The 144,179-nt window shown below is 37.0% G+C and overlaps 2 protein-coding genes and 1 long non-coding RNA gene across 8 annotated transcripts in view; all 3 read right to left on the reverse strand.

Moving 5' to 3' along the window:
• Positions 1 to 11,855: 11,855 nt before the first annotated feature.
• On the reverse strand, positions 11,856 to 14,891 carry LOC108507316. Its single transcript, XR_001878075.1, has 3 exons — positions 14,692 to 14,891; positions 13,653 to 13,767; positions 11,856 to 11,964 (listed from the first exon to the last, which is right to left on the reverse strand). It is a non-coding gene; the product is annotated as an uncharacterized LOC108507316 (long non-coding RNA).
• Positions 14,892 to 53,403: 38,512 nt separating this feature from the next.
• On the reverse strand, positions 53,404 to 114,693 carry GRB14 (growth factor receptor bound protein 14). Of its 3 annotated transcripts, XM_017835191.1 has the most exons (14): positions 114,563 to 114,693; positions 112,850 to 112,982; positions 79,021 to 79,177; positions 74,391 to 74,512; positions 72,155 to 72,229; positions 66,704 to 66,841; positions 65,537 to 65,647; positions 65,251 to 65,346; positions 64,600 to 64,680; positions 62,238 to 62,354; positions 62,082 to 62,139; positions 61,903 to 61,990; positions 58,261 to 58,354; positions 53,406 to 54,383 (listed from the first exon to the last, which is right to left on the reverse strand). In XM_017835191.1, exons 1-14 carry the CDS (start codon positions 114,691 to 114,693, stop codon positions 54,237 to 54,239), a joined length of 1,548 nt encoding a protein of 515 aa, XP_017690680.1. In that variant the 3' UTR covers positions 53,406 to 54,236. The 3 variants fall into 3 exon arrangements, with proteins under 3 accessions (XP_017690682.1, XP_017690680.1, XP_017690681.1); XM_017835192.1 differs by lacking the exons at positions 112,850 to 112,982; positions 114,563 to 114,693 and adding an exon at positions 97,524 to 97,724 and having other exon boundaries at positions 53,410 to 54,383; XM_017835193.1 differs by lacking the exons at positions 64,600 to 64,680; positions 112,850 to 112,982; positions 114,563 to 114,693 and adding an exon at positions 97,524 to 97,725 and having other exon boundaries at positions 53,404 to 54,383.
• Positions 114,694 to 134,638: 19,945 nt separating this feature from the next.
• Positions 134,639 to 144,179, reverse strand: part of COBLL1 (cordon-bleu WH2 repeat protein like 1) — a 99,843-nt gene continuing 90,302 nt past the window's right edge. For all 4 annotated transcript variants that reach the window (XM_017835189.1, XM_017835187.1, XM_017835188.1 and 1 more), the window contains 4 exons: positions 141,996 to 142,081; positions 138,993 to 140,620; positions 138,182 to 138,364; positions 134,639 to 135,233 (listed from right to left, as the gene is read on the reverse strand). In XM_017835189.1, coding sequence (XP_017690678.1) covers positions 135,147 to 135,233; positions 138,182 to 138,364; positions 138,993 to 140,620; positions 141,996 to 142,081 — 1,984 coding nt within the window. In that variant the 3' untranslated portion in view covers positions 134,639 to 135,146. The remainder of the gene's footprint in view (positions 135,234 to 138,181; positions 138,365 to 138,992; positions 140,621 to 141,995; positions 142,082 to 144,179) is intronic.

Genomic DNA, 144,179 nt, shown 5'->3' on the forward strand with positions numbered 1-144,179 from the left:
AAGTAGCAGGGCATAGAGCCAGATACCAAGCACTTGCTACCTCAGGGTAAGGGCTTAATTCTTCCTCAGCTCTGCCTTGTTGTTCCCATAGTAAATCTCCAGGGACAATGGATAGCAGAAGACTTACATTAGACTTACTCCAGTATAATGAGGAGCAGAACCTGACATCGAATTGTAGCAAATACATGCAGGTGAACTTACACATCTCCCTGCCAATGATGTTAGATCAGATTTTTGCAAGTTAAGAAAACAAAAGTTCACCCACTCTCTGCAATTAAAGTTATCAGCCATTTCTAAATCTACTAATTGGTATTTCTCTGGGAAAAAAAAAAAAGAGATACTGTATGAGACTTCTTTTTAAGAAAAGAAAAGAGAAAAATCATCACTGAAGGAAGTAGAATATACCTGTTAGTAAGAGCTACAATACAGAATTGGCCAGCCCATCTCCTTCTCCCAAAGAAGCAATTTACAACAGTGAGAGAACGTAAGTCAGGGGATCAAACACAAGAGAAGTTTAAAAGCAGTTTTTGGCTGCAGTACTGATGCAACCTAATGGGGGCAAGAACAACTTAATGCCACACAAATCCATTTTTCTGGTAGGGCCATAAGGCTTTGAGACAACCTGACAGCTGATTCCACCTCTCTGGGATGTCAGTAGGCACTGCTCTTTAGAAAAGCACAGCCTAGACTTAAGAAGCTTTACTCACTCTTACTTCCTTATGATGAATTACAGTATGTGCCACATCAAGAAGCAAAGACTTTCAGCATTGCCATGTCCAGTGCTCCTAGCATTAAGCTCTTAAAACAGACTGGAGTTTTTTTTAAAAATTGTGCTTCTAAACTCCATTTTTGCTTACCAAAAAAAAAAAAAAGTGTAATATAAGCTTAACAAATTAATTAAATTTAAATAAAAACACACTACCACAAAAGCCATGAGATTAGACAAGTTCATGATTTTGGAAATAGCTGATTTTTGACTGCTTTAGTCTGGTAATGACAACTATTTGAGAACCTATCATGAGGGAGATCATTTTCTATTCATATCCGTATGCCCCCTCATAATTAATGGGAAAAACAAATCAGGAAGAAGAGTGTATGAGTTTCAATTTTGCTTTGTTTTGCCAAAACAGGCATTGTCAAGCAGAAACTTGACCCTAACTTTTGTGGATTACTGATTTCAAAACACATTTGCTTATTCTGTTTTAACAACAGTCATTAGCTTCTTTCTCCATTACTATAGTATCGAGGTAAAATTTTAGTCTCAACCACTCCAGACATCTGCCTGTTTTAGCTCTTGACTGGAGTCTATTCTACCTATGAAGACATATCTATAACCTTTAGCATGTACTAAGATATTCTATACCCTGTTTTCTTAAAAAGGCATTTGGCCTCATATACTTTGTCTACAACAGCTGCAGGTCCTCTACAAAGTAATATCAAAATCCATATATCCAAATAAAAATAAAAAACCACAAAGGAGTTTACTAGCTTCTTCCTCTTGCTCTACCTTTGCTAGGAAAGAAAAAAAAATTCCTCTAAACCCTAACTATGAATTCTAAAAATATCTCTTCCTTACCATGTTTGTTCCAATAGATTGTTGTTCTCATTACTTCACTATTCTTCTCCAATACAGTTATTCTTTCAAGGGAGTAGTTGCTTTCCTCTCAGTTTTATACACGGTTTTAAACTTTTACTTATTGCAGTGCTCTATCCTTAATATAGTTGTAAAACATACCACATTTAGCACTATTTTCATTTTGCAGTTGCTCTTTTTTTCTGAAAAGTGTAATCCTTCATGGCAATTCTTTAAACAAATGCACAAAGTCTTAAAAAATTTTAATTCATTAAAAATGCAATTGTCAGATCTTATATACAAATATAAGACAACTGTCAATCTGGAAAAAAAAATTCCGTTCTTAATAATGAACCATTATTTAATGCTATTACATAGCTGAAAAATTCTAAACAAACATTTTATTTAACCATATTTAAGATCGGACCAGTTTTGCAAAACAGCTATCTGTCTTCCACTGCACTGTAGCTATGAAAAACAATTCTTCAGGACTTCAGTGGCCTTGCCTAGTGCACAAGTCAAGCTGATTTTTGCTGAATCAGGCACTTAGTTCTAAATTATACCAATTTTTCTTTTTGCACTTCAGATTTCCTCTTAAAAAAAAAAAAAGAAGAAGGAGGGGTGATAGTGGTGATAAGGCAGTTTGTTTATCTTTTCAGAAACACCAGAACAGTAGAACCTCTGTCATTTAATAAAAAATAAAAAAATTAAAAATAAATAAAAAAATATGAGATCTACTTTTATCAGAAATTTTCAATAGAGTTGTTCTGGTTAAGAGTCATTAGTCTTAAAAATAAAATGTAAACACATAATTTCCATGATGAAGAATAATAAGTCAAGTATTAGATTAACAGTATAGTTACTTCCAAATGCTAGAAAATATTTACAGCATCATCCTGTGCTGTTAGTTTTCACTGCTACGATAACAGAACATTATCTGCAAAGGGGCACACTACAAATCCATTCCTATTGCTTTTCACTTTAATCATGCCAGACAACTAGGAGTTTCTATAATGACAAACATAACTTCGAAATATTCTGGGCCAAAGGTGCCAAGAGATTATGACAATTTTGAATAGTCTATATTTTCTTACTAAAACTAAAGAACTGTTTGTGTTTCCCAGTTCCTATAAAATTTTATGAAAATTTTATTTTGAAAATTATTATGAAAAATTAATATTTTGCTAAAGGAAATACTTACAATAATTATGGTATTAGTCCATTTTAGAAGCTAAACTTTACCCAGTATATTCTATTAATAAAGGATTATATTGCCACTGAAGTAAAGTATTACTCTCTCAGTTCTTTTTAGTTGACATGACACTGTCATTAGCAGTGTAGCTTCCACATTAATGTATCACTAGAGATACAGGTATCTCTTAGTTTGTATGTACACATATATCCATACATTTCATTCAAACTACAATTAACCATCAATAGATCTGTATTCCTGCCTTTCATCCTTTTCTTCCTCATTTTCCTCGGTAGACCAAACAATCGAGAATTGCATATTTCATCTATTGCCAGTGCCTCAATAATTATGATGGAGCTATAAAGGAAATTATAAACGCTGCAGATGATTAAATCAGCCTAAACATTCTACTCTCATGATTCATTGTGGCATGAATGAAGAGACCATATTCTTAGCCTTATATCTGTCCTGCTAATTTTCCTTAGCTGCATTTTTTTTTTTTTGCCTGATACCTTTGATCCTTCTTTTTCTTCCCCCCCCCCACATCATCTGTCTCTCTCCTTTTTTCTTCTAATTAGGCCACTTCTCTCCATTTTTATTTTTTTTCTGTCCTTCTTGGCCCAGGTATACTTCTCTCCCTGCTCTCACCTCTTTTCCACATTATCTCTTTCTAAGTACAATACCAACGCCACATTTTTTTCCCTTTCTGATTTGTGAAACTCTTTCTTTCCTCTGTCCCTGCCCAGGCTTCCTACCCCCTGCCTATGCTTTTCCTTTCTCCTCTATTATGAGGTATGGTCTCTCTTGTATTTCTAGCTCTTAAGTTAACCGAGCTTTTGGGAAAAGAAAACTACAGCTGTGGTGAAACAACATGGGTTTGTCCAAAACTACTGCTGGCAATTTGATTCAGTTAGAAGCTTTGTTTGTTTTGAAGTAATAGTATAATTGCCCTAAATCCCGGGAAATTAAAAATAAAATAATAAAAAAAAAAAAACAAAAAAACTCTTTGAGAAATGCACTTAGAGAAATCCATTTGCCAGGAGTTTCATAGACTGCATATGCTATAGGTGGTTGCTTTTCAGAGGATTATAGCACCATACGGCTCAACAGAAATTGCTAGACTTAAGTGATATAGGCTGAAGTATCTCTACTAACAACAAAACTGCACTAACATAATTCAGGGGAAGAGCTAGTTCTTCAGGTATTTAGCTGTATGGTTATAACCCTCATACGTAACATCATACACCCTCTACATCTACTCAGTTCAGCTTTCTGACACCTAATGTTTCAAATCAAGGAGAATTTTATTATAATATTTGTTCATAGTACTACATAAAGGGCAGGAAGACTAAGGAAAGTGATGATCATTTGGTAGTCATTTGTCAAGACCTTAGATAAAAGTACACTGAGGAAGAAATGCCATAACTGTATATTGAGTTTCCTACTTGGTCTGTCTTAAAGTATGCTGCATCAAGGCTCTTGTAACATTATCAGTACTTGTATTCTTTTGTAAACCAAAATTACACACCTGCACAATGCACCTTACTAAATACCTTCTTTTTCAAGACAGCTCTTGAAACTAAATGTAGTCACTTCAATAAATCTTTCCTGATTTGGGTTGTACATTTTAATTTTCTTGTAGCCTTCTCATTTAATCTTTATAAAGACATTCCTATTTCTATTCCCATATTAAGCATATTATCTTCTCTCTATACATCTTTTCTGCAGAACACCCATTGTTACAAAACCCTCTACTGTTTTATATTTTGCTACAAAAGACAAAAAGAAAAAAAAAAGACAGGAAGATTTCTCTGGAAAATTAAGCAATCATAAATTATTATTAGATTAATGAATTCTTTCAAATGTTGCCTTTAGCTTTCTTTTTGTTTTGCCTAAGGGAAGAAGTCAAAAATAGGCCTTGGCAAAATAATCTGCAAAATCAGAGTTTTGTTGGATTAACAGCTTCACAATTTTCCTTCTTTTGATGATGAAAAATATACTAGTTAGCAATATTTCCAAAGTTAGGTATTCAAACATTCAAACAGAAGCATTGAGACCTCAGAACAGTTAAACACCTTAAAGAAATCATAACGATCACACTGAGTACATTGAAAAGAGGCTAGCAGTTCCTAAGGCATTTGGGAAAATGCCATTTGGCAAAAGGTTTATTTGGGCATCTAATTTTTTGGCACCCAGTATTAGGAGTTTTGAGGTGTAGAAATTATGGTAAACTTCACAGAGAAGATGTACTTGTGCAGCAGCATATTAATGACCTCACAGAAACCATTGCAGTCAATTGATGATTTGCCATATCTGATGGTTTGCCATCAGTAGAAATGTACCTGAAAGCAATTCAAAACTGCAAAACATGAGAAAGAATGAAGACTATTCTTTGCTAAAAAATAGCGTAAGTCAGCATTGCATGAATCAAGAAACAACATTGCACACACAAGTTCTAGAAGGGCTTTATTAAAGATCAAGAATCAAATACATAGAATGTTTGACTGCATCTGAATCCTATACAGTGGATGAAGTTTTACAGTTACCTGTAAATTAGAAGCAGAATTTGAAATCTTATATCACAGTAATCTACAGTCTTCTTTAGAAAAACTCTTTAGAAAGCACAAGCTCTACAATAAAATTATATTCCATTCACTGCCCCTATATATTTTAGCGTCACTTTAAGATAAATAGTGCTGTGATAAGAGGAAAAAAAAAACATTAACAGTAGCATTTCAGCAAAACTATTTTATTCTGAGAAGTTCTGCAGAAATTCCACTATGCCAGTTATATTTAATTGTAACATAAAAATTAAACACCATTTACTTGATGTAAAATTGAGATAGTATGTAAATTAAGTAAGTTTCAACTCACATCTGTTGGCAGTTTAAATAGTTTTAGTGTCATTAATTGTTATAAAAGTGCAAGATTTGCTGTATGCTTGCCACTTAGGACCAAAGGCACAAAAGTCTAATTGAACTAAGTAATTAGTAATTTGTCATTTCCTATTGTCAGCAATTACTTTCCATTAGAAATCCTCACTGAAAATTCTAATTTGAAGTGAGGTTTGCATTTTATTGCTGTCCATCCAAATTAGTTTAAAATTGACAGCTACATTTTCATTTAAAAAATTAAAGATATTAAATATGCTTGAAGACACCAAGGCATATTCTACCCCATGTGTAGTTGTGATAACATATCTGGACTCATAAGAAGGAGAAGGAAAATCCAAAATACTTCTTTCTTTTCTTCAGTTATGAACTATGTACCAGCACTACGTAGCAGGCCACATCAAACTCTTGCTCATGTGGATAGGGCCCTTAATTGGCAATTTAAATGGGTAACACAAACAGAGTATGACACACAAAATTCTATAAGGATTCACTGGATTTCTTACTCACTTTTACAAAAGGAACCAGAAACATGGATTGAAAATGCACATATAACAGGAATGGAACTGAGTATTTTCATGCTTTGTCCTAGGGGCTTTTCCTTGTCGTTTTACTGGAAAAGCAATTTTTCTTTTGCTATTTTTCAGACTTGTTAAAGCAATCAGCAGTGTTCAGTTGCAAATGCTTATTGTGCAGCATGAGGCAGGAGTGCTGCAGGTTCCTCAGAAATGCACAGGACTGATTAGCCATGAGAAGGTAGAGAGGTGTCAAATGGATATGTACCATCATTTCAGGGCTCATAACATGGAACTGCCAAGCAAGCAGCAACTTCATGCCTGGTGAAATGCTTCTGCTGCCCAATACAGCCAGTCCTGAAACTAGGGGACAACTAGATGTGCCAAGAGTCAAACTAGCTCAACTTTCTTGGCAGAAAGTCAAAAGTAATAATAGTATAAATTCATCACTGTCCTGGAGATCTTTTGTAAGCAAGTTACAGACCTGAACACAAGGAGCATGGGGGTTTATTTTTTTTAGCGTAAAAAATGTTCAAACCCTGAAATAAGATCATGCTTAGTTCCAGCTGACAAGCATTTCAACATAAAGCTAACAGTGTAGCAGAGGTTCATACTAAACATGATCAAAAGATACCAGCTGGATATCAGTTGCTATCCACTTGTAAGTAAGCCCCTCATAAAGTCACATACAGAACATAAAATTATATGATAATTTTTCACCATAAAATGGAGGCAGAAATTTGATGCTGAAGAAGCTGGCCAAGTGTGTAGTGATAGTTTAATGTATGAATTTATACATTTTGAAAACTATTAGGACCAGGGAACAACAGAATTGCACAATTGTGTGTCTAATAATGGAACAGTTATTAGAGGTAGTATCAAGCACATTTGCACTTCAAATGCAGTACTATGGTATATTGCCATCTTTCTTTTCTTAATTTATATGATACGATAATTAACCTTTAAATCTTGCAATGGTGATGAATTTCCCTTAAATATTTATTCTACATTCATATTTCCTGAAAGCACACATCTTTCACTGAAACTCTCTCTGATAACTAGTTAATACACATCACGGATAACTAGCAATCTAGATTAAGTGCACATTATTACTGTTAATTTGGAACATAATTCCCTATGAAGAAATATACCCACATGTTTACAAAAAGCTCATCACAATTAATGCTATGAGTGACAAAAGCGAATATTCTTAGTCATTCATCAGTAATAAATAACAGGCATTGTTCACAATACTTTCATAGCTGAAGTAGACTGTATCAGGGAACCTTTCAGACAGTATCATAGGCCTCTTTTCCTACACTGATTTAAGGATTCACTAGGAATAGATTTGTTATCTCTTCAGGGAAGAAAAATGAGAAAAAAAAACCCAAAAAAACCAAACCAAACCAACCACACAAAAAAAAAAACAACCAGGAGGTTACAAAAGAAAACAGAAGGGGAAAATGTCATCTGGACCCTCAACACAAGTCCACTGAACTGGCAGAAACCTTAGTCCAACCCCCCACCCACCTTTCACTGCAATCAGTTTTATTTCATACTGTATTAGCAGAAGCTGATTATAATTAGATATTTGATATGTATTAAAGAAAAAACTGATCTCCAAATCTGTTTCCTAATTATGTGATTCCTAATTCCATGGGATATTCAAAGCTAGGGTTTGGAGGTATTTTCAGAATAATAAAGATAGTGGTTATATCGCAAATCATTATTCTGCCTTTTCTACAGCTGTGTTTAATTGCCAATAAGGCACTGGACAAAACAGAGAATTAAATTAAAAGTTCAATAAACACTGATCAATATTCTTGTAAATACCAAGTCTATAAAATGATCTCTTTAAATGTAGTTATACTACAGGTACCATGTAGATAATCTGCATTTGAATTTTATGTGCTGCTTGAAAAATCTAGTTAAAGTTCTCCCCAGTAAAAACATTTTTAATCTAGCAATGCTGTTTAAAAAAAAAATAAATATATAAACCTGCCTCTATTCTTAAACTGTTGCTGTCTTCTGATTTCACATTAGCTCACAATCAGCTGAATAAAGAAGTCATCTTCTGTCTAACATGTAAATAAATCATCAGCTTCAGTTACTTTACCACTAGCTGTTTGTCATTCAGAAAAATAATGGTTAATCAATGACTAATCAATGAAGATGTGTAACGTATTAGTTTGCAGTCCTTCATCATCCTATTTTCCTCAATTGCCTGGGGGTTTGTGTTCAGTACTTACAGAATCGATTACAATTGTGAGTGATCATTCAGCTCATGTTGAGAGCTGTCAGCTGTGCTTTCTGCTAGGAGTTTTTACCATCCTGTTTAATACAAGATGCTAATATTTAGCTGCATCTGACAAGCCGGATACCGTAGCAGAAAATTTTATAAGAAGTGCTTAAGTAACTAATTGCAACACTACATGTCACTTGATGAAACTAAACTTTTCCTGACTTCACAATAATCATAAGCATTACTGACTTGCTGTGGAAAATTAAAGGAAAATAGCTGTCTGCTTGAGTCTGATCATGCCTGCAGGGAAGGCCTAAGAAAGGCAACTGACAATGATGCCTTTGTGCATAACTGCAGGGGGAAAACAGATAATTCTTCAATTTTCATATAAACTGACATTCTTCACCATATGACATTCATGTGTACACTCAATTTCCTACCAGAGACACTAGAAAAGTTGGACCCACAGACTTTTGATACATAACAACATAAATTAATAACAAAGGTTTCTATAACGAAAGTCATGTTTCACTGCTCGACAAGACTATTTGTTTTGAAGCAGATTTAAGCTTGTCACCAACATAAGGAGAAAAGATTGGCTGTTGTTCCCACACACACACCAAATATATTATTGCCAATGTATAGGTTTATTCACGTTAATTATTGTTTTCATACTTCTCTTAGAAAATGCATGTCAGTGGTAGTCATAGGGTGTGATGGTGGAAACTAATAATTGTTAATATATTTCATTAAATATTTAGAACTGAACAGTATCAATTAAAACGGCAATGCGTAAGTGAGCATTTCTAGTGGTTTTAGCTCCAACAGCTCCCTCTTGTGATTGAAATGTTAAAGCTCCCCTGCTAAAACTGCACAGCATTTGAGTGGCAGGCTAAGATTATCGGCACTCTTTCCAAAGACAATATTAAAAAAAGAAGAGAAAGAGAAGTTGCTTTAGCAGCAAGTCATGATAAGATATCTTTCTAACGTAACATATTGCAATGTAATTCAATAATCATGTTTATTATACGAATTTAATCTAGGAAAGTAAAGAGCAATTTCTCCATTAATTTAGGGAATATAACTCACCTAAGAATTCTTTTAATATTGTAGGATTTTCATCAGTTATCTTATTTTTAGCTAATTCAATAGGCAGGGAAGATAGCAATAGCTTTCAGGAAAGAAGCACTTTCCTACTACACAGACTAAAAGCTGCACTAATACCCATAGTACTGAAAATAATCGGTGTCTGATTTTAACATAGTGCATAGAAACAGTCCAAATACATCCTCTAATTCAAAACAGTCAGTGACCCATTAAAAATAGCTGCAAAGCAACATTATTACCTTGCTACAAAAAAGAACATTTGCAGTATTAAATGTTATTTTATTTCTGTGTTTTGGTCCCTCATCTGTACTGGAAATAAAATTACCTTTTGCAAAATAATACATATACCATAACTTTTTTTTGTTTATATACAGACAGATTGATATAAACCACCAATTTCTAGCATGATCAAAGATATCACTGGTGTATTGCTTATTACTGCATGCAGCAAAAATAAACTGAATTAGGTATTGATTACAAGATTAGTACTAAATGATTAAAAAAATATAAGGCCTACAAAGTATGTGAAACAACGATCTCCCTACAATTAACTAACAAGTAAATACTGTAAAGGACTAAATTAAGTAGTTGTAAAAACATGACAACAATCATTATACTTAGTTGACATTCAGAAGAAATTGTGTTTAATTTAAGATCACTTGGCTAAGCTGTCTCCCAAGGATCTGAATAAAATAAAATACTGGTAGCTTGGTTGTTTTCCCCCCTGAAGTTTCCTATAAGTATAAAGAAATATTTAGATATGGTCAATTCATCTTAGCAACATCTTTAACACCCACCCCAGCTCCCAGCCCTTCAGAATGACAACACAAATAATTGCTCTAAAACCAAAAAATAAAGGAAACAACACTTTAAACCATGGATAGCATTGTTAGTGCACATCCCTATTGTTTCACATTTCTGAAGTTCCTGCCAAAGACTTAGCAAATAGGCAAAAGAGAACCATTTTCTCTTAGCTGTTTGTTGTCTACAGAATTGCCACATTTGGTTCAACCATTCAAGATAAGAACAAAAATACTCATCTGCTTATATCAACTTCATACTCTGAATTACCTTGCTTTGTGAGCTGACACTTTTTCCTTTGGTCTGGAAGCCCCCAGCTTATGCCAATACTATTGTCAATAACAGCCAGCGTATAGTGGCTATGTGGGAATATGTTCTCATTTATGACTTTGCAAGCCAAACTGTGTTCTGATATTTCATTAAAATGCATTTCTAACAAACTTTTCTTAAGTGACATTGCTAATCTTTGTATTTAAAATGAAACCTTTACACCAAAACGTCTAAGCAATCATATTACATAAGAGGAAAAACACTAATTTTATCCAAAAAATTGATAAGCCTTATGAACTATGATATGATTCCTGATGCACAGAACATTTTTCTTTTTTTTTTCTTAAGATATAATCATCAAAACAATGACAAATGAAAGACTCAGAAAAGGTTATGACTTGACAAAGTAACATTTTTAAAACTTGGACACCAATCAAATTGATACAAGCATCAGTGATGCAACACTTTCTGACACTAAAGTCTTTACCACTGTCTAAAATATATAGAATAGCCTATTGTGATTGCTTAATGTCAACTTTTGTTCATAAACTCTTTCATAAAAGTGAAACAGGGAAAAATGATTTAAAGCAGTTCAATTTGTCTATTTACCTTAATCTTTAACTATTCCCATATGTCTTAGATACATGATGTATGACTCGCCATAAACCAATTTTTCAAAGATATACAAGATAGAAAAAAGTCAGGCTTCTAACATTTTATGCACTGAACTTTCAAAGACAGCTGGCAAAACAAAACACTTTTAGGCTTCAGAAAAAGCTTCAGAAAGGTTTTATGAAACATTTGCAACTCTTAAATAAGATACAGCTAAATATTTCTCCAAACAAACAACCTCAAGGGACGAAGGTCTTCTTAAAAACTTGAATTAAACCATAAACTTGAGGACTGATATTTTAATAGAACAATTAGACTTCCATTTGGAAAGTGAGTGCTTGAGCTGTGCATTCAATTCTGAAAGCCAGCCTGTGACACTGTACATTACAAATCACAAGTGGTGTAATCTCACTTTTATGGTCATATGCATAACTCAAGGTACTAAGTGCAATGACTTTTTCTGAGTATTTAGTAGCAATTCTCACTTTAATATGCATCAGTCTGAAGCACGGGATAAGGCAACACACGTTTGCTTTAGTTTAGCAAGACTTTCACTGGCAATTCAGAAAACAAGAAACACACTGCACAACAAAAGTGTCTGACTTACCTCGAATGGTCAGTAGACTGGAGCAAGGTGATGTGTCAATTAGCAGGAAGTTTTTGTTCCATCCAAGAAGTTGCAGCATAGGATCCATTTGGGCATAGGGTCCCAGGTCCATGCAGGGTCCCAGGTAGGATTACTAAGAAAATTATTACTCTCACTTGAAAAAAAAAAAATTAAAAACAAAAGTATAGAATAAAAATTTGTATAGGTGGGAAAAAGTTTAGCTTTCTTTTATACAATAAAAATGATTTATAATCTTCCATTTATATTTTTAAAATTTCATTCACATTTTTTGTTTCAATTTGAAATATTTAAATAAACTTCTACATTAAAAGACAGAATTGTGATTTTGATTACCGAAAACAGTTTATCATCAGGAGCTAATGCTTTTCAGTTAGTCTAGCAACCTACATTTTTCTGTAATTTGGTATCATTATGCATTTTGAAAACATTTGGTATCAGTTAGAGATATCTGAAAATGGAGAGGGGGGAGCGTGCATAATTTTTCCAAGACTCCAATTTCAGAAACTTCACTGTAATAAAATGTGTTTGTGCTGAAACAAAACAAGGTCATATATGGGGGAGAGGGGGGGGAACAAACACAAACACCTGAAACTTACAGCTTCAGAGAAAGAAAAATAGTTTTAATCCAGTATATATATTTATACATACATTTTGAATCCTAGAATTAAAATGGTTGTTTTTTAGACTTCAAGTAAGATTGAGAAACTGACTGCAGATCATGTATACAATGTAGGGTCAATGCTGTATTGAATTTCTAGACCATTTTCAGACTACCTTCTGGCAATGGAAGCATTTTGACCACTGACACTCCCTATGGGTATATCTGACTATCCTGGTACAATGCACCATTCCCCATTATTGAATCTACAACAAACTGCTGTAGGTTATTCATTGATTGAGTGTTTAAGTGTATTCTTTGGGAGCAAATGGAGAATGAAATCTGTAAACAATCACACACACAAAATCAGCAGAATTCTTCACTTGGACGTGGTTTTCAGTTTCAGCACTTAATTATCTGTACTATTTGATAAAAACTCTGTCACTTTAAATAAAGATGCACGGGAATTTCGCATTTAAAAGTTATACCAAGTTACAAAGTGGAGCTGCACATTTTATCTCAAAGAAAAATTAAGCCATCATTGGCCAATGATGACTACATAGGGACATAAGGTTTAAGCACATCTGCCATACTTTATGCTAACATCTTTATCCAGATCAATTACAATATGCACTATCACTGTTAAATAACCAATATAGATGCAGACCACAGCTCTATAATATTCCTAATGGAGGTTAGAACAGATATTAAGAGCTACATTTTCATAAGCTCAAGCAATAATTGTGTGTGCTTGTACGCCTGTGCATATCTTCAATCAAGCTGTATTTTGATATCACAGGAAAATGTTCCTTTTTCTATTTTAACCTGTGCAAAACACTCTTTTTCTCATATATATATAGCTCTGAGTTCATTTGTACAGTTTGTCTGCCACTATGTATTTATAGCTATTGCCCAAATGAGCTGTTCATACAGTACTACAGAGCTAAAAACACGAGAAAGACATTTGAAGCTTACTTCATCACAATGTCCACCTTTGATTTAACAAAAAAAAATATAAGAAAAGCAGTCATCTTGAGAATGAAATCATATGTCATATGATTTCAGCTTGAGAAACATTTGTATACGTCACTGTGGTACAAAAGCATAATAGAAAATTTACATTTCTTACCATTAAATCTTTAAGATTAATTTTACCGTAAATCTACAAAGAAGCCTTATTACTCCCTCCCATTCTCACTGAAAAACTGCAACTACAATAATACCTTTTATTTCAAAATGACACCCAAACACCAGGAACACAGGAGTCTTTCTCACGTAAGGTCCTTTCCATAAGCATAGCAAAGATTTGACTGTCCAAAGAGTGCAGAGCTGAGTAGTCTGGAGGAAAACACACAGCATGTTGAAAATAACTTTTTTTGTTCTATGAACAGAACTTCAAACTACACTATTATTCTGTTACACTGAAGTATTGAAGAAGGATGAGAACCTGCACCTCCATGCACAAAGATATTGTAATGTAAGTTGAGCATAACCATGTTTAAAAAAAAGTCTGATCTGTCTATAAATCACCTAGGTATGCATATTCATAGACAAGAATATGTTTGAGTTAAGCACAGCAGGACTGCACAGGTATCATAATTCAAGTGTTTTAACTGCTCACCTACTGCGAGTCATAGAATCACAGGATATTCTGAGATGGAAGGGATCCACAAGGATCATTGAGTCCAACTCTTAAGTGAATGGCCCATATAGGGATCAAACCTGTGACCTTGGTGTTACTGGCACCATGGTGTAACCAACTGAGCTCATCTCAGTCCATCCATGCTCTCCTTTTCCTACTGAAACCCAGATGCACGTGTGTCTGTATTCAGATTGCAGGTTGGAACAAGGTCTTCAGCAGAGTTCCATTGGAGAGAACCCTAAGTTCACTGTAAATCCAGAAGGATTCCATTTAGGTAATCAGGGAGTAAAACCACAAGTTGTACCATGGAGAGCATCTGCTCTGAAACTCAGAGACTCCCAACAGGAGCTTTTGAGTGGACATTCAAGTGTGTTATTAAATTGTGGCAAGGTATCAATTTCCTCTGCTGTCTGACAAGGTTCAAATTCATACCTCCTACCTCCCCAGGGGACAGCTCAACCATCTGCCAGTAATTCCAGCCTATCCTTTCCCTTCCATTTCATTGGAATCGTGTGCACATACTTGATGGGTTGGTGTGGGACAGGACAGATTCATTTTTGGAAATCCAACAGTACCAGCCTTTAGATGCTTCCTTAATTCCATAGATGTCCAAAGCTCACCCAGGAATGGGATTCTGTTGCAACCCATTACACGTATTTCTGTAGGAATCCGAGAATATTGTATCTGATCTCCAGCTGCCACTTCAGAAACATGCAGATTTCCCATAGCACATCTTTTGGCCAAATGCAGGTATGTTGAATGCTCCAAGACTCTCTGAAACAGCACAAAGTATCCACACTTTGACACAGTCTACACTTAAGCCGGCAATAGCCCATAAGGTTCCCAGGGCATCTCAGACACTAGAAGCAATCTAACCACATTAGCTTTCTTGAGATGAGATGATTAGTACAGCCAGAGTAGCCACAGCTATTGTGGTTTCATTTTTTTAGCCTGCAGTTCAGGTATCTCTTCACAACACTCATTGGACTACGGAGACTTACACACTTGTTCTGCTTCTAAATATGCCCAGAAGCATCTAATTACTCAGCACTGGACAACCACGGATTCATACAGCCCACTGGAAAGCTGCTGTTATGAATGAGATTTCATGTACTCTGTATGAAGCAGTTAATGGGTAAAACAAGGAGTCCTTGGAACAAGAAGCAGAGCACAGATTCCCCATTCCTAGCAGAATGCCCCAGTCAGGAGTCCTGCTTTTTCCCTTCAGACTAACACTTTTTTTTTTCTGCAAAGAAGGGGAGGAACAACCTAGATCTAGTATGACAGTGAGGCCTCTCACTAAACAAAAAAAAGGAGACATGGGTTTGAATCTGATATAGGTTCAAGTGTCTGCCAGTCAGACTTATGCTCCTTCTGCTGAACACCTCAAACCAGTGGACAGAAATTCCTTTCAAAGGAATACTATGTTTTGCTTTTTTTGTAAAGAAACAGCTCCCAGTATCAAACATTCAAGAGAAAATTAAGGTTATAAATATCACACAGAGGTATATGTTCAAGGTCTGAAAAATTAATGCAGTGCTTCAATACTGCTTGTAATCATGATTTCTTATTGACTCATTTATATAGTCCCCTTATAGGTGTCTTTGCATAAAAGAAATCAGTAAATATTATGGTTTATGCTATCAGTAAATATCAGCCAGGTATGACAAAGTAGAGGTTTCATGCCACAAATGAGACACCTAAATATCAGGTATTTCTATATCCAACATCAGAACAGCTGTAGTGTGCCCTTTAAGGGCATGTATTCCTTCAGGTCCAAACACACAGTTGTGTGGGCTATATAGAGGATTTGGAAGCACTTTAAACCTCAGCTTGAATCTGTTGTGGCTGACTAACTTGATATTAATTCTGTTATGTTACAGGGCTTCCTTTGGAAGCCTTTGGAAATGAGAGCTCATGTCATCATGCAAATTTTAATAATATTTCAAAGTAAGGCAATCACAAAAACAGTTATAACAATAAGAAAAGTAAAAGTTGTTGGGCTTCTTTGTTCTTTTTTTTTATGTATATGTAATCAATAAAGTTCTATAGCACTGGTAACTATGATTTCTTTGTAAGCTCATCTGGTAACCTAATAACAGAAGTATATTTTAAAAAATATCACTCTAGAGCTTTGTATTCTTGTATTTTAGCTGGTAGGTGAACAAAATTAATTTCTTCCTTTGCATACTAAACACATACAACAAAGCAAACAATATTCATAAAGAATTTTTCCTTTGGGACAGTTGTCTGCACATCCTTATCTTCCCAATTATATTAACATGACAACCCAGGGTATTCAGCACCTTTCTTCACAGAAATCTGTTATGTTCTATTTCCCATCCTGAGGAAGACATCAAGACAGCATTTAATCACCTCGTCACTGTTCCAGTTTAAGTGTGGTCAAAACTTGTGCTGTAAACTTTCAGAATGGGGCTTAGTCATTTAACATTTCATTCCCCAAGTCAAGTTTGTTGATTTCCTTAATGAAATTGGCTCTGCTGCAACATTAATTTCAGAGTTGCTTTGTTTTAAAAGTAGGGATTGCCTTATATGAGATAACATCAAAAGAGCCATAGGAAAGATGTCTGAGCCTATTTGGATAAGTTGGAAACTGGCAGGGATGAGGCACTTGCCATTATGACTGTGCTGGAAAGAGTTCACAATCAGGAAGCAGAAAGGTTTGAGACTGCACACACTGCATTAGCTCTGCTCCCTGGTGCATATGTATTACAACACAGCTTTGAAATATGGTCACTTCCTTTCCCAGTCATAATACGTACTTTCTATAGGCAAACACACGTAGCATCCTATGTTACATATTTCAGCAGAGAAAGTCTTCTAGAATGTCCATTATCTACAATAAGAAATGTCATTTTAGAAAACTGATAACCAAGTGCGAACAACTGTTTTATGCTTTCATTCTACCAAATGCCTCGCTACCTGCTCTCACCTCTTTTGTTGTGCCTAGGGGAGCCCTCACTGACAGCTGAAAAGAAGTTCGTAGCATAGTTGCTACTTACGTCCATAAGCTGGCCGTGGCAGAGAAAGACTTACATCTTCAGGGAATACCACTGCCGAAAATATGTTACTAGGATCATCCCAGGCTTTATCAAGTATGTGTTAGTAGGCACTGTGTTAGGAACTATGGGGTAAAGTTTAATTTTCAGAAATAGTCATAGTCAAGAAAAAGACCAGTTATTTCACTTCCTTTTTTTGGGCTGAGAAGAATGCATGAAACACAAGAAACTCTTCAAAGACTATTTTGGTTCAGTGTAACTCCATAGCACCTGGAAGTTATTAACCACAACTTTCTTAGCAAGGAAAGCTTCTTCAGTTCCAATTATCATGGCTAGGAATTTTGTCCATCCAGTAAAATTCTGTAGTAAGGAAGACTGAAGGAACAAATTTTTTTATTAACACTCTGCTACTGCTTCTACTGAGCAATTGAAGGGAGAATGGCAGAAGCTGGCAGGACTTGCTGGAATCCTGGTGAATTACAGACTCATTCAGGTGGCTAAAGATCTAGATGATTTTTAGGGTCTCTTCCAAACCAAGTCATTCTATAATTTAGGTTGGAAAAATTCCCAAAGACCATAGAGTTCAACTGTTAACCTAGCACTGTCAAGTCCACCACTAAAAATGATTATATATATATATAGTCTAGTTCTCTCTGAACAACTGCTAAAATCTTGTATGTGTGAGACAAGACCTGAGAATTAAGTAAAAATAAGAATAACCTTAGAGTCCTATACCAGGAAAACTAAAGAGAAAAACCCCTCAGAAACAGCCTTTTGAAAGGACTGAGCTCTGATTCACCCTAAGTTCAATCAGAACAATTTCCTCATCCGGAAACTATCTGAAGAGAAAAACTGACAGTTAAAAGGAAAGATTTCTATATTTTTGAAACTTTATTACTTGCAATTACTAGATTGTTCTGGGTACAAGACAGTCCCTCATTAATTTAAGAATCTTTTCCATGTTAAAGGTTTGTTGATCTTGCACCGTGACAGATTCAAAAGGCCCAAAACAGAATAAATGTAAGCATATACCTCTAAGTGGCACTAATGGAGAAAAGTAATTTTAGAAGCTAGACTATGACACCTGAATGCAATTAAGTGACTTCCAAAGATGCTACGTTTCTTTTGTATATAGTATAAATGAGGTGAGTGCATTTTTTTTTTTACATCACAGCTCAGAAAATAACTGTTGATCTAGAACAGCTGGAAAAAACTAGTTATTGACACATCAGTTTAGAAAAGCCTTAATGCAGAAGGACAAGGAAAGGGTTGCATGTTTAACATTAGCATAACAGAGTGACACTTATTGCAAACTTAATTACCTAATATGCATATTTCAAAGTTGTCTGAAAATTATCAGTGATGACTTATGGTAGTTACTGAAAAATTAACAGCTCCAACTACTAAGGATGCCAGCGGCTGGCAGAGACAGTGCTTCCTGCTATCAGAACGAAGAAAGAAGTTGGTAGGAACATGGGCATATTTTGGCAAACTAAGGCAGTATTTTTGTTAGGGTACCTGGGGCAAATGGTGGGTAAATAGTTCTTATGGCGGATAACAGCTAAAAATAGTAGCTGGTAGACCCTGAAGAACTTTCTCTTCCTTTTTGTAATAATTCTGTAACTCCCAAGTTAGAAAGAAAAAGCCAAGTATGTTAATGTGGTGGGCAATTCAGGAAATAAATACAAAAACACCTATTTGCTGCTCACAAAACTGATCCTTAACCAACCTATGAGAAACTAGTAAAAATAAATAGACTTTGCCTGTAGCCAGCTAAATGCATGAGGTGAGCAGGGATGCCTGTGATTGATAAAAGATACAACACTTGGAAGCCTTGGAGCAAAGAGACTAATCCATGAAATACAAACCAGAAGAAGAAAAAAAGGCCTCCCAGACCAGACTGCAAGCTCCTCCCAAGGATAGGAACTGTATAAATTTTATCCCATGCTTTTTTATAAGAAACAGCTCTGATCATGGTATATCTATATTATTGTCACAGAGGGACCTGCCACCTAAGCACCATCAGCTGGCAAATTAGCTTAGTCAAGACTAAAAGGCAACGTAAGACTCGGCAAGAGCTATTTTATTCTCCCCCAAAAAATACTCAACTGCTTCTGCACTGATGTCAGCTAAAAATTACTGAAAATTAAACATAAACATAAAATTATATACATGCTACTAAGCAACAGAAGTCAAACTTAATTATGCTTGGCTTCTTGGTTCAAATATTGCTTCCAGACATCAGATAAAACAATTCAGATATTAGGAAGTTCAGACTGAATAGTTGCAAATATTTCACTAGAACTATTTACATGGAAATGTAACTGTGGTCCCAATAATCCATTCTTACCTATTGATTTCATTACCTAGATAAACTCCAAATACCAAGGCATGACACCCAGAGTCATACAATAGAGCTGTCTTGCCCTCCAATCCATTGTCTAGGATATGAAATTATCCAAATTAGGACTACAGAAATAAATGAGGGTTCTATGACACAATCTTTCCTTGCCTTATTTATTTTCAACTGTAGCATTAATGAGGTCATCTTCTCTGTAACACAGAGACTGGACATGGAGAAGAGCCCATTTCAGAGTCTTCCCTTAATTCAGGAAATTAAATTAGGGCCCTTTCTATTCCACCACTCTCCAGCAAAAGGGAGCCCCTAAGGCATAAATGATGAATTTGCAAATCAGAATAAAATAGTGTTTGATTTCTTTGGGATCTCAGCTAGCCACTGTCACTTAGAAGAAAAGAAAATTTCTTTTCAGTGATCTACTGCACAGCAGGACTTTGGTTGTGGTTACTTGCAACCTGCTCCCTGACAGCTAGTCATCCGTTCTGTGCTTAGTGAGTCTCAAAGCAGAAGGAAACAGTGTCCTGAGTACTTGCTGTTAAAATTAAACTGTTCTTTAACAAAATGAGGGGACATCAAGCATCCAGCCCAATTAAAACATGCAGGAGAGTCACTTTAAATGCTGTTTAAAGTACACTGAATTTCTGATCAACAGAAGATCGTTTTCCTTCACACAGGAGCAACTGCAAAGGGAGCATTTGTTTGAAATTGATCCCCCCCAGTGCAAGTCTTAATGTGTTGTTAAACTTGGCCATTTAAACCAGAACCAGTGAAATAAAACTCTGATGACTCCTAAAGATTTTAAGATTAATGCAGGAGGAAATTACCTTGCCTAGTCATGCCTACTTTTATTAGTACCCTGCAGTTGTGTTTCATTTTGGATTTGGCAAAAGTATGATTTGAAAGTCAAGAAGGCAACTCCTTGTGTTTTGTATTTAATTATTGAAACATAGAACAATGCTAAAGCTGCATTTCCAAAGTTTGTGGTATTGTGATTTGCAAGTTTTCCTTAACAAAACTGCAATCTGGCATTATGTTTTATCATGATGATACTGAAAAATTACTCGTGTATTTTTTATTGCATATGTCCAGTAATCACTATATCAGCGTTGTAGAATTTGACAATTTATTTCTATTATTTTTTAAATTGCATTTATTTTTAATACAGTCAAACAGATGCAGTGTTCAAACACTTCAGTAGGCTCCACTGATTACACACATGGGGTAAAAACTTTGGCATTATTCCTGGTGTAATACATTCAATTTTTATTGTAGTATGTAGTTTTAAAGAGAGAGCTACTTCCAGCTTATAGTGAAGTTGGTTTTATTTATAAAGCTACAGTGTACAGGGAATTCATTAGCAAAAGGCAAAACAAACTAGACCAACTGGGTTAGAGAAATTCTAAAACATTTATCAGGTTCTTCAGATGAACTGTACACCCCTTGGCACATCCCAGCACACCATGCAGACTTCTTCCCCACTCTCTGCTCACGAGTGCTACACAGCTACACTCTTGCACAAACGTCCCAGTTCCCTATCATTAGCTACATAACTCAAAAGATATTCAGCATACAAATTTAATTTTAAATTAAATATAATCTGCTGTTTGCATAGGCCTGCCTTTAAAAGCAAAGCTATACTGAAGAAATTTTATCACCTCCCTTATACTTTTATCCTTTTCCTACCCACAAAAGTAAGCCTCTAGAAAGTGTCTTATCAAAATACAGGTATACTAAATAGCAACAGGCTGGTGGAAGGCAGTACACTGGTGAGAAACACTGAGCAACAATTTTTGTTTTAGCATTAGTGAATAGAAGGATCATACAAGAATGGCATTTGGTGCTCCATGATTACATTTAAATGGTTGTTCACATGAACAAGAATTGGAGAAAACAGACAAAGAAGCAGTAGAAAATACCTAAATATTTCCTGAACACTTTTTTCTTCCTTTTCTGGTTACAAAGAAAAAAAACTACAGAGAAGATAGTGAACATTTTTTTAAAAGTACTTTGAACTCTTCATAAAGAAACACAAGACAATTAGCAAAAATCCTCCAAGGTATGAAATGCTTTCATCATGAAAGAAGTTAATACATACTGAGAATCAAACTTCAACTATGAATTATGGATAACTCCTTTTAGTTATTTGTGTGTGTGCACGCATTCAGCACAAGGTGGGCAGCTCTAGAGAGAGGTAAGTAAATAGTGACTGCCTGAGTCTGTGCTTAAACCTCTCCAGTCCATGCTGAAAGTTTTAGTAGTCACCAAGCTGTAATTTTGGAAAGAATATAACGCATAGATTTTCCATTTGTAAACAGCAAAGATATTTTTGGGAAGAGAGAATATAATTACTGAAGCTGGAATTTGCCCAGGGCATTGGCCTTAACTTTCTTCCTCTTGCAAAGAGTGTGTTATGCAAGTATGCATGAAAAAAGAAAGTCTTGAGCTGTCAAAGGGGTAATTCTTCTAGTTAAATTTAAATGTCAAGACAGACTTACAAAAAAATTTAACACAATCTAATCCCTGGACTCAAACTCAGTGAGCACTTTTCATTAAGTCACTAAAAAAAATAAACAAAAACCATTTCAGATGTTTTAATTTTATGTTACAAGAATTTTACACACCTTCACTACAGATTATACCTTCATCTGAATAAAGGAAGCAAGAATACCAGCAATGTATTAAATCCAGAATTTTGGGGTGGGGGAAGAAACACATGGAACTAGAGAGAGATACAGAACATGCTGCAACACTTGAGCATATACTAGGAGGGCCAGAGAAGAAGGCAGTTGATCATAATGATAAAAATTTATTTTTATATTCAGAGCCCTTCACTTGGAGACAGGGGAGAGAAAAGCTGTGGGATTTTTCAGTTGCTTTATTCAATAAATCATGTTCATTGAGCACAACACACCAGCGCAATGCCCAGTCAAGCTCTAAATGATAAACTAATTCAGCCTGCTGACCAATGGACACTTGCTCCGGGGTAAGGAAAGGGGACTCTTGTTCTAACCAAGGAAGAGGACTGAATATACACTGGAGTCTTCACTTCAAGAAGCAGCTGTCAAGCAATTCCTGACCCCAAGCTCTAGCAGTGGCAGGGACAAGAGAGTTTTCTACTCGCCAGTTCCCTTTGGGATCAACCCTTCCTCTCCCTGTAATAAGAAACAACACTGTGCATCTTCTAAGCAGCACAGAAAGGTGCCAGAGCTCATGCTTACGAAGATAATGTAGGAGTGGAGGTAAGCAGGTGCCTGATGCAAAATTAATACACACTCTGAGAAAATGGTGAGGGATAGATACATTTGGATATCCTGGGAAGACGTTGTTGCTGTTCCCACAACAAACAGCATCCATCTCAGAATGTCTAAATCAGCCCTTCCCCACTCTCCTATTCCTCAAATCCTGTCCCTACGATCACTAAAATTATTTGAATCCTGCTTAAACCACTAAGAAGTCTTCTGTCAGCTGAACATCATCTAGTAGCATCAGTCTTAAAAACTGTGTATAAATATTCATGCAACTTCACTTATTGTGGAATGCTTTCATGAACACTTGCTGCAATTCTCCAATTTCATAATTTCAACCTTTTGCTAATATTGAAGACTCCACTTTCCTCTTGCTTTTATTCCCTTGCCGTGTCTAAAATTTCATTGTGTGTGACTACAGTATGATTGTGACTACAATACAGATTATTTTTTTAATTCGTCTTCATAAGTCAGTTCCTCCCACAAATATAGTCCCAATGAGATTTCTTTCTTCAGATAAAGTCCTCTCTGTTACTGTAACTAACTAGGACTGGATGACAAGAATGGCTAGGCTTCAGCAATGCTTTGGTCTGAGTTATTAGGTTCTTGAAGACAAATTCTTTACTTCTCTTTCTAAGGGCTTTTGGTCATATGAAGCCATCAAGCTTATTACACAAAACATAATCCCATCTCTTTGACCAAAATAGAAGGAAATCGGGAAAAGAAAGTTTATATCTTCATAGTGGAAGACTTCCTAGTCACACCTAAACAAATAAACCTAAAAAAAATTGTCCCTATTTAGCTGATAGAAACAGGCTATGTTGTTGGATCTGCAGGTTTGGAGTTTTTACACTACTGAATATAGCTGCAACTAAACGGAGTTTGCACTGCTTACCTATGGCATGAGAAAACCTCTTACACCACAGTTCATGTGCAGTCTTGGACAGCAACTGATTTACTTGGCCAACAGTTACATTTCCATTCACACATCATTAAACAAGTATTTAATCACTCTCTCCTGCAGCCTGGCACAAGGCATCTTGTACAACCAACAGCTCAGGGGAGATGTTGTGTTTGCACTGCCAATGGTTGGGCAACACTTATTGATGTAAAACTGTGATAAACTATTTCCAGGGTTCCTGACATTGCAACATGCAAGCCTACACTTCAAAGTTTCTCTCTGTACTCCAAAAATTGTGTTCACTCTACAACAAGAAGGAAACAGACAAAAGCACTGAGAGCACAGTACAACAGGGTTGGGGTCATCAAAAGAAGAAGCAGTTGTACCACCAGCCAGGTTAGCAGAGCCAAGAGGGAAGCTGTATAGAAGATGGAGGACATTAGATGTAATGAATTTCAGATTTTGAAAAGTGCAGACAGAAAAAGGACAGATGGAGCAAAAACTAAAAAAAAACAAAAGAAAAGAAAAAAAAATGAAAACCACTCCCAAATATGCCAGAGAGGCAAGACAAGTATTTCAGAAGGAGAAAAGAAGAATTAAACAGTGAGGCAGTGAGGGTTGGAGGGGCAGAGGGGAGGTGGAACAAAAAAAAAAAACAAACCCAAAAACAAACAAACAAACAAAAAAAACTAACTAAAAAAAAAAAAAAAAAAAAAAAAAAAAAACCAACCCAAACAAATAACAAAACCAGCACCCAGCAATTCTTCAGGCACACTAACAGTATGACAGTTAAAGTCAGGATGTCCAGAAGCAAAATTTCCCTGAACTTATGCACAAGACCAAACACTCAGAAAATCTATGTCCAAATACATTTGTACAACTCTGCTCACTAACAGTGATGCTTCTGTACTCACGACGTTCTACAACTGTAAGTAGAAGAGATGACCCTTCTCCTTGAAAACTTAACTTTAATCAAACTACATGGAACTAGATTTTTAACAAAGGTTAGAAGATAGAAGTTTCCAAGCACAAAGTCCTTCTTCAGATGTTTTACTTGTTTCTAAGTTGAGAGCTATCACTAAATTTCATTTGATTAATTGGGAAGAGATGATCTGATCCCTCTAACAGCTTCTGAAACAATAGCATCAAAAGGTCAGTCTACCCAAGCTGCAAAAAAACACTAAAAGAAACCCTGCAGACCTACTCCACAAAAGCCCCAGGCCTTCAAACACAACAGAAATTGCCTGAGTACAAAGAGGCTCTCACACACTGCCTCACTTACTCTCAGAACACCTTGTTGGACCCAAGGACATGTTACAGATACTCTTTTCTCACAGACTCCTGGGACTTTCTTAACTCTTCTAGGAGATATGTGACTTCTTTAAAAACATGCGAAGCACATACTCAAGACTGAATTGTCATCTACTAGCTTTTCTGAAACCTCATTAAGATATTCAGAAGTGCACTCACAGTGGAAGATCCTGCTTTTAAAGCAAAACACACATCACTGGAACCAAGTATCCCACAAGCCATCTTTTACCTAATGGAAGCAGGCAATCCCCAAGCAGTCAAGACAAAAGACGGCCATTAATTGCCATAACTACACCATGCTAAAATTATTTATGCCTCTAACAAAGCTATCTAACTCTTTCCTAACAACCACTGTGAACAGAGAATTCACAAAAGGGACAGAAACACTACTAATTACTGCAGAATATTTTTTCACAAAAGAACCATGCGATATGTAACTTCTAAGACATCAATTTAGAAAGAGCTGAAGAAAGAAGTAAGAGAGAAGATCAGAACTAACATTCATAGCTCTACAGTGACAACTGTAGTGACAAAAAAAAGTAATAATGTGTTTTGGGAATATTAGTTTATTCACTAACAGTATACCCCTAAATATTGCCTTAATGTTCCAAAACTGATAATTATCTGTCTCTTCCTCTGTGTCATGAAGGTTAGTGACCTTGTCACTCCTCTCCTTGTTAATACTTCCCCTTTGCTCCACAGGTCCAATCACCTTTTCTTTCAAATTGCCTAGTTGATGAACATAATAAAGTTAAGCTCAGAGCAATTGTTCTCCACATATATTTAATTTTGAAGGCTTTTTGCTTCTATTTCAGACACTAAGAATGGCTTTGTCTTCAAAACCTTGTTTGTGCCTCCCCTCCAAGCCTGCCTCTGTATCAGTTGTTTTATTATCAGCCTTATCAAAGAGAATAAAATTTGTTCAAACTAACTAAAAAGCTGAACATCATGCCATTATTACATTACTTCAGCCTTCAAGTATGTGGAAACTTTAAGTAAAGAGCCAATTTATATCTGTAACCTGAAGTGCTGGAAGAAGAAATAGGAGAGCCCCACATGCTTTTCTGTAGGTAGATCAATAAAAACACAAGCTAAAAATAATGCAATGATAACAGCCCTTAGTCTGATGCAGAGTTCTACATTAAGAAAGTTCCCTCCTCCTCAGTCCTTAAACCAAATTTACTGTGGCTGCAGCAGCAGGCTTTATGACAAGCAAAACAAAGTTTTTCAAGTGTTGATGGTACACAGCTGTGGGTTAAAAAAAAAAAATCCAAAACAAAACAAAACCAAAACCAACCAAACAAAAAAAACCCTTAAACCTTCTTCCACCTTATTTCCAAGAAAACTTGGGCTCCTAAGGTATCGTAGATCCTTTGAAAAGATTGATAAAGTTTCTGCTGATATTATCAGATTCTGATTTAAGCCAAGCCATCAGAGATTCAGACCTTGCCTTCCAAGTACAGGGTACTGACTTCAGCTAACATTAAGAGTCTCTCAAATGCATACTGCTCCTGTGTTGGGCCATCAGGCACATTGAGGCAGGATAATTCAGTGGTGGGGTTCAAGCATTCAGGCTGAATCTTTTAAGTCCTAATACATGCTAGTGTCTTCTGGAAAGACGTGTGTACTCTGTAATATCAGTGTCTGACTGAGTAGCTGGAGACTAAGTATAATTTTGAAGTTAATCATTGTATCAGCTTTTCATTTCATAGCTTTATTTTTCCTTCAAACTGGTACAGATGTTTCAGGTCCTTTCCCCATACAAATTAACTCAAGTTCTACATTAATCATGCTTTACTATTATATACTAAATCACAGTATGTTTTAAAATCTAGTCCAATATTATCAATAAACCACTCCAAATGACTTCTGCAGGTTTCAATTTTAAATACTTTGAAAAGAAAAATAGCTATTTTTCAGATAAGGCAAGACTAACCTATTGCTTTCCTCCCCCCTCAATACTTAGGGCTTTTTTTATTTCTGCTGGAAGCAACTATTGATTTGTGTTTGCCAACTTGCTTGTCACTGGATAGGCATCCTCACAGAAGCACGCCAAGCTGTCTGAGAGCTGTAGTATCCCTCCTTTCCAAGTCTCAACATGCTTATAATTGAAGCTGCCAATAGGACCGAATATTATGATTTTAGACAGCAGCTTTACCAGCAGCAAAAGAGAAATCACCAAACTGTGTTCAACACCTGCAATACCAATAAGATCTGAACTCAGGTCTCTTGAGGTGAAAGAAGAGTGTACCAAGCCCACCGTGCCACCCAGCCCTCAGTGTACTAAGATATTAATTAGTCACTTTACTTATTAGTCAGTCAAAATATGCTGGATTGAAACAAATTAGATTTTTAGCACATATTTCATACATTGGCTCAAGTCTTGCAAGGATTTTCTTTCATTATTTATAAGATCATGTGCTGTCTTCCTGCTGAAAATGAGATGGTCTGCATGAGGAAAAAGGTAAAAGAAAAGCAGAGAAATGAAAATCAGATATTCCCTAATGATATTTAAAAATAGAAATTTTGCTACTGTTACATACAGCATGTTCCATCTTTTGAGATTTAATGGCTCTCTTGTGGTTTAATGGAGAATTACTTTCAGTAATTGATTATTAAAATTTAAAATTGCTAACCATCTTCATTATTAGATGAGCGAACATGTTATCCTTGTAATTAAAAAAGGTTGAGATTCACTTTCATCCTGTTGACAGAATGGGCAGATAGGCTCAGCACTCCAGTGCAACAGTTTCAGGGTTCTTGTTTGACAAAAATAGCCAGCAAGCTATTTGATGATGAAAATACAGAACATCCACAAAGACTGAGCAAAATAAAAGGAACAGAGATAAAATAACAAAAAGCCCTACAAACTAAAGTTTTCAGTCCGAACTATCACAGGCAGAATGCAAAGAGTATTTTCCAAAGAATTTCAGTGGAGTTTAGGAAAAAAATGTGTATATTGTTTGTCCTACAAATAGATATGATACATTTGAATTTTTTTTCCTAGGGCTATTTTCACATTTTAGAATTCAATGTTGGACTTGCTACCTGCAGTAATACAGAAACATGTCTGGAGTGAGTGTGAAGACTACCATCTTCCTCCTTAAGAAAGCCTTACTGCTGAATGAAGGAAAGTAGATGGATCTGGTACCTTCAGTCTTCCCAGACTGCAAGGAAGGAGAACCAATTTTAAAATAAACTCTTAAGTACAACCCAAAGGGCTGAGAGTTTGCACAAGAAAAGTAATTCTTTGGCCCTTCTGTTGAGACTAATAACATTTTAGGTCATAATTTTAATGCCATAGACAGCTAACTTTAATACCATAGGCAAAACACAAGAAAAAATAATTATATTTATTACCAAGTTTTAAAGTTAATAAGGATATTACCTTTCTGGGAGCATTTGCATATGCTGTCAGTTCCCACATTTCGCAAAATGATACAAGACCACCTGAAGCTCAAGACTGTTGCACAGTAGCAGAACTTTAAACAACTGAAATTAATCATTTCATCCTGTCTGTTTAATAGTAGTCTCTTTGCCAGAGATGTCACTTGCATGAATCTATTGCTGTATTTTTCTAGTTTCTCCAGCAAGAGAAATTTACTGCCTACATTACTTTTCCTAAAAAGCACAAAGACATTTCCAAAATATATTGTAAAGATGTTGTCCTGTTGTAATTAGGGTAGATCTTTTTATGAGCATATTCCACAAGCCAAATAATATTTACAAAAACATTCTCCTGGATATTCCAGCTTCCATTTTCTTCCATTCAGTTCTTCCTCAAGACTGTTCCTTTCAAATCAACGTGCAGGAATGCTACTCACTGTATGCATATGTCAGCATAGGCTGCACCATCTCAGCACAAGGCAAGGGCAGATTCAGAATGATTAACAGGAGGCATTAACACATCTCCAGTAACACCTCAGGTCACAACATCAACAATACTTTCAAAATATGCCATAGAGAGAAATCCCATATCCTTAGCAGGGTATGCTCCAGTACATGATGGATAAAGTAATAGCAGTTTTCCTCCATATAGTTACCAGCAAATGAAGAACAGCAAGTATATTAACTGTGAAATATTAACTGAAAAATATGTACTTTATTTTCACTGTTAAAAGTAAGTGCATTTCTGTATCCTGAGCAGTTCGCACAGAAGCGCTATTGCTGCCTTTTCATTAGTGCTTGAAGGTGTATTGTACCACATCCCTCATCTAATGCTATAAGAATTATGCATGAGGGGCATTGAACCATAGTTTGAATCACAGAGTAGAACCAAATAAACTCAACTTTCTAGCTTCAGTGCATCCACAACACTCTACTAGCTAAAGTTTATTACTAAAATACAAAATGCAGAACTGTCTTCATCGGGTACCAGAGAGCTCCTTTCTGATACCATATCCATGGCAGATAACAAAATTCCAAAGTTAAATTATTTCTGAGTGAGTAATGTCAGATTAGGACCAGGGAATTATAAATTGAAATGTCAATAGGATTATTTACAGGGGTAGAACCAGAAGAACTGTGTCTTTAATTATAAAAATCAAGTTCTCCCTGTGATTTCAAAAAACGTGTAAGTTCTTTGCCTATGATATTTCACAGCATCAACAACCCTGTTCTGCATTTTACTTCATTGTGCCTGCACTTCATCCCAACTATTTAATACCTTAGCAGTGCAAAGATGAGGACCGGCTTTCACTCCCTTTGGTCACAGGCAAATTCATGTCAGAGAGGTATTCTAATGATAAGGACACGAATGGGGCTGGGAACATTAAACAAAAAATCCTGAATAGCTCAGTTTTCGGCTTCATCCTATGACTCATTGAACACACAGGATACTGCCAGATATCTGCAACGTCTTTAGTGCACTCAAAACATCAGTAGATTACCTGTTAGGCTCTGATTTCAGATGAGATTGAAGTTTAAACAGAAGGATGTGAAAAATTAGAAGTATTTTGTAGCTGTCCAATGGATTATGCTTCCTTTTAGTCTTGTACTCTTCAGTTATGTAGGCTGGGAGAGATGGTATTGAAGGGAGTGCATTTGGTAATCTCCAAATAGTCCCACAACAAGTACTTCAGGGGGTAGGGTTGAAGGGAAGCAGGAAAGGGCCAGGTGGACATAAGCCTCAGAAGCTTTATATAAATAGTGATCCCAGTGTGGTTCATAGAGCCTAAAAGCTGAGTCACAGAAGACTGGGGGAAGGGGGAAAGGCAATTTACATTGGCCATAATCTGCCTTTTCCTTTAAGGACATGGATTCCTGGTTAGCAAGCTCTACCACAAGCAGTGCCAGCATGAAGTATCTCCTCAGATGTACAGATGTAAATATAACTCTCAGGTTTGCTTGTGAGATGGGGGAGGGGGAGGAAATAAGGTAGTGCGTGAACACTCCAGAAGGGAACAGATACATTCTTGACCAAAGAACCTCAAAACCAAACAAACTATCCATGATTCGCATTCACACAAAGCTAGTGCAAATACCAATACAATCACATGACTTTGTAAAGCACATGTGAAAATCGAAACCTTGTGCATGGTTGTGCTTTTTTTTTTTCTTATGTAACTCATCACATTCTCCTGTTTGAAAATACTAACTCCCTTGAACTTCACCAAAGGATCTATTTCCATAAAACACTTATTAAAATTACAGACTGTTCTAATGCAGTATGTCATTAACTAATGTTGTTGTGGCTGGATTACAAACCCATTGTCACCTCTACATGTGATACACTGGGTATCAGTTGGATGTTTGGCTCTGTGCCTGGCTACAGCATGGGAGACCCAAACCTTCAAAGCTGGCCTTGTGTCCTTCTTCCCTCCTTAGAGGGTTTCTCCTTGTCCTTACATGTCTCTGCTGTGCTCTTATTATAGGAACAGAATACCTAAAACCTTGTGCAAAGACAAATAAATCTACCAGCAGAGACAGAGTAGAAAGGAACTAAGTAGACAACATATTTTTTCCAGAAATCCATTAAACTCACATTTTCCTTCACTTCAATTTTGTAATGTACATTCTTTGCTTATGCATGCAGGAAATCCTTTTTGCTCTCCTTGTTTTGCTAACTGCATGCTTAGTTTTGATTTCAACACACATCACCCTGCCCAAGCTGATTTCCATTCCACTAATATTCTAAATGACTAGCTTATAGCAAGCAACTTCTTGGATTTTATAGTTTTACATATAATGAAGCAAAGAAAACTAATTGTTTTCCTTTTCAACTGAATCAGCTGAAATTACGTGTAATTGAACATGGATGTTTCTTTAATCAAGATGCAGAGAAAAAAATTGGTTCTTAAACTTTCTCAGAAGCAGTATCACCAGTCTGCTACTACTTATCATGAAAAGCTGGGTTTATATTTAAAGAAACATGTTCAAAAATACAGAAGCATTTACAATACAAAATTCTACATTAAGTTTCCCAGAAAAAAAATAAATATGAAAGCAGGGAAATTACTTTCAGCCGCAATTACAATCTCAAAGATGAGAGAGAATACCCAAGAAAACTCCACTACTCCTAAAACTCCATTCATCCTCTTTTTTTACTTCTGAATGGGGATGAAATCTTACCCTAGTGACACTTGCACTATTATTATATATTGTTAATCATCATAATTCTTCATTCATGTCTACATTAATTCAGGCAATGAAAGAATCCAACACATGGCAATTAATGCTTCATTTACAAAAGGATGCATAAGTGCTTTGGTAATGCATCTGGAAGGGGTGATTTAAGACATTGGTATGTTTTTTTAATAGCTGACTACCAAGATGTACCAAATTCACACATTACAGACAAAATTCCAGCCTGAATATTGTCCCAAAATGATAAAGGGGAATGGTGGAGTACCTTGAAGACTTTTTTCCAGATAGTGCCAGTGACAGAGACAGATACAATACAACCTTATCCTACTGACACCATTCAAATAAGCCTGAAAAATAGTACTCCACTTAAATTCGGTTTCCTTAAAAAATAACATCATCTGATAGTTATAATAGGCCACAAGAGAACATTTTTCTCCCTATCATGCTGTAGTCTGTATGTGCTCTAGATTTAGAGATCTATGCCACAACTTGCGCAAATACAGTAAAGCAGAGCATCACCAACTGAAAATAAGATTTCATCAAGAGAGACTTGGTTTATTTTTATAATAAACTATTAAGTGATTGAAATTTTACAGTTATCTTTATGCAGGAGGTTTCTGATAAGCTTTTCCTTTCTGTTGTTGTAACTACGACAATTCATAGCTATAATATAGCTACCCATTTAAAAATATCTTCATTAATATAAACAGTGTCAACTTCAGTCAGTTTTGATCTTCCTGCAGGAAGTACAACCTTCAAAAGATAGATAACTCTGTCAGCTAACTATATTTTCATACCATAGTAAACCAAACAATTGGTTTACTGGTGCATTCAGCAAACACGATTTATGAAATTCTCCCAGCCAAGTTTTTCCATTGCTTTAAATCTATATCTCCTCAACCTGCAGGATCTGCTTTAGCTTGCTAAAGTCCTGCAAATCCAGTTCTATTACAGTGCCAGAAGGATTTATATGTAGTTTTACTTTCATAAACCACAGACTGAAGACAAGCAATATTTGACACCTCTGAGAAAGAGGCCCAATCTGGCACATCAGTGACCATGAATCAGGACTGGGTAGGTTTACTGACAGACATGAAGAGCCTTCTCAGGGTACACGATGCTCAAGTCAGTCACCTGTCCCACCAACTCCAGGGAACTCAAAGCTCCACACATTCATATGCCTTAGGACAGCGGACAAAGACAAAAAGCAGCTCTGGAAGGTCCTGACTTCCATCAGTTCTCCAGCTTCCCACTGTCACTGCACAAAGAGCTCGACTCAACCCCACCAAGGACAACTATCAGGATATCAGGTGCCTCTCCAAATCTTTACTAAACTGTAAAAAGGAGTCTCTTGGGTCTTAGATTAAAATGCCATGAAAATCCTCTATTGTTGTTTTCTCCACTTTAATTCAGGGGAGATTCACACAGACAGGCATGTACAGCCCTAGTCACTACCTTGGGAGCTACACACCCTTCATTATAAAATAATCTTGTACCAACAGGAGAACTGCATGGTTGCCCTCATGTAGAGCTAGAGGAAAGAGTAGTTAAACTGCAGTTAACTAACAGTTAACTACGGTTAACTGTTAATTAACAACACTTAATTAACAACACAATGCCTTGAAAATTACTCATTTTCCATTGTTCATACCTTTTTCCATTCCATACATCTTTGCAGTACTGTGACTGCAACACTGTACAATTTTGACCATTTACCACAAATATCCACTGTTACATACTGTTTAGCACTCAAAGCTTATAATTTAAGGAGCATGACCATTCCTAAATATACACAGAATACTGAGAATATCAACTATCACTACAAAAATCAGTGCAATTATTATAAAAGTATTCTGACCTCTGAACTTGTGGTTAATGCTTAGTCTACAAGCATTTTGTTGTAGCTTTATAATATACCAAATACTTTAGATTACAGATGTTTGGTTCCTCAGTCCTGCCCTGCAAGAGTCCTGAAAGCCTGTATCCAGTCTCAGACTGCAGCAGAGTATGTTACAGTTCCCTGCTGTGCTCAACACACTGACATGAGAAGTGCAAGAGAACAAGGACAAAGCTTTGCGTCTCCAGCTCCAACAGTGCTGGAGCGCCCCATACAACAGCCAAGACATCAAGGCTTTTATTTAGCTAGACCAACCTAGAACCTAGAGTACCAACTGTCCAAGACAAGGACAGAGTCTCACCTTAATTAAGAAAATTGAACTACCATGTTTAATCCAGAGCCAAATCAGTGTAGAAAAGCATTTCTTCCTGGCAGCCACTGAACTAAGTAGTGCTTCCAAAATTGATTAAGTGCAGAATTGCAATTTAACAGTTGTCTTGGCTTTCGGAGAGGGTTGGAGGAACAACAGACTGAAAGACAATTTAGCACTGTAAATATGTGCCTTTTTGCACACACACTAAAAGCTGCCAGCTCAAATGAGGTGTTTTCCCATTTTTGAAGAATTTTAAAGGAGACACCATTTTGATTAAAACCCAGGGGAAACCAGAAGTCATAAGAGCAGAGAGAACAGCTCCTACTCAGAACAGTGAAAAACAAAGATCCTGTTGTTCATAACTGCTCTGATCCCAGGTCATGTTAGCTTTTTGTGGCATTAAGCAACAGCTGTTTAAGAACTGTCTTTCTGCAGCCCAGGGGGACAAAAAACACAGCAGTGTAGATCATTACTTTTCTGATAACACTAAAAAACCTAGGGTACAGTTGAGCTGCTAATAAAGCCTGCAAAAGCCATTCTCTAACACCCCACATACTCTTCTGGTGTGTCTTCAAGGCACAGTTACTCCTTTTTAATCATATATTACCTGTTAGCAGCTCCTAGTCAAAAGATTCCCAGTCTCTCTTCCTTTGCTATATAGGAGGTAGCTAAAAGACTGGATGATAGCTTTCTCCCTCAATTTCTGCAGAAAAATCTCAGCCTCCAATCCCCAAGTCACAAGTGTTCCTCTCTGCTCAGGGACCATCACCACCTATCTTCTCTTGTCTGGTTGCCCAGCATATTTGATTCTTTCTCTCCTGAGCTAGAGCTGAATGCAGTCTTTCACACCTGCCTCCTTGGGACTTGCAGATGCACTACTCAGCCAACCAGAAAGGTTCCCAGGCTCCTCTTCTACTTGGTGGAAAGAAAGGTGTTCCATAACACCTGCTTAAGTAAGTATTACTAAAGCTCATGATTTTTTTGGATCTGCACACCACTTTTACAGATTTTCATCAGTAAACCAAGTACAGATTCATGACCTCCTTCCAGTCTCTCCTGCACTGGAATTTCAAGTGCAATAATTGCCACATTTTGTTTCAATAGGATTTTTACTGCTATTAAATTTAAACTAAGTATGAGCTGCAAATTGTTTCTAGCCTAGGGCAGACACATCTTACTCCAGGGCTTAATACTTTATTTGACCCTAGTTTGACTTCATATCAGGATCTACAAGACTAATCAGACAGGTAGCTTCAAAGAAGCATCAGGCATTAGCTTTTTAGGCCTTTTTCTTAGAAATTTTTTTCTAAGAACAAGCACAACCTGAACAGTAGTCAGTTTAAGAACAATAAAGACTGCTTCCACAAGCTTTTCCCTTTCTTCCAAATAGGAATTTGATTCGAGAACCTGCAAGCCCTCTGTATACAGCAGTGACCTTATCTAAGAAATGTTACACATAAGGCAGTAACACAGGTACTACGAGGTAGAATACCAATGTGCACGAGGAGCTTCATATGTGCAATAGTCTATTTATCCTCTTCAGGAATTCTAACCTCCAACAAGCAAAGTCAAGAACAAACAGGAACTGCACCTATAATAAATATGCCTATAAGCACCAATAGTCATATTTTGCATTTACAGTAAACTCACTAATGGATGTGGATGCACAGCCCTTAAAAGATCTGAAAGCTTGGGATCTTCTCATTCAGTTCACTGCTTAGCATCTGGAAGGGCTATAGGAAATCTTTCCCCTACACATTTTTGACCTTTTTTCCAAAATTCATACACTTAGTATCTTATATACTGTGATAGATGAAGCTCTTTTTCACCTCTGTTTGCCTGCCATCCCTAAAACTCATGACATTATTAACCTCTGTTTTTCAGCATCTAATAGATGTCACTAGAAAAACAGTTTTAATAAATGCATCCTGGAACATTCAGTTTGGATTTAAGGTACCATATGTGAAAAGGAAAAATAATGATAAGTGATAAATGGCATAAAGATTTTAGGGAAATTTTATTGTATTTAATTAATCTACCATTTTTACTAAGTTGCTTTCAAGTGAAATGGCTTTTTACCAACTCCGTTTGAAAAGGTTAGAAGGGTATTCCCTGAGCTACAATCATTAGCATATAGATGTCTCTAAGTGTTAATTTCTGTTTTCACTGAATGAATGTAATTTAAAATGAGGCCCTTTCAAATCAGTTAACTTTGGCCATTTGAGAAAGATAAGAAAAACGGACTCAAGCATGAACCCCAGCAAAACCTGCTTCTTAAGGATAAATATATGTGACTGTTTAAGGGTCTCCATTGCCACATGCTGCAAATGATAGATTTCAGGAAAATTACGAGAAAGGGTGGGGGATGGGATTAAAGTCCTACCACTAGGTGATAGAATCCATTAATAGGGATAACAAAAAAGAAGGATTATTTTTATAGTTCACTTTTTAAAAGAGTTGAAAAACCAGCCTAGGAATTAGAGTGGTGGCAATTAGTTTTATACCTACAGCAAAACTCATTGAATTTCTTCTCTTTCAGTTTTATGCAACAAAGGGGGAATAATTTAGGAGCTGATCCATCTTCTAAATTAATGAATCATATACCAACTGTCATCTTCAGCTGGATCAAGCTCAGGAGTGTTTTGAAGTTTTCATTTTAAAATAACCCAATACATGTTCAGTATGATGTACCACGAACCCCTGACACAGCTGTTCAGCCAGGCATACCACCTGTCCTAAGAAAAGAGGGTTTCTCTTCAGCAGGTTTCTGGCATATACACACCATATCATATATTTAAAAAAGGACACAGAATATTTGTAGTTAAACATCTCGTTCTCCACCACAAAATCATCGTCACCAGAACGCAACTTTCCTGAGATTAGATTTTTCTCCAGAGTGATCCTTTCTTGCTTCAATGTTTTTAATTCATGGGAGAAAAATAAAGAAACAACCAACCAACTTCACTGTTGGAGAACATGTTTTCTTACAATAAACGTGAAATTTGGGAAAGTGAGTTGTCCTTCCTACACAGAAATTCCACCTGTTCTGGTAAAGCTACAGGGCTTTTGATTATATTTAATTTGCACATACTGAAATTATCTTTGCCATATTTTGGCAAAGCCCTCAGAAAACATGTTTGCTCTGAACATACCAGGATCTGGAAAAGTCAAACCCAAGCCATACCATTTCCTTGGCAGCAGGAAATCCCTCAGGTGTGGCACGTACTACAAAGGAAACCAGAAAGACCATTCTTTATTTTTACCCATATAAGGTGTCATTATATTAGGGAAGGAAACAGTGCAATGATCAGAAAGTAAAAAACAGGATTCAGTAAGAGGAGAATAGTGCCTTGTAAGCCCTCTTTTTAGAAAGAGTGAGCAGCAGCAGCCAGAAGACTGAGTCTGACAGATAAAATTGAAAGTCAGACCATGCATATATCAAAAATACAATTCAAAAAAATCCCCCAAACTCTCATTGTACATTCTTGCTCATCAACAGATATTAATGGTAACGTCCTTCTAAGTTATTTCTTTTTGCCCCTGCTACAAGTTGCTCCATTAAGTCAACCGAAGACTTGTATTGTAGGCTATACCTGATGGATTAGCCAAGAGAGAAGTCAATATTTTTCCTTACATACAATTTTTATCTTGTTCCCTACTTTATAATCAAACCCAACTAATTATATTAAAATAGAATTTAGGTTGCAAAGCCACAGAATATCCTGAGTTGGAAGGGACTCACAAGGATCATCAAGCCTAGCTTCCAGTTTCTGCACAGGACATTGCCAAGAATCACACCATGCACCCAAGAGCACTGTCCAAACACTTGAATTCTGTCAGGCTTGATGCCATGACCGCTTCCCCAAGGGAGCCTGTTGCAGTGCCTAATCACCCTCTGGGTAAAGAACCTCTTTCTAATATCTAACCTAAACCTTCCTTGACACAACTTCAGGACATTCCCTTGGGTCCTGTCTCTGGTCACCAGGGAAAGATCACTCCCTGCACTTACCCTCCTGAAGAAGCTGTAGACTGCAACCAAGTCTCCCATGCCCAGGCTGAACAGACCAAGTGACCTCAGCTGCTCCTCACATGGCTTCTCCTACAGATCCTTCACCATCCTCATAGCCCTCCTTTGGACATTCTAATAGATTGATATCTTTTGTATATTATGGCACCCAAAACTGCACACAGGACTTGAGGTGAGGCCACACTACCACAGAGTCACTTCCCTTGACCAGCTGCCAACACTGTGCTTGATGCACCCCAGGACATGGTTGGCCCTTTGCTGACTCATATTCCAATTGCTGTTGACCAGGACCCCCAGACCACATTTCATGGGGCTGCTCTCCAGCCTCTCATTCCCCAGTCTGTAATGTACATCCAGGGCTGCCCCATCCCAGGTGCAGAATCCAGCACTTGCCCTTGTTAAACTTCATACAGCTGGTGATTACCCAGCCCTCTCATTTGTCAAGATCTCTCTGCCTTCAAGGGAATCAACAGTTCCTCCCAATTTAGTGTCATCACCAAATTTAGTGTACCTTTGAGTCATGCACCAAAGTCAACATTAAGCAGGGGAGGAAATACTGCATCAAACAAGCACTGATAATTACACATGGGTGCAAAGTACTGTTTTGAGTTCAAATGAGGTTTTCTTCCTAAGAAAGGTAATGTCAGCGCACACTTTCCCCTCTAAATATTCTAGACAATGTGTTGAGATCAGTCCTCTTGCCTCAGCCTTCCCTCTCCTCTACCAACAGCCAAAAGACAGGCCAGATGATGTCAGCTGTAGTATGGATACAAGACTATTTGGACTTGGATTAAGACCAGCAACATGGTATAGGAAATAAACTGAACAGATGGTAAGAACATTCAGCTTTGATATTCTTTTTTACCCCAGTCACTCTTCTGCATCAGATTTGCTTGAGATATGCTGATTATGCAAACTCTGAAAATGAGCTTTATCCTCTTCAGACAAATATACATACATTATGCAATCCAATACTGCAACAGCAAATATATAAGCAGGCCAACCCCCAGCTGGTATTACTATGAATTGTTGCTAATAAATCCAGCTTGTTTGAATAAGTCATGTAGTGGCACTGCAGGTACTCCAGTCTCTGGTGTTGGATATGAATTGGCCACAGAGGAAGGGATTTCCCACCCACAGAATTCTTCATAAGATTTCCCAAATTTACACTATGCATGAACACTATCTACACTGCTTACTGGCTTCAACAGCCCTGCTCTACAAATAAGAAGCATTTACATGTAAAAGGCCGAGTGGAAGTTATGAAAGCACCTTCCACAGTCACAATCCTATCTATGCCATCCATTGTCCAGTGGCTTGAGTGAACTCTAAATTAAGGCTTCTATTTTTGTTTCTAATCTGAAAGATATTCAGGAAAAGCATGGTATACTTTTTACTCTCATTTACATCCCTGAAATTCTATTTTGCTTCATAAGCTTTCCTACATATAGTTTCCCATATAGTTTCAAAAAGTTCAATACTTAAGTTTCTTCACATCATCTCTTCCACAGCAAAAAATGTAACTGTGTTTTTAGCAGAGCTGTAAATAAAAAAATGCCATTGTATTCTGTATTTTTTGCAAGGCTCTTCATGTTAGTAGAATCCTTGTGCTCTGTTCTTACTGTGTACAAAATGTGCACAGTCTTTAGAAATGCAGATAATCAAAAAAAGAGCCACTAGGGAAACAAAGTAATAACATTAGCTAATACCACACAGTAATGTTTATTTAACAAATCTGTGTTGCATGCCTGACATTTCCCCTGGCATCAATTTATTTTGTTTTGCTTTTCTCTGATAGCAGCACAAACGCATTTAAAATGTAAACTTATTTTACACCTACCAAAGTGTATACACAATATAATAAAAACATATACATCTTTTTTAATATCTTATGGGAATACATACTGGAGATGTGCAGAAAGCCCAGCCGCCCAAGTAAACTATCTAGATTATGGAAAATGTTCATTTTTAGCTTTTCCAATAGCTACTAAAACTGCAATTGTCAGTGCACTGTACATCACTGCATTATGTTATTTATAAAGTGCCACAATGTGACAAAATGATGCTATCCATCAGGATCCAATCTTAACTGAAAGTGGCAGGGGAAGTGGAGTGGATGGGAAGATATCTTCACAGACCATTCAAACTGGCAGTTTGGTATAGTTACAAATGGCAATTTTCAGAAGTTTAATTTACTGGTCATTTGTAAAAGTGTACACAAATGATTCTATGAACCAAATTAGAAACAAAAAAAGTTTCTACTTTCAAACTTCTCTGTAATCAAGCTATCTCTTGCTCCACTTTCCTTCTAGCCGAAGTTCATACTGTTTCATTCATGCCACTCCTGCTTTCTTCATTAGAGTCCTAGATTTATCAGCCCTTCTTTTCAGGATCGGTACCTTTCTTGACTTAGAAAGCCAGACCAGCTAGTTGTCTCCAATAAATCCTCTTTAATTTCCCTTTTCCTTGTTGTGCAACAGTGTCTTTTCTTTGCTCTCTTGCTGGACTTCTTCAGAACACTGAAATCCCCAATTCTATGTCTTCTAAAATATTCAAGACAACACCAAGGATAACACTGGACAACACACCAAGCAGGATGACATCATCTCTCTTGTGTATACCAACGTGCTACTTCTGCAGTAATTAATTTTTTTTTTTAAATAGAGAAAATAAGAAGTGTCATTAAATTCAAAGTAATGGGAAAGAATAACCCTGAGGCATGCATATTCAGTGATTGGTCAGAATGTAGATACTACCACTATGAAAACATCAGTTCAATGCTCAGAGGGCAGAAAAAAATTAGCAAAGTATTAAAAACTGAAGAAGAAAAAAAAGGGAAAAAAATCCACCAAAAAAAAAATCAAAACATTATGCAGCTTTGTAAATCAAAATACACACAGACATTTCACTTGAAATGCAGCTCTGATAACCTCATTAAAGAGCCAAGAGGAATATAGAAAACATTTAAAAGGGAGACAGTTCAACTCTTCAACTAGTCTCTTTCCCAGCAAAGGAGAGTTTCACCCATGTTTATAAAGTAACAATTGCTGAGGTAAAGGTGATGATGCATCACCTGCTGACTACTTGTTGCCTATAAACAACTGGCAAACATATCAAGCAGCGTGTTTAAAAAGCCACAAAGAACTTCATCCGCTCAATGAGAAGTGCTACTCTTTGCCTGAGACAAGGTGGATGTCAAGAGTATAAATGGAACCAAACAGCTACCGATAGTTCACGGTCCAGTAGTAACTAATTAAGGACAAGATGCAGCCCACTGTAAGAAGGTCTCTACTGAGAGGCTGGTTGCAAAAGGAGGCACAAAAAGGAAGGTTCTTCCTTACAGTTCTTATATCCTATTCCTGCTAACAGCATTTAAAATTGACCACTAGTAGGAAGAGAACAGTGAGTCCATTTGACTTAAGTTAATTTGGAGACATTACCAAAAATCACAATGAGCATTTCTCTATCCTATCCAGACTTTTGGGATGAGGGGAAGAGAAATCCTTACTCTCAAAGTAGATGTTCGTAGAGGCAAAGGGTACTTCTCTTTTCAAATAGTTTAATCTCATTTCTTCAGTGTTCCATTGTCTTTTCTCCATCTCTCACACTGAACCAATCAGCTTCCATTTCCACCTCTGACAATCATTAGCAGTTTTCCAGGTGCAGAAGCTTGGGGCAGAAGGTTTCACAGGAGAGGGGATACATCAAAATTATTCCTTGATCCAAAAGAAATAATAGCCTTCAACTGATTTGCATGGGCCCCTACGTCTAGTTATAAGAAAGTATTGAGGAACTGAAAAATGAAAGTAAGCTGTCTGGAAAAGGAGTTTTAACAAGGAACTGTACACATCTAGGTAGTTTTGACTAGACTATGAAATTAATACTACAAGGTTTATGTTTTGTTAAACTATCCTTACGAAAATAGGCCTAGATATAGAAGTTATTTTATAACATAGAAGTCTTACTGCTATTATTGCCTCAGCAGAATCTGGAAGGATATGCTAAGATATGCTGCCATATGATCATATTTGCTCAGTTGCCCAGCTCCATCTACTTTTTTCTCCAATACAAGAGTAGCTTGTTTTGCACAAAAAAACTCCCAAAATCTCCAAACCACTAAGTGAAAAGGTATTAGTCTAGGCATCACTTAAAAATCTGTTAGCCCATATAAAAATATCACTGTTCACTTAATTGACTGATAACTCCTGCACCTGGCACAAAAGAAGAATGTGAACTCTTACTCAAAGACATAACATGTTTTGCATTACAAAAAAAAAGGTCTGTACACAATAATAGTCACATCTGGATGCCATTAAATGTACTAATATTTCATCAATATATTTGGTACACTGCTATGCTGTTAATATGTACACAGTGCATAGGTTACACATCAGAATACTTCCTGCTAGGTACCAGTAGTCTAATTCTTGAACAAGTTCATGGAATTATTTTTGAGTCCACCATCTTAAAAACAGTTTAATGCTAATGTTTGGTAAAAAGCAAATAACTGAAAGCACACTTTCTTCTCTGACCTCAGAGTACCACACCAGCATGACTCTTTCCCACCTGTCACCAGAATCAACAGTGAGTGAATTGGCAGATATCTCAATTTTGAAATGGAAGATACCTGCACTATCAGGCACCTTTTCCACTGTTTCACATACTCTTGCTCTCTATTACCTCTGCAGAAAACTAATCTTGCTCAGTCAACAGAGGAAAACTGAAAATCTCACAGAAGTAAAAAATTTTAGTCACTATATTTAGTCCACATTCATCAGCATGACACAATGAGCCTTTATTCTTCTTCTTTCTAAAGATGTTTTTTCCAGCACAAACACCAGACAATGCAGAGGTGTTTATGTCAGACTAATGTGTTACTGGCTGTAGGCTACATTGCTTTATTTCTCATCTTCAGTGACAGTGCTGTTTTTGGAAGCCCATGGTGTAGTCATTCTATGATTTTTGAAGTGCTAGCTGTAGACAATGTGCAAAAGTCAAATGAGCTTTTTGAAGCCTCACTTTTGCTTGGGTTTCTACTACACAGAACATCTCCTATGCATAAAATCATAGAACATGCTGAATTGGAAGGGCCCATCAAGATCATTGAGTCTAACTCCTGACCCTGCACAGGAGATCCCAAGAATCACACCATGCACCTGAGAGCATTGTCCTAATGCTTCTTGAACTCTGTCAGGCTTCGTGCTGTGACCACTTTCCTGGGGAGCCTGTTCCAGTGTTCAACCACCCTCCATGAGAAAACCTTGTTCCTGATATCCAACCTAAACCTTCCCGCAGCTCAGCTTCAGGCCATTTCCTGGAGTCCTATTACTGGTCACTGGAGTGAAGAGCTCAGTTCCTGCCCCTCCTCTTCCCCTCATGTGGAAGCTGAAGACCACTCAGTCTCTTATTCTCCAGGCTGAACAAACCAAGTGTCCTCAGCCACTCCTCATACAGCTTCCCCTCCAGACCCTTCACCATCCTTGTGGCCCTCCTTTGGATACATCAAGGTTTGGGTTTGTTTTTTTTATTACTGAACACCTTAAAAAAATAATTCTTTATGTACACTAATACTGGGGGTTGTTTCCGTGCCCTGTTTATATCAAAGATACCAGAATGTGTTACAAATCATAAAATCGAGGTAGAAGTCTAATTCAATACACAGGAAAGCAGTAATACCCAGAGACTGACTGAGAATTGCTGACACACTTGATTTAGATAATCAATTTACTCTTATTTCTCTTCCCACTACCCACAAATAACATATAGTATAATGAGAGATGAAAATCTGTTAGAGACTAATCAGAGAGAAAGAAGTACTTTGCACAAACAGAGTCTCCTTTACCAGATGGTTTCCACTAAAATTCACTAATAAAAAGCCTCTTTGAGGAAACTTACATTTACTTAGACTGGAAGAGGCAAGAAACAGCACTATGTCAGCAATTAATTTCATTGGAAAGATTCTGTGTCAGTACTGTCCAGGAACTCTGTAGCTTTTATAACTATCTTTACTCTGTGCAGATTTATTTTCTGCAGCGCAAGACACCTGCCAACCTTTCTGTAGCAAAATTGTACTTTTTAGCTGTTCAAAGTCTTAAGTGGAGTCCTACCAACATATGAACATGCATGTATTCATGTGAATCCTTGAGGATTCAAGTCATGGTTCTACCTCAGTCTTTCATTTATCATCAAAGTAAACATACTATGTACCTATCAAAAGTTTCAAACCACTGTACTGACAGAGATCAGTCAACATATCAAAATCTCTCATAAATACTATTTATATGGGCAAGGTACTGATTTATCTCAAGTGTCATCAAATTATTTTTCACATCAGTTCTTTGTCTTTCCTGTTCCTTCTTACATCACTACCCCAGCAAAGTCAGAGGAATATATTTTCTATGAAAAGTATTTTAACTTGAGCAGTAGAGAAAACAACAAAGTGCAGGCCATTTGTCAGATCTAAGGTAACATACATTTAAGCATGAACTGCACTCCCTTCCCAAGTAAACAAATTATCGTCATGTAAAACCTGGAAGCCATTTGCTAAATACAAGTAATTAGATTGCACACACACATTTTGGATACAGACAGTAACCATAAAAATACCTACCTACTCAAAAAAAACCAAAAAAAACCAAACCAAACAAAAAAGGACCATCCCCCTTCAAAAAAAATAAAAAATAATGGCACTCTATGTTTCTTAATGTCCAAGATCCATTTCAACCCACAGTTTTATCCCAAATACCATTTTGGCTCCACCCATGCAGAACAACCAAGTGAATCCTTCTTCCTCCTTTCCAGTGAGAAAACAAACCTGAGGTCAGGACTGATTATTTCTTTTGCCTCAGAGTCTGCATCCACAGGCAGAATACTCAAGTCTCTCTCCATACCAATTACACTTATCCAAGCTTCATTAATATGAACTCTGTACTTCACTGAAACCAACTTAAATATGTGTGTACCTTGAATGTTCTCTGACAGAAGGGTACTGAAAGAAGAGCCTGTCTGACGTAATCTTGTGCTGTCTGTGAAGACTTTGTTATGTCTAGGAAGAGTACAAATAGAACAAGAAAACCACTTCACCAAATCTAGTGGTAGAGCCAAGAGACTGAAACTTGCATCATGACTCTCGGGAACTCCCGAAGTTCCTTGCAAGGATAATGTACAGAGGTGCAATTTATGGACAGGTGACTTTGTTTAAAATGAAAAAGAACGGAATTATTGATCTTATTTGAAACTTTGAGCCTTTATGTGTGCATTTTTAAAAATAATCATTGTCATTATGAAGTTTGTGACATCATGAAAGACTCTATACAGTACTTTTTAAACTGTCCCAGTTATATATGAAAAGAAACTATAAAAATCAGAATGAATGAACAATTCTTAAATTAGTACAAGGGCAGAGTAACAGCTTTTTTCAAAAATGGCTTTTATGCTGAACATGTTTGCAGTTTTCAAATTTATGGGTGTAGCTGTCAACATGTATATTCACTTTTAGAATATTGTCCTGGCTTAATGAGGACTCCTGGAATGATTTCCTTTAATAAAAAGTTAACATGCTTACATATGTGGTTTCCACCTTTCTGCCTTTTTTTTGTAAATATCTACACTGCTTTTCAGTAGAGATATCACAGCAAAGTTTACTTTTAAACTTCACAACACATTCAACTACTTCAACACTTCAAAGTCAGCTTCCAATGAAACTTTCAAGTAACAAGTAACAATTGCCAAAGCTAAGTCTTAAAGTGTAGATTCATATCTTCAGCATAAGAAACCTAAATCAGAAAAGAGTCACAAGACACTACATTTGAATTACAACTACGTGCCATCAGCAAATGATGCCATATTACTAAATAGAAATAAGACTTCTAACCAGTCTCTCCACCATTGCTCAAGCCTCATAATTGCAGCCCATACAATGTGTGTATCTCATTTCTTTGTCTTACCATCTTTCCACCTGCCTCCAGTTTATGCTGTTTCTGTTTATGTTGTTTCTGTTAGGCAGAGCGTAAGAAGTTTAGATTCAGGTAACAAACACACCTCCTTCGGAAAAAAACCTCCCCTACAACATTAGGCTGCTGAGTGTTATCCAGTAAAAACACCAGTAATTCACTAGCTCAGAATTGCTCCATGACACTCCAAAGGTGATTAACAGAGTTGATGAGAATTTTCTAATTCGTGCACATCACTGCAAAAATGCCTCACAATTATGGGTCAGACAGACTCCTCCCCTGCCCCAAGCAGCTGAAGTGGCTGTTTTTTTCTAATGCATTCTGTTTCATCTTGTCATTTACTTTTCCACTTTTTAGGGCTTTTCAGGGTTCAAACTGCCACAGATCACTTGGCTAAACTGCCATAGTTCTCCAGCTTTTACTTGGAGCTCGTTTCCTCCAGATTCTTCATCATCACTGTTCTCTTCTTCAGGAGATCTATTTTTTTTTCTTCTCTCGAGCTGCCCACAATCAGTCTCATATACTATAAAGGCAAACCACTACAAAGATGGTCAGTTACCTTAAACTTGACTTTTTTGGTCTACATAATCTAATACAGCAGAATTCCTCCAACACCACATTTATTTGTGATAAGCCTGTATAACATCAAATACATCTTTCTCCTACTGTTACAACTTTGAAAGCATCCTGAACAATACATGTGCATGAATCCAATAAGTATCATGCTTTCAGCACCAGATTCAGCAACTGTAGTTACAGAACCAATGTTGCTTCTAGATTACATTAAAAACTTGTTCAAAGAACTACTAACCTCTGTTCTATACAATAATTTCTAGTAAAATAAATAACTGACAAAAATACTTGAGATTAATTTCTGCAAGTAATAAAGATATAATCCAGAAAGAATTATATACAGAGGGAAACAAAAGTTGAAAGCCTAGAACAATATCAATAGTTAACAGTCTTGCAACTCCTTGGATAAACAAGATGGTAAAAGCATATTCATTCTTCCCTGTGTTTCTAAATCCATGCTGAGTTATATGGCCTTATTTCAAGTCAAAGTAGGAGCAGAAGTGGAACACACATTCCTGCGGACAAATAAGCATTTCACTTCATTACAGAACAACCTAGAATTCATTTGCTGCAAACTTCCATTATCTTGAGCAAAGGGGTAATACAATTCAGCTGTACTTTGCCATGGGGAGGCCCTTATGAGCACCACCTGTACCGCTGGTACTCTGAATTAGCATGTCAGCTTTACTGCTAGCAAAGAAACAAAAACAGATCATTCCCTAATCTACAGTGGTGAGGAATAAGGAAACTTTTCTTCAAAAGTATCATACATCTTACACTTTCACAAGGCCAAGGCCACTTCAAATATAGATTCCTACTGCAAACCTTTCTTTAAGGAAGGCTTGGTGCTGGCGCAGGAGAGGTTTGGTTGGCATTTTTGTGTGGTTTTTTTGTTATACACACAATACAGGATAGTAAGTATAAATAGCAGTATCAATGTACAAGAGAAAAACATTCTTAATTCTTAGTTCAACTTCATATACTGCTCTTCATTTACCTCAAAAATAGAGATGGATATTGTTCAGTCAGAGTGAACCCAGTGACCACAGTCCATCATTAAATATAATATCAGCTACAATTTCCACTTCAGCACCAATTGAAGTATCACCTTATTACACTTTGTGAATTTCCACAAGCCCTCCAAGTTATTTTTGACATCTTTGACTCTGATCCTGCCAACACTTACACACATTATCTTAAGCATACTGAAATCCATACCATTATGTACAGCACACAAAAAAGTACATGCATAATTTCAGAAATGAGGACTTGATTAATTGTTCAGTACAGAAGCAAACCCCTTCAGACGTGATGTGTACAGGTTGGGGGGGGGATCACTCCAACACCATAAGTATTGTTGTTCCAAGTGTTAGCATCTTTTAAAATTTTCTCCATACCCTTCCACCCTCCTACACATATCACCTCCTTTACATTCTCCTTAAATGCCTAAAAATAACTAGCTATGCATATGGTCTGAGCACCACAGCCCTATACCATGTAACTGGGGAGAAAGTATTTTAGTTTGCATAGTTGACCTCACATCCATCATCAGAAGATATTTTTCCATGAGTTATTTTCCAGAACTTAAACATTTAGCATAGGCTGTAGATTTGGCAATTGCAGAGTTCTGCACAATTCAGAAAAAAAGGAAAGCTTTTTGTTTGTTAAAAACCCCACAAACTACAAATAAACAAAACAAACAATCCAACTTGTGAAAGCTTCATGTGTTTTTTCTCCCTCCTGCACAGTAAAGACATTTGAAATTATATATTTCAATTTCCCTCACTTGAAGGATTTTTCTTCATTTTAGAAAGTTTTCACTGACATTAAAAACCAGTCTAAACTTATGATCCCATTTAGCAGCATGTCATACTACACCATATTCAGGAATGCAAGACTAAGGACTTCTTTGTTCAGCTTCAGTCACAATGAGAAAAGCAGCAAACACCTCAGTCAATGTGCTCTCAGTTTTTTCCTACCAACAATCTGACCCTAGAGTTAATGCTCTTTCCTCTGCTCCTTCCCTTTCCCTGGCATTGTAGAAGGGGAAGCTGAAGTATCTTTATAAAAAGTGGTGTTTTGACTTAGAGCAAGAAAAAAAAGCAAGGAAAGTTGTACATCTCAGTCAACATATGTCCAAGAGTACTAGAGAAATACTTCCAGAGACTCTTCTTTCTGCTAAGGAAGTTCCTAGGTCACAGTCTCAATTTCTCACCATCAAAGAGGCACACCTTCTATTTTACCTAAAGAACAACCATTTTTATTTAGATTTACCCTCCACATGACCTCCTAGCCACATAAGATCAGTGGTGATTGCAATACAAACACCATGGTTGGGTCTCACTCTTGTAAGAGCTGTGCTGTAGTTCTGTTGCCAACTACAGCCAAGGCTAGAAACACATACTGCACTTCATGGAACTGAAGCCTAAATACTGCTACTATAGAGCTTAGCGCTTTATTAAAAATAAACACACTCTAATTTATAGAAAGAAGAGTTTTAAAAAAGGGCAACACAATATGTGCATGACAACCTCCACTCATTGTTTCCCTCTTCCCACCTCAAAGCCCCAGTCCCAAAAAAAATAAATTTTACTCACTATTCATGCCAAGGCACAGTACACTGGTCCAAGTCAAACAGAAACCACCCTCATTTATTAAGTGAAACTCATTAACTCTGGCAGTTTCCAGCTGGTGGGGCTCATCAGCCTCACCTGAGGGGCAACTCCTTCCTTTCCAGGAGGCAAAGGGCACCACAGCATCTACTGGGCTGCTGATGTCCCTCTTGTCCAGGGCCCCCAGGAGAAGCTGGGCTAAGTCCTCACCTTTCTTCCAGCCTCATCCACAGCAACCCACTCCCATGGGGTGCCTGGGGCCACCGGCCATGGTCTTTGGTTGCACTGCACCAAAAAAAGTGTGGGGGACAACCCCTCTTTCAGAAACTTCACCTGGAACTGGCCACACTGCCCCACAGTTCCATGTGGCATTAATGCACCTGTACCTTCCTTGCCATGGAAGCCCTGGGGCTCCTCACATGCCTAACATCCATCATGAGCTCAAATGTTGTATAGACTGCATCTTGATATGGTTTTAACTGTAAAGTTTAGAGGAACCATCTGTATTATCAGCGTTAATCACATCAAGTTCTATTTTGAAAATACAACTCACTAGTTGATAAGAGTTTTCCCAAATTGCTTAGAAGATTAATAAAATAATCAACTTAGCAGAGGGGAAGAAAAACCACAAACTATTCCTGTAAGGAAATCACTTTATTGCCTATACATGTGAATGAGCTGTTTTAATGCTCAGGTTCACTGCCTCTTCTGCATTTAATCTCTTCCCTTTTATGTCCTACTCTGATTTTTTTTAAAAGACTTTCAGGCTTTTATAAAATTAATTATACAAATCATTAGTATTAAAAAGGTAATATAATGGTTTCAAGAACAAGCTTCACAGACTATCTGCATATTTAATCAACTCTGCTAATAAATTTTTAATCACTCATTGAGTTCAGGTTCTTGTCTTGAAGCTTAACTTGATAACAAACCTAGCAACTAGTAGAACTAATTGGTACAGAGTAAGTGAATAATTTATAAGAGGAAAAAGCACTGGGTGTTCTGGAGGTGTGCAGAGACCACAAGTCACAGATATTTCTGGGAGGAAGCATGAAAACAGCAGCTGATTACAGGAATTTCGTGATACACTGCTGACATCCAGAGGCCAACAGTCAATACTGTTCACATATGTGAGCCAGGCTGTAAAGCCAGATTCATTAAGTTTTAAATATTCATGCATTTCATTAAAGTTAACATTAATTGCACTACCATACACATTGATTATGCATAGACCATAAGTGTTTAACCTCTGAAAGCTTACAAGCATATTCAAGTAATGGGGTATGTCCCATCTTCGATGATTTCAGGGAAAGCTGAAATTAGAAATGGAATGCATTACAGTGTGAGTATTAGAATAGTAGCTTGAAATATCAGGACAATAATAAAAATAATTATTTTTCTAACTAAACAGAAATGCTGTAAATTGCTTTATATTTTTCTAAACTAAATTAATAAAGGTAACAAAAGGTACATATCAGATTTCTTAGAGACAAGTGCTAGACTGATTTGCAAGTTACATCTAATAAACAGGTTAAAACAGTTAAAACTAATTGGTGACTGTGTGGATTCTGTTTAGATTAAGATGAGTAGCTTTTACCAATGTAACAACAAAAAAAGACCATTTTCTTGAAATAAGCGGATTCTAACTTAAAATGAGACACCTCAAGACTACTGACACTACATACTCATTCTACCCCCAAGGGAAGCACAACACGCTATAATTCTTAAACCAGGATGTAACAGACATTTGACACAAATTCAATTATCTTTGAAAGATACCACTTGTAGTTAGTTACATACATAATCCTCTTTTATTTAATGGGTTAAAGCTCTCTTTCAAAACATTTGGTTGGATGACTTGAAGACTTACTACATTTCAAAAAATTCATTAAATGACTTAATAAGATTGTTAAGTAAAAACACTCAGAAGTTTAAAAACGTCATTTAATGCTGTCCGTGTAACCTTAATTCCGGCCATGTATGTATATGCGTTATGAAAGCAGTGAATTAACTTTTAATCTCCTTTGAGCCAAGAAGATTTTAAGATTTGAAACCAAGGCACAAAGGCCATGCCAACAAATACAATGCTGAGCTTTAGCACAGTCTCTGAACTAGCTCACATCTCGCAGCGCATACCCCTGCAGGGCTAATTACCCCAGATAGCAAGCTGGACTCCAGCAGTTATGCTGCTTCTAGTACCTCTGCATGGCAAGCTCAGTTCTCTCTTCCTGGCAGTGCACTACACAGACACACTCCCAGAACGTAAAATTTGAATTCTGAAGAAGGCATGAAAAGTTTTTCAAATACCGTGCTTCAAACTAGGTGTTCTGGCACTGATTTTCCATCAAGTAAAGGTAAAAACATATCACTTCTGAAAGGATTAAAAAAAAAAACCTTCTGCACATAATACCAGTTTCTACGGTCTTTTTTGAAAAAATAAAATCTGTCCTTAACACTCTATGAGATAGATATAACATTGTCCATATTTTGTAGAGGAGCAGATGTTGGGAGACAGATAGACTGGCTTGCCCAAAATAGTACTGATTACTCCCTGAGCTGTTAGCCAATTTTCTTTGTGAAGGTGAGCACCAAAGTGTAGTATTCCTAATTAGAAGTGCCAGTTAACACACTGAAATTCTCTTTAAACAGCATTGCCTACACCCTGAAAGAACTTTGTGGTCAGACATATTCTGGGCGATCTCACAAAAATTCCTTGCTGTTTTTCCTGACAAGAAAATATTCTTTGCTAGCAAGTATCTTTCAAGTCACATATCAACCACTTGTACCATTTAAGACATTTGGAAGTAGTCTGGGATATCACAATATTGGGGCTTTTGAGGGGTGGTATTTGGGGTTTTTTTTTACACATTAAGACTACCTCCTTCGTGCTTCTTTCTTCAGTAACATTTAAACAAGGAGGTAGCCTAGATTTTATTAGTTTTACTTGTTTGTTTTTTTCTGGCATAGTCACAAATAATCACAGAGTTCAGGAAAGGTATGCACATTCATATAAAAGAGATAATGTATTCTCAGCAACATTTCTGTTTAGATTTTAATTAAGAGAACTGTCAAAATGCAGGAAGAAACGCTTTGCAGTGTAAGAAATTTCGACAGTTAAAAACTTTCAAATGTCCATATCCGACACTCATTAAGCAATTACTTGGGTTTGGGGGTTTTTATTTATTTAAGTTTACTTTTGATGGTTTTTTTTTTTCAATTTCACTTGTGAAACAAAAACTGAAAAAGCAGGCAAAGCTTCAATGGTTGATGTCTCTCCACCGTGTGACAAATGTGACATAATACTTAAACTCCCTTTTCTTTTCTGATAGGTCCAAAAGTGACAGGTACTCACTCACTGAGCAGTTAGATTCTCTACCAAGCATGCATACTTAAATACAAATACAAAGCTTTCACACGTCCAAGGAGAAATGGATTACAGTAGACAATTCATTTGGCCATGATGATAAAAAAAACCCAGGGATGCAGAGAAAGTTTCTCCTTATTCTACATCAATACCCAAAGTAACACTACCTGATAAGTAATCCCATTATTGAAGTGAATCTGAAGAGGCTTTAATTAAAATGGTATTTTTCTGTTAAGTACAATTTGAAATTTTGTTTGAGGTTTAAGAGTTAAATTTATTAGACTGCAAAGAGTTTTACAAGGCATTCCTAATGTAATGAGCTTAGGCACCACATATGTTGCATCTTTGGTACACATTAGGAAAAGCAGCCTTTTTAATGAGCTTTAAAGACTGCATATGCATACAAGAGGAAAAGGTCAGTGATGTGTGGATCAAGTCAGTAAATTAAGTATCACAGTATTATGTTATTATGCCTGCCTTCCACAGACACACAATAACAAAACCATAGGCTATAGTTACCATACTATTCTAATGCTTCCATCTACATGGCCTTGACAGCTTACACACACTGGCACTGCTGTGCCTCGGGTCCAACTCACTCCATCCCTTGCCCAGGCCTCCTTTACCTTCTCTGCCCAGAAACTCCTGCAGCAGCACAGATGGTACGCCTGACAGTCAGAGAACCCAAGCAAGCACACGAAGGGGGGCTGGATTCGGTGTGATGGCCCATCTTCAAATACCACCTTTTACCATACAGAGATATCCAGGACAATGTCCTGAACCCTCATAACAAGATCAAATCTCTTGGACAGCAAAGCATCAGGACATCCGGAGATGCCTCATTCATTTCAGGCCCCATTGCACTCGAGTTTTTGTTCAAGGATGCAGCAATACCATCTCTCTTTCTTAACACAGATATTAAAAGTATTTCTAATGCTATGGTCCCAAATTTGACTTGGTCTACCATCTCAGTTCCTTTTAGTTGGATTGTTAGATACTTGGTAATCTGCAAAGACTAGTTGACCAATAGCTGTATTGACATTTTTATTTTGTGATAAATAATAAAATAAGCTAGGAACTGACTGCACATACACTTTCACAAGGTTTTCAGCAGAGTCAAGCCCAGTGAATTTATTTTTATTTGCAAGTATTGTAAATATTGTTAATTTGCAAATATTAAGACATTACCTTTATTTTTAAAGAGTAACTGAAGTTGATTCCCTTCTTAACTGTGCAATAATCCACAAAATTTAAGAGGTCTCTCTCTCCCTCTCTCTGTGTCGGAGACTATAGGTATGCACTAAACCATATTATCACTACATAATAACTTATGCATGTTTATACGTTCCACAGCCAAGAAAGTGACACTCCTGCTCTGTACAAAGATATAGATTTAGCCATTAGAGAAAAAAAAAATCCTTTAAAATATTACAACAATAATAGCACAACTCAATACAACTGAGCAGTTATAAGTGGTTTTAATGATTTTTTCACTTTTTGGATATGATAATCCTCAAAGTAGCATTCAAAAATATAGTGCAAAATATTTATTCATTTTATTTACAAATAAAATGTGCAGTTCAGCTTCTTAACCTCACCACAGTAAATGTTATTCTTTTATGTGATGAACAGAAATTATGAGAAACATTTATAGAGACAAAAAGTTAATTTTAAACCTAAGAACAAAGATCTTCCTTCAGTTATATTTTTGTAGGAGATAGACAATATTTTTCAAAACTGTTTTCAGTTGAAAAAAACCCAAAGTACAAGACAGCACTAAAGAATTACATAGGAAAGAACGGTTTTTTAAAACCATAAAGTTAATTTTGCTGTGACAATCACAAAGCAAAGTTCTTATCTATATAGAATATAAATTTTTTTGCAGCTTAAACATAGAATCTTTACAATGTAATGCTTTTTGCCCCCTTTTTGCTATACAAATTGCCTCTAGGGGAAAAGTATTCTAGTATCTTCCTTTCCCTCTGATGAAACAACAGATGCTTTGGTTAAAGAGCAATTCGTGCGCAATAGTGTTTTAACTTGCAAGGCAGAACTCCTTTATTAAGTTGGTAGAATTCCACTAGCTGGATGAGATCAGTAAATCTGGTATGACCATCATCAAGGGTATAGAATAGCTTCCCATCATCTTCCAACTGTAAAAATGGAAAAACAAGATTCAATAAAATCCTCTTTTGCTGTGGTATTTCTTCCTGATTGGAATACTTGTTTGAGAAGTGTTCTTAGAGACCAATATATTCACAATATTACGGCTACTGAAAGAAGGAAAAATACAGTGATCATTCACACCAACATCAAAAATAAACGACAGAAAAGTAATGCATTTTTTAACACACCTAAAAGGAAAGAACAGTTAAATAAATATAGGAATATTCTTTCTGCTACTTTATGCTTTGGAATGATAGCTGGAGTTAATATGAACTCTGAGTTTTTACACAGTGACACAAAACAACCAAGTTTCAAGTTACTCACAGATTCTAACATTTGCTCCATTCATATTCCATGATTTTCTATCACTTAATTCATAAGGTGTGATGAGGCTACACACTAGTGCACTGGGGTGTGCTGGATGGTATCAGCTGCACAAGACCCTGCCCATCACAAAAGTAACATGCTTGATTTAGTAGGATGTTTTTTGTTGTAGGAGAAAAAATTGCTGCAGTTCCAAATGCATGTATTAGCACAGATACAAGAGAGAAAGAAGAAACTGCAAAAGATTCCTTTTGACTTGTAGATGCTTAAAAATTTACAATCAGTATTTCCCTATTCTAAGTTACTGAATGTTAGCTCTTGCACAATTAGGACTGTGCTACTGACTATATAATTTCTTGATTTATTTCCTCTACTACTAATATGTCTAATATCAAGAAGTTTAGTGGAAAAGCGACTAATTAATATTCTTGTAAATAGAGGGTAAAAAACTTCTTAAACTATTTTTAAAAAGAAAAGGGAAAAAAGATACAAGATTGACAGAGTAGTGAACAGAAGATGTTGAAGTAGGGCTAGCATAGAGTAGCAGATGGTGTGCTAGGGAAAGATGCAACTACCCTACTTGAGTACAGGGGAAGGGAGAAGATATAATTAGCTCTGCTACCTGTAGCTATGATTTCTTATCTGCAAGCAGCTGTTGAACTGCTTATGATGCCTGGTTATTCTACTCCTTTCTACCATGTCTGGAAGTAGTTTGTAATTTCTTTATTCTCAGACTTTGGTCAGACCAGGTCAACACTGCTAGTTAAGGAATTACCAATGTGTGTATGTGTAAATTCCTGTGCTCCAGCCAAGAACCTGAAAATGGATTATCATTCATTGGACTTTCCCTATGCATGCAATTTTCCTGCCAACTGACAGCAGACAAGGAAGAGTTAACAATTCAAATGTCTAGTTTCCTCCTCCACGTTAGTTCCAAACCTTGAAATGAATACCAGACAGATTGCTAATTCTAAAGCTATCAATATTTTGCAAAGTAAAAAGTCGTATCAAAGTTATGCTGTCCAGGAACCTAACACCTTCTGCAAGCTAAGAAGGCTCTTATGAGAGAACATTTATTGGAAAAAGACGGTCCCAGAACTGTGTATCACTTCTCCTTTTTTCATATGTACTACAGAAGAGCTAATTTAGGGATAGACTACACTGAAGTTAACTTGTATAAGCTCAGAGTATAAAGGCTGAAAAACACAGTAAAGGATCCTGAATGTATCCCAAAGGTTTTCTTTTGAACTTTTTACAATCAATTCACTACCACCCACCTGCAACACCTCTTGCACAGGTTACCAGTGTTAACATAAGGTACCTGTTAACATGGGTGAAGCTTGAACTAGGTAAGCTGCGTGCCCTACCTAAAAGGAGACATTTTTTAAATGCAGTATAATCTGAAGCAACCTAAAATACAAGAGAAAAATAATGCCATTTGTTTATTTACATTTAGTAGGAAAGTCTGTCTTCTCAATGACTGGAAACAGGCAAGAGTTTAGAAGAACAGTGGAATTTGAAATTCAAAGAGGTAACCCTGATCTCCAGCTAATAAGCTATGAATTTATTGCAGTAATACAAAATGCCTTGTTTCTTAGAAAATAATCATTTCATTTAGATTAGCAGCAACTGGAACCAAAACCTTCTCCTCCTCAAGGAATAATTTTCTGAACTCCTTAAAGAGCACTGTTCTAGCAAAAATAGAGCATGTGTAAGTCAGGCTATGGAGAATGGCATGAGGGTACTGAATGCAACTGGAAATTAAGTGACAGAAAGGAACTGGAACATGCCTATGTTTGGGGGACAAACAGCTTCCATACCCACATACTCTCCCTAGACTAAGCTGTTCTCACTACAGATTTTTTTTTTTCTGGTTACTAGCATAGGAGAAATTGCTTTACTTAAAAACCAATTAAAAAAAATTTCCATCAAGTAGGACAGGTTCTGCAATGAAGTGGTATAGGTCTTCTCAACCAACAGTATGGTGAAATGTAACCTAAGTGTATAGACAAAGAATATATCAAAACAAAGAATTCCTGGTTCCTCCAAAGATCCCACAACACGAGAGCGAGGTTTTAGCATAATTTTTTGAAGGGAAAAAGAGACTCATCTATTTCAGAGAAAATTGAAGGTAACTGCAGCATCCTGCTACATCTGCTCCTAGAAAAGAGAGGGTCTGTTTCCTGATAGGGAAAGAAAAAGTGGTCTCAAATTTGAGAGTTAAATGACATCGTAACAAAGCAGAATCATACACTATTTCTATGGAGTTCAGGACGTTTTCTAAATCTAACAACAGTTATCCCAAAGTAAATACTAGAAGTTACTGCAGTCAATAGAATCATAGAGATCTTACACCTGGGATTCTTATCACAGACCATATATTGATGCTTACATGGGATCCAAGGCATAGTCATCACTTTTGGATTAAGGACTTCTCCATTGTCTTTATCTAAACATAACAAAATCCTGGACAGCTCTTTTAACTAAACTGATTTGCTTTTTGCTTCCAAATAATGCTTCAGTTTTTTATTCTACAGGAACTTTTTTTAAGGGAGGATATCAGCTACAAGCCCTAGGTAAGGCATACAGAAATGTGGTGAATGATCATAGGGGATCAACAGACCAGAAACAAAAAAAATGTGCCACTACACAAATTTCTACTGAGAAACAGCAGAATCTCATAGAAACTTCAGCAGGAAGAAACACGGACGCTAGAGTATTAAGTGGTCTGGAAGAAAGGTTCTCGTGAAGAGAGATGAAAAAGCTATGGGTCTGCTCAGTTATGTCAAGCATCTGTGGCCAAAACACATAATGCTTAAGTGCTTCTCATCTCAACAGAAGCAGCATGTAAAGAAACCTGCACAAACCACCTCGTGAGAGAGTGGAAGCAATGGAGAAGGCTGGCTATTCTGGTAGAACTGGACAGTATGTTCGATGAAAACTGATAAAAATATGATTCCAGTTTAGGAAATTTCAGCTTACCTACAAAGTAGATGGATTAAATAAGGATATCAGTTTTTTGTGTTTTTTTTTACAAAACTGTCCCGCTGAAGAAGACCTGGACATGAATATATCATAATAACATGAATCAAGAACAGAGGTCAACAAAATATGTTTGACTACAAATATTGAAACTATCCTGAACAGATGACTCAGTGAGATATAGACACACATCGTAGACAGTCCAAAACAGATGACTAAGAAATTGTGCACATACTGAAAAATGAAAAGGCAACATGACCTCTATTAATACATGATTTTCATGACATCAGGGTTGCTTCTATTCCTGTTGAAATAGATTTGTCTGTTTTTTCAAGAAACCTTTTTGGATTTCATACTACTAGTCAAGCTTTAGAACAAATCAAAAGCAAAGCTCAAAAATGTTCAAGTCTACTAGAGAATACTAATTATATTTAGTGATACAGGTTTACATCTTCCATAGAACAGTAAAAGAAAAAAAAAAATCCATCGATACTCTATCACAGTTATTCAATTGTTTGATTTTACAACTGCACACATAAACTGAAAAAATTTACTTACTGGTACAATTTGAAAATGTTTTATTTTTAATCCATGACTCAATGACAATACAAATGTTTTGGGGTTACTTTGGCTATCACGTACCAGGAATACCCTAAAAGAGATTGAAAATTTTCACAGTAAGATCACTTGAAATCCTTTTGTAAATAGCCAGTTAAAACTGTTTGAAATTCATTACAGTAAGTATTAGTGAAAAGCAAAAATAATATCAATTACGCAAGTTAGGCTTTTAATCAGTATTTCTTTGCAAATGTGTCACTGGGAATACTTTCTCTTAAATTCTTCACCTTGTCTATTATGTGAAAAACATGCATTCTCAGAATAAATGACACTGTAGGCGTTAGTTTTTACACTGCATAGAATTACAATGCATCTCTTCAGACAGAAAAGCACCCTCAAAGTTTGTGCTTTGAACAAAAATTTTTTTTGGACTCTGACAGTTATCGAAATTGCAAGCATTATAGGGAAAATTCAAAGGTCGTTAAACAGGAATTTTACAGAAAAGGTACTGAGAGACATACCAGAATGTTTTCCACATCTGGCCAATACTCATAAACGCACATTCACTTCTGCACAGCACCAAAATTCCCACCAAGACATAGTTACATCCTGCTTGCTTTATGGAATCATTACTCAAATCACAACACTCTCAGTGGCCAACAGTGCCACCGCAGCTAGTTCACTGATAACTTATTCCAACCAGGACATCGACAAAAACACAATTTTGCTGTAATTGTGATAGAATAATCTGGTACAGGAAAGGATGATTATCAGTATGAGACAGTTTTCATCAAATCCCATGGTTTGGAATATCAGCAGAGAACAGTTTGGTGGACAGAGGGAAGTACCTGATAGATAGCTTTGTAGTGGAGAGAGTATGAACTGCTTGCACTGTGCAGGTCTGGAACTGTTGTAGCTAACCAATGCATCAAAGAAGGGAAATAGAGAGGCAGCCCTGGCAAGCATGCTCCTCTTTCAGGACACAAAAGAAATGGGCAAGATGGACTTGCAGGTATCAATCAAGTGAGCATTAGTGAACACCTACTTTTACCCCACCACACACCAGAAATGAGAGCCCAGCTACTATATATGAAAATAAAGAATTTCAGGCAAAGAAATCCGCCAAAGGTTCACAGTGGATTTGCACTGACTATTGGCATGGTTCCAAAGTACCAATTTCATTCTCAAAGTTTGTTAAGAGTCCTACTTTTCCAAAGTAAGAAAATAGTTGGAATTAAGAAATTTGGAGTCCATAATCATTACCATTTCTATCAAAATCCTTATCCAGACTAATTTGGAGCTCTGATAGTAATTCAGTTATTACAGAGGGATAACTGCAAACTCAGCATACGGCAGTACAAGTACAAGCCAGACGTCTCCACAGCCGCGGGCTCCGCGAGCTGGCTCGCTCTCACCACCTAGTGGCCTCTCAGCCTCTCCGGGACATGAAGGAAATTGTTCAGAACACAGTTACGACAGATTCTTTGCATTAAATGACACACAAAATAAACACACTGATTAGGATTTATGTTCCCCCTCATCAGTTCTTTTAAAGTATATTTTCTTACTTTTTTCCTTAATAGCAAAGATAAGCAACATTTCTTCTCCTTCAGATAAAAAAATCTTTACTCTTTTCTAACCTTATCACAATAGACCTACTTTAGTTGTCAAAGAACCTTTAAAAACTTTATTATGAAGAAAGGGTTGTAGTTCACAGAATCTTAGAAATGTTGGCTGGCAGGAGGTTTTTAGACATGCTGGATGACTCCAGTCAGCTGCTCCCCAATAAAGTTCTCTGAACGACCAGTTGCATTTTCTCATGGGCCTTTTGGTAATTCTGTTATCCCATTCATCAACCTGATGCTGATCAGTTCACAATCCTGTTAACCATTTATCACTGAAAAGTCTTCAAACATCCTTTAGAGGGTAAAGTACAAAATCTACAATATTTCTATGTAAGCTTCTTTAAGAAAGTTGTTTTTACACCAGAACAGAACTTTATTCCTTCATAGGGTGCCTTAAGATGGTTGCTGTCCTTAATTCTGTTGTTGATTTATCCAAATACTGAGACTACTGTAGATCCTTTATATAATAGTCCCCTTATCTTCTATAAACTATCACGAACAACGTATTTGTTGGTACATACCGTATTACATAAGGCCCTACTACCTCTGTCATATATGCACATGAACTCCTTGCTTGTGATCACCTTAAAAGGCTCAAGAGGCATTATTCTCCCTGCCTCCCTTCCCAGAACAGTGTCTTATTATTCCCATCAGAAATGGCTGTATTTCTGGTTATAATTCATTCTTTCAGCCCATCAAAAAGCACAGCATTAGTCACATGATATCATGTAGTCATTACCTCATTGTAACTCCTGAATATGTATCTGACAGCATATGAGAGCTCATACTACCAATGTTCTAATCAATTCTAGACAGTCCTCACAAGAGTATCATCCCTCCCAAGAAGCACAGTGCATAACTATGAATAAAGCCAAGAATATCATGTAAACAACACTGTACTAAACTAATGCTAACAAGGTATTCACTTGCTCATTTCAAACACCATTGCTCTTTACTCGCCAAATCTCCTGGGTTTCATCTACTGTGTAAGAAATACACTGGAAGATTAGCAGGCCTGGAATGATATCCTGCTGAGAAATACATGGGGGATGCAACCCCATGTCCTGTCCCTCCCATGTAAAAAATGCAAAAATAAATGCAGAGTACAGAATCGGTTTCAGGATGATTAGCCAGGTCTAAAAACAGGACCCTTGAAATTAAATAATAAATAAAAATACAAAAGCAGAAGACCAATTAACAATCCTTGCACTGAGTATGACTGGGTTTTTTCCCCCTTTCCTTCCCTTCATATTTTTCTTCCCTGGAGCCAGCCCTTTCTGTAGATGTAGAAAATAGTATTACAACATACTTAATCAAAAACTGAAGGAATTTAACAAGCAATCTGATGTTCCAGGTACTTAACTGGAAACAGACTCAAAGAAACAGAGTTTTACGGAATTACTCACTGAATGAAGGAGGTCCAAGTTTACTTTTAATACAGGAGTAAGGACAAAAATACAGGAATGAAAACCAGGAGGATTTGAACATAGAATACCTGCTTACTTTGTAATTTTTTTTAAATTAATACTTAAATGAGAGAAAAATAAAAGCCTTTATCCTATTGTTTATTGTTTACTATTAAAGGAGGATACAATTTTTAGTCAATTCATGAGAAAAAGCATACTTTTTTTTCAACGTCTGTCCCAGCACAGTTCATCTCAGAATAAATCTTTTCAGGCTTGCTTTCATTCTTTCATCACTAAGAGATACAAAAGACACTAGTGCCAAAGTTGACAGTTCCCAGAGAATATTGTGCAAATACAGAGCTCAAGTGCTTGGCTCTGAGCGGACATAAGTAATCGGTCAGTGACAGAATCGAAGTCTTAGATCACCACTTTATTGCTTCCAAATGATATAAAATAGAAAGCAACAGATCCCCAGACAGCCCTATATAAAAGAATTTTTATTCCTACTAGGTTAGTGCAAACTTTTCCTTCTTCCAGCTCCTCTCCAATAAAAAGAAGGAATTGTTCACTAGGAACATGTCTCAAAAAAGCCATGTAAAGAATTAACTTACCCATCTACAAGTCCATGCTGCAAAATAAGTCTCTGAGCCTCTTCTCTAGAGATTTTATGATGAAACCACGACTGAGATCTGTGTATAGCTATAGAAATAAAGATCTGTGAAAAACATTCTCCTTTTACTGAAAGAATCAGTTATTGCATTTCTCTAGCAATAAATTAACTCACACATACCCATGTTAGACATGGCAATAGGACTACCATGTGAGTTGAGTCGGAGACACCCTCTCCTCTGTATAAGAGAGAAGTAAAAACATGATTTCAAAGCTTTTCTGTTAAAAAAAAAGCAAATCAGAAAATACTATTCTGATAAAGCAAAGGTGTTTATACCCGCCATGCTAATCCTTCTTCAACTGCAACTGAAAGGGCTTCCGTTGGATTTTCTATAATTCTGCTTCTGTGTCCTGAGAAATCCATTGCTACTAAAGAATTTTCTGAAATGCTTCTCTGCAACAAAGAAAAATAAATTTAGTTTGCTCATTTTTTACAAGATCTATCATTAAAAGCGAGCTTCTGAGAAAACACTATGTTTTGTAAGTGATGTTTCAAGTATCAGCAGTGTTTCCCATCAGAGCCAAACTCATTTTACCCCAGGGAGCATTTGTGATTCCAGTATGCTGCTGCAAAGCTCAATTTTACAATGTGGCAGGACAGACCATCTTTTTGCATTACTGCAATGGATGATAAATACATCACTTTACCATAAACTCTATTTATATTTTTAACTGTAACTAGCCCTTTGCATATCAAAGCAAGTCAGGAAACTGTAATTCAGATGTCCAAGTAACAGAAAAAGAAGAAAAAATATAACATTCTTATACATAATGATCAAATTTAAAAATATTTAAAATATTTCATTATAAATGTCATAAATTTATATATTTGATATATAAACTTCCACTCAGATTTTACCAGATTTAAGCATTGAAACCAGCAATTTCTATTGAGTATAACTTCTATTTTAATACATCCCTTCTAACTCCTATACATCCCTTCTAACTCCTATCACAGACTCAATAACTGCAGCATCAGTTATGAAAAAAAACTTGTGTTTTTTTCTCTCAGTGATAACAGAATAAAAACACTGAAGTTTTACAAAACAATCCTAAAAATCACCAAAATGTTTCTCAGAAACCAAAGTTTACAAAATCAAGTTTCGTATGGATTGTAACAGCTCAAATGTTGGCAGGCATTGGAATATCTAATAGCTAAAAGAACATTCTAGCACTCTACAAGTTAAAGTAACATCTGTACACAAGAGGCCCAGATTTCTGTAGGGTTAGCAAAACTTCCCAGTCCCAAACCAAAACAGCTCTGTTTTGTTCTTGCTTGGTTACAAGCATGAATACAACTAGAAATGGAAGAGCAATTCTGTAGCTCAGGGTAATTCCTGATACTCTAACTAAGGTCTGTAATTCCTGATACTCTAACTAAGGTCTCTCTGAGTAACTGTAACCTGTAAAGAACTTTGCAAAAGTAAAAAAAACAAGGATAAAATATGAGAAAATGTTTGCCTCCAGCAAAGTGGAGGGAACTCTTCGTAGCTGACGTGGTTGAGAGTTATTGAGGAATGCGAAACATGGAAGTGGCTCCCTTCTGAAGTATGTTCATTAGCGTGTGCACTTAATCCCCAAGTTTATTCAACATGCTGTTTAATTTGTGAATTATACACAAGTAGAAAAGCAGTGCCATTGTTAACAGTGCTTACATTCTGCCTGTGTTAGAAGCTATGGGAGCTAAATGCACACAACAGTGTAAGAGGAGAGAATCAGTAATGGCTCCCAGATCCACTGTAAGAGCACAGCTGCCAACTGCAACAGCTTCACAGAACAGAAAGTAAAGACACAGTCAGCATATTAAGCACAATTCTGAAGCCATGCTTATTAGCAATACTACTGAAAACTATTTTTGTGAATGTCTGTAATAGCAAATGAGGGTTTTATGCATTTTACCAGCAAGAACTATAATAAAAACTAAAAAAAAAAAAATCCGCCATAAAATATTTGTCACAGGTCCCTGCAACAAGCAATTTTTATCCAATTTAGCCAAAAAAAAGAACCAAAAGGGATATAAATCATCCATGAAAAAGTCTGAAATCAAATGACTTCTAAAGAACTGGGATAATATAAGATATTAAAGAAAAGGACAGTTCCAACTATCTGACTGAGGAGATGGACACACAGGCTGTTTTTTCTCTATAACCCAGTCCTACCAAATTATGATCTTACTCTGAAGTCCAATCAGTATTACACCACCTGAAATTCGTCTCAAGTACTTAATATTTTATATTTAAAAAAAAAAAATTAAATACATAGTATGCTGAAGAGAATTTTTTACAAGTTGTTTATTCATCATTTACAGCATGTGTAACCTTAAACACTTTGCTTCTCTTTTAATGCATTTATAGTCCTGCTGCTTTTTTTTCAAAATCCTCTTTCCATTCTTTTTGACAGCAGGAGATTTGACAAAAGGGAAAAGCCTTTTAATTGCTCTAAACTACCCAATTTCTATTAAGTAAGTAAATTAACTAATTAGCTCTCTAGTCAACCCTGACAGCCCTAAAGATTTCAGCAAGCATTCGCACATGCAAGACTTTGAAGGACCAGGTCAGTAGTATAACTGACACAAGTTACTTAAAAACAGCATGACTGCAGAAACATGTATTCATTCATGGAGCTACTGTGGGACATACCATAGGTGTTAAATTCAAAGGGCTGCAGCCACTTCTACCTTGATATGGTTGCATGTAATTCTGATACAGCTGCATCCCATACTAAAACCAGAAAATAACATGGTTAGCATTTTAAATTATAAACTTAAGCCAATTAAGCTTTTTTTTCAGATGTAAAAGATAACACATTTTTTTCTTCACTGTTAGAAACCAGGGACAAACGCTGCTAGGATAAGGAAGTGTACATCCTCATTGTTGCTCCTGCCTTTATAAATGTACATTCTGCATTAAATACTACCCATTTAACATGCCAACTTACCTATTCCTATTTTGTCACAAACACAGACACATTTTTAAAACACTAAAGTTCCCTTCTTCTGTATTTTTGTCCCTTTGTTCAATATTACTCAACAATCTCACTGAATCCAACATAGTTACACAGAAGCATACGCTTAATGTTAAATATTTCCAGGACTGAGGCATCATTTCATCCCCTACAATCCCCCCAGCAATTTGGTCTCTCTGTTCCTTGGGATAAATAAAAATAAGCTTTCAGAGTACAAAACTTATATTGTTATTGCATGGAAACCTAAAATTATATTACTTCTCTACTGCACAGCATCAAAATATCACACACTAAACTTCAGCAAGTTAACTCAGAAGAAAAATTACCTTAAGCAACCTAATTGCTGTCATCCAGCAGGTCCTACTTTGTTCATCATCTGCACAGAGCTGTTTCAGGTCTCTGGTTCCTCCTGATTTGTTAGGCTAGAAGGCCACAGCACATTTTTTTAGCATTAATGCATATCTTGAAGATAATACCTGTTGAAATAAAAGCCACTAATTCTCCTATTTTATAAAAGACAGCTGAATATTGTTTTCAAAAACCTTAAAGAAATTTAAGCTTACCTAAAAACTGTGGCTTGCTTTAATATGTATCAGAATAATAAGTTTGTACCTTAAAGCAGAATCCATAGTTTGTTGGTGCTCCAGAAATCTTTTTGCCTGTTAAAGACATGTACATATCACTATTGCTGAATTCACAGAAAAACTGCAGATGCCTTGGCTCCTGAAAAGCAATGTAATACAGTTAGACTACTTTCAGCCAGTCTCTCTAGACAAGAAACTCAGAAAAGTAAGTAGTTATTCTGTTCCAAAATACAGTCTTACACACTGCAGTTTTAACTGTGACATCATGAAATCTAGAAAGAGGCAACTCAATATTAATTTTATCATGCAGAGAAAAAAAAAAAGAAAAAAACTACTTAAAGAGTTTATTCTTCTAGAGAGGGAAAAAAACCAAACTACAAATTATATAATTTTGGGGAAAACTTCCACTAAATTCAAGGCATAATAATATTAGATTAGGAGTCAAATCTTGAGAGCAATATGCATTTCAAAAATCAAAATAAAATATACTTTTATGATCTGAAAAACAACATACTGTAATAACTATTGCCCAGTACTATTCCTAAACATTATCTCCACCAGCTAAGGCTAATTATCTTAAGGAAGCAAACAAAAGACATTTGCTGAAGGATACAAAAACAGCTCAATGAATACTCTGGCAGTTAATTACAGCAAATTCAGAACAAGAAAAAACATTGTTTTAAGTAGTTCAGCTACTTAAAAAAGGTGTCTCGACTCCAGTGTTTAATATGATAAGGTTTAAAGTACCACCATCAAAAATTTGAACTAGCAGAATGAAAAACTGTCCAGTGACAAATTCTTAGCAATCCCAAAGTCATCCTATAAAATTTCTAAATTTAGATAATGAAGTACTATATCTACTTTTCAGAGCATCTACTTGTACTTCAGAATTTTAACTGGTATTTGAAAATTCATTTTAAAAGGGTACTCAACTGATTGGAAAAATATTAACCAGAATGAAGCAAACTTGTCAGGCAAAAAGAAAGTACAGTTTCTAAGACAACACTTTCCCAATTTTATATCTCAATATCTCTCTAGATTTTATCCATAGTAAACAGATTTACTTTTTCTCTTTTTTTAATTACTGTAAGTTATTTGGTTATAAATATTTTTTCTTCTTACAAAAAATGATAAATACATATATCTTTGCTCTGACCTCATAGTTCTCACTCTCTCTTTTTTCTTCCTCCCTTACCTTAGAAGTACCTTTAGTGGAGAAATAAAGGCCAGATCTTCTTAAAAGAAAATACATTTTTTTCCATGATTTTTTCCCCTGCTCCTTTGCATGCAAATAACCATGAATCTCAGGATATGTGCTGGAGCTTAGGAACATCTGAAAGAAAATGTAAGACATCCATTTTTCTTTTCATCTGAAACCAGCTTTCTGTTTCATTAACATACACAGGACTAAGGGGAATAAACCCCTAAATCCACTATCACACCACAGTAATTCAGTTATGATTGCATCTAATCCCATTAGCAGTACCTCTGATTTAAAGCATGTAGAATGTTACACAACTCCAAGGTATGCTAAGTAAGTTACATATTTATATGGAACATATGGTTTGAAATGAGAGCATTACTTCTGCAATATGTTAACTTCAGCAACCAAACCAGTGTAAGAAGTACTGATCCCATGCCTCAGACCCTATTTATATAAAACTGCTAATCAATGCTACCAACAGAAGAAAAAAAAAATACATCCCTCCCCCAGCCCCATGTTACAAATCAGAGAACTTATCTTGAGTTAAAATTATTCAACAAGCAAACCACAAACTCTGAATCACAAATCCATGCAGGTCAGGCAGATATTAGCATTTTCCAAAGGAGAGAGTAAAGGGCTCAACACCTGAAGTGGTACTTAAGTTAGTGCTGTAGCTGAACCAAAACCAGAGAGACTGGGCCAGTTCCCAAGACAGGTCCTGCCTCTACTCAAGATACTCAGTGGCTTCTCTTCAGCCATTTCAACCAGAGTGCAACACAGCTGTTATCTTGCTGAGGCTTAGAATAGTTCTACTCAGTCTGCAAAAGTACCCACTAAAAGCTAGCAACCAAGCTAGTTAACTTTATTCTAATTCCTTATAATACATTCATTTTTATAACTCTTCTTCCAATAAAACTATTCAGAAATATGATTCTAAACATATCAACCCAGAATTCTTCAATTTCCATAAATATGCAAAGCAATCTGTGTTACTACCAAGGTCTTCAAAGAACCTTGCCCCAAGCTGGCCTGTGGTATCACAAATACTATCTAGGCTTACATAGAGGTAGGGATCAAAGGGTTTTCTGTTTGATATCAGCAGCTTTCAGGGCTGAATTTTCTTCCTATCCACTGCCATTTCCAGAAAATCTGATCTGAGGAATGAAGCAACAGATTACAAGGCAAGAGACAGACTGGCCAGTACCGGACTGCAGCAGAATGAAAAAGTGAACATGATTTTGGAAGTACACCAAGTTCTCTGGCCACTAAATAATGCACTCCAACCAAGCTACATAAGGTTTCTTTGACGTTTATTGTTTTCCTACCTTGCAGTGAAATGCATGACTGTACCACCTGCAGACCAACCTGAGCTGGTGTCAACGCAGTACCACGGGCAGGCTCCACTGGCCAGGGGAGTGCCCTAGCCCACAACCAGGAATGTGCTATGAGCAGCTCCACTGCTATTCACCCAAATAGTTAAATTACAGCAAAAATAGGTACATCTATCTACATGTGCTGCTGGCACACAGCTGTCTGCAAATGTAGTTTAAGCTATTTTAGCCATATTGAAGCAGACGGGTAGGTCTTGGTAGGCGTTCCAGCCTGTTAATCTTCCCATTTGCCACATATTAACAGGTTCACTGGTGGGGAATATAAAGGTTGAATCGAAAAAGTATAAAATCCACAAACAAAGTCAAATGGAAGCTTTAGGATAATCTGAACGAGTCAATGTATGCAAAAAACAAAAGAGCATCTTTTTAGGCTTTAATATCTCTGCGGAAGCTGAAAGGAGTGGTTGGCTTCCTGCCTGCACAAGTGTCTTCCCCAGGATTCCTGCCATAAGAGCTTCAAATCAGAAATTCTGTCATCAAAAACACTTTTCTTACTCAGCAGACCAAAGTCGAGGAGCAATACAATGCTAAGCTTCAACAGTCACTGTTGTACCCAAGCTATCAATTAAAATAAAGTAGCAATAATGCAAGGAAAAAGGCAATCCTAAATCCATCTTTTCCTTTCCAAGACATCTGAGGACTGTGTGAGAAAATAGAACATGAACAAGATGTAGTCAAAACCATTAACTGTCAGAAAGATGAGCAGTAAAAATATTTCAGAGTGAGAACTGAATGTCTGTAATAAATGCCAAAAATGAACGATAGTAGAAAAGATACCTTCCTTGAGGTTCTTTTGTTGCAGGTTGGTTTTGGTCAGGTTTTTTGTGGCTGTTTTGGTTTGTTGTTTTGGGTTTTTAGTGAAGGTACATGCAAGTTTACAACAGAAGGGAACGGATCCCTGTTTATGCAGATAAGAGGTAATCGGAATAGGACAAAAACAAGAAAAGTCGCCAATACTTGAAGAAAAGGGGAGAGTTAAATGATGGTATACTGCAGACAGGGATTAGTGGTCACACAACATGCAAAAATAAACTTGCACTCCTTGTACTCTCTTCTTCACACACTGAAATATATAACATGATATGTAGAGTGGTGTCAAATGCCACCATATCTTTCAGATACTAATATATGACAGCACCAAGGACTTGATTACCGTTTGATTAGCTGTAAAATCAACTAATTTAAAACCAATCTGAACACAAAACAAAGTAAATGTCTTTTTTTTTGCAAAAAAAACCCCTAAACAAATAAAGTACGAAATCAATCAGAAAGTGAAAAAACAACAGAACAGATAAAACATTGCAGTGTGTCAGATGAATATAATAATATAAACTGCAGAAATCACACGTCACCGAATGCAATAAAGATTGAGAGCTGCACTTCTAACTACACAACTTATTTGTCTGCATTTTCAATGTTTTCAAGGAGAGAATGGTTGCGGCAACAGAAACAGGAACATTTGCTAAGGTGGATGCTTCTTGAGCATTTACAAAGTATTTTAAAGAGTTAAAGAAGCCATCATTATCCTAAGACTTTGTGACTCAAGTTGAATTTGATGACTGATTTCTTCACAGATGTGAGACAGCTGGCCACAATCCAGACCAATGCTATTGGGAACGAGCAGGATTTTCCCCTGAACCTGCTGAGAAATTTTGGGAGCACCAAGTAATTCTAGTGAAGAACTGATTCTGATTCTCAGTATTGTCTCCTAGAGACCTCAGTCAACCTGAGGAGTTTAAACCAGGAGAAAGGCCAACAAAACCTACAGTGGAAGATGGAGAAAGGCAACAGGCAGATTAAAACAACATCCAGGAGATTGATAAGGGACTGAAATTCAGAGCACGGCTATTTCAGCCTGAAGACTGGAATGGTGGAGTCAGGTGAGAAACTAGCCAGGGAAAGAGAGACTTTATATGGCAGAGCGATTAAAGACATTAAAGCTTGGCTCTTAATAATAATCTTAAAATCTTCATACTATATTCATTTTTTGACATATTTTAAAGCATCCAATTTGCAAAAATAATCTGAAACAAGTTCCAAATGATCCATATTGCCTAGCACTAGACATGTGCAGAGTGTTGTGTCTCAGAGCAGCTATACTGTAACCAATACAGCGACACACTTCTTTCTTAGGCTAAAGATCTTCACAGCAGCGATTAAACCTCTCTCTTTGGGATACACAGACATTCACTATATCCCAGACCTAGTATTTTTACTTAGCACATGCTAAATGGATAAGAGACAGGTGAATTTCTTTTTGGTTTTGTGACTCTGTTCTACAAAGATGCCCTGATTTAAAGTCATCAGCCAAAATACTCACTCGTTCACTTTCAGTGAAAGTCAAGAAAAACATACCGAAAAAACATTTTACTTGCTTACAGCTCAATCCACAAAAAGCTGTAATAGTATCAGAAGTGATTTTTTTAATCACTTGTAAGCATTGAGTTGTTAAAACTAATGTCTCTCTTGATACTTGACTAAGCACATCACAAATAATAATGCAAGCCCATTAACTTGTCTTAATGAGAGTTTCCAAGGAAATAGTGACTCACTGTAAACAATTTACCCAACAGCTTCTGCTGAAACGTGCACAAAAGCTGCACAATTCACCGAGGTATTCTCTACTTTGTGCCTACTAAGTTTTATTTGATGAAATACAATTAAACATACAATACAACATCAAAGAGCAACAGAGGAGAGTTTGCAACATATTTTTCAAGCTATCAAAATGGCAAGTAACTAGATATATTTAGAATGATTCTTAATCTTACCCACAAGCTCTGCACATGTTCTGTGCAAGAGTATATGGCAAACAGTTCCCTTACAAAAGTCTTTATTATTTTTTTTCAAACTACCAAATTATATTTGAGAGCAAAAAATATAAAGTTCTATTAATACAGGGGACAGGATTTTCTAAATGAAATGTTTCTGGCAGACTGCAAAATCTATTTTGTTGTTTAGGTAGCAAAAGTGGACCAATTTTCAGTAGATATGCAGCACTTTTGAAATTACAAAGATTTTACGTAGGTTTGTAAAAATGACTTTCAGATTCTAGTGTGTGTCAAATTTAATTTGCAACATTTTTTACTACATTTGGGATAATCTTAACCTCTTGATTAACATTCACTTTTATATGGATACAACTATTTAATACAGAGAAATCCTTTGAGAATTAGTTCTCTAAAACATTTTTCATTTACTGGTGGATGCTAAGGTAGACTTTACTATATTGATTTTTAAAAAAATGTAATTTCTGTTTCTTTTACTTCTACCTTAAATATCCTGTGTTACTATGTTGCCTTTCCAGTTATTCTTGATCAGCAAAACTTATACATAGTGCTGTTGTCTTAAGATCAGTGGAAGTTCTTTTCCTATTACTTAATTTTTCTAGTGACAAGCAAACAAGAGTGATGTGTATGTTTCCACCTTTATTACTCATTTTCCCCCTTTGAAAGTAAAACGATGATCCCTGATATGGTCATTCTGTATTATCATTTCATTATTCTCACTGTAAATTAGAATCTTGTGTCTGCTTAAAAGATGACTAACACTGAGTGACCTACCATAATTTCTTTTGAAGGCTACAGTAGCCTTCAAGCTAACAAATCATACTAGTCAGTCTAAATTTTCTACTCATTAGGTTTAACCATTTAGCTCTTTTTTATATCCATTGGTATCACATTACCAGTTCTTCAGTATTCTACCATAGCCTTCTGCTAAGTATGTGCTGAGTACTGCAATACTTTTTAAGGAAAAAGGGTCTTTCACCTAAAATACCCAATAAAGGTATTTAATGTTTTCACTGCATTTTGTCTGTTTTGGTGCTTTTTGCTTCTGAAAGAATGTGAAAGTTTGCAAGTGTGGACACATAATAACTGCCTGGAAGGGACACAGCATTTCATATCTCGTAAGGCAAAAAGTTCTTAACCATGTTTTGAGTTATTCAAAACACAGCAACAGATCCAACAGCAATAAAGAACTATGCTCACACAACACAAACAATGGGAAATTCTGAGCTATGCTGGCTCATCTTCATTGAAGGGTTACATACCTGTAATATCCCAGAGTGGCTTAGAGCAGCATTTGTCTCACTTGGAAAAGATATCATATGATCTGGAAAAAAGTTCTATAACAACAAAAATGTGTATGAAAGTTCTGTAAAAATAAATATAAAACTTTCTATCTCTTTTGGATGTCCAATTTAAGTTCTCAATGCGGTGCAAGGCACTGCAGATTCTCTGATCCAATAATTTAAGCTTACCTTAATATCATCCCAAAATTTGTGACATCCTATGTATTATTTACTGAAAAACTTAAAATTTTGAGAAAACATCAGTGGTCTCTAGAAGAGAATTTCAGACAGCAATGCAAATCATACTGCAATATTTGGGTCTCATCTTGCAATATTTGGGCCTTAGTGTTGTTTTTTTGGTAGTAATTTCTTGCCTGGGGATTCAATATGCTACAAAGTAGGGAGGATATACACCAATGTGCTGAACAGTATATTGTTTTCTATTGTTTCCATTACACTAGAAATAAAATAAAATAAACCAGTAAATATTTGGGAATAACTTCCATTAATACAGAATAAGTCTTTGTGGGTTTTAATTTTCCACTTTGTATGATATGAATTAACATAAAAATCTGACTACATCGACATGATGGGATTAAAAAGTCCACATTTAAAATGACAATTTCATTATGAAGGAAAGCTCAAGACCTGCATCTGAGGAGTTCAATATAATCATGCAGATACGAACTAGACAAGTGTTTGACCATCAAAAATAATGTTTTCTCAAGGCCTGGAGAAGTCTGAAGCTAATATTCCCTTGGCCACCCAATGTCCACCGATTTCCATTTTTAATAACACTGAACTACTGGTAGGGTAATTCATATAAATTCATTCTGATAAAGCATTCTTGCTACACCTGGGACCACAGAAGAATCACTCAGCAGGAACGGCAAGAACTCTAATGAGCTACAGCTGCTGACTCTAGTGATAGCTGCATGCCTGCCACACTCCACAGCTGGTTCCACTCACTGGTTAACCAATACATCAACTCAGTCTTTGGAGGCAACAGGCAGAAAACGATGCACAGGAAGTCCCAGCTAATATGAGGAAGAACATCTCTATTGTGAGGGTGACCATGTACTGGAACAGACTGCCCAGAGAGGTTGTGGAGTCTCCCCATTGGAGATATGCAAGAACTGTCTGAATCCTGTGCTGCGTGCTCTAGGATGACCCTGCTTGAGCAGAGAGGTTGGACCAGATGACCCTGGTCCCTTCCAACTTTATCCACTTTGTGATTCTGTGAAAGCTTCTTTACTAACTCTAGACCATCTTAAGCTAAGAAATTTTTTACCGGTGTACTGACATCTCCATATGTGGGGAGTACATGATTTGTCCAGAGACACACAGGTGAATCAAACATAAAACCTCTCAAATCTCTTATATTTTTTGTTATCCTTATTATCCTTGTTATCCTTTTGTTATCCTTTTTATCCTTTTCACAGGTAGATAATTTGAGTTCCCTTCCACTTGCTACCTTTTCAGCCCTCATATATTTCTGCTGTTTCTCCCTTTGACATCTGAAATGAGCTGGCTTTATAAAAGACAGCATTAGAAGAGGTCCAAATACACCATGCACTTGAGCAACCAGATGGTTTCTCCTGCTGAGCCAGGACTGCTTCCATGGCCTTTGCCATCAGCCAAAGTCTGAATCAGCAGCATTAACCTTTGGCTACATCCCTGTATTACAAGTTGTCTCTTCTCTCTTTCCATTCCTTATGCACACTAATTTTCACTTACCCCTAATAGGCTATGGCTGCTCATGGTGTTTTGTGTCAGTTGTCATTTAGCTGCAGCTGGGAGAAGCTGCCACTGGGCAGTGCTGGACCATAATATTCAATCTGCACTTCAACAATAAAATCATCTTTGCTATAGGTGCCCCTCCTCACACTGCTATTTTGTGCTCACTTGATGGAAAGTTCACTTAATTGCAAAAAATTTTTTTTGTCGCAGGTCCGTGTGCAATGAAGTTAAACCCATTGCTGATCCCATGACCCCCAAACAACGAAATACTGAACATGGATGTTTTACAATTGCAACAAAGGGACTGGCCAATAGTTATATGCAGTACAATATATTCCCATATTTCATATATTCCCTCTCAATAATTCCTTTTGACTCATGTTATGCTAACAACTTTACACTCTGCCTATCTGTCTGTAACAGAAAAGACTATTTTGTCTTTGCACTACTTCACAGATACAATGTTAGAACTTACCAGGGGATTTTTAAAAAACTCATACTTGGCATAATTTTTTCTAAAATACAGTTTGGTTTCGTCTTCCATTACCCAATTTGATTGAACTTCCATCACTAATTCATGGTCTTCTATAGCTCTTCCTGTAAAAAAAAAAAACACAAGCAAATTAAAAAAAAACAACCAAACAAAACCCACAAAACAAACAAACAAACAAACAAAAGCAAATATCAAGCTCATGAGTAGCAGAAGACCAAGAACTCTCATGATCCACAGATCAAGTGGAGCAAAGTTAAACTTCCATTGAATTTAACTAATACTTGAGTCCGTAAAGACAGAGATTAAGGATGCTATATGAAAATCACATTTTGTAATCAGATTAAATGAAGTAAATAAAATCATAAAGCAATTCAGAAAACAAAAGATACCCTAAAAATACCGAAACGTAAGCATTTTAAAATCTTGTACAGGCTTCTCTACTCCAAAACACATTCTGTAGATGCAAGGGCAAAGAGACACTAAAGAACTGATGCTCTTACTTTTTTTTTTCTTCCAGTTTTATAGAGAGGAAGTGCTCCTCTAGGGTGACATTTAAAACTCTTAAATGGCATTGTGACATTTAAGAAAACACCATTTCCTCAAGACTTACTTCTTGGTAGAAAAATAAGACATTCTGCATCACTCCAATGGATGGGTAAGGATGCTGGTATTTCTTTACTTTTAAGGTGTCACATCAGAGAATATTTTACAAGTGAGTCAACTTGCTTTCTTGAAGGAACTGAAACACTGAGTTAGTGCCCTCCAAAACACAGCCCTGTAATCAAATCCCTAAATGCTGACATGCAAAACTGTACTTCAGTTTAGATAGATCACTTTTCTCTTCTAGACTGGAGAGTTTCTACCGTCCTTTCTGTGGTCTTTATTATTACTATCTCTAACATGAGAAGTGCTTGTTACAATCGAAAACAGTCTCTTTAACTATGGAAAGTAACTAATGCACATAAAAGAAGATTTAATATTGAAGTGCATGACAGAACACCTTTTAGGTAGCCTCCTCTCTGGTCACTCAGCAAGGAAAAAAGTTTAAACTAAATAAAAACCAGAAAGCCATTGCTCAGTATTATTGCACAGGTAGTGCTTTACAAGCTTTCCCAAAGGCTACCTAAGAGAATGCAGAGAGTGAAATCAAAATGAGAGATTGAAAGACACTGATGATGTGCCTGGCCAAGGCACCTACTCAAAGAGGAGCCCTAGAACATGTGTTCAGCCGCAGAAGCAAACAGAAAACCATTTACAGTCAGCACAAAAACTTCTCAGCCGAAAATTCAGGATGAAGACAGTACTTCTCTTGAAAAGGAGAACAGTTATAGCAAACCATTCTGTTTTCAGAGCCTGCCTCGCACAAGGGAATTGCACTGAAAGTATGAGACTCCCAGCACCAAGGTACCTGGCATCATCCAAATCTAGGCATGTTTCAGCTGCCTTCAATAATTTTAGACAAGCTAAAAAACATTCAAAAATTTATTTGAATTCAATACCAAAAACATACAGTTCTGAAATATATTGTCATTTATAAGGCTGCAATAATTGTTGTACTTCAGATATTTGAAATAGAGCCCAGGCTACTGCAAAACTTTGGAGGTAGGGAGGAAGTTTGAGCATCCTGGGTGACAAGGCAGTGGGCTGGGTGCCATGTGGGTGCTCCATGGCAGGCAGACAGGGTGCACCAGCCAGTGCCACAGGAAGCAGGACCACCTCACCTGCCCACTTGCCCTGAGCCAACTCCACCTGGTCAGCACCTGCCAGGCAATACAGCGAGGACACGACCATGCTTAATGTTCAACAATATAGCTCCACACCAAAGGGCATATATGTTTGTGAAAACTAAAATATAGAGACTGTGGGTTTATATTTTGATTTAGGTGGCAGTTTTGTTGGGGTTTTTCCCTTTTTAAACCTTCACAGCAGATGCTTCCACACAGAAATAAAGGCACAATCCAGTGATGTAATTAATGTCTGTCTTGATTAAAAGTAGAACACTGTGCTCAACTCACTAAGATTCATGCAATTATATCTAATTCAGGAGTATTCAGACAGCTGTTAGATGTTAAAGAAAATGTTCACTAATTGAGGGATGAATTATTAATCCACATCATACTGGAATTTACACAGACACACACACTCGCTCACAGCTTTCATTAGACTCACTCCTTTCATTACCAATTCACTTAACTTGTGAGATGAAAATGACTGTCCAAATTTACATGAGTAAACATGCAATAATAAACAGCAAACAATCCAAAACTAACTCATCATTTGAAAAATGTTTGTTCAAGCCACTCATCCAGTGCTTATGAATATACTTAACGCAAGTCAAGATCAATATGTTAAACCTTTCAAAAAAAATCAGATTTAACGGTATCGTAAAGATAATTCCATTATCGTTCAGTACTATTAAAAAAAAAAATAGAGGCTATCTCAGGTTGTTCCTTTCCTTGGCTAGCAATGTTGAATTGCCAACCTCATCATCTAGGAAATAATTTTACTTTTAAAATGAACCTTTTTCTAGAACTATGTTGAAAGCAGCTGGAGCAGTCAGAAGACTGCATGGTGAATGTAGGTCTCCAGCAATTTTGAAAATATCAGAATCTTAGGAAAAGCAACTTCACCAATTATTTGATATTGAAATCCTCCAAGAAAAGCTTCAGATTGAAGAAAACAGATTATTTGGCAAAAAGTATACTGTGCAAATAAATAAACCTGGATAAACAGTGCCACTATTGTTCTGGCATGGTTTGTCAAAGGTGTCTTCTTCAATAGTTACTATGCTATTTAAACACCAACTACACTATAAAACACAGAAAACACTTTTGCTATTTATGTAGAAGTGTTTTCTAAAGCCATTTTGCTACCTCCTCTTCTATAGCAGTCGTTTACAGCCTCGACCCAGATTTAACTCTGACCTTACTCTGAGTTGGAAGCATCTTACAGCTGATACATTCAGTGCAAAAGGTTACAAATATCTCTGAAATGTTACAAAGCAAGAAAAGAAATTTGAAAAACGTTTGTGGCTGCCTTCATAGCATAAAGGAGCATTAAAGGGCAGAAACCCGATTTAGCTCTTGTAGTTCATCCTTAAAATACAGCTGTTGAACATAATTGATGCACAGTCAAATTTATTTTCTACAAATGCACAAGGCTGCAATCCCTAGATACATAGAGAGAAAGGGACCTTAAAAACAGCTTTCAGACATATTTAAATATCCATGGTTGGGGAGAAGTGGTGGTGGGGTATTTGGTTTTTTGTTTGTGATGTGTACTCTTTTTTTTTTAAAAATCAACAGTACTGGAGTTACCAGGTACCAGTGCAGTCTCTTCTGAGAATTAAGAACTCCAAGGAGTTTCCTACATATTTTAGAATGCAGGAAGGCCTCTAGAACATCCTCCTTCCCAAGCCACACTTTGCACTAGCAGCTGGAACTGCCCTTGAATTTGCAGAAGTACTACGTTTTGTAACTCCAGTCCAGTGCCAAAGTTCAAGAATAATACACAAACTTTGGGTGACATGAAATTAAAGCCAGATTTTTTACAGCATTTGTCTCTAGTCGATTTTTTTTTAAATATACTTTCCTATCAAAACCATACACAATACAGTACAGAAACATAGTGCTATAAAAGGAGTTAAGATTGTCTGACTAGAGTTTCAGTTCAATACTACATCCCAGCAGTGCACTTCTAAACTCATCTCTTGCTGAGTGAAGTCTTTCCTGACTGCTGCATTTTTTACATCTCTGAAAACATCCCATTCCTCACTATAATTAATTTGCCTTTTTGTTTTTAGACTACAAAAGTACATCTATACACTTCAAAAAGGAACAGAAACCAGGAGTTAAACTTATAGTTATGTTCTGAAACCACAGGTTACGCCTTTTAAACCGTATAATAGAAAGAGTTTTACTACACTAGAGGAACACTGATGATGTGAAAGGAGTTCAGAACATTTTGTTTCCAGCAACTTAAAATATATGGAGTCACTTCAACACAGTTCAATGGTCCATATCTGGAGGTTTAGAAGAATGGTTTTGGTCTGCTTTTTAAGTAGCCCTGTCCCAGAGTTCACCATAAATCCAGCCAAACTGATTGTATTGCAGGAAAATACTGACAGCCCACTCTGATGTAGTTTCTGAAGACTGAGTACTATTGTCCAGGTAGAATAGCACTGTGTAACTCGTTTCTGTCCCTGATGTCAGAGATTTCACTCAGGTGTCTTGGGAACAAACAGGATTTTATCGGCAATGAAAATAACCCAAGTCTTTCTAGAGATACCAGAAAGAGAGGAAGGACTGCCAAAGAATATCAAGGAAGAGCAAGGAAGAATTTGCAGTGAGAATCTTAACTGTCAGTGTCTTCCAAATCACTCTTACAGATGCAGATCAAGCAATGTGAGGCAAATGCACCATTAAAAAATCCACTTTATAGCTATGCTTTCAAAAAAAGAGAATCAGAAGCAACAATCCTCCAAAAGAACAAATTCACGCAAGACTTCCCATCGTTTTCCTTTCAAGCCATTCTATTGAAATTGTACTTCTATGTGAAAATGAAAACCAAACACCTTATTTACCACCATACTATCATATAGTATTAGTCTTACCTAAACCTGTGTGGGTAAGTTGTTCAAAGAGAGTCCAGCTGTGGTCATCAATATAGTGGTTCTTCAATATCAAGAGCTGACATACATCCCTGGCTGTTATATCACTGGGTACTTCCAAAGCTCTGCTAGTATCATCTTCACTATACACTTTGATTACCTGCAATAAACAAAAACTCTAAAATATCCGTAAGTTTAATCTTTGCTTCAGTTACTCCAAATATGTTCCTCTCTCAGCTTCATGACTGAGACAAGAACCCATACACTTTGAATGCAATATGAAAGACAGCCATTCCTCTCCAGTGCAATGGCATAATTGAGAACAAAACAGCCGAGCAAAGCACAATCCACTTCTAAATTTGGCTACTGGACATCCCTTGCCACAGGACACCGGACAGACTGATGCATTCCCTTTAAAAAAATGTTAATGAAGGGGTAAATAAATGTGGTGAAACTATACATTCTTAAGTAAGCTGAAAAATAAACCACAGAGCATAAACAGTGAAACTCAAGAACTCTGACTGAAGAACTGTAGATATATTTGATAAAGGAGTTAGTTCAGAGAACAGCAGTCAGATTCGAGATGCTCATAATTCTACAGACAATAAAAACAGGAGATGCTAGCAAGTGGCTTCAAATTTTGACAAGCACCGACAACCTCAATGCAAAAGGGCGTTCAAGACGCTTTTAATTTGTTTCAAAAATACTCCTCTCAGTTTATTCATGAGAATGCAGGACACATCTCACCTGGACTTCATGCACAAAACCTAAATAACCATTGTAAACCCTTCATTAAACAGTTAGATAGAAGTTCTTACTTAAAGACAAACAAGCATGTTATCGTCAGTCGGTCTTTAATTGTTGCCTTACTGAACACATGCTCATTTCAAGCATCTAATCAACAACCAGCAATGCATTGTTGCCCTAACTTGTTACGGCAGCTGCTTCTCTAGTTTGTGCTGAAGTTGGTAGGGAGGTGAGGAAGGAACTGCAACTGTATCTCCTGCCACCTGCTTCTCTCTCACTAATGGCAAAAATCAAAAAATAATTAAAAAAAGATAAGGTCAGCTCACTCATGTTTTCCAAACTTCAGATCAAGGAAAAACAACTCCATTTGAAAACCACACAAAGATTTTAATGCACACTGATGGCCTAACTCCTCTCCAAACACCTGTTTTTTTCAGTGGAACTACATATACAGCAGTTTCGTTACAAACTAAATAAGCATGAAGTCCATGAAGATTTGCTTTAATATTACAGCTATTAAATGATGGCAGCTCAAGAGTTCCACATGATATTAAGCCGCCCTTGCCACAACACCAATCTTCAGGATATGGGAAACATTAAACTCAAGCTCCTAAAACATTGAAAAATCTCTTTGTATTCATGAATCAACAGCCTCAAATCTAAGTCTTCCAGGGGAAAGAGGCAGACCTTGGAAAAAGTAGATCCAAGGTTTCCATGGGCCTAAGCTGCAGCCCAGTACTTACACTTAATACAAAAGGCAAAAAGACCACATGACTATTGATTTCAATAGTGCCAAAACACCCATGGTTGATACCTACAGTTGATTTTATAAGATGTCTATCCTTTGGCAGCATTCCCACTGCTAAGCAAGAGAGATCAGCAGCAATGTAGCCTGTTTGCAGCAGAGTCTGATTCCACACACACAACTTAGAAGTCCTACTCCAGTCACAGAGAAACTATGTTCAGCCATTCGGGATAAACTGGCATGAAATATTTAAATCCCTGCAGTATTTACAAGGATTCAAAGATGAAATTAAAAGAGGTGTCTGGTAGGGTGCACTGTGAATGGGACGGAGGGCTGTAGAGGTGAGTAGACAAAACAGCATCCCATCACCTTAAAATAGGTACTACTTGGGCAGCATTGAAGGTCAGGGACAGTTTCATTAGTCTCTCCAGCAAGCCTGTTTCAGTCTGAACCTAAAGGATTTTACAAGCTGAAGTGCCAGAAAGGAGAGAGACAGTATAGAAAGGGAAAGCAAAGGAGAGAATTAAAGCACCTTTCCAAGTATTGATGGTCATTTTTTTAAGTCCCTTCCAACTGAAATATTCTATTCTATTTCTCAATATTCTCACAATACAGCCAGGGTGGGAATCCACGTGAGTACCCTGGCTAGGGACCCTATGGCATGTACCAGCAACTACACTTTTCTCCACGCACTCATCAAGTTTGGTGATATGCTTGTTTTACAGCAGGAGCACGTACAGCCCATGCTGAGGCTCTTGACGGATGATTTTAACAGAAATTCCTCTTAAAAGGGTTAAGAGTTGCAGTGCAGATGACTACACTCTTATTGCTGAAGAAATAGAAAAAGACTTTTTAAAATGCTGAAGACAGCAACACAAGTCATGATAATGAGCTGCCTGTGGCCATTCAGCTCAGGGAGCAGGAAGCCTTGGAGGTGGCCTTGGACTACAGCAGCACAGCTAAAGCAAAACAAAACAACACAACAAAAAGTAATGAGAAAAAAAAAATCAGTTTATATTCTCTGTGAGTATTCTCACTCAGCTTTCCAGTACAGGGAAATAAATCCTGTGCAAGTCTAGGACAACAGACCACCCCAGCTCACAGCTATGACATCTGCTACCTTATAAAACACAAATGCTGTGCGCTTTTTCTCTTCCTCGCAAGGGATTCAAATGCAGCAGCAGACAACAGACAGTCACCTAATACACCATCATCAACTTCTGTCACAGTTTTTGTCTAATGAATTAAATGTGATGGTACAAAACTCATCAGTTAGAGTGATTTTTGAGGGTTTTTTCCAATTGGAAGCTGCTCAGTCTGCACTTTCTGTTGTGTTTGAAGCAAGGTCTCTTGTAGGATTTGCTGGCAATGTAGTTCAAGGGGAGTGGATCAGATGAAAAAGGATAAATTCGAAGTCCCATTTTTCCTTGGAATTACGTTGCTATACTTCTCTTCCTAGAAACAGAGGATGCTTTAAGAATTAAAGGGTGGAAGGACTATGTTAAAGATGCAGCTGTGCTGACCTCCCATAGAGATGAGGAATCTTGAGTGACCACTTTATTTTTATTAGTGGTTATCATGATGCATTAGGCTGGCCAGTCATCTTCACTCTGTTCCATTTTTCTCCCTGAAAAATTTGTCTCAGAAGCAGCAGACAAGAAAAGAGGCACTAATTGAGAACAAGCTCTCATTACAGTTTTCATTACCATATACTCTCAAACTTTGTTCTAAACCAAGCTGTTTCACTTTCTTTGACTATACCTATTAGTAGACAGAAAAAATTACCTCAGTAGCACTTAAATCTTCTTCTTTCCTCTCTAGTTTATAAATACAAGGAAATTTCAGTTCTTCCCAAGGCCAGAAAAAGGAACACCTCAATAGCTTCTATTTCAGTCACTGGAAGTATGAAATAAGCAGGTCCAAGATCTTCCTATCAGAGGAAAGCACCAGGCTCAGCATGACAAGCATTAATCATTTTCATTGCCTATGGGAACAGTCAAGGAGGTACAGCATTCCTACGTATCCCCTTTCCATTTTTCAATATACTAAAAATCAGCCTAGATCCCAGAAGTATGTGCAACACATCTTTATCCCTCAAAAAAATTATTCTTATAAAAAATGTTGCTTCAAAATAAAATATATTACTGTTTATATTTCACTAATCAAATTAACTCAGAATGTAAAATAGATGTTGAGAAATATAACCTAGCATTTAATACAGGAAAAGGCAGACCCTAGCTCTTATACTAAAAAATAACCAGAAGGAGAAAAAAAGCCAGAAAGTGTTTAAAAGAATAAGTAAAAGAGCATATAAGGTAATCAGCGTGGGAGGAGGGAGGAGCAAGAGAAGCAAGGTTGGACTCTACTCCCCCAAGTCTTCTTCCACACTCAACTGTCATCTCCACTACAATAATTAAATAATGTGTTCGTAGACTTTTAAGAGAGGGTGTCCAAGTCTGATTCTTCAGAATCTTCATGCCATCTGTTTCGGAAGTTCCAATCTGCAGAAACAGCACAAACATATGCCCTGCAGTGAGGAATTTCAAATTTCAAACCGAAGTCCTAACGTGTGAAAAAAGCCAGGTAGAACCAACAGAAAAAGAACCACTCAGCACATGGATTCCATACTTAGGTGCCTACATCAATATGACCTGACATTTATATGATTCTTAATGCTCCTGAATAGCCATTAACACAGTGCATAGTCATCACCTTTAAAAAAAAAAAAAGGCATATTTATTTATAAAGATAAAAGTACCTAACTTCAGCTCGTGTTTTCTAAAATTATTTCCCCCATGAATAAAACACTGCACATTTTTGTAGTTATAATTCCAGTCACATTTATGTTAAATGCAGAGTTATTGTGTGCAAAACCAGGCCTTAAAAAGTCTCACACTACAGGGTGCCATACTTTCCCTGAAATGCTGCCTGATACTATGCTAACCCCTGTCTTTAGTGTTAACTATCAGGCTATTTGCCTGAAGCATTTGTTCAACTCCCAACCCTGCCCCCTGCTAGACAAAGTTTTTTGCTTATTGATATTGGCAGAGGGTAGGGGAATTTGGAGTGTTTTTTAACTACAGTGGAGGCACTCAGAAATTTCTACCATTTTGACCTGTTTTATGACTTCTAGCAATAGTCTGTCTTGATTTTAGTGAGAATTGGCAAAATTCTGCATTCATAAAAATATTTAAGAGGTTAACTCACAATTGGTTGAAAACAAATAGTATGTTAGTAAAGTTTACTGCCTTTATCAGTTGTGAATGCAAGATTTTCCCTTTAAATATCTTGGTCTACAATTAAAATGCCAGCTTTCAATATTTCCTCCAAAGGGAAGATTTCCAGGCCAAAAGGATTCACACAATTTTTAGAAAGCTACATCTGTCATTAAAACAAGGTGCATACAATGTTTAACTGCAGCAGTCCTGACTTCTTTTTTGGAACACAGCATAGCTTCAAGAGTCAGAAGGACCACTTCTCCCATATAGAAAAATATTCAGTACCTTAGGTGGCATGAGCATTAGACTTAACATCTCCATCATGCACAGACTCCTTGTCAAGGTATTTTTCTAGAATACCTTGCTTTCTTCTCAAGGTACAAATCAGAAAATTTATTAAAAACCAGCCCAAACAGGCAGATTAGACACCTTAGAAGTGACCTGAAATGAAACAAAGCTGTCGTCTTCTTCAATAGGACCACTAAGACTATTAAGGAAAAGTTAAGCACCTCTACGGCTTGTGAAGACATATTGAAGACTCAGGAGACTAATTTAAAGAAAGCAAGGGTAAGCCAAGGCACTAAATAAAAGGACAGCAAAGAAGGAAGGAGTTGCCCAAAGGAGGAGGAGCTGATCTTCCAAGTGACCAAAAGTGAAGTTTGTATACACATATCTATTATTGATAGATTAAGACTGCAAGCACTAAAAGATATAAAAACACTAATAATCAATTATGTCTGTCTTGCAACAAAACCAAAGTGCCACAAAAGGAAGAGCAAAATCTAGGAAAACTGCCGACATTTCCTACCACAACCTAGAAAAGTCATACTTTTTCCATAATCTAACCATTTTTAAAATGACGTTTCAAAGAGCAAAAAAAAAAGTTAATTTCTAGCCTTTATTTCAATATAAGACCACGGACCAGGTCAGTTTCTCCAGTGATGAATGAATTCGTTGCCTTAAAACACAATGAATCTTTTTAGACCTAAATATTCTTTTAGAAGGTATTGAAAAACTTGGTTAATTGCACAGAAACAGTATGCACATATTACCAGTTAAAACAACTTGTACTTATTTTCTATAATAGTCTTCTGATATTTTACTAAGGCACTATGGCAACTGTCCGTATTATGTAGCCCATAGAGTCATTCCCCTCTCTCAGACTCCTGATACAAATTCCATGCCCTACCTAATCCGACCATCCATGACCATCCCATGAATGAAAAAAATCACACCAAAAATAGGAATTGAATAGCAATTTGGTGAAGAATTAACAAAAAAATACTTTATATTACCTATAGGCAAAACCATCCAATTCTTAGTTTTAAAATATGTACTTCCCATCTGATTTTGGGCAAGTCAGTACTAGTCCCTCAGTTTCCTTTTTGCAAAATGGGGCAGGGAAGGTGAAATCTGTTTCCATACAGCAAGGTAACAGATTGAACTCATTAAGATTTGTAAAGCACTTAGGCTCCCTCATATGACTACTGCTTTAGATGTGTAAATATGTTGTATTATAAAAAGTGAGGCTGAATTATGCAGATTTCCAAATTATAACAAGCTATGTGTAAAAATACACAACAAAGTTCTTTCAAACGAAGGTTATGACAATCACATTATGCTACTGGAGCAAATGGCAGAATGAGGACAATGCTGAACATGCAATCATGTCAAAGACAACGTCAGTAAAACTGAAGAGAAACAAGGTTTGAAAGACAACAGGAAAGTCAAAATAACATTATTTAATCCTGAATTTGATACATTCAGTTTTACGATAATGGTCAACAGAAACAAAATATAGCTATAAACAGTAATAAAATAGTTACAGAAGATTTAATTTCCCTGTATAAAACTGAACAAAAGGCAAAGTCTAGAGAAAGCAAATACCACACTTTGGACAATTAAATCACAGTACATCCACTTTCAGAGCAATAAGTGAGATTATTGTAAACTATACAATAACTATATGACACTTGGCTCAAAAATTTACTATCATTGAAGAATTAAATAACAACAGCTACATTTTGAAGTTCAACATACTGTAAATAAGAATAGAAGTAATAAACAGATTAAAAGTGAAAGACTTATCAACAGTCATTACCACCAAGGACCAGATAAAGGGTGAGAAATACAAAGGGATTTACAGAAGTAAAACTCACAATAAACTCCTTAAAAAGAATGTAGATTATTTATAGGAAAGGTGGGGGTGGATGAGACAATTTATTTAACTAGACTCTCAAATTATTCTGCCTTACCAAAAATTTTTTTCAGACCATGGAAATTCCACACAAAAGCAACTAAAGAGGTATTTCAAGGATAACTGTTATGATGTGCGTAAATAACTAGAAAGTTGTGAGGAAGTTTAAACATTATCAGCAAAAATTTCAAATAATACAATTCCACGGAACAGCAGAAATGAAAGAAAATTAGCAGACTTGCCAAATGATTAAGCTGTCAAAGGAGCACTTATACAAGATAAACACACTGCAGAGCAGCTAAATCATTTATTTGCATTAATTATTCACAACGGATATGGAAGAACAGGTTCCCAGATCTAGTCTTTAGAGGTGAAATAAAATTGTCAGTTTAAATAGAGGGGCTCTGATAATGAAAAGGCAAGTAGTTAATAGGAGGTTATACAGTCTAACATTTAAAGAAACTTAAATGGCAAACCTCAGCGTATCCTGACACCAACAGAAATGGAGGCTTAGGCTCCACCTATTACTTCATCTGATATGCACAGACTATAAACTTCTATTCAGTCCTGAGAAAGAGGAAAAGCCCAAGGGCTACTGCAGCATATTAATTTTGGAGTATTGCTTTATGAATCTGTGAGTCACCAGTGCCTATCATCTGGCAGATAGGTAAGAATCTGTTAACATTATCTGAATCTGTCTCTTCCTAGAAGAAAATCTACTCTTAAATTTCTGAAAACTTTTCCCCATCTTGTTCATAACAGTTCCTAGAGTGGTTTTGAGTAATCACCATAATTCTGAAAAATGTCAGTGGGGTAATGCAGTTCACACTGATTGGTATCAATAACTTTTCCCAAGTCCTTCGAACAAAGAGCTATTATAAAGATTAAACAGTTATGGAGCAAGACACTGCAAAATAAAGATGAACTTGGAATGAACAGTTCATTTTTAGAACAGTTGTCTATTGCCAAGTAATTTCAAACTCTTACTCATACTAGCCCTTAAATCAGAGTGGAGGACCCATGTCTTACAAGCAATGACAAAAATAAGTCTCAGCTATTTTTCATTACATTATTGAATAATGCTACCTGTGTACATTAACATCTGACACAAGGCTATTTGCAAAGCCTCTTGGCCCTAGGAAAGGTAAGAGGTTCCCTATTCCTGTCTTCTTTGTATCACTTACAGAGAGCTAATCCAACGTAGGTTACTGCTCAATTCCAGTGCACAGTACACATGGCTTTCCAGTTAATCTAAACCCAGTACACAGACTATTACGAAGTCAAGAGAGTTTTTTACACCTTCCCAGCCATTAAGAATAAATAAATAAATGACAACATCCCAGTGAAACTTCACTAAAATTCTTTAACCAAGGGAAAGTAATTTTAAAACTCAGTTGAGACCATGGCATAATCCAACTTCCAAATAACTATATTTGTACACAAAGTTATTCTCCCTTTTAGCCAGGCATCACCGCTTCTTAGTGTCAGAATCATCACACTCTTTCAAACAGTTCAGCTCATATAGTCCAGCCAATAGAGCTCAGTTGTCTAGGCTAAATGTACATGTTTTATGACCCATTATCTTCACTCAGAGCTACTTTATTTCTCATGAAACACACAGCAAATTGCTAAAATAATTAGCAAGGTACAAAAATCATCTTGGTAGTGGATAAGAGTTTCATATTTTGACCCCAAATCAAGCCTTTTCTGAAAAAATTTCAAAAGCCTTATTCTTTGATTTGAAGAAATCAGTATTCAGATCAAACTTGATTGTTCAGGTTAAAAAAGTTTACTTTCACATGAACTTTTCTTCATGAAAACCTAATTTAGTGGAGGTGATCAGTTTATTAGCCCTATTAGTAAATTTATGGTATTTACTATCTTCAGTCCTTCACTTTCACACTGCCAGCTAAGTCTTAACTTTAAATAGTTTTTATATATTAAATAGTAATACACAGTTTTACCTTTTACTACACACAAGAGCAATATTTAGAATGTACTTAACCATATACTGATGGGAAAAGATCCACTTAGACTAACTGGACTTAAAAAGAGGGAGGGGATGGCAAAATCATAGCAGAGGAGTCAAAGAGTCTGACTTAAGAAGGAATTTCAGTATTTCATTATTTTTTAAAAAAAGTTAGTGAAATAGAAAATGAATGGAAAATGAAAAAAGTTGCCAGTGTACCAGTGGTTTCAACCCCAAATCTAGAAATATGGTAAAAATTATCCACATACTACTCTACTTTCCAAAGAAGTCATGTATAAAGACAGAGGGAAAAAGAAATGTAAATTCAAAGAGTCTGACTTAAGAAGGAATTTCAGTATTTCATTATTTTTTAAAAAAAGTTAGTGAAATAGAAAATGAATGGAAAATGAAAAAAGTTGCCCGTGTACCAGTGGTTTCAACCCCAAATCTAGAAATATGGTAAAAATTATCCACATACTACTCTAATTTCCAAAGAAGTCATGTATAAAGACAGAGGGAAAAAGAAATGTAAATACAAAGCCACTAAAATACACTTCTGGTTTTTGTTTTCTGTGTACAACAAAGTTAAGGGCAAAATGTTATCAGCTTCATGTTTGAATAGCTTGTCCCTATTTATGTCACATTATTTAAATGAGGCTTTCTGTATTTAATAGCGCAGTTTGTCCAACATATCCTTCGCTTGTCAGAGATAAATAGAATGCTGTGTTCCAGCACAAGAGAAAGCAAATCTGTTACTGCCACGTTCTGGCTGCAGTCTACGTTTCTGAAGAGATATCAGCTATAAAAAGAAGTACACCTATTGTTTCTACCAGGTTTTTCACACTATGTTGCTGATTTCTCAGTAGAGCAGATCTCTTGCTGAAGGTGAGAAAGACCAAGTCTCTGAATAACACTGTTAAGAGAGCAATTATTTTCTCATTTCCTTTGCAGCAGTCCTGAAATAGATTTTTTAAAGAAGGGGAAAAAAAGGAAAACAGATTTTTTCTTAAAACTTTTTCACTTTGGCAATTTTATACAGAAGTTTAGGCTTGAACTGCAACACAGCTTCAAAGAGAATAATGCCTTTGTCATCAGCTATATCAGCTATGTATCGCCATGAAGGTTACAAGAGGAGAAAGGAATGTTGACTCTAAGACAAAGAAAAGTTTATACTACTAGTTAAAGAAGATACAGTTTGGAAATTTTCTCAAAATTTCTGGAGTAGTAGAAGAAATGTCCAGAGCAACAATGTAGATTAACCCACTATAATAAATGCTAATTTTAGAATGCTGAAATACTTTGTCACTTGGTGTAAGACAAAAACCTTGCTTTGCTGGGTCAGACTATAACCCTTCCAGTCCAGTACTGTCATCTCTGGGTATCTGTTTCTAGTCACCAGTGGAATATAACAGCAAGGTTTAACTGTTGTAGGATAACTATTCTGACAGAATACTTTATCCCTCAGCACTTCTGAACTTCTATTTTATTCACATAGCATTGTTCCCTCTGGCTAAAGCATAAACTCCAAATAAAGCGTAAATCCTGAAATAAAGCTAGTAAGTCTACTCAAACCATGTAAAACCTTCAGCTATACCCTGTTGTGTTACTACAGTTTTGTCAGCAATTTTTGCCAACAAATCCAGACTCCTAAAGAAACAGAAAAAAGACAAGGGAAGCTTGGGAATAGAAATCAGACCCTTTGTGTTGGCAAAAATGTAATAATCACCTGATGCAGGAGACTAAAACAAGTGAACAAAGTGAAATAGGAAGATAATGATAAGTAGTTGATGCAGTAAAGAAGGGACACTACTAATTTCAAAAATTCATTCTATTTTGACAATGTTTACCTCTAATCATTTGTTCTAAAAGGAAAATAAGGTATGCAGACTGCACAGTCTTCAGTCATACAGGAAAACTGAGAAGGCAGTAGCACATTTCCCATCTCTACACACGCTGTGATACCCCATATTCAGAGGTCTTGTGGGTTGTCTGGCTGCTGCTTCTCTTTCCCACACACAAGTCATGTTTACATTACCATAAATGTATTTATGAATTTTATTTGTGTTATGATCATCCTAAAAGTCTTGTCAAACAGGATACCCAAAAAGATGGTGGTAGACACCAATCCAACAAGTTACAATCAAAAGAACCAAAGGAAAAATCACAACACTGAGGGCTTGCATATGCAGCTGGTGGATAATACGATGAGCTACTGAAGTCTGGCTGTCAAGTTAATACAAGACAAGCAGAGGGCTCCAACTGCTATTCAGTCTAGATACTATTTAATTGCTAACCTCTTGGAGAAGGGAGTTAACCAGTTCAGAAAAGCAGTCTAAGTGGTCTAAGAAAAAAGCACAATGTTATGTTAGGGCAAAGGTTGTCAATAGAAATGATACAATATGCAACAAGAGTGATGAAAAAGACTGCAAAGAAATTGGAGTACATTAAAGAATAGTGAAAAAAAAAGAGAATTCTAGTAGGACATAAAGGAAAAGCATTATGGGTGTCAACTGAACACTCCTCCCAGGTCTCAGTCCTTCATAAGGATTTTAGTAGTGTCAAACAGAAAAGGTATCAGCAAAAACACAAATTTCAAGAAGTTGTAACCACAGTGATGTACAAGGCACGGGAAAGAAAGGAATGAAAGATGCCTCTCCTAGTTAATATTTTTTATGCCTAAGCATATTTTACCAATGTTACAACATAATTATATTGGTTCAGGAGTTTTGATCTGTTGTGAGTTGACCTTGTCTAGACACCAGGTGCCCACTCTATCACTTCCCTCCTCAGCTGGACAAAGGAGAGAAAAGCCTATGGGTTAAGATAAGAGCAGGGAGAGATCGCTTCACTAATTACCATCATGGGCAAAACAGACTCAACTTGGGGAAATTAGTTTTACTACCAATCAAATCAGAGAAAAGTAATGACAAATAAACCCAAATCTTAAAACACCTTGCCCCACCCCTCCCTGGTTCCAAAGCTCAACTTCACTCCCAATTTTCTCTACCTCCTCCCCACCAGCAGCACAGGGGGACAGGGAACATGGGTCACAGTCACTACCTCATATGTTGTCTCTGCTGCTCCTTCCTCCTCAGAGGAAGGACTCCTCACACTCTGCTCCTGCTCCACGTGGGCTCCTCTCCCCACAGGTCCACAGGTCCTGCCAGGAGCCTTCTCCAGCGTGAGCTTTCCACAGGGGTCACAGCCTTCTTCAGGCATCCACTTGCTCTGGTGTGGAGGCCTCCAAGGGCCCACAGGTGGATCTTTGCACTCCTGTTGGATCTCCATGTGCTGCAGGGGCACAGCTGCCTCACCAAGGTCTGCACCATGGGCTGCAGGGGAATCTCTGCTCCAGTGTCTGGACCACCTCCTTCCCCACTGACCTTGGTGTCTACAGGGCTGTTCCTCTCACATATTCTCTCTCCAGGTGCAGCTCCACAGCAAACTTTTTTCCCTTCTTAAATATGTCACCCTAGAGGCACTACCACTGTCACTGAAGGGCTCAGCCTTGGCCACTGAAGGGTCTGTCTTGGAGGCAGCTGACATTGGCTCTGTTGGACATGGAGGGAACTTTCCAGTAGCTTCTCACAGAAGCCACCTGTGTAGAGCCCCTCTCCCCCTGCTACCAAAAACTTGCAATGCAAACCCACTACATGATCAGTCATAACTCCTTCTTTAGGTCCTTAAGGTAGCTGTTGTTTTTTTGGGCTGGTCTTGCCTCTGTTCCTGACCCACAGGCAGAAAAACAAGGAGTGGTGAAGTATGGGGCATGGGCAGTACCCATAGCAACAGCATTAAAATGAGGAAGAAAGCAAGTTTAAATATGAATAATTTCTTGGTTCAATGTGATGAATTTTCTTTGTATTCATTGATGTAGCTTCAGTTTATCAAAACTAAAGAAAATCTAATTTTTCAGGTACTTGCTTATGTGTTATAGCATGTTCAAAGTAAAAGAACATATAAGAAGACATATAAGTCGGGGAAATGTGATTTTTCAAATAAGACTGATGCCAACACCTTGTGTGCCATTTGCTGAGTTTCTCCCTTCATATAGAGCAATGCAGCATAATCAGTAGAGGGTTTACTTTAGCAGAAATAACTATTCAGCAATAGCTCTTGATATACTTCAAGGCTAGATAACACAGTCTGAAGGTCAAGTTCTGACTTCTTGAAGCCTAATTTATTCAAGAGGCGACTAAAGTACTAGAGCTAGGAAATGGCCAAGCACTTTCTTCAATTGATGAAAAAGCTGGGTTTTTTTCCAAAGGATTTCTGCCCACAGAAAAGGATTATGAGCAGAGTAGGGCACTAAACACTGCCAATTTCCTTGGTTACTGTATGAAGAATGTTAGATGTTCAAAGAAGGCAAGAAGAAACTGAAAAACATATCAAAGATCTGTTCAAGAACTGAAGACAGAGAGGAGACAGAGTGCAACATTAATTGTGCCACTAAACCTTGTCAAACTATACAAAGGACAAGTAATGACCAAGTGTATTAAACCACTGAGATTTTAAAAGACTTCTTAAAAAGCTCTGTCTGCTTACTACTCAGCCTCTCATACACACACACACACATACATCCCTACCTACCTTTCACAACAGCTATGCAGCATAGTGCTACAGATTTTAAATTCCAAGACCATTGATAATTTTGTGTACAAAATATCCTGTAAAATTTGATTGTTTGTAGACACTGGAATGTCACAGGACAGGAAAAAACCTCCCTCTCCCCACCCACACCTGAACCACAGGGACTGCTAAAGTTAGTCCCATTTTGATTTCTTTTATGTGGGATCATTTTTATACACAATAAAAACAGTAGGAAGTTTTACTGGTTTTATGCTAGTCAAAGCAGGAAATACGACAGGTCAACTGGTATATGACTGCTATATCAGAATCCATTTTTAGGTGCCTGCTTGAGTATAAAGAGTACATATTCAATGAAAAAATTGGTCTAGAACCCTTCTCAAGTATAGTATCAGATCTAGATTTATTTGGCCAACAACATAAGGGAGGGGAAAAGTGCTGCAACACCTTCCCTTGAGGAGTCCTGTCCGTAGCTCTCTCCTAAACAGTCCCTGGTCCTAACCAGAGCTCTTCCATGATGACAGAAAATGCTAGTCTGCCACCTTCCTTCTTCCCTATCATCCATAAACTGAATCTCTAGCCGCATGCCATCCTCTATCACAAGTAGGTACCTTAGTATCTGCAAGTATTGTATGACAGAAGAAGAAGGTAGTTCATTAATCTTTACATAGCTAACACGAAAGTTGTATGCTCCCTCAGACAAGTATCTGAGATAGATATTTGTAAAGCTACTTTCACAAAGTTTTTCAGTATTAAGAGTAAGCAGGAATTTCAGATGTCCCCAAACAAAATGCAGCTATATTAGCACATGCTAGATGTGCTAAGCTGGCAAGACCTTTCTGTGAGCCTACATACTAGCTTGGCCTTCTGGCAATTTTAAATATAAACTTCTTTCAAAAAACACACTAACCTTCTCCTGAATTCAGTTTGGGTCTCTGCCCATTCCCATGTATATTCATCCTTCTCAACCTTCATCAGCTCTTGCCCTGGCTCAAAATCTTCTGTTTGTATCAAACTCTGTAGATACAGTAGTAGCATATACTGATGTTTTATCCTAGTAATTTATCTCCAAAACCTAATCCTATACTGAATTTCCAGTGAGGCCAATCCTACTGCTTTATCATGGTTATCCCCTTTACTTCTTTCAGACTCCACAAAAATTCATTAAATAAAATATTCTATTTTGAATAAAAACTTCAAATATTTCACCTCAATTACCACAGGTTTGCTGACCACTACTCTTTAGGCCTTTAAAGCCCACTCTCTCCATCTCCTCTCATCTGTCTTCAAAACTTCAAGGATGTACTGTATTATAGAAACATTTTATTATTGTATTATAGACTCATAGAATGGCTTGGGTTGGAAGGGACCTTAAAGATGATCTAGTTCCAACACCCCTGCCATGGGCAGGGACACCTTCCACAGACCACATTGCTCAAAGCCCCATCCAACCCAGTCTTGAATTATTTTATTTATTATTGCATTTCTTTTATTTCTATTACTGTAGAAAAGACAAAAAGGGCACTGCTGTTGTTTATGCATCTTTAACTTACTATTTTTCAAACTGTCCTTACAAAGAGACGTTTCACACATGAATGCTTGGTCTGCCTCCAGTTATTTTATAGAAGGTATTCATTTAATGACCCCATTATCATGTCACTTAAAGTGCCTTATGTAAAATTCCTAGATCAGCGCATTGGCCTTTCATCTCGGGGAACCTAAATGCAAAACTGAAAAATTACTTTCATGCTCTTCATCTTGCAGACAGACATTACTAATTCTCGGTACAATTTGGCTTAAGTGACCATTTTTCCTTGGGAGAGGGGTAAGTGTTGATTAAAGAATGTGATTTCGGGCCAGAAAAATAGATGGAATAAAGATGCAAGAGAATCTTGAAATTTGCATGCTTACAGCAGCCCTAGATTTGAGCAATCTAAATCATATCCTCATTTTCTAATCAATATTTCTTCCATTTAAAAGACACTACACAATCCCTTCAAGAATCACTGGAAATTATTCAGCTGCAATATATGCTACCTATGTACACAATGCTTCTTAACAGCACCCAACCTATGAAGTTCCCAGCTGTTGTGGAAAAAATCTACAAGTCTCTCTGTTTCTACACCTTGCATCCAACATCATGTGCCCAAGACTTCTACTTATTATATAACAAGTCTAGTAGACTTGTGAGTGTTTATATTGAATAAATGATTGGTCTTTGACTGTAAAACAGTGTCTTGAATTCATTATGACCTTTCAAATCTAATTTCTTAAAAACACTTTTAGAGGAGTACAGAGTTATTCATACAGAAAATAAAGACATTTACTCTGAATTGGATTAATTACATGTCTAGTCTATAAATGCTATAAATCTGGTTGTGATAGTACTCAATATATATAATTCCCTATGCTTATCAAGTATGTAATTTTCCTGTCTGTAGTAAAAGACCCCTTGGAATCTAAACAAGGCCTGGCAGCTTTAGTTAAAAATATATTATTTAAGAATGAAACACATCAACTGTGATGAGCACTTCACATCAGATTTTAAAACAGAAAGTATGAAATAACTGTGGACAAAGCATATTAGACATTTGGAATGAAAATGAGAAAAACCCATGTGTTCAAGAAATTGGCAGAACAATCAGATTAGCACATTGACAATGCAAAATTTTACATTTTGTGTGAGAGAAATAAGGGGACAAAAATACTTGAAATTTTTGCAGTACCATAATTAAACTAGACTTCTTACATAATTACTCACTCTGTGAATTTAAGAAATAATGATTGGGGATGGTCGATACTCTAAAGTAATACTTCATGAGCTAATGTTTATCTTGACTATGCAGAGCTAATGTAACATTTCTACTCTTCTAGGTCATTCTTGTGCTACAAGAAATAGAAAGTGCACTACTTTAAGTCAAAGGTTATGTCTAAGGTTCTAATGTCCACAAGAAACAAGAACAAATTTACACATGCACATCTGCTACCCCTCACAAGCATGGCTCTTGTCTGCCTTACTGCCTTCCCTTCCTGCAGTATTCCAGCTCTAGAAATTAGAATATTGCTACAGAAATAACATGAGCACTTTCTAAATAGAAAGAAGAGATAATTTCAGGAGGAACTCTACATGAACAGATAAAACCACCACAAGCATAAACAAGCCTAATAAATTTGGAATAGAGTGAGCCCTCAGTGAGGACATATGCCTTCAAGAATTTTTTGCAACAGTAACTCAATAGCTACCTACCTAAGGCAACATCCTGTGCTGCTTCCTCCTCCTACTTCCATTAATTTTATTTTGGGATTACAAAGTGCATAGATAAAGAGAAGTAAAGCCAGTAACTGTTGACAGCTAACTTGATAGTAGCATGAAAAGTAAAAATGAGAGAGGATGCACAGAAATTTATCTTACTTTGAATTTATCAAAAAAGAAAAACTCTTACATTTCCTCAGAAAATTATTCTTACCTCTCAACACCAAAAAAAAGAAAAGCAACCCATTGAAATATACAGTACAGTTAAAACTGAGTTTCCTAGCCTTCTGAATGCTAGATTGAGCAAAGTTACACCTCTCCCCTCCCACACAGCACCAAGTACTGCTGTGTGCATACCAGAGGAGTCTAACACAACTACATGCTGCAAGAACAAAGACTTTCCTCTCCTAACATGCAAACAACAAAAACCAGACAAAAATAATAACTATGACAACTGAAGATTTGAGATCTGAAGGGGTGTTGGGGGGAGGAAAAGAAGAAGAGGAAGGAACCAAAGGATTGAGAGGATGAGAGCTGAAAAGTTAAACCACAATTTTTAAAGGAATGTTTTTGAGAAGTGTAACAGAGATATAGCAAATTGTTAGATAACACTGTGTAAGAGCACATCTTGCACATATCTAAATCTGAAAGTTACTATACCAGAAAAGTAGTATGTTATCGTGCTATTAAGACAGTAGTATAATCTAATCTGTACCAATCAATCCCAATAAAACTGTATGTTCACAGGCTTCCCCTCCAACTCAAACAATGAAATAATCTAAAGAATACCATATATCCCAAATCAATGAAAGCTCTATGTGTTCATATACTACTTTAGACCCACTGGACTTATGCCATAAGTACATACTGTGTTCTATGTAAATTGCTCATGAGAACCATTTAATACTGTAGTAATATTTCAATGAACTTTCATTTTTCATAATGCTGGTACATTAAAAGCCTTTGAGTAACAGAAGAGTCTATTAAAAGTGAGTCAGGCATATTATGCAGCAATAAGGTTTTGAAAAATATCTACACATTTACAAAATAAATCGAACTAATTAATAACTTACAGCTTGTTTGAACTAACTTCTTATAAGTTAATATATCTGGCTCAGCAGAGAGTCATATTTCTGTACTTCATTTCCACATGTATTTTTAACTTCATAGAAACCCCCATGCACAGAGTTACCCTAAGCAATCCTAGTGCACATAGATGTAATGATTTTGCATTGCTTCCACTTTTTATTGACACAACAAAAAAAAAAAAAAGGCAAGTACAGTGTCTATGGAGAAACACTGTACAGTGTCACCCTAATTCCCAAAATACCTGATGGGCCATCCACTAATAAGGTGTTAGCCAGAAAAGGTAGGAAAAAGTATGTTGTGTTTAAAGGTGGTGCAAAACCTGTGGAAGCAGACTCCAGTAATCCTCCATTAAGAACAGTAACATAGCCTTCTACAGAGACATACTTTAATGTAATCATGACACTTTATATTTTAAAACTACATTAATCTCTAAGAAAAATAATTTCTTGTACAAAGTACAAAACAGAGAAAAAACAGCACCTGTAAAAAAAATTCAGTTATGTACACATAATATTTATGTATATTATGCAAACATATTTCACATAGAGAAATAAAAAAAAATCTACATTTATCAGAAAAGAAACATTCTCATTACATAAGAGAAATGAAATAAAAAGTGCAAAAATAAATATAGCCACGGTTAAATGTTGTTACCAACCCATACTAACGTCAGAATTACAAGACTGATTTAAATGCCATACCCTTTTCTGCAGAGTTATTGGCATAACTGCAGGCAATGTTACTCTTCTGGAAGACAAACTCATGCCTGCTTTTCACAGAACTCGCCAACCTTCATCCAGATGATAACATAAAGCAGAAAAAGTAGTTAGCAATATTCCTTAAAGCCTAATTTCTCATAGCCTAAATATTGGAGAGTCAGCACAAAGGAAAGACTAAGGCTCTAGCAAATGTCACTCCATTTATGTGAATTCAGTCCTACTCAAAGCCAATGACAGAAGACACTGGGGTAGGAGAAACTAGAAATCAACCAACCAAAGAGCTTGAAAACTTGTCTTCTGTCCTTGGAAAGGCCCACGCTGATTATCTCTGGCTATAAAAATAAGCAGAACAACATGCATTTCTATCACTCAGAACTTTGTCTTCACTGTCAAAACAAAAAACAAATCGTTAAAGATTGCATTCTAGCACTTCACACTGAGTGCTTACAGTCTCAGGGTTTTTTTCCTGGCTTTTTCCAGCAAACAAAACATACTTCAGTACTCCTGATCTTAAGGTTTCAGGAAAGTAACTGAGCATAAGAATAGATGCAGTGAATCCATGGAATTCAATTTTCTGATTCTTAATTAATTGTATACAAAGCAGAAGCAAAACACCCCTTTAAGTAATGCAATTTCTACTTTTGCAATGCAACCAAGGCCCGAAAATATGGCACATAAAATGTTGCAAGTGAGTGAAATGAAGGCTGTTTTATGAACTCAAGTTTTTGATCACCCCCACTCACATAATTACTTTATGTATCAAATATCTGCATAACAAATCTGTTTACATTAACATGGTTTGACTAAGGAAGTCAGGGTTTTTTCTTTCCTTCTAGGTCAAAGAGGGTAACATTTTGCATTGCTTACATGATAAGTCAAGCTATAATCTTTTTTTAAAGGTCTCATAATGTGCTTAATAGCAGAAAAACAGTTTTCTGCTTTTATGCAGCATGACAAAGCAGTAATCCTGTTGTAAAACAAATTATTAAACAGATGTTAGAACTGTAACATTGGATATTTCTTTTATAACTCTTGAACAAGCAGTTCTCATCAGAAACTGTACAGTTCCCTGTACTTGAATACTGCAGACATTCCGAAAAAATTATTTGTATTAAGTATTCATAGCATCTCAAACAATAACATATCACATGTGCAGGCTACTGTAGCTTCATAGGCAGTCACTGCAAGTATATTACTGAGCACATATCTGATGTATATGTCCTATAATTATTCAGAACTGATTTGGTAATCCATGCTAGTTTCACTAGATCATATTTATAATATTTTTCCCTCAGTAACTGGAAATCAGCACACTCTTTAGTAACCCCAAAATATCTAGAGAAGAATCTCATCTCCAAGACATAAGAAACTACATACTGGGAAATTAAAAATAAACAATTTGATTGCATCTAATTTTCTGTTTTGTAAGTTTTCTAAATGGCAAAACATAACAAGTCACTAGCACCAACAAGATACTTCAGAATCTATGGATTCAAAGCATCTATTTTCATCCTAAATCACCTTTCTGAAATCCTAAAATCAGTAGGGCTTAGGTAAGTTCTGTCAATGAACAAGAGGAGCGAACACCATAACCTGCATTGCACTGGCATTTTACCAGCAGCTCTCAAATAGTTATAAAATACTGCCAAGCAACAGGAAGTAAAGACAAATATTTCCTAAACTTTCAAAACCTGTTCTTGATTGAGACACACAATATGGAAAAAAACTGATAAGAAACCGATGCCAAGTCACAAAGAGAATTTCTTTGGAGACAGACATTTGATCCTTGTTCAGTTAGCTTTAAAACAAGAGCTTTTAATAAAGCTATGAAAAAAGGTAAAATACAGCAGATACTACTCATTTCCTTGCTTCAATAATAAAAGTCCAGTTTTAACTTTGACTCATTTTACATTCAGTCTATAGCAGTAACAGATCCATAGCAACTAACCTTCTAGGTTTAAGGTATTTATTGACTTTTATTTTTCTCTCTTAAACTCCAGTCCAAAATCCTTATGACTCTTTTGAGAAAATAAAAAGTATTCCTGAGATCAAGTTTAAAGTGTTAATTCTGTAACATTTGGAATTAACAACCTTTTCTACTATAGCTATGATAAATGTCAAGTATTTGCAATTAGGTGTTTTACCTTTCAGGCACACAGTTTTTATTTCCTATGGGAGCACGTTTCCAAAATTCTATAATATAGCTCCAAAATTTTGCTGTAAGATTTAGAAAATAATTTGTGGTATCAGAGCCTGATCCTGTAGGCATTTTACTCACAGGAATATTAAACATGCATATGTTTGCAGTAACAGGAAAAAAAACTCCCTCTACAATCTTTTTTCCTTGGATTTATGAAAAAACATTTGACAAATAGTAGCTGCAAAACTTGGAGCACCGCATTACTGACTTTATTGGGAAAGAAACAAAAATAACCCAAGCCATTTTTCCTTATCCCTGGGTACTAAAGGCTCTTGAAATAAAATTGACCTATTTGTCTGCAAGGTGAAGCAAAGGTTTATTTTCCTCAGTGAAATTATCTGTATTTTACCTTTTCCAATCAGATATAAAACCAGACCTATTCAGAAAGTAAGCAAAAACTTAAGTGTTGTATTTGACTTGGTAATAAAAGTCCAATATTCAAATAATTATTAGATTTTAAATAAAAATACTACAGTAATTTATGTATGCTAATGAAAGTAAACATCAGTTGCACCTAAGAGCACTAAAAATAACATTAAGGAATACTTTTTTTTCTTAAATTTCACAAATACCCATTTAATAAAATAAATTTAATAAAATAAATCTCAATTTCTAAGCACAAGCCTTGCAGAACCACTTCACCATGTGAAAGTCAAGAGGAGTTTTGTTGATAAACGTGAGATACAGAAAGGCTTTGAAAGCCAATTATGCCTTCAGGGAAACATATATAACCACTTTTTTTTTTCCCTACAGATAAAAGATTTGACTTGTCCATGGCAGGTTTGCAAAGAATTTTGCTGGTGCTGGTGGACAGGAAGGAAATCAGATCCAGCTCACTTGCTTGAGAGCTCTGTAAAATGACTATGTTTATGCAGCTTTTCACTCCTATTTTTGTCACTAAGCTACCAGATACAGTTGTGAAAACATTGTGCAGATACTTTTTAGATACTTCAAAATATAAACCACTTCTACTTCTTGCCACTTAAGAAAGCAAGACTAAATGAAGTGAGCAAGAATTGAAATGTCCTTAGTAAATCAGTAGCTCCAAGTAAGGGTTTTATAACAACATATGGAATAGAGATACCCTGTCAGTAGAGGAAGGTCAGTGATGTCCTTAAGGCACTGACTATGGAGTCACAAGAGCTGATCTATTCCTAGCTCTGCCAGATATAATGCAGGAATGTGAGCATTTATAAGTAACAAGAGCAAATCAGACTCAGCTTTTGCTGAAGAAAAAACCAAATTCTAGATAATATAATTCCATTAAGGTTTATAAAAACTTTGATGCCATTTTTTGTATTTATTTTTTCTTTAAGCTAAGGCATAAGTTTATTACAAGACCAATATCAATCAGGTAAGTTATTTGTGGTGCTACCTGCACTTCCTTGAGAGAGTGCTCCTGTCTGCCTGGTACAGACAGTCTCTTTGTCTCTTTGCTAGAAGAGTCAGTTATTGCGTGACCGTAGAAACACGTAGAGGGTATTTTTACATAGGTACATTTCCACGTGCTTGACAAATAACCAGTTTCTTTAAAATCACTCTACAAAAGAAAGGTTTCAAAGTGATTGAGTAAGTCGTTGTCTTTCTACTCCTTTAGTCCCTTACACAAAGAAATGTAGCAAGATCTTAGTCTTCAAACAGAACACACAGCACACCCTCTTAGAGGGTCAAGATATGCAGATACGGTTGCACAGACTGTACTACCTGTAAAGTAACACAGATATAAGGTACCTAGGAACTTCGCAAAGAAGTTTGAGCCATTGTGATCTCTCCTGTCTATTCATACAATTATCCACCTATTAAATGCTTCTAATTTAAGAGACTGCTGCACCACAAAAAAAGAACAAGCACAATTCATAGTTTTAGCTCTCCCTCTTCTAGCCTTTGCACACACACCATGAAGGAGCAGTTTAAGGGCAAAGCAAGATAACTCTGGATCTCAAACCCTGCACTGAAAAGCCATCTCGAAATATGCCATTTTTTAGTTCTCAGCAGATCACTGTGCTCTTGCTGGCCAAGAAACATGTACCACATGAACTATGAACTCCTTAATTTTAATGCAATCTTTCAAGTACTAACCCACGTGTCAGCTTTCTTCTCCCCCCTGGTTATAACTATGGATATAACTGAGTCAAACTGATCCTTAAATATACTTAAAATAAGATTCTTGGATAAAAATTGTCAGTGACTGTATTTTCTGGCAGTCAAGATCACAGGCTGGTTGAATTGGAAAATAATTCGTCAAGGGTCAGTTTTTCACAGGAAAATGTGTTTAGTAACACATATAGAACCAAAGCAAAGAGAAACAGAGGTTGCAGAAAGACATTGAAGGGACAAAGACACATAAAACAGATTATCAGTGCCACAGCTGAATCACTGGCTTCAGTTTTACTGTCTCCATATGTTTGTCTTCTAAAAGAACTAGTTTTATTTGAGAAAGAGAAGCCTTTCTCATGTTCGTATTTCTATTATACAGAAGTCATCCACCAGCACTCAGTCAAGCAAGTACAGAACGTCACAAACCATGTACTTTCCTCATTGCACATTGTGACTGCTTGGACTGACTTGGTAATGCATTTTCTATCCTGGAGTCACAAAGGATGTATTCTCTTATATCTTATTTAGAGGAGTATTTATGAATTCTTTCTCAGGTCATGATTTTCAAGTATAATCCCTACTTCAAAATTGTAATGCTGCTGGAATAGTTTAGGAAAACACTAAGAGATTCATATAAGGTTTTATATGAAGTTATAAGCCCCAAATACAATGACTCAGAGTATTTTTTCATCACTTCTCCACAATAACTGTATAGAAAAAGTCTAGACCTACCTTTCCTCTCCACTAAGTTACATACTGCTTCCTTGCAGTTATCCTACAAATTCCACTCCTTTGGGCTTGAAAAGATGAGTAGTTTGTTTAATAAACTCATTTAGGATTTGAGAAGTCTCCATCCCAGAAGAAAAATAACATCCAACCATGATGACTTCATCATTCAGCTGTTCCAATGACCCATAATTTGAGAAATTTTCAAAGAAGAAAATAACTTTAAAATATAACTTATTGAGAACAAATAGATATAAGTATTATGTGCTAAAATACAGTATAGGAACTAAGTATGAAAATCAGGATATGGACACTTGTCCTTTCGCCCTAATGAGAAATTATTTTATTAGGCAGAAATTGGGCAGATCCTGTCTGCTTACCAAAATGGAAGGGTTCACATTGCAAGAACAATGGCAAAAATCTGAACATTGCTCTTTAACGCAGCTCTAAATTTTGCAGATCAAAGAACAGAATGCAGTTTTTCCATCCTCACCAGTTCTCCTCACAAACTTGTGGAATCTTAAAACATTGTTACACGTGCTCCTTGTAAAGCTTTTCAGCTGCCTACTTTTGCAATCAATAGGTTCAAGCCCAATAGAAAAGCACACTGATAAAGTTCTGTCAGCTGAGTTATATAAGAAAACTCTTCTATTACATGGACTTCCCTCTCATTACATAGCAGTAAATTCTAGTGATGATGAGAATAAATTCTTGCAGACTTCCAGCCTGTTTTCAACAGCTGATACCATTTCTGTGCCATTATCAAGAGCTTGCAGCTGTTCATAAACGCCAAGTCTTAATGTAATCAGTAACAGGAGTTATCATAACATAACTAATATAAAAAAGCTATTTATAGCCTAAGAATGCAGTAATTGAAAAATCCCATTCTGATCACAAGGCAATCTAGTGTATCTTGTTTTCCTGTGGATATAATATCAAATTAAGAAGCAAAAAGACAGACATACCAGTATGCAGCATATGCATACATATCAGAAATAGGCAGGAACAACTCATCAGTACCCTAATTAGAAGCACAGGCACACCTCTAAGATAACCGATATACATTTCTCTCTCGAGACTTAAGTATTAAATATCATGTACACTATTGGGCTAAAATATGAGCTGATTAGCTGCAAATGAATGTTCTGTGACTGAAACGGGAGAAAAGAAAGTTCACGTTGTTACTAGAGCAGAGGTCTAATTTCTTCTCCCTCTTAATTCCTCCTCCCACAGCTGCCCTTCTTGAAAAAATTTCTGTGGCCTGATTAGCTTTTTTTTTTAAATCTTCCCATTTGAGGTGACTCCCATCAGGACTCTATCATGAGAGACACGATTAAGTACACTGTCTTGAAGGTTTCCCTTTATTCATAAATTAAAGGCAGTCATAAAAGTGTGAGTGCCCTCAGAAATAGCAACTTTAAGTATGTTGAAGACAGGGAGAATATGGCCATTGGGCAACTGTTATCTCCCACTTATCATTGCAGCATTTCACCACTTGCTAAAGATATATGCCACCTTGTTAATAGGAATAATCAACCGCTAGAAAAGTCTGGAAACCCCAAGCTCTAAAATCCTCAACTGGAAGATGTATCAATTCCTGCCTCTGCAGACACACAAAAAGAATGAACATCAATTGTCCATAACAGAATGCCCTTCCACTGCCTGGCCATCGCAGTTCCTGCCATACAAGCACCAAACTGAAAACTATTATCCTGAAGATACTCATCTAAGTGGTCTGCAGATGTTAAGACACAGATACCCATTGTCCTCTGTTACACAGTGTGGTAAGAAGGGTGAGAGATCTGAGGTTTATTGTCAGTTTCTGTACTTTTTCTTACAAAAGGGAAACAATGATATATGCATTTGGTCCAGTTTTCATTACAACTCTAGCTTGATCTCTTAATTACATTGGCACAGCATAAAGATTACCACTACAAAGAGTTAAAAAGATCATGAAGCAAAAATTCTGGGGGAACAACAATACTGCACTATTGGCTCTGGAATTTCATGTGAAAGAACAAGCAAGTCCTCAGTTATCTATTGTAAATAGATCTATGTAAATAGATATGTATAAAGAATATAAAATTGTTTTATCAATCACAAATATGCAATACTATTCTATATGCATGATCAAGTTAATTCCACCTGGTGGACACCAACCAGGTTTAACTGTTATGTTTATATGGACATATGTTTTGTTTATGTAAAATCCAAATTACACTTACTGTGGTAACATTTATGCACAGAAGTAGGATGGGAATATTCCTCTGCTTGAGGAATATTTGAGAGCTTCTACAGCTCTCAAATTCTTATTTGAATAGATAACTCTTAGAACATCAGAAATGCAGCAACGCAAGGATATGCTAAAAACTGTACCAAAACTCCTCGCAAAAACTGATCTGACTTTGAGCTCCATTCTTCAGTTAATACCCCAATACTAGAATAACAAAGTCTTATCATGATAAAATCATAAAAATGCTATCATCTTACATGAGTTTAAGCACTGTAAAGGTACAGTAAACTACTTCGCATTTTCTCCTTCTTTAGCAAAGCTTTTTATTCAAAGGCGGTTGTAAACCTTCACTAACAAACACCTAAGTTGTCCATTTTACCTAATTTGTTGCATTTAAGGTAATGTAACTATTAATCATTGACTACCCTCTTTCATTTAATAGTACAAAACTATGAAACTATTTATGTTATAAATACAGCAGTACCTGATATAAAGCAGGTGTCTACAATACTGGGCAATAAGATGACAAAAGTAGACCAGAACAGGACTACAGAGGTTTTATAAGACCAGAGAAGAATGCTGACGAAAAACAAAACGGAAAAAAAACCCCAAAACCAAACGTAAGGCTGGGTCTCATTTTATGAGTGTCACTAAACACCACTCTGATTAATCTAGACTGTGTGTCCTGGGAAGTGAGATGGGAACATGTAATTGTTCTGATCAAAAGACCATTCAGACAATGGTGTGTTAGAGGAAGATGTCAGTAGTGTTCTGTTCTTACAATCTTACTGACCCCTTACATCCCTCCCTTACCACAGTATCACTTACTGACTGTGCCACCAATGGGAAGCCACCTTGAGAAAGATCTGCCAGTAAAATACTTATTTAATCATGGATCTGTCTATGGCAGGTATGGAGCTGCTACAAAACGACCTGAACTTCCCAGTCTAACCCTAAATAAAAGCACCCACCTCTGGGAACAATTATGAGTAAGAACAGTGTTAATATCTATCATATCTCATTCCCTTCTGAAAATTATGACGATTCAAGCTTCATTCATGAGAGTTTAATCTTTTAATATCAAATTCAATGAAACTGAGTTATCAAAAGTGACTCAGCAGCATTAGAGAAATTCCCTGCAGTTTCACCCGGCTTTAATGGTCAAGTCAAAGAAATGGGCACTGTTTGTACCATAACCTGCCCTCGCCATCCTGTAATTACACAGTACTTTAGAGATATCACAAAATCAAAATACCAGGTAGTCAACTCAGAGTTCAAGGGATGAATATTAAAGAATCACTTTTTGAAAAATCAGGGTTTCCAAATTTTCAGAGAAGGTTTTCTAGACAAGGTATTAGATCTACTGCAACGGAGGTTTCTTATTCAAAATACAGCACAGAAAAGCCAGTTTCTTGTACTGAGAAAACAGTCCTAAAAGAAAAGAAACTTCAGGTTTGACTTTGAGGCTGATGAAGCCCAAAACAATCAAAATCCAAAGGATTATTAAAATCATTTCAATCTGACAAACATTGGGAAAATGTCTACCAGAATCTTTGACAGTACTGATGATTTTTTTATTTTATATTAGTACAAATTGCAAAAATTTAAGCCTAACATTTTCCTGATATAAGCAGATTAAAAAACAAGCTTGCAGAGACAACATCTTAGTAACTACAAAAGTTAGAATGACCTTGTTTTCTTGCTCATAAGAAAGGAAAAAAAAAAAGGTATGCTATTTTTGTGAAGTTACAATGTTTACAGTCTTTGGGTTCTTTCTGGACAGTAACATATATATTTATGAAATATATTTATTTATATTCATATTTATATTTATATTCATTTAATAGATTAAAATATTGAGAGTTTGACAGAAAGCAAATAATTTCTCATCTCTAAAAGAAAGATATACTAACAAATGAACCAATGTGAAGAAGATAAAGTAAAATACAAAATGAAAAGAAAACAAACAAACAAATGATTATTCTGAAGTTTCCTCAGGCTGATGTATCAGACAGATTGTGCTAAGGCACATCCAGTATAAGCCAGGTAATATTCCTGATTGCTAAAACGAGAAATTGTTCAACCTTGCCTTCTGATTTTTACCTGTACAGACAAATGACTTTCTGTCACAGTGTTAAGATGACTGGTCAAAGTACAAAGGTACATGCATTAAGATAGCAAGTTTTAATGGGGCTCTAAATAATTTTAATCTACTGTAATATCAATAAATCTTTCCTTGGTGGGGAGGTACAACCATGTAAATGAAGAACAGAACATAGAGACTGGAGCAGACCGCCAGATGAGACACCACTAAAGGGAATCCAACTGAATCCTTTTTGCAATCCATATATTGGAGACTTCATGTAAAAACCTTGAGCTCTTCGAGTTGGTTCTGTACAGAATGTTTCTACTGCTAATCTGTAAACCAGTTGGAAAGACTGTTTCCCTTCCCTTCTGACTTTCAAACTCTTTTTTATGTAATTTAAGGGGAAGACATAGGAAAAACTGATGTATGTTTAGAGGCTGAAAAGCAAAAAGACTTGAGAACTGATAAAGGAGGCTATGTGCAATGCTCTCCAACTTGGAAGGAAATCTGGTAAGAAACAGACAGACTGGAATTACAGAGTAAATTTGAGCAATGCATCTTTTGGTTGGAAAAGATGTCTCAACCCTCAGAAATTACTTGGAAATTCATGCATTACTACATTTCAATAAAAACCCCTTTTGTTTTCACATTGTTTAAAAGTCAAGAAAACAAATACATCAGCCAAAAAATCCATCATGAAAAGGTCTAAGAACCAAAGGCTAAGACATTTATGTCTGCTCACAGAATTATATGCAAAGTTTTGAAGAATGAGGCTGCAAGCAGGTTCATTAAAAGACCCTGAATTATAGGTGTAAAAAACCTAATGGTACTCCAATTACAACAGTCAATGCTCAATATTACTCATAAACTTAGAATAGCACACATTCAAATAAACATCTCTTTGACATAAAATTCCTTTTAGCTCTTCTTTGTCAAAAAGCTTTACACGAAAATCTTTGTTAATACAAAAAGCAAAGTGACGTTCCACTACAGTCATGTGTATTTGAGGTCCCTATACAACTGATTTCCTGGAAAGAACATTGTGGGAGTATATTTGGATTCAACATGATAAAAATATCTACCTGTTTAGAACATCGAAAAAGACAAAAGCAGCAAGGTAAAATTTCAAAGATTTGAGTGTTCTTCACCTTGAGATTTACTTGAGTTTTATTTTTGCACTTCTAATTTAATTTAAAGAAACAAGGCACTAATTACCTTGAACTACTTTTGACATGAAACACTTTTTGGCTTATCCTTGAGCAGGGCAAGAACTGTCACTGCAGTGCAAATGATTCAGGTTTTGTTTTCAGAAAGCCTTAAAAACTAAGCTTTCATAAAACTACAGTAATCTCTTAGTTCATTTGACCAAAGACAACCAAAAGCACACTAAAGAACAGAACAAGTTTTCTTACAGTTAATATTTTTCCCTACTAATATCTATTTTGATCATAATTAGGGACAAAAGTACAAAGTGCTTTATATTTTCAGTTCCTTGCTACTTCTTAGAGAACACAGGCTCTGAGACACAATTAGATTTTTCACACAAGTTCACAAACTCCACCTAATAACAGCAAATGCTTGATTCCCCAAAGGAAGGCAACATTTCCCACCATCCACCAAGCTGACCATACTGTGTTGGACATGGAAAAGCTGGGGGTTTGGCCTGTTCAGATAAGTCTTCCATCCTGAAACATAAAATTCAGCTTATTTGAATGCGCTTCATAGGATTATAGAATTATCAAGGTTGGAAGAGATCACCAAGTCCAACCATCAACCCCTAAACCACTAAACTGTATCATGCAGATCCAAATGCAGAAGCCTTTTAATCACCTCCAGGGATGGTGACTCCACCACCTCCTTGGGCAACCTATTGCAATGCCAGATCACCCTAACAGCGAAAAAGTTTTTTCTAATATCTAATCTGAATCTCCCCTGTCTCAGCTTAAGGTCATTTCCTCTAGTCCTCTCACTGCAGGCACAGTAGAAGAGACCTACCCCCATCTCACTACAGCCTCCTTTCCTGAGGTACCTCCTGAGCCTCCTCTTCTCTAGACTAAACAAACATGGCTTCCTCAGCTGTTCCTCATATGACATGTTTTCTAGACCTTTCACAAGTCTTGTGCTTCACTGGATACCCTTCAGTATCTCCAGGTCGTTTTAATGTGAGGGGCCCAGAACTGGACACAGGACTCAAGGTGTGGCCTCACCAGTATAGGGGGGTATGATCACTTCCCTGGTCCTGCTGGCTACACTATTCTTGATACAAGCCAGGATGCCTTTGGCCTTCTTGGCCACCTGGGCACAGGTTGGCTCCCATTCAGCTGCTGTCAACCAGGACCCCCAGATCCTTTTCCACTGAGCCACTTTTCAGACATTCTTCCCTCTGCCTGTAAGCGCTGTATGGGGTTAATGTGACCAAAGTGTAGGACTTGGCACTTGGTCATGTTCAACCTCATGCTGTTGGTCTCAGCCCATCGATCCAGACTGTCTCAGGTCCCTCTGCAGGGCCTTCTTACAGGTCAACACTGTAACTTGGTGTTGCCTGCAAATTTGCTAATGGTACACTCAATCCCCTCATTCAGATCATCAGTAAAGATATTAAACAGGACTGGGCCCAACACTGATCCCTGGGGGACACCACTAATGACCAGATGCCACCTGAATGCAGCACCATTCACCACTACACTCTGGGCCCGGCCATCCAGCCAGTTCTTAACCCAGTGAAGAGCACACCTGTCCAAGCCATGGGCTACCAGCTTTTCCAAACTTCTTCAGTGAAAGGGTGGTTAAGCATTGTAACAGGCTGCCCAGGAAGGTGGTGGAGTCACCACCCCGGCACTGTTCAAGAATCAGCTAGATGTGGCCTTTAGTGCTGTGGATTAGTTGGGCGTGGTGGTGTTCAGTCGAAGGTTGAACTCAATGATCTTGGAGGTCTTTTCAAACCTTAATGACTCCCTGATTCTTTGATTCTAAGATGTAATACTCTTCCAAAGTGCAAGAGGGAAAGACATTGGCAGCTGTGTTGATGAGGCAGACCAAACACAGTTCAGAGACACAGACATCCTACTTCCCAAGCACAGAGGCAACTCACTATTCTGCTAAGTGGTTTTTACCTATTTGTTTTTATAAACTTATTTTCAGTGAGTCAACCCAACAAACATGCTGTTCAAGCAGCATGTTCAACATTTTGAGAGGCTTATGATAAAAGATCATCAGAAGACAGTAAGAATTTCAGCTTAGAAAAACAAGAATTCAAAATAACATTAATAGTCTATTTAGAAGTAGAAAGATTTCACATGTAACAGGTGCTATGAATAAGAGAGTAGATATTAGTGACAACTTCTTTCTTCTCTAGAAGTGGAAAATCTTTTCTGGAGAGAAAAGCAAGACAGAAGAGGCTTTTTTTTTTCTTTTAGAAACACCCAATTTGATTTAGAAACACCTACAAGACATAAGTAGAAATTCACTCTGCAATTTATCTTTACCATGCTTGAAATTAAAAGCACAGCAGAAAAAGAAACAATAAAAAAAAAATCAAGCAATCTAAAAGAAGAATCACTGAAAACATATGTAGATCATCAGAGAGGCAACAGAAAAAATTCTGGCAGCTTTCAACACTATACACACCAAAAAAAATGCTTAAGAGTAGCTGGTTTCTCTTAAGAGTTAGGAAACTATCAAACAGTAACAGTAATATTCATGACCTTGGAGGCTGTATTCTATGAAATGTTTGTATATGGATAATGTAGTTGCACATAGCGCTGCTACAAAGTTGACAAAATAAGAACACAGGGTGGAAAATGCAACATTTTCAAGTACAGTCTCCACAGCCACTTGTGGGAAGTCAAAATCACAGCCAGTTCACTTCTCTTCACACACCTGCTTAGCGTTCTCTTTCTTTTTTAAACCTGAGTAATTTCATTAGCCTATTAGAAGACTTCAACCTGAATTTCAAAGGTAAAAGTTTAATCTGACAGTTGCTATTTGGCCTTAACCTTTTATAACTTGAAATGAAGAACATAAGAACAGTCATGCTGAGTGTGACAAATGGTCTACTTAGCCAAGTACCATTTCTCCTGCAGTAGCCATAAACAGACACCCAGGTGAAAGGCTTTTTGACAGAAACCATGGTCTTGTTAAAATGCCTCCAGGAAAATAACAGGAAAACTTCTCTCCATTTTTCTGGTAGCTGAAAAATGGGTCAGGGCCTCCACAGACACCAGCATTATGTTAGCTCACTTCCATCAGGAAACCAGTTGTTCTTGATCCTGCTTTTACCAGAGAAAACACTACATTCCTAAATGGAAAACCAGGAAAAATGGAAGGATTGTGAGCAGGAATCATCACAAAAAGTATGACAAGAACCTTTATGAAGAAGCAGAAGTACAGTTAGTGAACCTATGAACTTCAGCTTCTGAGAGACTGAAGCTAACACTTAGATGGCTTAACTGATCAAGCCAGTCAGTACTGTTAAACATGACTGGCCACAAAAGCAGATAGTTGACCTTTGTGTGTTAAATCTTGCTTAGAAAATCTACCTTCTATTTCAAGTACAAAGATTACCACAATGACTGCAATTTAAGCCTGCAACATGACTAATTTAAACTATTTTTTTTAAATGTGACTTCTAGTCCTTTTGTTCTGAAAAATAATGCTACCAATTCAGTGTTTTTCCTGTCTCTGCAGAGACAGTCAATGCTTCCACCCTGCCCTAGCATGAAACTAGCACAATTTTACCCCACTGCCTTAGCAATGTTCACATACACACTGACCAGAAATGCTTCAGATTAGTATTTCTATTGTAGGAAAAGAACTAAAAGCAATAAAAGTAGTCCAGAAAGACACCATAGCTATTTCCAGAGAACATACAAAAAATGGCAAGATAGAATTACAGCAGTTTAGCAGACACATCTATGTTTTTCACTGGAGCACGGGGGAGAAAGCTCCTCCTTAAGGTGCCACAACTTCGCACAGCACATGCACATGCAGCACATGCACAGAAACAGCCATGACTTGTCAGCTTCAGAAAAGTTAATACAACTACAAGAAACTTCAACTTCCAGACAATTTCTTCATGTAAATCTAAAACCTGAATAACCAGCAGCAGTATAATTTCTTAGACCTCCAGTATCATCCCTAAAACTGTTAAGATAGCAGTTGAAGTTTAAGATTGCAGACCACCAAAAAAAGAGAATGTGGAGGTAGTACTCTTAATCCCACAGACGTTCCTTGCCAGAACTCTTTCCAGTCTCAAGATGAGAAAAGAGAAATAAGAAAAGCAAGCTTTCAAAGAGTGAAACAGATCTTCAACATCAATAATTTCCATTAACTGGAAATTCTTCCTCCTCTACCCCTGCTCAGGATAACAAATACACTGTGTGTGAATACTATTGCCAGAGCACTGCCAGGTCTGTCTACCCACTCATCTTCCCTTGGCATTCAGTTTAAGGTATTTATGGAAATATAGTAACATCAGACATACACAGATAGATGCAGATGTTATAAAAAAATAGCCAGGTACACAGCATTTGCTCCTTCCCCATCAATTCAGGTTTTATTCCATTATCCTAGCAAAATTAGACCATCAGACAAGCTGTTCAGCGACCGTTAAAACCCTCTGTTCTATAACACTGATGACAGTAATTGGAGGCGGAGAGGAAGGGAAGAAAGAAATTAACTCCCCATTTAAGGATATAAAGTACTGCCTGCCTGCCTCTGGTTCCACTTTAACTGAAAAATCTGCAGAGTCACACGTAGACTCTGTGAAAGAACAGTCATGTCTTAAGTCACAGATTCCAAAACCTTACTTTCTAAAATCATCAATGACCTACAGAGAAAATTTCACCAAATTAACAGAAATATGAAACACTTCTAATAGAAAAATAACTTAATAGGTAACCAAGCTTTTCTTCAAACTTTCACTAAAACACTTAACAAATTGTCAAATAATAATTTATACATCTTACCTGTTTTTTTCTTGAAGTTGCCTTGGGCAACAGACTGGCTGACAAAACTGATGCAAACGGCGAGCAACACAGCTCAGGAAAAGGATTTGGAATTGATGGGATCTCCAAAATACTGTCATCTTTCTTTTTTCTCCTATTGCAACAGAATACATAATATCAAGTGATAACTGTAACAACTGTTAAAATTGAAATGTCCAACCACAATACATGAAACACTAAGGTACTAATACCACCATACTTCCTGGTTGCAGCAATTAGCCTTTTTTTGTGCAGTTATTTTACTTAATCAGTAGGCTGAATATATTAACATACAGCACCTAGCACTACTTGAAAGCAATCCAAGTATTCAACTCTGAATATAAAGTTGTCTGAATATGCGTAAGTCTTTGCAGAGTAAGAACACAGATATATTTATATTGGCTTCTAAGGACATTAGTAAATATTTTGTTGTCCCTGTGTTTATGCCAATCCCTGTGTACACATATTACAACAGTGGATGGATGTAACTTCTCAGTAAAACTTCCCAAGTACATCGGAACAGTATTTTAAACAAATGGAAACTTTTTTTCACCAGAATCAGGAGTCAAAGTGACTGACAAGACAAAATAGGGCAAAGCAATACATTCATTTCTGTTTTCAGTTACTTTTGTACTTGAATCTCCACAGCTCCATCATAAAATAAATATCTCAATTGTTGCTGGTTACTTAAATAGGATTGTGTCAGAAGTACCACCAAGAAGCATTTGCAAGAGTAGTGAAGATAATCACTACTGTACTTGCTGAAGAGCTCAGTTATGCACTGGTTTAAAGTATCACATTAATAACGTGGTTGTTTAGACTGCTGTGTACATTACAGTGCACCGTTTTCTCACATAAAATATTGAACAGCACTTTGTCTACTTGATTTCATTTGGAGAGGAGCACCCAAAGCACTTGAAGTATTTGCGTCTGCCAACATGTGAGTTGATGGTTCCAAGCTTAACATTTTACTTTATTGCCTTCTTTATTATCATTCCAGATTTCATATACTAATTGGTACAAAGTACAGAAAACCGTCAGAGTAGGGTAATGATACAGAATGAAGATGCTTCCAAAGTGATATTTAGCTTTAGAAGGAGCAAAAAATCCTGTATGCAGTTTTAAGATTTTGTGAACTTCAGTCTACCAAAACTCATCAGATGTTTCACGAAAAACCCTAGCTCCCACCTTCTTTTACGAAGAATAGAGACCAATGCCTTTAAGAACAGCCTGAGAGGTAACAAGCAGGGTGCACACCGCTGACAGCAATTGCAGCGGCATCGCTCACGGTGAAGCGGTTTTATCTCACGAATATTCTGAGAAAGGCACTGCAAGGATAAAGTAGCGGCTGGCTCAGCCTGACAAGGCAGGCTCGGCACCGCCGGCTCCTTTCACCTCAAACTGGGAAACCTCAAAAGAGAAAAAAAAAAAAGGCGGTGGGGGGTGGGGGGACACACACGCATCCGCAGCTGAGGAAAGTGTCTGCAGGGCCGGGAAACAACTTTTGTGCACCAGGGAGGCGCGGGCCGATCTCTGGCCAGGCCGCCCCCTCCTGCGCTTCGCCCCCTCCCCGAGCCGCCGCTCCCCGACCCCCAGCGCCGCGTCCCGCCCGCGGGGCGCTGCCCAACCCCGACGGCACGGGCGGCCCTCGGGGGAGCGGGGGGGCGGCGGCGCCGGCCCGGGCTCCGGCCTTACCTGTCGGGGGGCAAGGGCGGCGGGTTGCCCCCGGGGGGCCGAGGTGGCGGGCGGGGGGAGCCGCGGGGGCCGCCGCCAGCGGGCTCCGCCGCCCGCCCAGCGCCGGGCACACCGGGCAGCGGGGCGGCCATCGGCGGCGGCGACGTCCTGGCGGGGCGGCACGGCCGGCGAGCGGCCCCGGCGCTGCCGGGCGCGCCGGGCGGAGGCTGCTCTCGCTCCCGCTGCGGAGGAGGGGGAGGCGACGGGGAGCGGGGGGGAAGCGCCGCCCGGGCGGCACCGAGCGCCTTCCCCGGCACACGTGCGCGGGCGGCGGCGGGGGCGGGCGGCCGCCGGCTCTGCGCTGCGACGGGGAGGCAGCGCTTGGGGCGGGCGGGGGCTGAGCCGTGCCCTTCGGCCGCCCCGCAGGCCCAGTGGAGGAGCCAGGCGGGCCCGGCAGGTGCGCGGCTCCGGGGCCCGAGGCCGCGATGTGACCCCGCGGGGCCGGGGCGCCGAGGGCAGCGGGAGCCCCTCCGAGCGCTCCCTGCCCGCCTGTGCCTCAGCACCTGCCCCGAGCGGGGGTCCCGCAGCCGGCGCTGTCCTCGGCCTGACCCGCGACCTCCTGCCCCCGGCGGTGCAGCGGCTCCGGCCGACGGCGGGCCTGGCACTCGGCTCAACGCCTGACAAATCATTAACTAGGCTGCCCCATCCCTCTGTGCATCGGGAATTTATGGTTATGCCTTGAAGAAATACAGAATGACCGAGGCGGGGGAACAGACCCATTGCCTTGTGCCAGAAAAGCGGCTCGTGGGCTCCCGGCTGGGCCCAGGACCCACGTCCAGCCAGAGCTCCGAGGACAGCCGAAAGGAAAGACGTTTTCCCTTCAGTTCAGGCTGCACCTGCCCTGCTTTATGTACCCAAAAACCTTTTTGGCAATTCCGTGGCCATCCTTATCAGCATTTACCCTGTTTCAAAATACAAAATGCCACTTGGCTGTACGAAGAACAGTTTGATGGCACCAAGCAGAGTAGGTAAAATTGTCTAAGTCAGTCAGTTTGATAGTCAAAAAAGGAAAAGCCAGCCCTTTGCTGTAAAGACAGCTGGATGTAAAAACCTTCTGACTGTCCTTTGCATGCTCAGGGGCAGTAACTGAGATGTCAGACTGGTGAAAATACAGAATGTTTTGAGGCAAGTGCTTTGCTGTTTTCCAGAACCCACTGAAGAAATCATCACGCACAAGCCAAAATTTCAATTCTGGAGAAAGATTTTTCTGTCATAGAAGCAATACTTACGGTTTTCATTTTGGCTGAGTCACAGATGATTTTGCAGGACACTTATTTTCAATGAAACGAAGGATTCCTTGTCCCCTGAACAGCTCATTCTCTTATGCTGACAGCAGAAGTATAAGTCTGAGTTGATTAACAGTTCTTATACACAGAGTCTGGCAAATATATCAGGAATTTTACAGGGTCAGACAATTGACTGTATTTGCTCGCTGCTTGAGAACAACTATCTTTTTACACAACTGCACAGACTAGATCACTGTGATTTTTTTTACAGGCATAAATGTGGCATGTTAAACCTCATTGTCTTCAAAACAATGGAAGGAAGGACAACTGGTATAGGTTCTGTAGGTAGAAAACTGAAGTCTGGAAGAGATGAAAACCTGCAGGTGGCAATTGTATGCTGATATTCATCAGCATTTAAAAAGTTCAGCCACAAAAAGAAAATATGTTTTGACTTTGCACCTAGTCTGTGCAACTTGTTACATAGCTGCAACCTGACATACACGGCACGGTTTTGTGTCTTTGGCTTAGTCACGTAATTGTTTTAAAATGCCAGGCAAATAAAAAAAACACAATTAGAAGGAATAATAGCAAATAAATTAAATACCTCTATTTTTCTAAATAACTTAGCTAAGAATCTAATTAGTAAAGACAGCAACAATACCACTTGTAGGAAAGATCAACAAAAAAATGAAATGGTATTATAATTTCACTTGCATGTAGTAAGAAATAAATTAATTTTTTTTCTATATATCATAGCCTGTTCTGATACTTGCTGCTGTGAGTGTTTTCTGTGGGAATAGCATTGTATGAGGAAAATACAGTCAGTGGAATACAGAGGCACAGAAGGACCTATGTGATTGTTCCACTGTAGCATTGGAAATGTTGCATAGGTGAAAATGTGAAACTAAAGGTTCTCCTGACTTACTGTTTCTCTTTCCAAAAAACTCTAAGAATAAAAAAGGCTTCCTGAGCTTGGATAAAGATATCTGAGAGCATTTGACCAAGAATCTGTTCAGGCATAACCTTTTGTAACCCTTTGTTTGAATAAGTATAAACCCAGTAATCTCTGAACAATTAATAGAGTTAATATTAAAAGGCTGGCAGATTCCTGCTAAGTCCTGACACCAAAACATTTGTTGAGCTGTGTGACTTGATTTCCTTTTCATCATAAATACACCTAAGCTGCCCAGTGTGGTTTTTGATACTTGCTATGCTTGTGCAGCACAGTGGTTCTTGTTCTAAGACTTACAATTCCCCTAAAACTAAATTTCTGGGCATTCTTCAATACTCAACTTAGTAGGTTTGGGTTTTTTTCTCTTCTAATTTAATCTTTGTTAGTCCTAATCAGATACAGATGTTTACCAAGTAAAATTAAAATATATGTTGAGAAAAATCTCAATGTATTCAAGCTATTCAGTATGCACCCCACTTCCACAAAATCAAGCTCTTCAGTTCTCAAAAGCCTGTGTGCTATTTAGAATCACAACACTTGATTAATGTGACAAAATTATGCCTTTAATTAGAGTAAACTATTCCTGACAGAGTGAAGGTTTAAAAAATCCAAACCACCTGTGATTATCTTTGAAAACTGTAGAGGGTTTTGTTGGATTTTTTATGTTACCTCTCCACACGTTCCTCCTTGCTTTTATCAAAATACTCATAATGTGGTTTTGTATATATAATGGCTTTACCATAAAAAGTTTCACTACAATTTCTTAAAGATGGTTACAGTAAGAAAACTAATGTCATACTTTTACACCATCTTTTGTCTTAGCTGCAGTAGAAGACAAAAGAATTATCTCTACTGAAGTACTAGGCTGAAGCCAACAGAACTAGTTACTTTTTCTACTGCAAGGCTGTAACCAGTCCTTAGTCTTGTCTCCCCCTATAATGTTTTCTCTAAAAGCCCCCCAAAATAAGTTGCATCAGAAGTAATGATACAGAGGATCACCTTAAGAAAAAGTGATTTGTTCAGTAAAAAAAGGCATGCCCCAATTTAAGTGTATTTATTATCTTGATGGACCTAGAATGCATTGAACACATATTCTGATCCTGGTACAACAAACTGTCCGTTCTTGCTCTTGAGCATTTCAAAAGCCCATTTTTAAATGAGCCCAAATGCTTCACGGGAGCCAAATTTATCCATTGAGCATGAGTAGAGATACCACTAGCTAAATTCTTGCCAGTAGTGCAAAAGTCTTTGAAAAGTACCTGTGATTGAATGTTTCATGAGGAGTCTTTCCTACTACAGCTTGCATTGAATGTTCAGTTTAGAATTATTATTAAAATGTGTATCTTTTATTACGGATAAGGAAAATGTTCCAATGGATTACATCAGTACCACCAGTCTCAGTCATTCCCACAAGCTGCTTTTCAACCTAATCTGAAACTCACTGTGTGTACAGTAACCCAAACTGCAGCACAGTAGCCCTCTGGTATTCCCTCTGACTAAATGCTCTTTTTCAGTACTTATATCAAGAAGCAGATTTGCACTTGGGTTTTCTGTTGTTGTTTGGCTTGGGCTTGGGCTTTTTTATCTACTGAAGAGCATGAATACTTTAGTGTACTCATAAGAAACTTGAGTAGAGGGATGGATTTTATTGCTACCTTTGACAACAGTGTTTGCTGATTCAATAGCAAGTTCTGTGATTCCCTGTGACAGCTTTGTCCTCGGACAGAACATCCCCCTGATGGAATTTCGCCTTGAACTGTAACATAGGATCAGAATTAAATCCTGTGTGGAGTTTTGAGAATAGGAATGATACCCTTCAAATCAATCAAATCAAATCAAATCAAATCAAGGGCTTATGATTTCTGAAAGGTCGTTGTAGCTAAGAACAAATAATTAGGTTCAGTGTAGGGTTGACTGGGTGGCATGTAGGGCTTGTGAGGCGCAGGTCAGACAATGTGACATACTGGCTTCTGCTCTCTGCAATGAGGCTGCATCAAATCAGTCACTCAGCAGTGTCTGTAATAAACGATGCATTTGCACTGGCCAACCTTGAACTTCTGTAAGGCATAAAGTTCTCTCCTGGAGAGAACTGTAATAGTCCAGGGTGAATATTACATATGTATGGGTTACAGTGGCTAGGTCTGCATCTAATGGTAGTTGAAGGTTGTCAATTCACTTCCAGAAATAACTGCAGCAGTATATTATGTGGTTCATTTGTCCATAACTACCCAGAAGATTACATCTAGTCCAGTAGATGTTGTGGTACTCAGGGTACTTCTGGAAGTGAATTGACATTGGATGACTTTAAACATCACATAAATTATAAACTATTTAGCTAAATTAAACAGACGATGTTTCACAACAGCAAAGAACTGCTGATACTTTTTACAACCCTATTTCTGGAACTCCACCTTACACAAAGAACATAATTTCTGATCTTGCATGCCTTCCGAATCCTGCACAAAACCACAAAATTATTATGGAGGGAAGGTTTTAGGTGACTATGTTATCTATGGTACTCCTTGTGTTTATCCAGCACATAAAAGTTCAGTTTCCATAATGTGAGTTGTTGGGAAATCAGATTCAAGATCCTTAATGCTAGTCATTTTGTAGAATGAGAAACAAAATACAGGCATTAACCCTCCGCAGAAAAACCAACCAACCAAAAAACCCCAAAACCAACAAACCCTAACCAAAACCCAACCAGAAACACCAAACAAACACAAACCAACCCCCCAAAACCCCAAGAAGAAACATAGAGCTGAAATGACTTTTCACAAACAGCCACACAGTCTCAGCCATTTCTGAGCTGCTGCCAAGGACACTGAAACAGTAGAATCAGACAGAGCGCAGTAAGACTCTCCAGATACATGCAAAGAGGAAGACAAGTGTCAAGTTCTTTTGGGCTAAAAGAAACAACATACCTGGTCAGACTCAAGGCAGGCAGCATTCCACTTCTGTTATCATAGTACAGGGATGTTTTATGAAATTTAAAGATAAAATGAATTCTGTATTCTGAAAAATTGATGTACAGAGATTCGTTTGACTAAATGCAGACATCTAATACCAATTTAGGTACCTATTCTACCATGCCCCAAGAAGGCATGGATTTCCTGTTCATCCTATGTTACGTGTGACATGTGTCACAGTGTGGATGTTTCAGATATCATTAGGCATTAAATATGGCAACAGATGCTTGTATTTAGGTGCCTGGATTTCACTCATATTGTTTCTTTTCTGCTTCTGTAACATACAGCTCACAATAGACTATCCATGACTTTAAGAAACAAAGTGAAAGTCTAGTAAGATTGGACATATTGCAGTGTAAAGGTGGATTTTGGAAACTTTTGTCAGATCTAAGGAGATTTTTCCTAATTCTAGGAACAGTAAGAAATTTAAAATGTGTGGATGTGCATATCTGCATGAATGTGAAGGGAGAAGGAATTCTTCTCTTCCAAAATCACTAGAAGAATTTAGCCCAGATTTGCACCCCCAAATTTGCCCTGGTTGAGCAAAGCAATTTCCAAATCAATCTACCTGTGCATGTGCAATTTAGAATACCTTGAAAATGGGCTCTGAAATGGAAAGCTCTGCTGAACCCTGATGATAGAGTCATTATGTTCCTGCCAAATGACAGAAACCAAACAAATGCTTATCAGTCCAGCTGGAATTCCTAAGGTAGTGCCACTGTATGATAACATGCCTGCCACCATTTTAATACATCACCTGGTAGGACGTTTAGTACTCTTTTGAATTAATTAATCACACAGAGAAGGCCATTTGCTCTGTCTCAAGAGTTTTTCCAAGAAATCTATATTCAGGAAATGAGGTATTCAATAAACCTTTGAAAAATCAGCCTACTGTTCATATTTTAAAAGCATTGTGCTGACTACTTGGAAGTTATTATATTAAAAGGTTATTAATGCAAATCTCTGTAATTCAGGAACCCTATCTAACAATGACATTCTCAGCACTTATTAAGGACCTAATTATCACAACATCAGTGCACCTAACATTTTAATGTATTTATTCCCTTCATACGGATGAGTAAATGTTTGCATCTTTATGTGCCTGAACACATTTAAAAATTAACCCCAAGTGGGTACTCAGAGTACCTGACTTTAGACATGATACCAAGTTAGGCTGGCCATCATCGAGAAGAAAAACAGAAGACTCCAGAGGTCAGCTAAAAAACCTAAGGGTTTAGTGCTGACAACCATCCCAGGATAATGTTTTGTTTCCTCTGAATACATGGATAACCTGAGAACTGTCTTCTGACTTGTGTATCTCATTTGGCTGTCAAAAGTTAGACAATGCTAAGTGATTTTCTTAAAATCTAATGGAATTTGTGGCTGAGCAAGGAATGCAAACTCTGAGTCCATAATTAGTACTCTAACAATCAGGCCATCCTTCTTTGTATAATGAAGGTTTCTTGTTTCTAAAAACATAAAACGGTAAAATGCATTAATATTTTGGTAGTCCAAACAACAAATCAGCTTTAGATCTGGTCCAAAAGGCAATTTTCCTTTGAGCTGGAGAAAAAAGTACCTTTTCCTTTGATTTCATGTTTATTGAACCTGTGCTTTGTTTAGTAGCAACTCTATTTCATTTAGAAAGTGTTTTTTTTCTAATAGTCCTAATTTTACCATGACAGATAGAACAGTTTCATAACACTAAATGTAAGCAACCTTCTAGTTCATTTTTATATGTTTATGAAGGAGATATTACACAATACATGAATAATAACATACAAGATAATTCCAAACAAATGTGTTACACATAATGGCATGATAAAATCTATTTAACCATCAAAAAGTCTTACAAAATTTCCCTTGAGGTACTGGGGGGCGATTGAGAAAAACACTGGCTACTGAACAAGTTCATAAGTAATTTTCACCTGACTTTGAAGAAATTTAACATTTGATGTATCAGAAGCATTTGGGAAGGATCACAAACTGAGATCATATCTAAAATTAAGAAAATTGTTATAGCCACTCAGCCCTTTTAAATTCAACCTTCAGTGTTCTCCTTCAGTTCCATAAACTTTTTCCCAATCCATTATACTTGTCTGAAAATTCAAATATGAGAAAGCAAAATGGTTTCTGGTTTTTTTACATTATTTGAACTTATAAAACAGTGACAGTGCAGTTTTCAGACTTAAAACCCCCTTGAGCTTTCATCCTATCATTCAAGAAGAACTACCACTCTAATACATCCCCTTCTCATAATGTCCAGGTCTTTATACATCCACACTAGACATAAATTTGTTATACTTTCTTATGACTGGATTTCTGTGCCACTGGATCATTCCAGATGACATACCCATTCCCCAGATGGACGAAGCGCGCAGTCATATTTCTGTCAAATTCACCACAGCACATGATAAAGAATCCATAGTAGCTTTATGCTTTTGTGTTGTCATTACGGGCTGTGGGAGGACAGACAATAACTAATCTGGCAAAAAGCCTACTGGTGAAAGTTCAACCCATTGAAAACCTCTTAAGAAATGTGAACTAACAAAGTGAGTTTGAAGATTCTTCTTTCTGTGGCAACTCTTCAAGGCCTCAAGCCCATTCTGACATGTTGTCAAGCCATGGCCACAGAGCCAATAACATATATTAATCACATTAAACCAGGATGTATCACTGAGGGTGATACATGAAACTTACTGACATATTGTATTTTGTGCAAGTTCTTTAACTAAACTCTAATTGATATTCCCAAGCCTGCATGGTTTTAGTTGGAGAAGTTACTTTGCAGTGTAGCTGGATGTAGCCCATTAAATATTGCATTCAATCCAATGTAATTTTAGTTCAGCAACAGGTGAAGAGAGTTAATTCTTGCCTGGGCTAAGTTTTGTTTCATTGCAGCTTGGATTCAGACAAAAGCTGGTTTGAGTTTCCATGGGGATTAAGAAGCCACCATGTAATACAAGACTTCCAAACACTTTACTTTTAAAGTGTCTTTAAAAGAAAGGTGTATTCTAATATATTTTATTATAACAGTCCCTTTGGAACATTTCTCCTTTTGTTTATTTAAAGGGAAAATCTACCATTAAGTGATTTATTAAGATATTAAAACCCCATTCCATTTTCTACAGAGTTTGGCTGGCTCTCAAGCAAGAACGTAGGCTTCTATTGTAACATATTGGGAGCTTTCAGAACCAAAGCAATTCGTAATAAATTTATTCAAATTGACACATTTCTGGTTACAATGTCTTCATTATTTCTTCAGAGTTATGAAACATGAATTATACCACTGTAACCACAGTACTAGTCAAGGAAATCTAATTTTCTGTGAAGTCTGTTTGTACAGTCATCATGTAGCTCAAGGCATACATTTGATTATTTTCTTGTACTGTTTCTTATATTGGTGTTAAGCCAAAGGCTATGGTGATATTATTACCTCATTACATCCAATTCTAAAAAATATTCTTGCATGGTAGGTTCTAAAAATATATAGCTACATAACAAATTAGAAATAATTACATCACTAAAATCTATTAGGCATACTTTGAAGAGATGTGTATTTCACATTATTTTATATATTTCAAACACTTTTCTCTTTAAGCAGTACATGCATTTTATCATCATAGCCAGCAAGCTAGCCAATATTTTATTCAATTCAAATTAAAGCTGAATTAAATTAACACAGAATAGAATTCCTGAATCGTGAGAACACAATCATTAAAATGATCAACATAAACCAAAAAAGAACTTTTTAAAGCAAAATCAAAAGGTTCTCCATAAGTATATTTTCTCTCATACTTTATTTATTAAATTCTTCTAACAAGAATGAAGTGAATTATAATAAAAAAAAAAGTTGATAGCCTCTTTTACAGCTTCTTAGGATGGAAAGATTTTTTTCCCTCTCACTTTGCTGTCAGAAATGAAAGCCTGAGCTGCAATTATTAAAGGTCTGAATTTGCATTTTTCAGCAATCCAGAGAAATTAGAGCAGCTACTGTTATGAGCATTACCATTATAAAGTTCTTTGTATATGGATCTTCTAACTAAGTTGTTGGTCAGCTGTTTGTTAGATGCCTTGCCAGTTATCGGGTAATCTTATAGTAGATCAAAAAGAACAGCAAAATAAAATGATAGTTTTGTATACTCATAGCTGGTAAATCCTCTGTAAACTAATGCAACTGGATGCAGTGCCCCGTGCTAGAAGCTAATGCAGGAAGCTTGCAGAAGTTAAAGATATATTATTGGATTTGTTTGTAAATAGCTATTAGGATCTTTGTCTCCAAACACCATTCTCTTTTCCCCCAGTTCTTCTTGTTAAGACAGCTGGACTGGACAACCTCACAGAGCTAAAAACTCCTCTAAGCCAAGATCTCTCAAGCTTAACGTATTTTGAACAGCTATTTGAGGATGAACACTAAAGTCAAAAAGACCCATGATAAGTCTTTGTTGGCCTGAACTACCAGTGAGAAGGACTGAGAGAACAGAGAGTGCAAGATCCCTTCTGGAGTAGTGGAAAAGGGTGCCTTCTTATGCATATTTTATTTCCATTTTCCCCAACAAAGTGCATTAATTGTATTATTTTTCACCATGATCAGATATGTGCATATCTCTAGTTTTCACGAGGAGTCAGTTGGGAAAAGCAGAGTCTAGCATAGCATCCTCTGATAAGTCTCTGCCCTGTTTAAATAGTGTTGTTGCAGCAGTTACTGTGGAGGACTTCAGTGGAGGGCTACGGCCAGTGGCAACCTTGTACAGAGCCTTCACCCCAGAGCCAACCCACTGCCCGTGTTCAGTGTGCTACGAGACAGAACAGCGCAGTGAATTGATGCAGTGGGTCCTCATGCTTTTGTCATACTTTGGAAGTGAGGCAAAATTGTATTCCTCTGCACAGGCAATCAACACCATGGGAATAGGTGTTTGCTTCCTGGTCCTGCACAGGATGGGAGAACAGCTGAAAGACAGTGTGTCTGCGTTTGGTGTAGGTTCCCTGACCATCTCTTTGTCTACCTCTGGCAGATTGATGGCATGGTCACTCTTCAAAAGCTCTCGGTACACCTTGCTGTGCTATATATGCACTGCAAGTGAGTCATGGATGTGCTAGAAGGGCCTTCAAATCCATGAGAGGTGGTGTGGTGCGACGCTGCAGTGAGGCAGGCATTGTGGAGAACTCTTCCAACTCTGCTGCACAGATGTGGACAAGATACTCTGACCTAAAGAGGTCTTGTGAACTGGCTTGGCAGCAGTCAGCTAGAGCAGGTGAGGTATTGCAATTGTTCCCAGAGTTCAGGGAATTAATGCATTTCCAGTGTCCAGCTGCTGCATAACTAAGGACACAGAAACAATTTAACAGCTCCTCCACTTTGTTTTCATATTAGGATTCCATTTTTCAGGGAGCAATAGTGAGAATATATCAAATTGTTGACCCTTTGCAAGCAGGTTTCAACATAAATTAATTGTCGTGTAAAAAAAATGAATTTTATGTTTACAGTGCTATTTGTCACTGAAATGGAGGCTCAGTTAGAGTCTCAATGATTTACTAAAGACATTTTAAACATAATGTCCAAACAATGGTACATAAATTAAACATGATGTAATTGAGTGTAACACTAAGTGGCTCATCACTGTTGATTCATGTGGAAATCAGTGAAATTTTACTGATCATTATGCATTCATTCAGTATTAATGTAGATACCATATGTGCTTCCATAGGGATTCTACTGTTACTAAGCATTCATTAAGTTTTAATGTACCATTAAAAAGGCATCAAAAGACCCATCTAAAAATACTGCCACAAAGGTAGTTCATTTAAAGAGAGTTAAAGCAGCATGTTTCACTTTAACATTGCAATACAAAGTAAGTTGATAATGAATCAGCAGAAATAGTTCAGAAGAAAATAGCATTTGATTGCAAGCCAGACTAGAAAGAATGTTTGAACTAAAGGCAGTACATTCTCCCTGTATTTCTGGACAGATACCTGTATTTGTAGGCAAAAGTATTTATCATGCAAGTACATGGTCTCTAAATTGAAATTAATAAACAACTATCACAGTAAACTAAGTAACCTATATATATCACATATATATATACATATAGCAACCTATATATCATATCCTTAAGGTTTTGAGCTCTTTTGTTCACTGGCCAGAGAATTGAAAAGATTGCCTGTGATTCAGATGATCACATTTGTGAATAAATAGGACTTAGCAAGATTATATTCAGCTGGATATTTACTGCTTTAGAAGTGTGACCACAAACTTCTCTCAAACTCTTGATCTTGAACAGAGTACATGTATCCTGCAGGCGATTTGCTACAGCTACAAAAGGAGGTAGATTCAAAAAATACTCTCTTCCCAAGATATTGAGATAAATGAAGCGTAAGGCATGCTCAGACCTAGATCTTTGTTTTGATAAACCTCGATGACATTTAACTGATAAACTGGCAAAAGTGTATGTTTCAAATGCCTATGGTACAACTTCTTATGTTATGTAAGGATATGCCTGGCACAGAGAACATGAATGGTGATTGATGAGTTAATGTCTCTTTCAGAAGAACAATTGGAGGGATTAAATTAAGCTACAAAGTGGAAGTTCACAAGAAACAAACAAAAAGAGATGGTTCTTCAGACAGAGTGTCATTAAGTCAAAGAACTCCATGTCACACTGTGCTGTGTGGCTGCTCAAAATTTACAGGAGTTGAAAGAATGAATTGCTGAGTTTTGAACAAGACTAATTCAGACTATTAAATACATAGAAACCATCTTCACTTTAGCATTCTCAGAGCCAAAAATTGTGGAAGGTTGAGCATGCTTTTTATATTTTATTATCTTATGTTTTTCCCTAGGCATAAATTTTTCATCCTTGTCAAAAGCCAGGTAACAGGCTAAATGACCCTCAGTTTGGCCCAGTATAGCTTGAAGACTATTGCTTGAAGATACAGTGATTAATCTTGCCTCTGTGTAGCAACTTTTGTTTTGAAACATGGTTATGTCATCCTGATCAGTCTTCTACTTTTGTTTTTTAATCTAAAGCAGCCCCATTCCTTTAATCTGTCTTGACATGGTTTCTAAAGGTCTTATAACTCGTGTTTTATTCTCTCTCGCCCAAATTGCCTTCCACCATTAGGTTAGCACTCTAAGAAGTCAGAATTCAATCTAAAATATCTGCTGCTTTTAACTGTTTTTTGGTGGGCCTTTTTTTTTTCACTTGGAGATTATGTTGCTTTTACTACTGATGATCAGGCAACTCACATTTCACATCACCACCAAACTATGTTTTTAAAGTAATGTAATAGTTACACAAAATAAGACACACCTTCCTTTTCCTGACAATATGGTCTAGCAGACCCTTTCTTACACCTTCTAATACTTTTATCTTTAGTTGCTGCCAAAGACTATGCCTTTTACATCTACTGAACTTCCAAGCACATCTGACAGCCTAAAATATTTCTTTTCACTATGATTTTTTTTGAAAGGTATTAATAGCAGACACAGTTTGAATAAAGTAAAAAACAAATTAAACTCACTAATTTCCAGGCAGAGCCCTGAAGCCCACTTTTCCCCAGACCTCGCTCTCTCAAGGTTCCTCTTCCTGATAGGCCAGCCCCAGGTGAACTCCATGCATACAACCTGTGCCTGTGTCTCACAAGTAGCTTCTGATAAAGCTCTTAACACAGCTCACTGTAGAGCTCTGGTAGAGCTCTCTTACACAGATGTGTAAGAGGGGTGCCATGCACTTAACAGCAGCTACACAAACTGGAATGCCCTCTTTCTACCCCTCAATTGTCTTGGTAAAGGGAGATTCAGGTAAACGGTGCCTCTGAGACCTTTCTGTCCTCAGCATGCTCGAGATGGTCAAAACATGCCAGCTCAAAGAGCTGGGGCCACCAGCAGCTTGACTGCCTGTGGGCTGTATCCCAGCAGACCTTCTGACCACTGATGAATTGCCCTTCGTACTAGTGAGTTTTTGATAAGGGGTAACAGTCTGATAATCCCAGAAAGTCAGGCACCTAACTGTGCAGCTGCCTGGGTGCCCATCTTTCTCCCAGTCCTCTGCAATTTAAAAAGGAAATCTTGTGCATTTCACTTCTTGAGCTTTTGCTTCACATAGGTGCTGGAATTTAGGATTGCAGCAGCTTGACACACATACCATAGGGATTTCCTGGTTTGCTAAGTGCACTTTGTAGCTGCAGGTGGCCAAATACACTTCAGTTTGAAAAGCACAAGTGCTTAATTAGCTTTTAGCAATTGAAGAAATTAAATAGTGTCTGCTGATGGGACCAATCATGCTGTTTAACAAAGGTGACCAATTGCAGCTCTTCCTGCATTCCATCTCCCTATTTAGTTCAAGTATTTAATTTAGAAAACTGCAATCAGCTTAATTATTTAAAATATTATTTTTACTGTATTTTTGATAATTCAGAGCTATATAAAGCCTTAAGCAACTGTGAAATAAATTCATTTTTCCTTCCTTTACCACTTCAGATTAAGTGTGATTGTAGCTATCGTGTCTTACTTCTTGCTCAGGATCACACAGGGGAAAAAAAAGGAAAAAGAGAGATTAAACTAACAGGCAAACACATATAGCTGAGGAGAAATAATGAAATTCTGAGTCCAGCTATAGTTGTTTTTTGTTTTGTTGTTTTTTTTTTTTTAACTAGAAATATATTAACCATTAGTAAGTACTCTCGTGGTTAATGTACACCAGCACTAGCACACTAAGTACACCAGTACTTGCAAATAGCCCCTGTTGGCCAGATTTATATTTTAACAGCTGTTGCAGCTGCAGGTTCTGTGGATTTAACTCTCCCTCTGCCCTGAGCTGATTGTACACTTCGATGCCTTTACTGCTCTGGATGTTCACTATCACATACCCAAGCCCAGCCTTCAGTATTCCTGTTCTTTTAACTATTCTGTCACTTGTGAAGATTTTCTTGTGTATACTGTCTTTTAGCATGTTTCTGTTGCTCTGGCTATGATGATATCAATACATCACAGGCAAAGCAAGGTCTGCCCTGCTGAGTACTTAGAACAACTGGTAAAATAGATGAAGAGGCTGAAGAAAACTCTATCGGTGTAAAAACCTAGGAATTTCTGAAAAATACATGCTAGTCTTCTCTTACGTGATACGTAAGGTGTCATTGTTTTGTTATGTGTATTAATAGCAACCCAACTCTCTCTCAGTAAAGAGTGGACATCAAGGGTATTGTATCAGTAGTTCTGAGAAGTATTCAAATTACTGAAGACAAACCTAAGAATTAGCTTCCCACCCTATACCTAAACTCCTATGCCCAAACTCCTGTTTTAAGCATTGTTTGGGAATGCCCAGATACTCATGGAAAGCAATGCTCTAAAAATCACCAAGCAGATAATTTGTTGAAACAGAAGACAATTGTAACAGCTGCTATCATCAAAACAGCTACTAAAAATATACCCATTGTACAATCACAAACTGGTAACTAGTAAACACCACTGTCATTTGTGTATAATGACACTGCTGTGTTATGGGCAAAAGACTGTTCTCAAAGCTTAAAAAGTTCACAGAGGAACTTGCAACTTACATCCAAATTCAACTCGTTGGCATTCTTTTTGGCACTAGAGTTGTATCTATTTCTGTTGGGAATAATACAGCCCTTGTTATTTCCAGGTTCATATATGCACAATCACTCTGAAATAACATTACCAATACAAGTAGCTGAAATTTCCTAACAGTTTTAGTGTCCTTTTCAGATACAGTTCTTTCTCCTTTTCCCAATGCTAAGAGATGATTTTCTTCCATTACTATAAGAGCAAATGCAGAACATCCTGTTCTGTGCAGGATTGCATTTTCATCTTTGTGCCAATTACATGAATGGCTATCAGGAGTTATCAGGCTTTCAGAGTTAAGCTTTTAGTTTCTGGCTTGTCCCACATGCTTTGAAAGGGTACAATGTCTGTAGAACCCTTAAGGTAAAACAGAAAACATAAAACATGAGGTGAAGGGAGAAGCAGCACTGCCTATTGTTAGACACTGATGAAGAATACCAAATTCATTTAACATCTTCCAGTGGGAAACAAGTGAAATAATTCCTCAACTGATAATTTGCCTGTAGATTACTCCTTTGTGTAGAAAACAGGGGAGGAGTAGAAATATGTTTCTGGCTGTCCTCAGAGACGTGCTGATTCTCCAGATCAAAAAAAGCAAAACATCTTTTTCTCTACTTTATCCCTTCTCCTTCCCCCTCCCATTATTTTTTTCCCCTTAAGTGTCTTGAATAATTTAGGAATAACTTAGTCCATTAACAGTCTTGGTGGTCTTTCCAGGGTGATGGAGGGACGGGAAAAGGAAGTGTTCATCTCTTTCCCTTAAACACTAGTAGTTGTGAGGCTTAATTCAGCTAAAAAAAAAAAACTATACATCTCTTCCAAATATGCTCCTTGAAGACATAAACCCATAAACTTAAAAAAAAATGTAAAGTGCTTGTGTTAACAAGTAGGAACAGCTGACAAAAAATAATGCTGCTTTACCTACAATATATCACAATAGACTCAACAGAGTTCCTGTGTTAGTTCCCATGCCACATAGCTCTTTCAAGGGAGACAAAACAAAATTAAGTATTTAAGTTTTTAACAAGTGTAGTTTCCCGTTATTTGCAAATTTCATGTCATTTTAACAAGAACACCTTCCCTCTCACAATGCTACCTAATCAGAAATTTTAAAGAAAAAAATCTATCTTGTATTATTTTCAATTGGATTGTATAAAATAATTCACATAGAAAGCATCCTTTTCAATTACAAGGTGTAAAATATTTCCAGTGATACTGCTACAGCTTTATCATCAAAATAAACTTCATAAGCAATCTGTCTACAACGAGTGATGTTTCATCTACCCCGTCAGCGGCCAAGCACTAACAGAATGTCACAGTTTCTGAACCTCAGACCATTCACAGCACCCACCAACAGTTGTCACGCCTGTGATTACAGCAGCTCCGGTCCAAACACACTATTTTGACTTCAGCCTCACATTCTGTTACCACAGACAGACAAATTAAGACACGTTCCCTTCTGCAAAGAGCTCTATTTGTTTGGTTACCAATCCATCTACTTAGTCATTTACAGTTAGTCTCCTGTCTAGTTGTAGTTATCCAACACCTGATAGACACAGCTTGGCCAAGAATTCAAGGAAGTACACCCTGCTGCTCAACAACATCTTTCCTTTGTTTTTATGTAATAGAAGTCTTCTCAGCAACTGTATATTAAAACAGGATTCTAAGCAGCTCCAACTGAAAATGTTTGCTTTAGCTGGTAACAGGTGCCTGTAACAAATTTTAAAGTATTCACAGAATATGCCAAGTTGGAAGGGACCCACAAGGATTATCGAGTCCAACTCCTGGCCTTGCACAGGACCATCCCCAGGAGTCCACACCATGTGCCTGAGAGTATTGTCCAAACACTTCTTGAACTCTGTCAGGCTTGGTGCTGTGATCACTTCCCTGGGGAGCCTCTTCCAGTGCCCAACCACCCTCTGGGTGAAGAACCTTTTTCTAATATCCAGCCTAAACCACCCCTGACACAACTTCAGGCTGTTCCCTTGGGTCTTTTCACTGGTCCCCACAGAGCAGAGATCAGTGCCTGCCCCTCCTCTTTGCCTCACAAGGAAGTTGTAACTGCAATGAGGTCTCCCCTCCGTCTCCTCCAGGCTGAACAGACCAAGTGACCTCAGCCGCTCCTCATACGGCTTCTCCTCAAGGCCCTTCACCTTCTTCATTGACCTCCTTGGGACACTTTCTAATAGCTTCTTATATTGTGGTGCCCAAAACTGCCACAATATTCAAGATGAGGCTGCCCCAGTGCAGAGCAGAGCAGGACAATCCCCTTCCTCACCCAGCTGGCAATGCCCCCCAGGACATGGTTGGCCCTCCTGGCTGCCAGGGCACTGCTGAGTCAACGTGCCATCAAGCAGGACCTCCAGGTCCCTTTCTGCAGCACAGTTTTCCAGCATCTCATTCCCAGTCTGTATGTTCATCCAGGGTCGCGCCATCCCAGGTGCAGAATCCAGCACTTTGCCTTGTTGAACTTCATATGGTTGGTGATTGCCCAGTGCTCTGATTTGTCGAGGTCTCTCTTAGCTGCTTTTATGTTATATTTTCATCCTTTACCTAGTATGTGTGATACAATGCCTCTTGGTCCACATCCACGTAATTTTCATGTCTTCCTTAGAGATCTTCATATTGCTTGCTAAAATAATGCTAAAATTACAAGCAGCTAGAAAAACTAGGGCACTGATTACTGAATATATGTCCCAAAAATGGAGACATCAAGCTGTTTAACATCTTTCAGCTGCAAGTATGAGAGTTCTTGCCTTGATCTTACAACCTCTAGTCACAAGAATATTTCCAAAAGTTATCTGGTGATGCTGCTCCAGCAAAACTCTCCCTTCTGCAGGGTACATCTGTAGTCTAAATTTTATTCTTCTGTAGAATAAATAAAAAAAAAGAAATCTTCTATAAGAACAACTAACAAGATCTCTTTGCTTTTCTAGCCCTCCTTTACTTACAAAGCCCTGGAATGTAAACTAGATGAAGATGGCATTGTGCTACATGATACCTGCTGTTTCTTCAAAGAACTCATAACAGTAAGTCACAGTGCACCTTCACTGGGGTCAGCTGTTTTGTTCAGACAATTACACTGACTATCACTAACTTCAGTATCCTGACTTTCCTTCCTAAACATTTTGACTGCCATGCAAAAGGAAGGAGATTATAAAAAGTATGGCATAACTAATTGCCTCCTGTTGGAAGACAGCTGTGATACATGTTGTGCAAACTGTAAGTATTCTTGGGCCCAAAACCAAGTCTGTTTACTATGCATGTAAGGCATCCATAACAAAAATTTACTGCTGTCTAATCTGGGCTTGCAGTTACTAGAAACACTTACTTGAACAAACATGTCAAGTTTACCAGCAAGAGTTTCTTTAGTAGAATTTAATAAAAGAGTATTAAGAAAAAATGAGTTTCTAAAAATACAATAGCAAGATTTAAAAATGTCTTACATACACGTGTTGGAAGAAGAGGGAAAGAGAAATTTTCGCTAAACAGTATTTTCAGCTACTAACAGGAAGTCTCATTAAAGATTTTCATAGTGCTATAGCATGTATAGACATTTCAGTTATCAAGCAAGTTCAGTGACACAGACAAGAAACCTTAAAATTCAAGCGAGGTGGTTTTAGTTTAATCTCTGATACATAAAATGATATTTACCTTCAGGAGTTCACATGAAAAGGTAGTTTATTTTTAACATATGGGACTAAGAAACATATAGTACAGTTTTGTGTTCAAAACCAAAGCAAGCAACAAAGCATGGTTATTTGAACTTTGTCCAAAACAAGAATAATTGGACTCTACTGATTTGGTTGAAAAAGTGAAACATCATACCGACTTGTATTACCACAGATGGAGATTAAATTAACTTTATGAAATAACTTTGGTCACCTTGGCAGAGAATACTAAGGTTTGAGAAAAAATCTGTAAGATCCTTGCACCCAAAGGACAAGTAAGGAGACTCTTTTTGCAGTGCAGCCTCTCTCTGGCAGTTACAGATCTGCATGTTGTGTAGGAACGCTTAAAACACAGACTTTAAATGCCACAAAGAACATAGACACTGGAACCCTGGGAGTGAGTTACAACTTTCAAGTCTGTCCCTCAAGATGCAGTGAAATCTAGAATGTAAGCCCCAGTTGGAAACTAGAAAAAACCCCACACCTCTTCTACCTCACTGATTTCAAGCAAAGGTTGAAGTGTTCTTTCGCAGTCAGATCCTGAAACAGATCTTTTGAACTACCATGTGGGTTCCCCCACCCTTGGATTAAGCCCTTGATTGGAGGCAAAACAAAGAAGAGACGGAAGTGGTAACACACATTGACAGGGGACTAAGATACAGGAGAGTAAACGGGAGAGAACAGCAGTGAACAAATGTCCATCAACCCTCTTTATGAATTTTTATTTACTAAAATGTTCCTTAAAGAGTTTCAGCATTAACACTGTTACTTGTTATCAATAATTGACTCTGTATGTGGAAAGCAATTAGACCTCTTTGAGATTATTGCACAAAAACCTGGCAGCAAACAATTATTAACCCTTTGAAATGCACATATAGATCAGTTTCTGAAATTGAGTTACAGAATGTTTCTAAAGTACAAAATATAGTGTTAAAGAATAGAAACGAAATACAATTACTTTTATTTGAATCAAGTCCAGCAAGAAAATATTTTAAAATGGCAAATACCCCAGCACTTCCTGCATGCGTCCATAATCTAGCTATTTTATCATGGGTGTTATCATATTTCCACTCCCTCCCCAAAATGTATAATCTTGACAAGAAATTCAAAATAGGTAAAATATAACACAATGCATTCTCTTTTAATATATATTCCCATCTTGGTATTTAATGCTTAACCTATAAATAGACAGTCTCTGACACAAGCATGATTTGTAAGTGCGTTATTGTGCTGTTTTAAGATTAAAATATTTCACATGAATAAATCCAAAGCAGTTCATTCTTTAGTTATACTTCAAGTGAAAAAAAATAAATTTCTTCTATTTCATTAAGTATCAAAACTGGAATTTGCATTTTATCAGTATGTGAGTATATGCTGATGACTACTTCAATATATATGTAATTCACAAAAAGTATTGCTCATCTGAGTGCTAGGTAAATACTATATACAGATACCCAAAGAGAAATGTCATGTAGTGCTACTGTTAATAAAAGTTTTTAAGCAGTACAAAAATTTTCAATAATTTATATCCTGATTTTTTTATGTGTGTGCTACCAGGAAAAAATTACAGGAGAGTTAAAAAAAAAATAATCACAATACGTATCCCAGTTACTCTCTGCTAAAGGAACAAAACCATCTATTTTTTAGACAGATACAAAGTATTGCATTTAATTAAGATATTCTAGTAATTACAATTTTAATTTAATAAAGGAATATGGAGGCAGCATGTGGTAGATTTAAGTTCTTACAATCTGTTAAAGTAATACACAATTGAAAATTAATGATGTGATCTAGAATTCTTAGGTTGTTTCCAATCTGTAATTTCAGCATAGTGCTACATATTGTTCAGTCTTGAGGCTAAAATCAAGAATCTTTGATTCTCTTTCTATCATAAGCAAAGCTCATATGCATCTTTTCTTAAACCTTTTTAGCAGCATAGTCAGCTTTATAAAGAGGAAAAGGCAAAATGTTACCATAATTTACATATGCTAATAATCTTTCCAAGGCATCCAAAGACACAGCTCGAAATCCTTATAACTGCTGACAAAAATATATTAACATACACTTGCATTTACACTTTCAAAAATTTGTAGTTAGTGTAAAGTTGGCCTATGAAGCAGTAAAGTGCAAAATATTTGGTATAATATCTACTGATTAGCTTTTGCTTCTGTGGAATACAAAGGATTAAGTCTGGCTCTTCCATTAACAGCTATGGTGTTTGATGGAGGACCAACCTGGAGGCAGGGGAGAGAAAAAAAAAAAGAGAAAAAAATAATTAAGAAATATTAGCCTAACTTTCCATATTTTTCTCTCTACAGCATGTTACACAGTATTACTTCAAGGAAACAGAAATACTGTTACTTCAGTTACCATTTTTCTCACTGCAGTCAATGACCTCCTATATGATTTCCGTACAAAGCATATATGCTACAGAAGTGGAAATATAAGACATTACTTAAAAACATATTTTATTAAAAACATATTTTATTCTATCTAAAAATTCCATGTATAACTACTCAAAACATGAATAATTTTTATTCCTTCTCCAGACCCAGTTGCAAAGAAATACTTGAAAAACGTCACTAAACTAAACACTTTTTATTAACTATTGAATAGAGCTGATTTCTTTCTAACACTCCTTTATACCATGGTAATGTTTCTTTTATCAAGAGCAAACCATAGATAGACATTATGATAGACAGCAAAGGCCTGACTTTCAGTGGAGCTGCATAAACCAATGATTCCAACTGGAGTTAATGGGAGCTGTGGAGGCTCCGCAGCCATGAGAACCACATACCAAAGCACAGTTTACTAAACACAATGAAAACATTTTCAAGAGAAAAAATGGTTAAAAAGAAACCTCACTTGACCCATTTTAGGTTAGTAATTACTGAGGGTCCTATTGAACAGGAAAGACCAACAACACAAAAGGCCACAGATCTCAGCACTGCATACTCACAACATATTAAGTAAAACAGAGGGTGAAAAAAAAATTAAGGAATTTGTCTAGTGGTGCCAAGATTTTATTTTTAATGATTCTCACACAGAGAGAAGCAAGCACCTGACAGACCTCTCTCACAATTCAAATGGATCAGATTATCACTCCTTTTCCTGACTGCACTACAATACTGGATGATACGAGGTGAATGCATTTTAAAAGTCCTTTCAATACTAAAAATCACTTTTGTGTGAAAAGGAGTTATTGATACAAAAGGTTTCATTCCTCTATCCTCCTACTGCCAGTTCTCCATGTTAAACATAAAATGAGACCATGTTTTTGTTAAATTTGCCATAGGCCAAGAAACTTCTTTCTGCTGTCAGACATACCTGTACCACAGCATATGTGCTCTGGGTGAGAGTGAGAAGAACAGCATGTACAATTTTACGTTTGGCAAAACTTCAGTGAGTTCTTCATTACATTTTGTTTGTGTTCCAGGGGTTTTTTTTGAGGCCTGTTTCAGGTTTCTGTGCTGCAGACTGCTCTTCTTTATGGTTACGGCTTCTTCATTATTTTAATTTCTCCTTAAAAAGTACAGCCCTCTCCTCACCCCAGCCTCAACACATAGTACACTGACAAAGGACATATCCCACCCATAGAAGAGAAAGGGAGGGGAAAACTGACTTCAATTACCATTTCTCTCCCTTTCCACAAGCCATTCTTGTACCTACACTGATAAAGGCTATATGAGTCAAATTTACAAGGACATTTGTATTAAAAATGAACGAATAACTACGTAATGAAGCTTTTCCTTGTTTTCTTTCTAGTAGAAATAGTTTTCTTGAATTTTGAAAAGTACATTATGGATTTTATTTTTTAAAACAGTTACAAGCAACTGGGCCAACTGCCATGCCTATGCATATTTCCCATAGAATCATAAAGCAAAGGTGACACACTACGAAAAATGAATAAAGTTCTGTATTATTCAGAACGTAATTATGCATTGGAGGAAAAAAAAGCCTTGATGAAAATACATGCAAACGAAATCCAAACAGTATTTCTGGTAGAACAGACAGATTTGACCTCTAACTGATTCCAAACAATACAGCATTTTCTTAAATCTTATACTGTTTTTAAAGTGGCTGTAGTTAGTGACATGTAGTTAGAAGTAATACTACTCGTATTATGTACCATTTTTACTGACTAGAGATCAAAAACTACTTGAGTATGCCTGTAACTTTTCCAGGAAACTCCATCTTCCTGTTCAGTGTAGAAATCATGGGGGGCCTACAAGCCTCAGAGAGGCTGTTGCACCACTACACTGAAACCAAACCTTATGTATGAAATGTTCCAACATCTGACCATCCACTGAAAGAATTTGACCTTTGAGGGTATCAAAGACTTCCATAAAACAAACAAACAAAAAAATCCCTTGTATCTACCCACCGCACATCATTTGTTTCTTTCAAGTTTCAAGCGGAAAAGGGAAGAGAAAAACCTACGGAATTTCTTTAACCTTCTGCAATGGGAAATTATTTCTTAATACAGAATGCAAAATACTAATGTAAGATCGAGAAAAGTTTGTTTGAGACTATGATTGTCTGGTTGCAAATTTAAAACAGTACAGATTTTTAAAGTGTGCAATGTTTTATCCAATGAGACATTTATAGGTTAATTTTAGGAAACAGAAAAGAAAAATTAAGCCCCAGTTTTAACCAGAGGGGGTGGGGGAAGATGGTCCTACAAGGACTGTTGACAAAACATTGAGAAATGTCTTAGTAATGATGCCAAACAGCAGCAGGAGGCTTGAAGAACATTTAAGAATTATCTGATAAAGTCTAATAAATAGGAAAATAGTCTTCAGAGCTCTGTGTTATCTGCCTGCAAAAGATTGCAGCCACTTCATGTCTAGAGTGAAGCTGCTTAGCAGTTTTCTAAAGCCATACACTCTCAAACATAAGTCAGATATTATGAAAGATATGCCTAATTGATAACCTAGAGAATTGTTTCATTTCAGAAAGATTTGATTACATTTGTACTGTTTGAAAATACAGCTTTGCGTGTGCATTCACCAGTTTATTCTGGAAAATTGACCCCTCTTCCTCACCTCCTTTCCCATTGTTAAGAGACCTCCTGGTAGCACTTTGTGCCAAAGCTAACTGCTTTTAGTGTCAGGCATTAGTATGGCAATTTTGGAGAAAGTACCATGAATTCATTGTTATGGATGCAGTGATGAAAACTCACCCTTTTCAATTTGGCAGCAGCTTCTCCAGAGCGGATTGCAGCCAGCAAGCTCTGGTGGATCTGTTCTGGGTCAGAGCGCGGGAACGTCATCACGGTTTGTCTCTTAGTGACAGGGGGTGGGTGGTCAGTGGAAGCACCTGACTGCGCCTGACTCTTCTGCTCACTATTCACATTGCTGTCTTTCTATAAAGGGACAAAGTGGGAGGAAAAAGAAACCAAAAAATTTTAATCTGAATTAGTTATAAATGGAAAACTGAGTCAACCTGGCACAAGGTTGCATAGCAAACTGCTGCCGTTCTAGTGTTTGGTTGATTCAAGATTTCAGAGACCAGCCACATTCCCACTGGAATAGTTTCTCCCTCAAATAATTATGCCAGCAAAATTTTATGCCTCCATTCAAGTGTGTTTGTGGCATGATCACTTAAAGCCAAACTAATCACACCACTTAGAATTAAATTTAAGAAATTAACACACAGAACCATAAGGAACAAATCATAAGCACTCCAAGCATAATAATAGGTATACACAGGATAAATGACTATTTAATTTACAGTTCTTTAAAGCAGAGGATGCTGATTATGGCAAGAAATAAATATTTCAAATCATCTGAATTATATTGTTCTCATTTTTAATATTCTCTGTATTCATGTACTTCACTATAATGCTGTGCTACTGCTGAACACCACTGGGTGTTTTCACTGTACGAATACAGCGCTTTCTGACCAGGAAGTGGTTCACAGACAAGCCTTTAGAGTGGTTGCACTAGATGGCAGTGGATCAACAGTCAACCAGCATTAGAAATAAAGTTTACCTTGTCCATTAGACTATTTTGTGGCCCCACTGTTAAGGTCTGTAAGGAAGGGCTTTTCACTTGAGGCATGGAGGTAGCTGAGGAGAATTCAGCTGCCAAAGTGGCAGAGGAGAGTTCAACAGGAAATTCCTCTCTAGGTGCCTGGTTAGTGATTGTACGCGTCTTATTGAATGATTGCGACCTTTTGACTGCAGAGGAGACAGCAAGAGCAAAAGGGGATGGTCTTGAACTGGAGTATGGCTTTGGAACTGCAAAAGTTCTTAGAGTTTTTAGGTTCAGTGGTGCTGGAGGACAGGGGGGATAAATTAAAGGTTTATTGCTTTTAACAGGAGAAGTGGAGGATTCAATGTTTTTTCCATCATCAACTTTTTCTTCATCTGCTGGAGGAGAGGAAATACTTGTTTTATGTAAAGCCAAAGAAGTCAGATCAGGTGATGAGATTTTTTTCCCCATCTCTGTATTCTTAGCTTCATTTTGAATTGAATTAGGAGCACAAATGGTACTTCTGGCAACTGCAGATGTCACATAATGACCTGAAGCTCTTCGTTGCATCTGCAGATAAAAAGAACTAGGCTTTGTTGTAGGACTTAATGCATTTGACTTGTCCTGAGTCTCAGAAGAAGCATTTGTATTATCCAGGCTTAGCATCAGTGGGACACGCTGCTTGAAAGATTCCTTTTCCATCTGGTTGCTCTCAGTAGTAATCTCAGCTCCAGAGGTCACAGTATGTTCAGAAATGCTGTTCACTCTCTGCAGCAGATCATTCACTGCTGCAGCTTCATTTTGTGAACCAACCTGTAAATGACCCACACTTTTTGACAGATGAGGAATTTCAGCTTGCACTATGAATTCTTTGGGGTCTTCATGCTTCAGAGAATCTTCCAAAGTAGATACCTCTTGATCCTTATGATCTGATGGAACTTCTGCTTCCCAGCTCTTCATTATTTCTAAGAATTTTGGAGGCACTATTTTATAAGTAGTCATGCCAATTTTTGGTATGTAATCCCTTGTAATTTCATTAGCAGGCTTGGGTTTAGGTCTGGTGTCCTGTCTATAAAAAGGGTGACCTTTTACAGAAAAGTCATCTGGAGTTTTTGCAGTTGTTTCTGGTAAAACAAAATTACTGCCATTTATACAGACGTGACTCTGGTCTTTTATGGGAATTATATCTCCATGGGTAACTTCTTGTGTCTTAAGATTTTGTTCTATTGACGTATCTTCATCCCCTTGCTGCGTTCCATGCATCACTTGAAGAAGGGGGTTGTTTGTATCTCTGTTATGTTGAGAGACCAGTTCTCCGAATGTGGATGATTCAACACCCTGAGGAACAATAATTTCTTTCTGAGTAGACCTTCCCAAATTGCTATCCGAAGGACCTGTTTGGATTGCAACATCCTGAGTTTTTACTGTATCCAAGCTGCTTTGATTTGTTTTGTCATCTTGCTTTTCTGACATCAGTTGAGGATAATTCCTATGACTTACAGAGATGTCATTTTTACATGCCTGGAAGTTTGATAGTCTGTCAACTTCGAGCTTGTTATTTTCTGTAAAATCTACTGGTTTAATTTCAGCTGTCTGAAGTTCTTTCCCTTCTTCTTTTGTTGGAAGGAGTTTTGTATCGCTGTGATCTTTAAGTTAAAGAAAGATTCCAAAATTAATACAAATGCCAAAAAGATTCAATCTTCCTCCTTACATCAAGAAGCTCTGCATCTAATGTATTTAACTATGACTGGCTTCTCACTCACATTAAAAATTTCCTTAACACTTACTTTTAAAAGTTATTTAAAGATATAAGTATATTTGACTAATATTGCCAAATAGTAGTATTCTAACTCAGGTATTCTTCCTTAATAAACAGGCTACTGGTGCAATGCATTGACTTAATAGAAAAAACTATTCTAGAATCATTTAAAAAGTGCTAATGAATTTCAGTTGATTATATAGGCAGTGGTGACTCAAGAGCTCAACGACTATTCAATATCAAGTTAGATACAGCTTTTATTTAGTTCCACACATTTGTGGCTTCTGTTCTTTAGTTTTCATGTCACATCTTATTTGTCAACTTCACCTTATGTATTTGTACATGGAAACAACTGAAAAACATATGGACAAGAGCAATTTTTCAAAACTATTTTTCCTACTCTTTAGTTGGTCTGATAATTCAATTTTCTACCCCTGAACTAAACACGTGATCATCTCCAAAACATGTGAATATTTGAGTCAAATTGTTTTAAACAGAATATTGGGAAAAATTAAAGTCTTCAGGAATAATCATTTGAAGTGGTTATTTTTTGGGGGGGAAAAAAAGTCCTCATTTCAAGTATGTTATAAAATGGAGGATAAAATTTATATCACATATAAACAGGACTCATGCAGCGTTGTTATGATTTATAAACAGAGGTGTACTGAGTATAAAAGACTATAGAAGGCCTAATATATAAATCTGAAAATCAGTGTCACAAAAGGGTAAAATAAATCAGTCAGGTCACTAAATCCACAGAAAAATTTATGATCCATTAGATGCACAGGATGTCGTCATTTCATTTCAGATCAGCGTGTCACTTTCTTCTATTTGTGCTTAAAAATATTTGCATTTTCATGCAGAAAACTCACACTAATTTCATAAGCAAAGACCAAATGATGGCCTCTTCTTCTCTGCTGGGGTATGGTACCCATGGCACCCCACATAGCAGGATAACCTTTGTGTCCAGCCTTCCTTCTCCTTGGCACTGTCCCACCCATCCCACCCTACAACAGCATAACACAGCTTTGACTACTGCTATAACAAAAATATACCAAAAATATCTGCTCCCAAAAAAAATCCCTGCATCCAATTCTTGCCACCTCATCTCAAAGAGAATACACCAAAGCTAGAGAAAGTGTAAAGAAAATAATCTGATGATAACAATTCAAGAGTTGACTGTATTGTCATTTCTTCAAAGGAATAGAAAAGTTCTCTTCAACCTTGCTTTGAAGTATTAAAAACGAGTGGGAACTACTCACCATTGGTTTTATTTTGATCTAAAATTTTAAGCTTCCTGTCTTTTTCAACTCCAGCATCCTGACTGCTTATCTTAGTCTGTAGTCCTCTGCAAAGCACAACAGTACATTAAATATGCTGGTATCATTCATTTCAGTAAACACGAGAAACGATGCAAGAGAACTGGCAATATTCTCCAAACACAGATGGACAAAATAGAATTGCTCTGCCAAACACTGGAATACTCGACAGAATAGATTATTTTATTTTTTATAAAACAAGAGGAAATGCTGCCATGATATTCTACCAAAATGACAAGCAGCCCCACTTGCTTCTGTGTAAGCAGATGATCAGTTTTCCTTTCTCTTCTCCCCCTCCTTTTGCTTACACGTGCAGTTTGAACAAGCCCCTTTCCAGTAACAACTCCTTTTCAGTGAAGCCACAATGGTTTTTCACTCATATAACAACATTAGTGTGAAGTGCTCTGACATCCCCCACATCTAAAATGTGCCCTTGATTTTGTCCAACACCACAATACACAGGAAGCTGCATGAGATGCTGACTGTGTATGAACACATGAACTGTGCAGTACAGACTTTTCAAAATAGTCCCTTTCCAGAAATACTTGGAGAACAGCGAAGAAACATCCACCAAACATATTATTTGCATACTAAATATTTTGCAAATGCATATAGTATCTGTTCCCCTCAGATCATGGGGGACAAGGGTACTGCACAAATGTTGAATAAGGAGAGGTGGTGGTGGGGGGGATATTAAGTCCTTGGCTTAAAAAGGTAAATGAAAAAGGCAAAAATACTTAAAATTTCTCTACAAAAAGTTATTAGAACTTCCAACTTCCATCTTTGCACTTTCTGTAGTTAGAAATACTGGCATTATGAAGATTCCAATTCATCTGCCACATCAAATGCATTAGTTGTCAGAAACCAGTGCCTTGAGCTGACACATCTGCTTTGAATCATTTAAAATTATAAATGTCTCAATAACCATCCATGCACATGCTGCTTAAAGTACCAAATATACTGTAAATGTCCAATACCACTGAACGGGAGTGTATGCCCTCAAAATTATTGTTGGAAGAAAGTTAAAGCTCGGCCCAGCACTCTGTACTCTTGCTTATCTTCATTCCTTTTAACACAGCTGAGGGACTGAGCTACAACTATTAACAACAGGCTGAATTGGTCTTTTAATAGAAAAAAATATAATCAAAAACCACCAAACCCAAAAGCCACAAAGCACCACAGAGTATCATTACAGAAATTAGTGGTTTTGACTGGAATATTACACATATTTCCCTGCTTTGATCAAAGAAAGTACTTCTGAAAGTAACTAGATCTTATATAAAAGATCTGAATTATCAAAAGTTTTCCAGAAATATAATGTCAGAGAAACCCTAGTCCTCATTTTGGAGTCCCTGTGATATTTCGGGAAACAACTGCCAAACTCTAAAGCCAGAGCACAGTACAGGTTTAATGATACTCACCAGGATTATATGGCATTAAAGGCTACTGCAAATTCATCAATGGGGTGGGGAAGAAACATCCCCTGGACAACTACCCAAACTGGCCCAATAACAAAGGTCTGACAAGTTCAAGACAACTTATTAGATCCCCATAGAGGAGACACACCTAAGCAACTGGGACAATATTTGTCAGGACAGAGCATCAAAGATTTTTGCAAAGTCACATTTGGCCTTGGACTGACAAAAAAGTCCCTACAGATACAAGTCAAAGCTCTCCTTACTGCCTTGAAAGTTCTTCACTACTAGGGCAGTCACATTTTGGCTTCAGTACAATAATTGAAATAGTTCTTTCAATTTAATTTGGGAACAGTAGCCAGTTTAGTTGCCCCAGGGAACAGAGAAACAGTGAATTACATTAACACAATGGGACTTCTCTGGACAATCAACATTTATTTCAAGCGGGCACTAACTCATGTTGGGAACCTGCTGAGTCAGGTACTTTAACAAACATGCTGAAGGGCAAAGGTATAGCATCAACAGAAGGGAAAAAGAGCGGTTAAGGAAACTAATGTGTTTATTCTTTAAAAAAGCAGAATTAACTTGTTTTCCTGAGAGCAAATGGATTGAGACAGGTCAAGACAACATATAAGGAAAAGAAAAAATAAAAATTAAAGCCAAAAAAGATGCAAGCAATAGATAACCATGCCCAAAAAACCAGAAATGGCTG

Source organism: Lepidothrix coronata, unplaced genomic scaffold (assembly GCF_001604755.1).
Source record: "Lepidothrix coronata isolate B3197 unplaced genomic scaffold, Lepidothrix_coronata-1.0 Scaffold250, whole genome shotgun sequence".
Lineage (NCBI taxonomy): Eukaryota > Metazoa > Chordata > Aves > Passeriformes > Pipridae > Lepidothrix > Lepidothrix coronata.

Bases quoted from the DNA above. Each gene is read 5' to 3' on its own strand.
- GRB14 (XM_017835191.1), bottom strand. From the start codon at position 114,693: ATGGCCGCCCCGCTGCCCGGTGTGCCCGGCGCTGGGCGGGCGGCGGAG. The intron at 64,681-65,250 runs GTAATTTTTCTT...TTCTGGTTTTAG, and splicing joins CAGCAATTAGGTTGCTTAAG to TATGGGATGCAGCTGTATCA. The intron at 62,140-62,237 runs GTATAAACACCT...TCTCTTATACAG, and splicing joins AAGAAGGATTAGCATGGCGG to AGGAGAGGGTGTCTCCGACT.